Source organism: Aulonocara stuartgranti, assembly GCF_965226115.1.
Source record: "Aulonocara stuartgranti genome assembly, chromosome: 13".
NCBI classification, from domain to species: domain Eukaryota; kingdom Metazoa; phylum Chordata; class Actinopteri; order Cichliformes; family Cichlidae; genus Aulonocara; species Aulonocara stuartgranti.
Genome location: NC_138949.1, coordinates 19,069,205 through 19,213,383, shown reverse-complemented (window position 1 = coordinate 19,213,383; position 144,179 = coordinate 19,069,205). Strand labels below are relative to the sequence as shown.

Sequence of the window (144,179 nt, the reverse complement as noted above, 5' to 3'; positions counted from 1 at the left end):
ATGGCGTCGTAAAACAGTGAGACATGCTTGGAAAGATTAATAAATTCAGACCTATTACAAAGCGATTCCTACTTTTTAAGGCTGTGCCTACAGAGAGGGTGTTTCAGCTGTGGTTTAAAGTCATCTGCCTCGCGTGAATCTGACAAAGGAGATATGCTCCTACCTAAATCAATCCAGCTACCTCCACAGGCAGTGCATCATCTTATATCTCACTCAGGCTCGTGTGCCTGTAAAACAAAGAAAAGCCTTTTCCAGCCTACAATTTCCAGCATTTTGCACAACGCTACAGTGATTGTTAATTTAGCTTGGAGTATTTAAATAAATGCAAATGACCTTTTGCTGTTGATTTGTTAAAGTACTTCTCATGTTGGCCTTCTGTGTAGACATGTGTCAGCCTTCAAACATTGTGAGTGAAACAGACTGGGAAGGGCACAACTATTTTTTTTCATTCAAGCAGAAAGCCTGCTGCATATAAAGGCGAATTCAAATGATTTATTCAATTCACTGGCTGTAGATAAGTGCCTGTAAGACATGTACTGTTTGTAGAAGTAGCAGAAGGTTGGAGCTGGCCAAAAAATGTGCCGTTAACAGGGCTTCATCAGAATACAGATAAATGAAATATTTAAATACTGACAGAAAATGCAGAGCATAATTGAAAATTACTCAGGCAGCGAGGGGCTAAAAGTGCTTAACTACAGTACAATATATTTTGCTAAGCATGGGGCATGAATGCACTTTGCAAAACCAAATTTGTAATTGAAACAATAACACTGTCAATATTTTAGCTTAAATAAGATATAATTTTACGCACATTGTTTTCTTTTAAGCAGTAATTGGCAGAAATGGAAACATAAGACAATACTTTACTGTATTACCTCATCATTCATGTTCTCTTTAATTGAACGTGGCTTTATTGAGCTTTGCTGTTCTTGTCCTGTTACATGTCTCCTGTATCAGTGTGTTGTGACTGCTCTCTGTCTTGCCCAGGACCTGCTGTAAGGGTTTCCTGTGTTTGACCCTCCGTGTTGTCTTGCAGGTTACTAGTAGGAGGAGTTAATGACTGAGAGCACCTGGTCTCCCTGGAGCATTTAAGAAATGGCTGCCTCAGCCATTCCTCTCTGTCTGTCCACCGATCACCATTTTATCAGTTTGCTTGACTTTGGATATACAAACACTCATCCAGCTGTTCATTAATAGCTTGTTTTTTGAAAGTTCTGGTTAAATCTGCATCTCTCCCATTGCTGGTCATGGCTCATGAGCTGGGCATGAAAAAAACAACAAAAATACTGCAGAGTTTATACATGGACGTAGAAACTTCTCCACATATGGATGATTTCTTTAAAGAAGCTATAAACTGTAAAGCTACAGATGATTCAAACACATATCAGGACAATGACATCAGTTTTAAGGTGGGCAGCCGGGAAAAAAAAACAAAGGATAAAAATGATTAGAATCTCCGCCTAGTTTTTGTTTGCCAATGTCATCCAAAATTGTGCACCAAAATCGACGTCACAAATGCTGCTGTGTTTGCTTCAGTTTGTTGTGTACCTCTTCATTTTTTTAATCCTTTTTTATAATGGTGCCACATTTCAATAATGTTGTCAGCACAGGAGCTCAAAAATTCCCGGACTACACAGCTGGAAAGATTACTTTCTGGAGAAAACCTGAAAAAAACTTCTTTGCCTGCTATTTATACTCTTCGACTTCTGTGTTGACACTGATGTTTTTTTCTGACCGGCGACATCTATCATTCAGGAAATACAAGTCAGGCATTTCCCCAAACATCACAATCACAATCACAACCACTGCAGTGACTATAAAATAGGCTTTACGGTGTTGTAAACTGTGTTGTTTTGTCACAAGAACATTAAGATGTCACAGTGAATGTGGCTTTTGGAAATACTTGAGATACTTATATTTTTTTATTAACATCATTTGTGTTCATTTAAATTCTTCAGTTACGGGGAAAAGAGTTTTGGGAGTTACAGTAACCATGATCTCTTACAACCAATCTAATCAGTTTATCTTTAAGCAGAAGTGAATCTTGGTGCCTATTTTAAGGAAATTCCCTCGAGACGTTACTGAGATAGCAAAGAAGCGAACTGACAATTGGAAAAAAAACAAAAAAACAAACTAAAACAGGCATACTTCAAACTCTCAGTACAAAAGTAATTTTTCAGGTTTTCTAAATGTTATGCTCCTTCCGAGTCCTAATTAATATGTTAAGACTTCTGTAATTAAAATGCTCCTGGTCTAAATGCAATATTCAACAGTTCTCCTGACAGTGATGTATTCTACATGGATTATCCTCAGTGATTTTGACTTGCTAATTAATCAACATTATTTATGATGATAAAAGAGGGGGGGGGGGGGGGGGACTTACTGATGAACAGACTGCCTCAGCAATCATGATGTACTCTGTCAAGAAAACTTCAGAAATATTTATTATTCAATGTTAGCGTTCCAGTGTAGCTGTTGCCATCAGACTAAGACTGTTATTGTCACTGGACTCCTGTGGATTCATGATCACATGACTAATTTATTTATTTATTTATTTTCCCTATGAGACTAAAATATGTCTAATGTGCAAAACTTTTAGCATTTAAGCCTTCCATAATGAGTAATGCTTTAACAACATCCCTGTTTTTGTCTATGTTAACTGTATGGACATTTTATACGTGTTTTCATTCACTTCTAACTCGTTAGCACCTGCAGTTGGCGTTAAAAAATCATCAATATTAATACAAGTTTCTCCGATCATATTTAAATACATATTGATATAGTTAAAGACAGGAAGGAACTTAGTTATAAACTTTTTGAAGTCTGTGAAGTTCATCTTTACCAAGAAATCAACTTAAGTTGAGTTATTAGACATGCTTTATGGCCTTTTTTGGTGGCTTATTGTCATAAAGACTAAACATACTATGGATACAAACAGAGCACATAACTCATGTTATACACCTGAAGTGATTACAACAATTCTTTTGTTACAGATGCTTTTTACGATTAGTAATCATATCATTTTACAAATATATAGATAACAAGCACATTAAGGATCCTGTACTGTCTCACAATAACAAAGTCCTTAAGTCCTTAAGTTAATTAAAGTTAACTTAAGTCCTTAAGTTAGTTAAACAAAATAAAAAGTATTTTCAATAGCCTGTTCCTGGATTTTTCTTATGGCTCCTTGGGATCTTTAATTATGCCAACATGACAAGGGTTAATCTACAATTTTAAGTTGTTCTCCATGAAATAAAGAAATATGCACACCCACTTCCCAAGGCTTCCGGGCTTAGCCCTGCCCGTTGTGTTTTTTCGGCAGTTTGTCTCTATTCATTTGCATTTTTATGCAAGGTTAGTCGTGAGGGACTTCTATTACTGCCGTGAATACATTAAGAAAACCATTAATCACGTTCCATGTAATACAGAGTGAATCAGCGACACACCTGTCCTGCTTGCTAGGGGCCACGCTGCTGATCACTCACACTGGGCAGGACAGGGACATGAACCTAAGGCCGACACATCCAGACCTGCCCACTCCAGCAAGATGGATTCAGTATAGTCTTCACTGTTTTAAAATGTAGTTAAAATCTATGGGGACAATCATTCATTTATTTCTCTTTCGCAGATGTTCCAGCTTTTTTAACTTCTCTAAGTTTTAGAACAATGTTTTCTTATGCAAATTGCATATCATTGTACTGATCAAATCAGTCAGGTGTCTTTTAAATAATCATTTTGTTGCATGCACAGTGATAAGTTCAGATCAAATATGAGGCATTAAGTAATTTAACCTGTTGTTGGCCCACTAGTCAACATAGAGGCTACTTTTGAACATCAAAGCATCAGTTACATATTGTTAAAATGCACTTCCACCAAAGAGGAACTAACTAACTGACAATCAAGGGAAGAAGCAAATAAACAGACAGCATAATGAAATAGTCATATGGCTAGTTCATGTTACACCTGCTTTTTCTGTTTTTGTGAAAAGGAACATTAATCTGATGCACCAGTGGAGCTCTGTCTAATGTGAAAATGTAGTTTTTTTCCTGCTTCTGCAAGGAAGAGGCTTCTATCACACTAATGATAATAAATGGCAACTAATGGGATGACCAAACATAACAAATGGAAAGTTTTAAAGGTACGGGGGCCACATTAAGTCTGCGCTGACATCCTCAACTCAGAGCTGTGTCTGCGCTAAGCAAGAAAAATTGATCGTGGTTATGAGGAAACTTTTGGAATATCATTGTTCACACTAATGTGCATAATATACTGTACATCCTACATAGTGCATCTTTTTACATTTTCTGGAGCTGTGATGAAACCGTGGCACACAATAATGTGGAACTACATGGGAGCACACTGGATGATGCAGATTTCTGTGTTCTAGTCATCTTCAGATTGAGGTCAACTGTGTTAGACTGCTTAAAAAAATTCCAGTTTGTGTTTTATGTCAACTTTAGGGAAAAAAGAAAGAAAGAAAAGGTAGCTGATTACTGGAACCACTTGATAAATTCCTGCAGATCATATCATTATCTTTATTTCTGATCCAAGTCATACTTCAGCACTAGTTCTGGATGGCGGCGCGCACAGACGCAGCGGCTCACTGCTCCTCACGTTCGGTGTTTTGTTTTTTTACTTTCTCTACGTGTATCTGTGTGGATGTGTGTGCTTTTTATCATTATACATCGAGTAGAGTCCACCTACAGTCGTCAGGACCTTTTGAGTTTGGGATTACGCTGTGCAAGGAGCATTACATCGGACTACCACCACTTTCACAGCATTCCGGAGGACATAATAAGAGCTCCAGGGTCTCCGTGGTTGGTTCTTCCCAGCGGCAAGACAAAGAGGAAACGTAAACAAAGGAGGCAAAAGCGTGGCTGCAGGGCGGGTCCACTAGCTCGGCTAAAGAAACAGCCATTTAAGCCACCGCTTCCGAGTATTTTCCTCTCCAACGTCAGGTCCATAACCAACAAAATCGACGAACTGAGATTACAAATTGCAGTCAATAAGTGTGTACGGGACAGCAGCATAATATTACTCACAGAGACTTGGCTGCAGCCATCAATTCCGGACTCGGCTATTGAGCTAGCAGGCCGCACGGTTCACCGTCACGACAGGAACGGCCACTCCGGTAAGATCAAAGGAGGGGGTTTATGCATCTACACCAATGACAGCTGGTGCAAAAACACAAAGACTGTAGACAGCCACTGTTCCCCGGATTTGGAATACTTGACTGTGAAGTGCAGACCCGTCTACATACCTCGCGAGTTTACTGTTGTCATGGTAACGGCCGTGTATGTACCACCCGATGCTAATGCTAACTCTGCCATGGAGGAGCTGCACAAGACAATAAGCAACCAGCAGAACTCCCATCCAAACGCAGTGTACATTATAGCTGGGGACTTCAACCATGCTGATTTAAGGTCAGTATTCCCCAGATTTGAACAGCATATTAAATGTGCAACGAGGGGGAAAAACACATTGGATAAAGCCTACAGCAACATCCAAAAAGGCTACAGAGCAACCCCTCTACCACATCTAGGTTTGTAAGAACAAGTGTCCATGCTGTTGATCCCTGCATACACTCCCATTAGGAGAAGAGCCCCCCCAGTCACAAAAACTGTGAAAACCTGGCCAGAAGGTGCATCACATCAGCTGCAGGACTGTTTTGAAAACACGGACTGGAGCGTGTTCGAACATCAGGACCTTGAAGAGCACACAACATCAGTGCTCTCATATATTAACTTCTGTGTCAACAGTGTCACTGTGGACAAACGTCTCCGGGTGTATTCCAACCAGAAACCCTGGATGACTAAAGAGGTCCAGGTCCTGCTGAAGCAACGTGACGCCGCTTTTAGATCCGGTGATGGTATGCAGTACAGTGCAGCCAGATCTCAGTTGAAAAGAGGCATCAGAGAGGCCAAGGCAGCGTACAAGAGAAGGATCGAAGACCACTTCACCACCAACAACTCACGACAGGTATGGCAGGGAGTTCAGCACTTAACCAACTACAAACCTGGCAATACCACGTTGACTGAGGGTAACGCGGAGCTTGCAGAGGAGCTGAACCACTTCTTCGCACGCTTTGAGGTGAAGGGACCAGAGGCAGCAGCAGCAAAAACATCGGACAGCAGCAGCCCAAGCCTCATAGTGCAGGAATATGAGGTGAGGCGCACACTGAGGGCAGTGAACCCCAGGAAGGCCACCGGACCAGATGGGGTAACCGCAAAGGTCCTAAAAGAGTGTGCAGACCAGCTGGCTGGGGTCTTCACTAAGATCTTCAACACTTCACTGTCCCAGTCCTGCATCCCGCCGTGCCTAAAGTCAGCCACAATTGTCCCACTGCCAAAGCGTACTAACATTAGCAGCCTCAACGACTACCGACCAGTTGCTCTAACACCTGTTATAATGAAGTGCTTTGAGAAACTGGTCCGACGTCACATCATGTCCTGCCTGCCACCCACACTCGACCCGCTCCAGTTTGCATACAGAGCTAACAGATCAACTGAAGATGCCATTGCTACAACGCTCCACACCACCATCTCTCACCTGGAAGTGCAGGGCCGTTACGCCAGGCTGCTCTTTGTTGACTTTAGCTCTGCTTTCAATACGATACTCCCGGACAGACTAATAGATAAACTGCTGGAAATTGGACTTCCTTCCACCACCTGCCGGATCAGAGACTTCCTCTCAGACCGTGTACAGAGAGTTAGAGTGGGGCCTCATCTTTCCTCAGCCCTCAGCCTCAACACCGGCTCTCCACAAGGCTGTGTACTGAGTCCCCTACTGTACACTCTGTACACACATGACTGTGTTAGTTCCCACCCAGACAACACAGTCATCAAGTTTGCAGATGATACCACTGTGGTGGGGCTCATCTCAGGGGGAGATGAGACTGCATACAGAGCTGAAGTTCAGAGGCTGTCAGATTGGTGTGCAGACAACAACCTGGACCTCAATACCACCAAAACAAAAGAACTGGTAGTTGACTTCAGAAGGAGGAAGTCCGAGCTGCAGCCTGTCAGCATCAACGGGGAGTGCGTGGAAAGGGTCTCCAGTTTCAAGTTTCTGGGTGTGCACATAGACACAGACCTCCAATGGAGCTCTAACACCTCTGCGGTCTTAAAGAAGGCCCAACAGCGTCTCCACTTTCTGAGAATCCTCAGAAAAATGGACCTGAAGAAGGAGCTGCTGACCGTCTTCTACCGCTGCTCCATTGAAAGTGTGCTGACATATTGCATCGGTGTGTGGTTCTCCAGCTGCACCACAGCACACAGAAAGGCACTCCAGAGGGTCATCAACATGGCCCAAAAAATCATTGGACATCCTCTTCCCTCCCTGAAGGACCTGTACAGCACTCGCTGTCTCAAGAGGGCACGCAGCATCCTACGGGACTGCACACACCCAGGACACCGGGTGTTTAAGCTGCTGCCGTCTGGCAGGAGGTTCAGGCTGCTGAGGTCCCGAACAAATAGACTCAAGGACAGCTTTTACAACAGGGCAATAGCCCTGATCAATGTAAATAGCTGACCTGACTGGATACCTCCCTGGACTTTTTAGGGGGAGGTAACAATGTTTAAAACGATAACAATAATATTTATATTTATAACAAGGTGCAATAATAATTAATGTGCAATAATAACAGTGTGCAATACACATACACTTATTCTTCTTTTTTATACTAAGTTAATATACTGTGTTGTGTTGTTTGTTACGTTGTGATGTGTCATATCGTGTCGTGTTGTGTTATATGTAGTGCCGACGTAGGACAGTTTTTCCAATTTCATTGTACTACTGTACTATGTATGACTGTGCAATGACAATAAAGAGTTATCTTATCTTATCTTATCTTACTTGCATGAAATAAGAGTATTATGGCACCAATAAAGTTACTTTCAGCTGCTCCCTTATTGATTGTGGTGAAGGTGTTTTAGTAGATTTTCATACCAGATGCCCTTCATAATACATTTTCAAGATTTCAAGCACACTTTATTTCACTTTGTCATTATGGGGTATTGTGTGTAGAATCTTGAGGTGAAAAATAAATTTAATCCATTTTATAACAAGGACAATAAAAATTAATTCTTATATATTTTCACTTCACTGTGATACTTGTATTCACATCAGTTCATTTGCTTGTGTGTTTTTAATTTTTAGTGTTTAACTTAAACTAATAGAAAAAAATCCATGGAAATTGGGTTTTCCGGTCCTTTTAGATGCCACAATACACTGTGTGTACTTGTGTGCACAGAGGATTTTTGTGTACCTTCTGAAGTCCTGTAGTAAGAGTTTCAGGTCCTTGTGCATTTGGCATTGAGTGGAACTGCATTTGTCTTAATGATTGTGCTCCTTGAGCTGATTTTAGTTTCACAATAATCAATATCAGAGTCGCCAGTGGCAGCGTGGTCCAAGAAAAGGGGAGTAAATGTAGAGAGACATTCTTCCTTTGCGTCGGCCTTGTCAATGTAACAATGCTTTTAGAGTTTGGCCCTGAGCATCGAAACACACTCTCAATCACTCCTGAAATCCTAGTAGGCCACACTTGGCTGCTGTTGTAACTTAGATACAGTCTCAATTTGTATGTTGTCTCTCAGTAGACGGGGGGAAAAAATAAATGGATTGATCTCTCGTCCCACTTCAACAGTTACGGCACATCTGTTTTCAGACAAGATTTATAAAAATTGTTCCTGCTGACAAATAAGCAGGTATGTTCACTACTTATGGACTATATGGTTTTGATAGTGTAATACAGTTTGGATGCTGTTCTCTCTTTGGAACAAACTGCCAAACTCCAGATGTTCTGGATAATATCCGAACTTTTTTTTTTAAAACAATACATGCACATTTTATACAAATGTATATATTACATCAACATGTCAGGTAAAAGACTGGCGAAGGGTTCAAACATGAAGAGAAAATGGAGGCTAAAAAAGCTGAAAAATTATCCCTTAAATCAACTTCTTATTTGCTCAGTTTTTGCTACTGATTCAGTAAAATCCTACTTAATCTGCCAAATTCACTAGCTTACAAAATCAGACTATTTCATCTGTTATTCGGTATGAAGTGATTCATGTGAATGCTGAATGTGCAAAGCCTTTGGTACTGACACTGAAATTCAGTCCCATTTCCATGCTTTACGATTGTAATCAGGCACATTTGTACCGCGGTCCACCGAAAAAAGAGTGTAAGGGACATGCAGCCCTGTTTGGCCCCTCAGTGACCACAGAGGAGGTGATAAATGACTACAACACTTATCCCTGTCAGTAGCGGGAGGGGGGAGAAGCAGCCCTCCTACCGTGAGCTACATCATCCTAACAACATTATTCTTTTCATGCAGCTTGTCGATAGAAGCCCTGTATGATTGGCATGGGGATCCGCTCAGGTTAATTGGAAGCCTGAACTGTGTAACGGCACGGGAAGCTGAGCAGACATTGTCCCCCTTGTAATAACACAGGAGGCCTGTATGTCTGTGTATCGATTACACCTTAGGTTCATGGCTCCCGTATGGGAATGAAATATCAGAGGACAGGTTATGGATGTTGCCATCAGTGGCACTAAAGAAACGGAGATGGGTCACTTGCACCGAAGGAAAAATTCCTAATGAAACGTTTTTAAAGTTTACATTGTAATAGTTACTTTAATTATCATCCCTCATGCTTCCCACCTAAAGCAGAACTAGCACAACTTTTCTAGTAAAGTTTTAAGGTAACGGAGCGGATGTGATTTATCAGCTGAGATTCATGCACTTGTTTGGTATGTGACAGGTGTATGTGCCCTCATGGCTGAAGCTCGGTGCTGCAGGAAAACTCCATGTGTCCTCCCCACTCTTTAGTCTCCTTTTGATCAAGAGCCCATAGCTTGCTTTAGATGAGGGACACTTGATACTCCATATAGGAGGTAACCTAAAACATTGCTCCCTCCATGGAAGCATGGATTGCAGTCCTATGGTACAGGCCACCCTGGTCAGGGATGAGATTAGGAACAGAAGGAGTGAATGACAGTACTAATAATCAAGAGAGGGGAGTGAAGACACTTTTTTCTATTTGTTACTGTCAAAGATTTCTTCAAAGAATAAAAGATCATCTTTAATTTGCCCACAGCTTTGTTGCATTACTCAAAACAACCTGCCAAGTCCTTGAAGGGTTCACATCTTCCCAAAGTCACATTCTTGTTATCGTCTCGATCAATCCAGGTGGCGCCTTGATGCATTATTTAGTGACCAAGGTAAAGGGTTTGATGCCATAACTCAGAATTTTGCTTATTAATTTAGAAATTAATTACAAACACAAAGTGACATTTTACAAGAAATGTTTAGCATAGCATGAATTATCGCTGCTGTAAATTGGATGCAAGCGACGGAGTGCAAAGCCTTGACTTGAGCTCTTTGTGATTAATAAAAGAAGCTTTCACTTCAGTTCTAAAGTCAGTCATGATGAACGATATGAAAGGATGAAACAAAACTCCTCCTCCTGCTGAAGGACAAGCTATTTTAAGCGTGGATGTACATTTAAAAGATGTATTAGATTAAGAGGAATCAGGGCTATCATTTATTGTATTTGTTGTTCCGTCAGACAGTTCAGTGACTAATAGCCACTGAAGGACATAACTTAAGATGAAGGTCACATATTCTCAGCAGATTGTGATTTCTCCCTTTTAATATGCTAAACAAGTCAATGTATGTCAGTTAGTTTTCTTTTCTTTTGCTGATGATCACATTATTGCGTGACATTTTGTCATAGATGAAATGCCTGCATTAGCAACTGTGCAGGCAGGCAATGACTTGGACACCCTCACTCTGTTCTGTGGAACACAAACAGGAGGTCCAGCTTCACCTCCTGTGGAGCAGAGGATCTGGATTCTACATGAGTGACTGAGACACAGCATCCTCCATCCTGCCTCTCATAGCCCCCTCATAGAGCCCCACAAGGCCCACCACGTGGCTCTCAACACTGAGGTCCAGATTGTGCCACTGGGCTGGTACCGGACTGGAGGTGGGCGATGGAGCCCCAATCCATCTCCCGCAGGAGCCCAGTGACGGGAGCATCGGTTGCCCACTCCTCTGCTCTGAGCACAGTCACTAAGATGGATTGGTTGGCCAACTCACCAAAGGAGGCAAAGCATGCCGTTAAGAGCTTGTGCATCACTTGGCTGCTCATATGCAAAGTTTGATGAAAGAGGTTTTTCTGGGAGCGATGAATTAGGGCTCCACTGTGAAATTAGATTTCTGGTGAAAACCTTGCAAGGTTTACAAGTAGCATTGTTTCTTTACCACCACATAGCCCAATGGTAGATTGAAAGTGGGTATTCAGTGATGAATGGTAAAGATTAATGTCAGAATAGCTTTATGGATATTTTAATGATTCATGTAAAATCTGATAAGAAGATGGCGCGGAAAAATAAGCTATATCTGTGTAGCATGTAGTTCTGACATCAAAGAAGGCAGCAGCGCACTATTAATGACTTTTATTTACTATCTACTTTATATATCCATCTCAATTAATGAGGTGAAATAAATGACTAACAACTGTCCGTTACTTTTGAGCTACACTGCACCAACCTTGTGCAGTATATAAGAGGGAAAACAATAGCAAACACAAACAAGTGGAGGGAATATGAAATATTCCCCTCTGATGAAGTAAATCTTGTGGAAAAATTGTCTCATCTTCAGAAAGAGTCCAAATTGGTCGGCACTTTAACCCGATACACTAAGGATCCCGCCTCCTCCTCTCGGTGACCCAAACCCACAACGGCAGCATGAACACTGACAAATTTGACAAAGGGAATTTGCTCAAAAAACATAGCCTCTATTTGATCAGCCAAGCGGCAAATATGTTGGATGATATGGTTTATTAGGCAATCCATTTCTCCACAATAGTGGGGCCATCTGCAAAGGTTAGCGTGCATAAGGTTCGTATGGCAAATTCTATCTAATCTGCCTTCGAAGGGCCGCCGCAAAAACTCAGTGGCAGATTTTTCATGTACGTACGATTTGGAATGCAAATAGAATAGCTGATGAAAGAGGTGACCTTCTAAGTGCAGAGCAGCAGGGGCTTTGCGGAATATGCAGAGACAGAATAGAATAGAAAAGAATGAGTTACTGCCACTGCCACCTCAGCTGCATTGTAATATACGACTGTGGCTCGGATACAAGTGAACCTGGCCTCAAGAACACCTATGTTAATCTCAGGGGATGGCACATCATGTACTAAGTACAAAAAAAATAGCTGGCTCGGAGAACTGTGTGCCTTTACGCAATCCATAAGGCCTCCAATGTCAAATAAAATACCTCAAAAAGAGTGTATTGCATAATGTGTATTCAAGTATTACATATGAAAATGTCCACATATTGTTTTGTAAGTTTTTGCACAGCTCAACTGATGGCAAATATTGCATGCACTTCTCACTAGATTTATTGTTTGACTTTTGAGAAAAAGTTGACTGACATTAAGTTAGATTTATGTCCTCGTAGCACATTTTGCGTAATAAATAGCGGCCTGTAAGGAACATTAAGTGGCCAATCCAGTTGATGGATGCTCTAACATGTTCAGAATCTAACTCAAAATGAAAGTTGTTACAGGATATTCCAAGATATAAAGGTGAGACTATATGTCAATAGTGTAGTGTACGGACTCCTTTGTCATAGGTAGTGCAAAGCTTGAACACATAGACAAATGGGTGAGGTGTACCATGTTCATTCAGCCGTGCATGTCTCATCTGTAGCCAGCTTTGGCAGAGTAGTCATCTTCATTCCCTTTGTCCTTACCGCAGTAGGTAATCTATCAGTCTCGAGACATGCTGGAGAGTCCGGCTGGCCTACTCGCTCTCCCATTTGAATTGAGAACCCAGTTTCAGTTATACCCACGGTCCCAGTTAGACTGTGCTGCAATTGAGAGTGAGTGAGCTGTCCTTGATTCATATTACTGTCCCAATATGATTGAGCTTCTTTGGTATTGCCAAAGAATGGAGGGAAAATTGAGCACTTGACTTTGCAGGGTTGAAATCCCAGTACTGCATGTATGCATTTTCTCAGGGTTTTTCATGGGACACGCATGAGGTGCATTCCTTAAGTTGTGCTCAATGAGACAGAAGCAGGCCGAGTTTAGGCTTTCGTTTTTGAACACAGCATAAAGCAGTTTAAAAAAGAAAAAAAAAAATTTAACTAAGAAATATGAAAAGGTAAGAAAACCAATTTTACTTCAAACTTAAAGCTCACATTAGTCCAGAAAACAGAAGAAAGAAAACAATGTGTGAGTTTCTCATGTTTTCTTTCATCTTTATGCTATGATTCATACTGAAAGCTAAGCAGCCTAAAAAATATATGATGTGGGATTTAAAGAAAACATTTTACTGAAAAGAACCCAGCGTAAAGTTGTGATTAACTCTAACCTTTGCTATGCATGGATATTAAAGTTGTTAATAAAAACATAAAAAGTTATGCAGTGATTATCTTTAAATTAGATAAAATCAGATAAAAAATTCTCTATTCTGAAATGAATACATGCCATTCGGCGTGTGGATTATCAGTACAAATGATCTGATCGTAGATGCACGTGTGACTTGGTTGTAGCAAGAGAACAACAATACAGAGGTGTTAAGGTTAAAATGTAAGCCATTGCAGTGCATCAGGTGACTCAACCTTTCTGTTGATGAGTAAATCAATACAAGTATAAAGCAGACTTGTGGGAACACGGCTGTCTTATTTCCAGCAGCACCTCTTTCTGCGGCTGGCTGTTGGATGCGTCTCTGTCACCTGATGGAGAAGGGCCTTCGTACGGGTTTAGACTGAGCAAGTCGATTATGATGCATGTCGATAGCTCCAGCAAATATTGACATGGAAACAGTGAAAGAACAACCCCACGGCTCATAGCCCTTTCTTCCAATATTGGCTTCTTCACTGGCCAAGTATCACACAGATGTACGCTCTCAAAACACGAGGCACCAGCACATACACCTTACAGATATTTTCACAATTATACAGTTGCTTACACTGTGTGCACACAAACCCATCATTCCAGTCAGTGGTGTTAGCCTTATTACCCTGGTGTTTGTGTGGGAGGCTTATTGTTTATTTATGTTTATTTACTTAGAGGGAGGAGGAAGAGACCATTTCCCCTGCCACACTGCGCTAATACTGTCTCTTAACCACCTTGCTGTCTCTCTTTTATCTCCACAGAATCACAGTGCTTCTGCACCTGTCCCTGGGATCCAAGAGGGTTAATGATGAAACACAAACAGTGTTTGCTTTGGGGGGAAAAAGCAAAGGCGGTCTGTCAGGACTGTGAAGACAGTGCAAAGAAAGACTGGAGGAGTGAGAATGAAAAGACAGGATGGAGGCTGTGTGGGGGAAAGGAGGGGGGGTGCTAATGATAGGTGTGTCTGTAAATTCTTCATCCTGCATAGACTGCTAGGGAAACTGCTTGGCAGGGCACTCAACCTTGACTTTACAACTAATCCTGTTTGTAAGTTATTATTTATCTTCGGCAAAGTTTGTCAAACTCAGGCTTTGATTTCTCCCCCTGAGTTCCCTCTTGTGGCCCGCTCCTGCACATGCTCCCCACATAATTTATGACTGCCTCTGGTCCTGATGACAGATTATTAAAAGTAGAATTAGTTTTTTGCTGGGGATTTTTCCTGTGGGAATTGGGAAGGCAGGGCTCTCGGAGGAAGGTCTCTGACGAGGTCTCCATTACTAATAGGCGGATTTTTTTCTTTCCCTGTGTGATGGCAGAGTGAGAAGACTAATGATTTGAATTTACTGTGGCAGCAATCACGTGGTCTGGAAGCCAGCATCGGAGGAGTGGAGAGGTTAAGTTCTTCCCTGTGGAGAGGTTTATTGGATTGTTTAGCACCAGAAGGATAATGTTTTTGTCATAGACTGCTGGTGCTTCTGCTGTCAGACTAGAGGGAGGCCCGGAGCAAATCTTCTATTTGTGTGGGTGCTTGTGTGTGAACTGAGATCAAAAGTATGACTAGATCAGAGAAAAGAAAGGCGGATGCGCCAGGAGTTTTTTTTTTTTAAACTTAGAGACATTAGAGAAAGGAGGAGGGCACATTTTATGATTATCACTGCAGTAGTTACTACGTGTTGACAGAATTGCAGATATTCACTTTGACTACATCCAGCAAACTGATACAAAAACCACTTCATTCTTTTTCTCTGAAGTTCCAACTCTCTGATCCTCCTCTATCAGCAACTCTTTTGCACCAACTGCACACTTTTCCTCCTCTGCTGACACACAAAGAGGATGCAGGCTTTCCCTTTTCCCCTGTTCACCTGATGGCCGTTTGGAGCCTGTTCCCCCAGCGTGTGTCTGCAGCCTGGGAAGCAGAGGGGAGTCTCAGCACAGCTGAGAGGCTCGGCTTAATCTTATGCATCATTAAGCACTCAGCGGCACGCCGCAGCTCCTCATATACATCATCCACGCTTAATAAACATAATGATGACATAAGATGTAATTCCAGATGAATTTTCATTTTATAGGGAAATGGAGAATTCCTGTAGAAAGGAAAGTAAAAAGAAAAGAGGCACGAAAGAGGGAGAGAAAAAGTAAATTATCTGGGAAGTACAGAATAAATGATGTTTTTTCTCCACAAGATGGATTGTGGGGTTCTGGGGGCAGTTGAAGTGGGAGAGGAGCGTTGGAGGAAGGGAGGGTTAGAAAGGTGAGGGGCCAGAGGGCTGCAGTGGTGGTGGCCTGAGAGTAAAGGGGTGGCATGGGGGACAAGGGGATGTGGAGTGGGGTAAGGGTGAGGAGAGGGGAATGTTGGTCATTCCAAGTGTTTTAATCGCGGGGCTTGATGGACAGGCTGAGAGGACCTGAGGTGCGGCCATCCATCATATGCAGGCGAGAATGGAAGAGTGAGGGGTAGAGTTTCAGAGGGGGTGGGGGTGGGGGGGGGGTGGGGGGGGGGCTTCTGGGCTGTGGGGGGAAATGGGATTCTGATGAAAGTGTAAGAGAAAGGCGGCTGTACACAGTAAAGGCCAATGAGGGCAAGAGGACCGAAGATTAGCGCCGTTCTTCTGCAGTATGTCGGGAAAGGCAGGCAGGAGGGAGATATAAATAGCACCGCACACATGTGAAAGTATCCCCGTCCATGTTTTTGTGTTCATTTAGGTTCTGAACAGCTTTTTACTGATGATGGCTCATGAACCAAACCTCATTCACACTTTCAAAAATGTTTGTGCCAATATAAATATACCAAAAGAATTAACAAACAAAAGGAAGGGGAGTCACGCGTCGTGTTTTCTGCACAAACATCTGTGTTTGTCTATAATTACTGCAGTTTTTCATCTTTATCTTTCATGTTTATTCTAGTTCTGTATTACATGTGACCCGAATCAGTCGTGGCAAAGTTGGCTGTCTGCCAAGTTAAACTTTAACATAACCCCGACCTCATCCTAAACTTAAAACACATATTCCCGTAAAATTCAGTGGGGAAGACACATTCCCATAATGCGCCTGTCTAAACAGATTTAGGTCCCCGCAACATGAGTAATACCTTGACCACACACTCATACACACCCTCTGATGCACTTTTCCTGAACTCAGCCCTCACCCAGACATTTACTCCTGCAGACAACACAGGCCAGACACCCATCCAACAAACTAACCAGCCAACCAGGCTGAAAAAAAAACTCAGGAGGGAGGAGAAGATGAATAGTGAAGAATAGTGAGGTAAGATTTGGAAGTGATCATGTCTCTTACATTCCAGTGAGATATACTCCTCCCATCTTATCAGTGACTTCTGGCACAGGTGAGATAAGATGTTAAAAAGCCAGTCTACAAATCACATCGTAAATATGAACATTTGAGTCTGAGGTTATAGTTTGATTTTGCACCCCCCCCCCCCCCCCCCCTTTTTTTTTTTTTTTCCCAGTGATTTGGAAATGAGGAACTATTTAGCTATTGCCTGTGAAGCCAGTTTTGTCGCGGGAAAGCAGCATCCCATGCATGCTTCCAGCTGGACCCTGTCCCAGGCTGCCATGCCTGGTTAATGTGGCCACTCTGGGCTGCCAGAATTAGAATTCATGGATTATATTAAACAAACAAATGCACAAACAAGAAAACAATGACACAAATTGACCTTGTATGACCTGAAATACAGTAAGTGATTCTCTAAATTGCTAAAATAACAAATAAATTGAACATTAAGCAAAATATGGATGTTTAACATTATGTCCTCTTACTTCCGGATGATAAATCACATTGTCAGATATAAGCTTTTATATATGTTTGTAGATATACTAGACATTTGATCTGTGGGTTTAGCTGGGGAGTCATGACGGATGTGATACAGTTCAGGATATTAATGGGGCCTCCCACCTCTCCACTGTTGGCCTGTGCTGCACAAAGGCATTTCTAGATTCAAACCTCAGCATGTTCAGAACCAGTGGAGCATACCCAGCTGTGTGCCAAGGTTAGATGAGTGCCAAGGGTGCCACTAAACGGAATCTCATCTTCTGTTCTCTCCTCTCATCTCTCCCAGCACAAAACGCTACAATATAACACAATGCCATATAAAAACTAAAACTATGCAGCAGACACAGTGGAAGCACAAAGCACCCAAACAAAAAGAACTGCACAATGTATCGATTCTGCTTTTTTATTAATCCAACTCAAAGAATTAGTGCTATTGAAAGACTGATAATGCACACATCAGTGGCTAGCCTTGGTAACAGCAAATGCCCACTTCATCTGTCACTTTGTCTTGTGGTTCCTATGCACTCCTCACTTCCATTTTCTGAGCGAATATAACTCACGTGTAATGTCTTCATCAGTGATGTACTTGCAGTGCTATGTTTGCATTGACTTACAGGCCACACTCCCTCTCTCTCCCACATGCACGCAGCCTCAGTCCGCTCCTGGCACCAAAAGCAGATTACATCTTGTTTCCCAAACTACTAAAAGTGTCAGATGCTGTCTGGCTTATCTTTTATATAGTGTTATTAATGGCAATGAGCACCCACCGCCCCAGTCTTTGTATATGAATGCTTGTGTCTAATTAAAGGACCCCTGCTTACAGAAGCAGAGAATGGGTTTGCAAGATAGGAAATAATAATTGCAAATATTATCATTATTATTTTCATGGCTTATAGAGAACTGACACGAGATCAGAAGGCTGTATTTAAACTGAATTGTGAACTTGCGCAGCAATCATAGTAGGTTGCTAAGGTTAGGTTGTAATAGCTGACCAAAGCCTTATGTGTGAAAAAGAAAAAAAGGGCAGTTCATTTCCTTGGTAAGACTTTTTGCGCTGGTTGCTTTAGTATTGTGGCAGTTCTTAAGAAATTGGTCAACAGAACTTCTCCGAATGGTGAAAACAAAGGGTAGTTATTTCTACCACTTTAATATATCAACTGATTGTCGGGGATGTTTGGAGCTGAAACTAAGACACAATTTACGACACCAAGACCAACAACTTATTTGTAGTTTTTTGTGTTTCACTGAACATGATATATCAGACAGTTTGGTGCACACAGATGAATTCCTACCCATTTTAGCTAAGCCGAGTTGCATTCATATGCGTTTCTATTTGGAATTGTTCTTGACCAGGGTCTGCGACCTTAGGCCAATTGTATACCGGAGCCTTTTCTCAGACAGCTGTGGCTTGGCTGGCTTTCAGCTCCCCCTGTCTTAACCTGAAGAATTATGTGCTCAGATAATTAGCTCTTATAGGTACACTCTCCATTTCTCCACTCCACTGGGCACATCATCTTCCTCGCCTCTTTATTGTTTGGTTTGCTTTGTCAGATCGATGTCTTGCTACTGCGTAACCAGCACTCATATCTCAGGCTGCATAAATCACAACAAGGTTTCTGTCGCTCGGGAGAGTGGTGTGGCTTTGCTGCACACATGCACGCTCATAAACACACACACATAAACAAGTGGGTGGACCACTTTATGCTTCCCATCCAGCAAATCCTCTCCTCTCCTCTCCTTGTTTCCTCCCTGTATCCTTACTACTGCTGAGCGACCACTGAAGAGGAACCCATCAGATTATCCTCTACCCGGTAGCGATGGGTAGGGTGGGTGTAGCAGAATGGAGGGAGGGTAGGGGTCTGTATTACGGCTTATGATTGCAGCACCACCCATGTAATGAATTCAAAAAATGCAAATGGATCTCCCCATGTAAAAGTTGACATTGTCTCCTGTGATAAATTTTCTGCTGAGGTAAGAGACAATTTAGATGCGAATTACAAACAGGCTCTTTGTCACTCTTCAGTTCCATTTACATCCTTAATTAGCTGATTCTCTCCCGCTTTCAGTAGAGGATGGACAAAAAAACCAGACAGACAACAAGACAGAGCAACACTGACATATACAGATAGTACTGGCATCTGTGCTGAGCTCATGTTGCACAAAAGGAATTTTTCATGTCTAAACACTCACACGTCTATCCAACTTCACATAAAGGTGCATAAGCCTTGATTATGGTGGAGGAAATGAGCCAGAAACACCATCACACGTGTTAGGACCTCAGGGTTGATCAGCATCCTTGGGTCTGTGCCTCTGTTAATGCCATCCTTAACAGCAAAATAAACATTGGAGGTTTGTAGACACTGGCTACGACTGTTAAAATACTCATTTACGAAGCCTTCTTATCACACAACAGTCCTTTGCTGTGAATGACAGGCCTAAACATGGCATTCTATTAGGAGGTTTGCTCAACAGAGCAATGTTCAGTCATTCGCATCCCTCTCAAGTGCATGGTATGTCTGCAAGACTCCACAAAGAATGTGTGCAACGCGAGGTCATATACTACAGTTTACAATAAATGCTTGGTCTCCATAACAGTGGAGATTCACTCAAAGCATGACATCAAAGCGCAGATTGGCACGCATGCGACGGCTCCTAACGATGTAAACCGAAGCATGGGGTGAATGTGCATGTTTAGACCAAAGGGTGATGATGTCCTGATTTCATGGCGCAGAGTAGGCCTTGGTGTCTGATTTTGTTCTGCTAACTTTAATGTATACATTTGAACAGTGGGGACTAATAGAGCATGTAGCAGCTTTACAATGCAAGGGATCTGTGGGTGGCCAATTCATTCTGCAAACTGACTATCTCTAAATATAGTCTGCCAAACACAGTCTGGTTTGTGTGAATAAAGTGACAGTTTAACTTATACTTAGTTCATTCATATATGCACTTTGCTACTGTAAAAAGGTTTTTTTTAAAACAAGGTTTTGAAACATGAAAACAGTCTCTGACCTTTTAAATGTTAAAATCCAACAACAGGCTTTATGGTAGTTGCAGTGACAGATGGATTTAACAGCATGTGGATGCCCCTGCCCTTCAATAAGCATGTTGTTTAGGTTGTTCTTTGTTTATTTATGACATTCAAAAATTATAAATACATAATCACAGGTGTGTCCAGAAGAGGTGTGTGGGGTGGCATCACCCCCCCACCCCCCCACCACCACCTGAAAATGATTGGTCCCCCTGGTGCCCTCCCCACCAAAGCCATTGGAGTAGAGTACAGTCCCAACACTATAAAATGAGGGCATGGCTAGAGTACATGGAGTACACTCACTCAAGTATTTTACTGAAGTTTAATGTAACTTTATGTACTTTGCTATATTTTGCATGTAGCAACTGTACTTTGGTTTTCAACACAGATTTTATTTTTGTTTAAATAATATGGGCTCAAATTGTGGTCATAAATATTTTGTACTTGTAAATCAGTTTTGTACTTGTAAATCGGAATTTGTATGTGTAAAAAGAATTTGTGTGTGTGTAAAAAAGATTTGTGTTTGGACTTAGCCAACAAAATACGTGTGAAACTCAAGTTTCAAGTTACAAGTACGAATTCTGACCCTGTTTTTCTTCCTTCATCTGATTGGCCAATGTCATGTCAATCACAAATGTAACTATCCAATCAGAGAACAGATGGCTTTGGCTGTCAGAGGGGCTCTGTTTTTTTTACTTTTTAAAAACATTTTACACCCTGAATAGGTAATGGAGCGATAGATCTTCACTCGCTTCAATCCCAATTCTACTTTTTCTGCATAATCCATCATATAAAATGTAATCAAATGAAAAAGTCTCTTTTTAAAACTTATTTTATTAGTTTTAATCTTTTAACTTTATGCATCAAGCAAAAATTAAATTATATGCAACATTCTCTGACTGGAAGAAATTTCTTTAACATTTAAACCTATTTTCTGCACATTCCAGCACATAAAATAAAATAGTTTTTTGTGTTTACACTCACTCTTTCAAATAGATGCAAGTAAAACACAGCAGAAAATAAATAAAATCAAAGAATCAGCGGTCCTGTTGCTCTATTTTCACCTGTTAAGCAGGAGTGAGGCAGGCGGAGGTGTGCCATGGTGCAGGTTGTGTTGCAGCCGTCATGTCAGTGGAAGAATCTGGGAGTTTCCCTGTGAATTTCACATTCCCATGGCAGCGTAGCCTACTCGTTGCTTGCGTGGAAGTTTAAGGTTTTTTTTCGCTGTAAAAAGAAGTTTTCTTCGAACAGCGGATGCTTATGTTTTTGTCACTTTTTACAGAATCAAACTCAAAGTAAGGTCAGTACTTCCACGCTTTAAACGCTGCACGTCATACTCTCTCCCACACTCGATATATTATCCATTGTTGAGCTGCACACAGCTGTTGCCACGAACGTCGCACTCGCTTACGTCATTGTCATGAGACGCTCTCGCAAAAAAAAATCACGGTTTTAGTAACGCAGCGTGCTCACGGGAACGTAACAGTAATCTAATTACCTTTTTTGCAATAGTAACAGTAACGTGTTACTTGTAACGCGTAACGCGTTGCTGCCTCTCTGCTTATGAGCGAGCGTTAGGCAAGACAATAGTGGGAACAAAATACTCTGTTTTCCTTTTAACAGGAAAAAACCTCCAGCAGAACCAGGCCACCCATATGTATATATACCCCCACCCCACAGGTCATTCTTTGAGTAGTTTATTATAACCAATAGCTATGTTTCATTGTGACAGCACCCTTTCATGGCTTTATTTATTATAGTGGAAACCAAGGAAAGTGAGTGTCATATAGAACAAGGAGGTCAGAGGAAGGGTTTACACTGAGATGACTATTATTTTTATCTATTTTAAACTAAAATAGAAACATGCCTTTGTCTACTCATTCATTATTGTCACCATAATGACAAGATTCTTCTATTTTAACCCAAACCCATTCCACACACCCAACCAAGTTTGGCCTTTTTTAAATTAATTTTATTTAACCTCAACCTACCCAAACAAAGTTAGCACATACCTGTGTTATAATTTTGTATAATTGTAACAATTAAAATGTTATATAAAATATAACTTTTGTACTTCTATTGAACATCCACCTGGACATTTAAAGCAATGAACTTTCCTTGGCATGTGATCATGATGAGAAATTTGATGAAATTTAATATATTACAATGGCAACCATGGTGAACACACAAATTATAACGAACAATACAGATATATAGTATACTGATTTCTTAAAATAACTACAGTTACCCAGTTTTTGGATAAAAATTGAACTGCCACTCTTTGCAAGACTCCTTCCAAAGTAAAGTACCATAACTGGAGGAGAAAATATGGCTACGTGAGCCACTTTCAGATCCATAGCTTGCCAAATTTTTAGTCAGAGTTCATTGGTTTTGTCTGGAATGCAGCTTCCTCCTGTAAGCTGCTAAATGAAAAGCAACTTGTTTGCTATTTACTGTACACACAATCGACCAGAGAGACAATGCCATAATTGACCACCCACTTGACCTGGCGTCATAGATGTGGCAAATCAAGTGGGCCTATTTTTTGAGACTCATATGTAAGTGGTTTATAATTGTGGTTTTCTCACTAATAGGGCTGGGGATGCTTTTGAAGCAAAGACTTTGTTTATGCTACTGCCTCATTGTGTGGTACTCCTAATTGATTCGGAAGACCAGCACGTCAAAATAATTAATATGATTCATTGTCTCTGATAGCTTGTCTCCCATCAAGATGTTCTGAGAATTTAACTACATGTTTCAAATACTTCACAGCTGACATCATTGTTATCCCTCTGTTTCGTTTCTTTGTCATCTTTTGTTGATGTCAGGGATCTGATATTTTCTTTTCTTGGGGGCTTTAAATGTGGAGAAAAACCATATAGATGACTAACATGGTGAAGAAACACTGTCATTACCAACATCAATCATCTATAATATTTTCAGACATATTGCTTTAATGTACCATTTTAAATGCAAAGTCTGAGGGGCATGCCGCTGCTGTCCTATCATGGTGTAGGTACATGTTTTTTAGCCAATGTAAAATGTGTATGAACAGAGAGAAGCACGGAAGAGAAAGGATGCATTGTCTGTCTTTTGCTGTCATTAGGCGGCGTCTGGAGGATGATGTGGAAGCAGCATGGGGTCTGGGGGAAGTATTTATGACCCCGCAGGAAACTCGTTGGACTGCGGTGATCGCGGAGAGATAATGGGAGGGAATGGGATGCAGCGAGGTGTTCTGAAGGCACCAACCAGACAAGAGAACAGCCAGGATAAATCAATGTTGGTCATTTTCTCTCCTCCGCCCCCTGGCTCAGTGCACCCACCCAGAGTCATTTACACAATTTATCATTAAGGTCCATCCACAAATTTTTAATGAAACTGCAAAACAACAAGGAAAAAAAAGGGGGGGAAAGCAAATTTTAAGTAAAATTGACTGAATCAAACTGTTTTTACTTGAACGGTTTGATGTAAAATGGCAGCATAATAAAGTATAATAATGTTAATTTGATTTAATTCTGACACAGCCGCATGAATGACTTTTCCAGTGACATTGGGAGGCATACAAACAAGACTTCACCTCATTAAACAGGAACAAACTGAGGGGAAATTGCACTTAGTTATGGAAATGGATTTTAAGCATGCAAAGCATTACTTGCATTGACTTTAAGCTGAAATATGAAAAACATCAGTGTTGATGCGAGCTTGGTTGTTATGCCAGCACCATTAAAGGGAGTCAGGATCAAGGTGCAATCTAACCTTTGATGATCAAAAGAGACAACTCATTACAGAAGTATATTGACCTTAAAGATGGCTTAATTTAATAAAGTACTACCTCCAAAGGTAGGAGTGCATTTATGGTTGCTCGAGTACAATGCACACACTGTCATACAAGCGCAGCTAAAACAGATAGATGAACTACTGTAGTGAATTTAGAGAGGTGCTTTTTTATCGGAGATAGTTTGCTGTCTAAATACAGCCTAGAGAACAAGAGTGTGGGCTATCAGAATAAAAAAAAAAATTAAATGTGGCATACAGTACATTAACTTTATGGCCAAGTGACAACATTAAATGCTGATGTCTGTTGTACTGCTGAATTGTTTAAATTGGGTAAACAAACTGTAATGTACCACCAAAATACATATCAAACAATGGTATACAATTTCGGTTCTACAAATGGCTTAATGGGTGACTGTGTCAAATTATAAAGCAAAAAGAGCTCATTCTTTTTACACTGATAAGACCAGAAGACAGATCTCATTATTAAACTTGAGATAAATGTACTACATAGCGTCACTGTGTTTGTTCTCTAACCTTGTGGCTCTTCTTTACTTCTGCTGTTGCCTAGTGAGAGGCAACTTGTCTCCAAACAGTAGCAGTAAAACGCAGACTGAGTGCAATCACTCTCAGATTGCACAGACTGGCAAAGGTTTGCAAATAACTGCTGTCTTATTTATAAACACAGACAGCTTGCCAACATTTTGCAATCAATCTGAGTCAGTCTCCGCCGATGAGTGAAGCTCATCTGTAACACGTCTTTGTGAGAGGGGATACAACTTAACCAGTTGCCATCCTGCAGCCACTACGTGCTGCAAGTTGTAGTTGAAGATAGCAAATAATTGTGGGTCTGGGCTGTTCTCCGTCTTCAAAGCGACCATTTTAAAGGCAACATTCATTGTAATTTGACCGTTCTGTGGTCTCCAACCATTGTTTTCCCAAGTGTGACCGCAGTACTAAAATCACAAATTCAAACCATCACCAAAAGTCAGTGCAGAGTATTAATATCTGTTTTCACTGCCTTCTTTTATGACTTTCCTTTATCTGATTTATATGCGTAGGGTTTGTAGAACAAGATAATTTGCATTTGCAAAGAACCAAAATTATTATTTCAATTTTATTTAGGTCAAAAATATTAGAGTGACAGTATACCTTTAAAATGCCTATTGCCATGAAGACAAGCTGTGTTTTTCTCTTTTTGTCCTTGAGCTTGCTTTTGTTTTCCAAGGCACTTAAAGGTGACATTGAACAGGACGGGTGTTTATCTGTTGTCTTCAAACTAATCTGTTTGCATTACCGCTTGTATTCCAATGGCCCCATTATGTATTAGAAAAGCAATTAACAGTTCATTAAACTTCGAAGATGTTAATACAAGTCATAAGACTAAGCCATCTGTTGGATTCTCTCCCAAGCCCGACTTTGATACCATCCACTAAACAACGTTTCAGACCAATTAAGGTTAGACTTGGTAATTTAAATTTGAAAACAGAACATCTTCTGCTGGTTGTCTAATAATAGGGATACATATGGTGTGGGTTTGGAGAGTGATAATGAGAGAAATAGCCTCCTTAATTTGTCTGATAAATATTAGGGATGGAGGCAGATTGGGGCCTCAGGACATAACATATGTCTGCCTTCAACCTCCATCCTATGTTTCAAGTAAGACAAGGAGGATAAAAGAGAGTAAATCAGTGCTATAGTATCCTCAATTTAATATGATTTTTTTTTTTAAAACAGACAATGCATGAACAATGAGGGATCCACCTACTCATTTGCTATTTGTTGACTAGATAAATGTTGCATTTTGTCTCATCTGTGAACACGACAAATGAACAGGGTGAACATGATTCAATTCATCACGTTTCTTGAGGATTTTGTGAGATTTGCTCTCATTAGCGGCTCATCTGTCAGGGAGACACTCTGATCCTGGGGAGGAAAAAAAGCTGCCTCTCCTCACTTAATTGGAAGCCACACACACAGTGAAAGAGACACAGCAGCTATGTCAACCTTTTACATCCCAAATTTATCTTCCAAAATCAATCCGTCAACATCCTAATTGGCCCTCACTTTATGATTGCTGTGTTGGCTCACTCTCTGAGGATCTAAAACTAAATGGAGTCATAAGCTCAAAGATAAAATGTTGAAATATGCGATGCTTAGCCATCATCTGTTTATATAAATCTTAAACTGAAAGATCGGGTTTAGATGAGTGTGTCTGTTGATGTTCAAGGAAGAGTAGGAGGAGGAGGCAGCTTTAAAGCCCTTCAGAGTTTATCAAATGTTGCCGCTGAGCTTCTACATTACAGGAATTTTAAATTATTATTGCAATATTAGCTTCCTGGACAGTTTGTCAACTGCTGGAAATATGCCTCAAAGAAAGAATCTGTAACACATCAAATGACAGTAAAGCAGGTAGCGTTCAACATAGCCTGAACGAGTATTGACATATTATTCTTGGTGCTGGAAAAAGAATGAGTCTCATTAGTCTTCCGTGAGTCAGTAATGGCAGATCACCTTTTAGGGTCACGGGATTGACAGGACTCTGGTCTCCCTCTGTAGATATCTGAGAGCTTTTTATTGGCTTCCCCTCCTAACTCGCTCCCACTAATGCTGCCCGATGGCCTGGTTAACCTTGGTGATGGCTCGGAAGCTGGAAAGGTTTCACACAAAGTTCACTGAGTCATTAGTAAAGCAGAGGGGTTCAATTCTGCATGCTCTGAAGTTCATTGATATTTGTATCTGGATTAACATGGAACTAGAAAGTTTTTTGAAAGCCTGCAATTCTTTACTGTAGGATAAATTCATACTGTTTGTCTTGTGAGTGCAGGAAAGCCATTGAATCTGCTATTTTGTATAAAATACACTGCAGTGAGAAAAGTTTCTTTCTCCTACTTAATGAACAGGTGTCTACATAACACAGCCCACCTCACAGATGGCAGCATAATTAGCAGTCATTATGGTGGTCTTCAAGAAGGCTGGGATCTGTGCGGCCGCACAGAGCGCCTAACCTCTTCACCCCCTGACAGGGCCCACAGGAGGCCGCTGACACGTGTTGTTCTCCAAGTGAAGCCAAAGGTGGAGTTCCCTTTTTATGAGGTGTCATCCTGATGTGCTGGAAACTCGGAGACATGCGTTAAAGGATCAGAATGTCAAGGGCCTCTGTCTGGTCACGGCACCATAGGAACAATGAGCAGAAAAGTCCAGGGCCTTCAATAAAAGGCATTAGCGTTGTCTGGAAGGCTGCTTTATGGAGAGGTCTTCATTCCAAATGATTTAACATTTACATGTGTATTGTCCTCCGGTTTGATGTTTTGGCATTAAGCAAATCAGAAATGCTTTTCTTTAAAAAAAAAAAAAGTCTATTATTTTAATTCAGCTGCAGTGTGGCGGTGTATCCAAGCAACAGACATATGCTTCTGCACCTCACACCGATCTGACCTTTAAAACAACATAGCCTTCTCCTGCCATACAGAAGGTGGCTACAGATGTGGTTTGCGGGGTCATTCCCTGTTCATGTCACTGTTCATGCCCGACTACCCCTCTGTTGTTGGGCCACTAGTGGGGTTGAGCAGAGGCTGCTGTCATGAGGGTTTGGGGGAGACATGGTTGCCAATAGGCTTGTAATTTCCCCTCACTTAGAAATGAATTCCATCTAATCTCATTCCACCATGTCAAATAGTAGCGCGACATGCTGTTTTATACTGTAACATTTGGTTAAACTGAAGCAGCTGAGTGCTTCTCGCTTCAGCCCGACACCCTCTGGATATTAAAGCTCTGTATAATATTTCACAGAGATCTGATGTGGCTTAAACACTGTATTTAGCGTGCCCCTGATAAATACCTCCAAATTTGCTGCCTTACATCTCAACTGTCCAATAAACTTGTCTGACTCTGCCTGTGATTTACAGCTATCTCCAGACATTACGAATCAAGGATGAACTTATAGAAGACATGACCTCTTGCTTTATTTATTTATTTATTTTTGCTTTTTACCAAAGCAGTCTTATTTTAAATAATAAAATCTTAGGAAAAAGAATATAAAAAATAATTATAAAGATATACTCAAGCCCACTAAATCTAGTCCTCTGCAAGTATTCTTTGAAAAGAATAGTAAACATTTACAGCATTTGGTGCAGATGCACATTTGCAAAAGCATAGGTGCATATATGTATGATGACATCCTGCACTTTATATCAGTCATCCCAATCATCAGTAAATTAAGATTACAAAATAAGCTAAATATTATGTTTGCAGTTACTGCATTATTTTTTCCCTTACCTTGAAAAGAGATCTATTTTTTTTTTCTTTTGAGCAAAATGAAGCCCTGCAGGGATTTAAGATTCTGAGGTTGTTTGCAGCAGTAATTTATTCCTTTAAAGTCATAATCAGGCAGCATCAGAGGAATGTAAGAAGTTCAGCTCCATTGCTACCCTCCCATCAGTGAGTCATTATTACAATATTGCTGCTCTTAAGTAGCTCACTGACTGGCTGACCAGCTTTGAAATACACACTAAACCACTTGCAAGTCTGAACAAAATGGCCAGTCGGCTCATTGCTTTCAGGAATAAAATGAAGAAACTCACAACAAGGAGAACACTGACACCTGCTAACACAAAGTTGTTTGTCAGCTCAGACCCGAGGCATTTTGAAATAAACCCTTTAAAATGTGCTACTCAGTAAATTGCATAACAGTAGAGCTTCTATTTTGTTTGGACAGTAGAGTGCAGGGTGGTATGCATATTAACATATTTGTATGTAGAAAGTATTAGTCACCATAGTATTAACAGATCAGCTCAGTTCACATCTTGGGTGAGGATCCTAATTTTCTCCAAACAAAACTGTTGGGACAATATTGGTCAGTTAAATTCAATTTGTGCACAATAAAAGCTTCTTTTAGTTAGCATAATTGCTGCAGGATCTTATTTTGTAAATTTACAAGCTTACATTATTTTGTGGAACTACAGTAAAATTGTTAATAAATTGAAGCAGCATTTGTTGATATAATTCTGAAACTGATGCAATGCCACAAACAAACTCCAACAATTAACATCACCCTCATGGTTCGTGTACAAAACGCATGTGGTAACAGTTTGCAAATTATGTAAAAAAGGGATATTATTAACACTTATGTGGCTGTCCACGGTTTATTTAAAAAAGAAAATACCTCAGAGAGATGAGCTATCAATATTTACAAAATCAGACATAAATATATACACAGCACACAGCACCAAAAGTAAAGGAAGCAACTAAAATGAATTCATTTGTCCTATGTTAAGCTTATTTCCACAAGATGAGGAAACGGAGTGGATTTTTCTTTTTCTTCCTTTTAATCTTTCGATAGGATTTAGGAACCATGTAAGTGAGGTTTTTCTTTGTTATTTATACCAGGGCCAGGGCCTCTAAGTTTATCCTGCCTCATATGGAGACAGCTTAAAGGAGGCGGTGAGCCCTGGGAACAATAGTTCTTAGTGGAAGCAAAATGACTCCTGTGTTTCATCTGTTGTTATGGTAAAAAGTGGTGGCTCTAAATGACCACTTCTATGCATATGTGGATTGGTGTTTGCCTTTGCTCTGGCAGGGAGCCAGTGGCTGATCCTTCTGTTCCCCATATGGCAGCATTGTGGTGAAAATGCTGAACAATCGCCCCCTTCCTGGGAGAAGCCTCTGGGTCTCGCTGCTGGAAATGAAACTGTTGGTTTCACTTTTTATCAAAACCCCCATAGTGCTGAGACAGCCTGCAGGCATACACACACACACACAAACGCACACAGTCATGCTCACAATTGCAAACAATCATTGGCAGATATGCATTCGTCATAAAGACAAATAATTTGCATTAAAGGAGAGAAAAGTTATGAAGGTGACAGAACAGTGCCGCGAAAGTGAGCGTTAAATGTTTTCACTCCATATTAAAAGAATTAAAAGAAATCAAATATACATACGAATGGTGTTTCCTACAAAAAATCTAATCTATTTCTATTTGTAGTAATCCAATAAGGAGATATTTGAGTTCAATTCAATCAGTTCATAGGCTTACAAATTTGATCTGAGACTTTCCCTTCCTCTGATGAACATCTAAATAAACATCATTACACCACTTCTGTCTTCATGTAATAAATCACTTTGTTTCATTTGCGCGTACTTGATTAAAAAGGGGGGAAAAAGAAAAAACTAAAGGGAAAAACAGAAAGTGTAAAACTTACAAGTGAGTGAGGCCCCTGGTGGAAATACCCACAGGCTCTAATAGCTCACTTGACTAATTTGGAATGAATTTTAAAAAGTTCATTACTATATGTAAATGCATAGCCACGATGAAATCTGCCAGATCTGCAAATATGCTGATGATGCCACGACAGACAATGTAGCCCGTGTTGTTTTCTTTTAATGAACAATGCTTTCCCTGCAGACGGATAATGTGATTACCCGTTGCTCCTCCTCGGCAGTTGGATCGTCTCAGTTTGCTGAAGTTATTGTGTCCTCCCTGTCACTGCGCTCTGTTTGCATGGCTGTCACATCGGCCACCCTTAATGGAGAAATTAATTACCACTGGTGTCATCTCTCATGACACAGGAGTCAATTTGATCATGTTAACCAAATGAAAGGACCACTTGATAAACCCGTCCGTTGTAATCATGATTTGATGGAAAGGATTAAAATGCATTTAGGCTATTTAACAATATTCATTAGATACAACTGCCATTATGTGATGTGAACTATTAATTGATTAAAGAGGTCACATTCTCACTCTTTAACCTTGATAAAGGTGCAGGATTGAGACATCAGAATCAAAAAGAGATCAACTTGGAAGGCGTCAACATTGGAATACAACTTCAAGTAAAACACTGAAAGCTCAGAAAATCTTTTAAAAGTTGTTGCTAAACTGATGCCTTACGGCAGCTAAGATAGATTTACTAAAAAAAAACCCTATGTAGTTCAATTTTAAATTACTTTAGTACTTGATGTATCTACTGCATATTACATTACGCAACCTCACTGCAATGTACTTGAAAGCTATAGTTAATAGTTGCTTTGCAAAATAAGATCTATAAAAACAATACGTTTTAGGCAATGTTAATATTATCAGTGGTGCTCATTCTTTAGGGTTCGTGATAACTAAAAAAGCAGTGCAGCTCTTTGTCGCCTTGGACCAACAAAAGTCTAATATTTCTTAAAGAATAATGTTAATAATCACTCAAGTATAATAAAAACATCTTTAATTTTTTCTCTTCCACTTAATTATGACCACCAAGACTTACCTGATGAACCCACAGTGAAGGTTTGACAGTTAGATCATATACGGCTTTAAAATGCTGCTTATATAAATACTGATGCAATTATAATGTAAATCTAGTAAGGATATAACATATAACAAAATATCCAACATTGAAATATCAGCAATTGGAGAGATTTAAAAATTTAAGTTGTTGCTTTAAGTTTATTTTAAGTTTATTTTTCCTACAATAATTTTGTACTTTTACTTGAGTGGTTGTTTTAATGCAGGACTTTTACTTGTAACAAAAAAAGTAAAGTATTTTATTTTGCTTTTGTTGTATTTTCACTTGAGTAAAGCATCTGAATACTTCTTTCCAGACTGTTTGCAGTCCTAATGTATCTTGTTAACCTACTTCTCACTTAAATGGGAATCCCCTGCCTGCTTCATGAAAACAACCAGTACACACACATGGGAAAGACACACACACACACTAGACCTGTCAAAGGACTCCTTTGTTTATCATTCATTTCTTTTTCTGCCAAAGTTCACCTCTAAGCCTACGCTGGACTTCTCTGACTAGAGCCATCTGAATGTTGCTTTGTCGCTCCTCACAGGATCTTCATAGAACTCAGGCGAAGCTTAACTAATCACTCATAAATGTCGCTGAGCGGACGGCCGCTGCACACGGCAAAACAAATCACCCGCCAGGAACACGCTAATTGGCCTCAAGGTCAGAGGCGAGTTTAAAGAGAAAAACACATTACTGTTTCTGGAGAAAGAAATGTATCATTTTCCTTTCTTTATTCTAAACAACCCCAAATGCTAATGCAAACCAACTTGCAGTATGTGCACACTTATAACCAGCTCGCTCCACAGCCGTACAGCCGTACAGCCGTGTGAATTGTTAAAGAGTAACAAAGCTGTTTTGTGCCCGGCAGATAAAAGACCTGTGTATCAGCGAGGTCGGCCACTCCATAAATATGTTGGCTCTTCTTATTACAAGCTGTGTCCATGACAAAGGACAAACAGCTGGGGAAAGAAATGCTACATGGCAGGAATGGACAAGGGCCATTTTCAGCCTGGCTGGTCAGACACCAACCCCTGAGCTGTCCCCGCAAAGGCTGTTTACTTGACCCACAGGAGAGAGGAAAGAGAGAGAGAGCGAGAGAAAGTTGACACGGTAAGCCTTTAGCTCTCCTTCCTCCATCTCACATGCACAATCTCTCTGTCTTTCTCTGATGACAAAGATTAAGCCTTGGAACAATATTCCCAGTGCTGAAAACAGGTCATCAATTACCCTATGATACTCTTCATTACCTTCCACCTGTTTCATCCACCACATCCTCTCAATGATTCGCCCGGCCATGCAATGTTAGCCACACCATGAAGAAATGTTTAAAACAACATGCAGCATCAGGAAATTACAATTTATATTAAAACAGTTTACACTGTGTTTGGGAATTTGGATCTGTAAAAGAGTTTAGAGTCTACACTGATACACATGTTGTACATGGCCTTTGAAATTAGGTAGGAATTTTTGAAACTTTAAATGTATTTGAGTAGTTGAATAGATTAATACTTGGCCACCAGCTAGTCGTTTTTTATTGTTAAAAATCATTTCTCCGGGGCTTTCTTTTGATAGGATGTGTCTAAGATCAGAATTGTCTTAAATCCTAAATAAGGCCTCAAAGCTCCATGGATGAACACATTAGTGACTTCTTTTTCATTAATAGCTATTTTTATTTGTAATGTGATAGCAGTTAAGCAAAAATGATGAAGTGACGCAAATTTTAAAAAAATGCGAGCATCTAGGAAACATTATTATTTTTGATGAACTGTTTTGATGTGTTTATGCTGCAAATCAAATCAGATTATTTATTTTCCCCGAGTGGTTTTTCATTTTACTGTGAGATTCTTGCTGTGATTTATTTATTTACTTGTTTGTCTTCTGAGTTAGAATCTGATTTTAACACACACGTAAGTAACAGTTGAGGAACCCCTTTAATATAAAGAAATGATTTCTGAAAGAAAACAAACTAATTGGGGGAGGTATGGCTTCAGAAAATGTCAAATGCTAAGCAACTTGTACATAATGTAAGAATGTAAGGCTTGAAAACAGAGAGACTGGTGAAACTAGTCAATCAATATACCTCGAAAAATCCATGTTTAACCAGTTTATTAACACACTGCTTTTCATCTGCTGTACTTTCCTTGAGAAAATCAGCAGGATTAGCTACAGCGAAGATTATTTATCGTCTTGTTGCTACATTTTTTTTTTAAATTCTCGTTATGTTTATTTGTTGTGGTTTGCATAAATTGAACAACCAACAGATGAATTTACCATAAGTAGATTTTTGGTTTTAGCAGCTGTCAGATAGAAAGTCAAGTTTTTCAGTTTTTTTGGCATAAGGCATCCTGCACAGGGGAGGGACCCCTGCTGGAGACTGCCAAATCTTCCCCTATTATATATTCATGTAAAGTATGATCTTCCTTATCTGCGCTGACCCTCTGTGCTTGCTCTGTCTCATTCTGGGTATGACAGCGGGGATTTGTTTATTCAGTTGATTTTGGCTGCAGTGTTTCTCATTTTGTTTCGGATGATGTTCATCAGTGCGGTGCTCTCTTGGGAACTGTGCTCCTGCTTCTCGCTCTTTCTGAGATAAATAATATTTAAAAAGACTTTGAAACCCCTACTTATAAATGCTAATTAGCTGTTCAGATACTGCTTTTAAATCACATGAAGTAGCACTCTCTCAGATGTGCAAACGTCAGAATTACATATAACATTATGTCTCAATTTATGGTGTATATTTCAAATATTTCTCCTTTTTTGTCAGCTGGTGGATTAATGGCAACCAAGCTTTATTATTTTCAAGTGATTTTTTATTGCATATGTCAGTTATTAAATAGCTTACATGAGCTCTAATGGCTGCTCATACTTTTTCTTTTTCTTTTTTTCTTTTTTTTGCTGTCTCAATGCTATCTGTTATCTTCAAAGGCCGAATGCAAAATAAGGGGTATGGAGGACACTTCGTTCCTAAGGGAGAGGGATTTGTCAAGGAGTATTTAAAAAGCAATTCTTGTAATTTATTAGGTTATGTTTTTTTTGTAATTAAATACCACCTGAATAGTTGTGGCTCTGCAGCAAAATGGGTGCAATGCTGTTTGGACTAACTGTCTCACAAAATGAGATATTAACTGAATTGAAAACCATCCCCTGTCGCATTTGATAATTTATTTGCATAATTAGGTCTTAATTTTAATTCACTATGCAAATATATGCCCCTTTTAAATTGCATTTAAATGTGAACTGGATCCACTGTCAGGCCTAATGTGAATGTATTTAATTTTATTATCTGGAAAGCATGAGAAATGGTTCAAGGCATAATAATGGAAAAAAAGAAGACTGCTGATGATTTACCAGTATTTGAAATGAAATAGAAAAATGTTTCAGAACATTTGAGTATTTTAATTGTTATGCCTCAGAAACATATAATGTTTTCTCCTGCAATAATCTTGTTTTCACATGTCCCACAAGAAGTCTGTGTTTGAAACTAGAGAGAATTATACTGTATCCGTTTCTGTTTGGATGTCCTTTCCTTTCAAGGGAGTGTTATCTCTTGTTTCACATTTTAAAAAGGAGTTGTGCTTAGGAAGCATGTATTGCCATCTATTATTCTGTGAATCAAATGAGGGCAGCAACAGGGCAGCTGAGAGAGAGTGAGCCTCCGGTTCAGTCCAATGGTGGCCTTTGTGGACCGAGGGAATACAAACTCTAAGACAGGACAAAGTCAGAGGAAATTGACCTGCTTGATCCTTTCCTTGAGAGGGAGGCGGCTCTCCTCCTTTCATCTTTTCCCAAGGGCCCAGATCTTTGTGCTACACTTAACAAACAAAATACTGTCTGGACCTAACTCTTGGTTGTGGATGTCTTTGGAGCTGGGAGATTCTGATACCCAGGGTGGCAGTGGGCTGGTAAGGAGGAGGAGGGGGTAACTTGAGACAGACAGGCCTCTGGGGTAGGGAAGTAGCCAAAAGGGACAAATTAGCTTTAGACAATAGGGGACCTTTTCCATCACAGGATAATCAAACGTTTCTTCATCAAAGCTGAGACAATTTGCAAGCTGCTCATTTTGTAATTCTATCATGTTTGCCCCTGAGATATTCTTTCTGTATTTTGTCTACCCCCACCACTTAAACCCCTTTTTTCAATTCATCACCATTAATTCAGATTCTGTTTGATTACACTGTTGGGGTTGTTAATTATACAGAGTTAACAGTGGTCTAATTGAGCTCAGAGGAAACAGAGGGTCTATTGGAGTGGCAACATATATGCTCCCTCTTAGCATACTGCAAAATAGACCTTTGTTAGAACCGCTCCTCAGCCCATACTTGCGATGTTGTGTTTTCCTGTTGTTACAGGGCAATCTCTGAAGGTAAATGGTCAATGGTAATGGGCCACTGAAGATAAGTCAGACTCAGGTAAGTTACAGTAGATTAAATAAACACTGTGAGTTAATTTATCACATATCATTAAAAAAAAAACAGAAATACACCAAAGTTATAAAACAGAAACCTACCTTTTCTTTAGTATGTGTGCATCTGTGCTGTGTAGTACATGCCCGAACGGGGGTGATGCATAATATGCTTGCCTCTGAATGTGCATATGGGTAAAAGACAATGTGTGACGGGTCTTTTTCCTTGGCCACTGAGCTGTGGACCACAGGGTTTGTTGTGTGCCTTGAATCACACGAAGGAAACTGAATGATGTTGCCCCAGCTCTCTGAAGGAAGGCCATGCTTGGCTGGCTCCAGAACAGCCTTAACAGGATATCACAGAAGAAATTGTGGCTTTTGTCCAGCTCTCCTTTAAAAAAGGCTGTGTCAAAGGGACTTGGGAGGGTGTTTCTTTTTCAGCAGATGCTAGAACAGTGTGTAGTGGTTCTCTGGAAGCCCATATCTACAATGGCGCCTATCTAACCCTGTGACATCATCAAAAAGCGTGCTGCGTGGGGCTGCCGGGCTGCAGTGTAGGATTCATGCATTACAACAGCAGCAACATGTCTCTTAAGGCACCAGTGAACAAAGTTGAGCCCCAGTGCTTTTAGCCCCACTGGAGGCTTTTCTTACATAGTCTTACAACAAGGTAACACAGAGTTCGGATTATGACTCAGACTCTAAAACAGCTGCTTTTTATGTGCGGCTGCGGAAAATTATTATTTTGCATAATCACTCCCCACAATATTTATTCAATCACCATATACAGCAAAAACCAACATGGTTTTATGTGCCTGCGTGTACATAAAAGTACAGCGTGCTAACAATATACATGCATTTACACGGGGAGCATTACAGTTTCAGACAGTGTGTTTGTCAGGGAATAGCCATGCTGTGAGCAGCCTATCCCTATGAAAGCCTTAGCCTCGGGGCTATAGACAGACCCCTGGGACCAGCCGGCACTCAAGGGTCTATTTGTTCAACAGAATGTGTTATTCTATCACAGCAAGCCTGTCACAGCAGCAATCATTCAAATACCCATTCATTTCTGGAATTCCGAATCCTCAGGCTTCTAAAGACCATCAAGGAGCTACTTATTTGTTTAGTTTCTGTGCAGCCTTGTGTTTTTGATTCTTAGATACGAAGGGCAATATCAGAAGTTTACACGTTAAGCAAGTTTTTAAGGGTTTAAATGCAATTTCTTAACAGAAATTTTTTTACTTAGAATTAAAATGACTGTTTTTGCTTGCAAAAAACCCAGACTAGCAGCCTGGTGGTTGCTGCCGTCACTTCAAAATTGCCCGCATCCCTGTCCTTGAATGTTTTTCTAATTGAAAGTGATATCTTGGTGCGAATTGTTGGTCACAGCTTTTGAAGGGTGCTGGTACAATAGACCTGTCAGGGTTGATAGATCTCCAACACAGCTGGGACATAGATCCCCACACCGAAACCAATAAGAGCAGCACCGGTATGTAAAAACTTCAGCTTGGAGCTGTCTATCTGCTACTCACAGTGTTATATACACACATGTGTGTCTAATCTGTGACATACACACACGCAGAGGCCTGATCAATAGCATATTTTTGTGAGGGAGGGCAGGGTGTGCTTTAATTCATAACAAGGATTAGAGTGAATGACATTGGCTAGAAGTGAAGGAGGCTGAGAGGATAGTTTCTCATAATCAGTATTTTGTGTTGGACCCCTGGAATTATTTTTTCTGTTTGAGTATAATCAATAAAACAGCCCATTTTAGCTCGGCCGGTTGATGATAGCCAGTCATTACAGATTAGCCCCAGTGAGTAATGGGAGTCCCACAGAGCAATATAATGCAATTCGATGACTGCACTTGTGGGAGGGGTTGTGGTTGGTACAGCAGTGATGATGTTTTTGGTCTGGGGAAAACATGTTAACCTGGACAGATTTCAAGAAACATGACAAAAGCTTCATTTTATAGGGTGGTTTTTGGTTTCTTTGGTTTTGTTTTCATCCATGCTTATCTGTAAAATCCCAAATAGAAATGAATATATAAAGATGTTTATTTCTATTCTATAACTTCATTTAAAAATGCCATCACCTGCTGCTTATTTTTCTGTTGTACTACTTGAAAAACAAAACAAGGCACCCCTCTGATGCCAATTAATTAGGAGGATATGAATATTTCAGTGCTCTATGATACACTGGTGGCTGCACCGAGATAGAATTCACAACAGCTCCTAATGGAATATTAATAATGTGGTGACGTTATGCTCTTCTTTTTCTCAGCTTTCAGTGAAGGTGCGTGAGTGGAAAGGGTTCATACACTGGTCACTCCTTGGTAGAGAGTCATCAGCCAAATACAAAAAAAAAGGCTTCAAGTGCAGAAAAAGTTAAAAGAGTTAAAACCACTGAAAAGCTTCTGCATGAGCTGTAGATATTGTTTAAACAAACAAAAGAAGCTTTTATTTTTAAGCATATTTGGCAGCAGTATAGTTGACTTTAGTAAGTTCATAAGTATAAAATATGGATGTAGCCACTATACTGTAACTTTTGTTATTCTTCTGAGCCACATGATCACATTTGGACTCCAAATTTATCAGCTAGCAGTAGATATTTATGCATCATTCGCCATTTTCCTTACTTTTCGATGTTCATTGTATATTGCAACTTATGCCAATACAAGTGCATGGTGTATCATTAATAACAATGGCAACTTGTACAGGGTGATATGCTCCATCATTCCTGCAACGCTTAAAAGTAAGAGAATACATGGATGAAAGTATATACTAGCACATGTCCATGGTACATTACTGTCTGGTCATTTAGTCTGTTGTTGGGTGGTTGCTAGGCAACATGATGACTTTGTAATATGCAAAACGTAACTTTTTGGGATATCAATGTGATTTCTGTGATATGAAAATGACGCAATGAATTTATAAAGTATTATAGGCACATAAATGCTGTAAATGCCTCATTTTAGCCAGTTGATACCAGAACATGATGACAGCATAAGATCTGATATAGATAACCTTTAAATTGTAACGCATCAATTTGAAGCTTGCTGTAATAATTTTGCTTGCTCAACTCCTCATGCAGGAGGCAAACAAACAGACAGAGGATTGTGCATTATAGTATAGCTAATACTATTATTACAAATAATAAATATAAAACTATATTTAACTGAATGCTTTGAACATTCTGTCAAATTGATGATGATGCTTTTTTAGTTCTTTAATCTCTCTCTTTTTAATCTTTTCTCTTTTTGCCATGTGTTGTATCATGCGATTCTACATGGAACAGTTTACATAGTTGGCTGCTAGGACATTTCTTAAGTTTTTAAGTTAATCACTACTTTAAAACAAGCTGGGTGCTCATAATTTACAAAAGATGGCTGCTTTTCCCTGCGCCTCGTTCTGCTGGAAATTTTTTCCTGTTAAAAGGGAGTTTTTCCTTCCCACTATCGCCAAAGCCCTTGATCATGGGTTTTCTCTGTTTTTTATTGATTATTGTATTTACATTACCTTAGGAAGGACTTCTGGGTGACGGCATGTTGGAATAGTCGATCTTCACAGAGCTCCTACTTTTATCAGCCACAAAGTGGGGACTTATATTGGTGGTATTGTTTGTCTGGCGTCATAATCTGCCAAGATGACCAGCAGAAACACCAGGAACCAGGAGCAAAAGAGAGATGAGCTCGGCGCGGCTAATGGGGCTATCATGGCTATGCTAAAAACCACGTTGGAGGAGCACAAAGCCTCGCTTTCCGGGAAATTTCAAAACATCCGTTCAACGATTTGAAAACAAGCTGGACAGCATCCAAACGACTCTTAACACCCATGACCAACGGATTACATCTTTGAAAACCACGGCCACAGCTACAAATGCGGAGCTGCAGGACGTGGTGGCTAAGCTAGCGGTAGTGGTGGAGGTATTTACATTACCTTTATAATATAAAGCGCCTTGACACTACTGCTGCAAATAAAATTGAATTGAACTCAATTTAATTTAATACCAATGCTACAGAAGTACAAAAATTACTCAGATGAATCCCATAGTACTTTTAAGTATCATCAAGTAAAAACTACTTTAGTAATATTTTCATCTTTAGTCACCTCAGATACCTTTTATGTAGTTCAACTTAATTTTTTTAATACTGACTAAGATTCGCATGAAGGTGTTCACAGATACCACAGGGGAAATTTTTGGGACACAAAAATCTTTTCTGTGCCAACAAAACATTTCAAAGCTGTTGTTTTACATTTATTCATTTAATTATTCCTCACTTTCTTGCCAAACCCCTAATTATTTTCACATTAACACCTGCTGCATTTCCCATGTGTGTATGCTCTATCTCTTTAATCTTCATCATTAGGTGGGTTAGCTTTGGCTATGCACTGATATTTAATAAGCTAGAAAGTCAGATACATATACTTTATGCTGGAAACTGCTCTGCAAAGGATAAACTTGTACTTATGATATGAAAGAGATGCAGATTATATTTCCCTTACTCCTCTCTGGCAAGGAAGACACTGCCAGAGCTTGTGTTATTCATGGACAGACTCATTTCCTGCAGCAGCAGCAGCACGGTTCAATAGTAAAGCTGTAAAACAGTTTCAGCTAGCCATAAACACATTTGATGAAAACAAATTAGGAGCGAGAAATATAACTGACGGAAAACATAACAGCCGGCAATGGAATCACATTAGAGGGGACTCTAGATGCCGCTGCAAATAAATGTACATTTAATAAATGGATAAATACAACACATAAAGCCCTATGTTGCCAAAACTCATTCATCATTTAAATATCTCCTTCTTTTTCCATTAAATCCTATATTAAAACACCTTGCAAATAAATGTGAGGTTTTAACAAGTTGACATTTCACCAGTAAAGTAACCTGTTGACACTCAAGTCCTGAAATATCGCTTGAGGAGAATTTAACGCCTTTCAGATGAAATCACTAATGGCAATAATCTTTTGACAACATGAGATGAAAGTCTCACTGATTTGTTGCTGTGACGCAGTACTATTCTTGTTAATGAATTTTTAATATCCTTAATGACAGGAGAGGAACGATGTAATTAAAAGAGCAAGTTAGGAAAAACGCTGACTCCAACTCTGTATGGGGACCATTTTAATGTTAGTTTAATTGGAACTAACACATTATCTTAATGAACAGATTGCCTTCAAGGAGACCATTTCCCCTCCCCTATAGCAAGCTCAAACTAGCCCCTACGCATATAAAGACATTTCTTTTAGAATCTATGAAGAGGATTTGGGGGAAAAGATACAGAGAAACTTTTCCCTCCCCCTAGCATAATTTACCTTTTGAAAACCTAAACCTTTACAAATTCTTCATGCAGAGCCTGGAATAAATGGATTGGGGTGGTGGTGCAGGGATTGTGGGCATGCCCGGCTGCAGGAGAAACTTTGTGGCATGAAATAAATGCATAAAGCAAGCCAACAAGCAGACAAATTGACCATTCCACAACCTTGACACTGTTGACACCTGGACACCTATCGGGGCTCTGTCTGTCCATTTACACCCCGTGGAGCTGAGAGGAAGACATGGGGAGGTGGGATTGAGGTAAGGGTGTTTTTATGCTGTGAAGCTTTGGGCAGTTGAGTTTAATTTGGGATTTACAAGTGACATTGTGCCCCCATGGCTGTCTTCTTACTGGGCCTGGTTTATGGAGTGAGACAGCTGGGTCTTTTCCTTGTGATTAGCAGGCCTGCGACCAGCCATGCAAAAAGTATTATAGCTCACAGCATTATGTATCAGAGTTTACAGACCCCCTCCATCTCTACAGACCCCCTTCATCAACCAGTGATCAAACCCCCACCTTCACTCACACCTTTGGAAGGTCAAGGCTTTCAAACAAGTCAATAACTAATGAAGATGTGCAATGTCTATAATACACGGCGAGAAACAGCAAAAAAAAGAAAAAAAATTGAAACAAAAAAATTACAGGCACATGGGAAAGGCACGCACAAGCCCTCACATAGACACACACACACACACACACACACACACACACACACACACACACACACACACACACACACACACACACATTAAAAAACAGATTAATATTATTAAATGATTTGGAGTTTCCAACTAAGGGGGGAAAGTGGAGTATGAACTGTGAACAGCCACATGACGACCCAGAGGCTTATCTCACAGAGGCTGTTTGGCTTAAGCCATGGCATTAATACACTGATAGCCTACGGAATAGCCAAGCATAAAATGAATGTGAAAGGATGAAGAAACAACAAGAAAAGGCAGGAAGAAAGAGGATGAAAGTGGTTAGGCCTCCAGCTTAACAGACCAGAAATATAGAACTACCAGAAGCATTACAGGGAGGCCCTTATTGATATGAGTGTTATTTCTGAGACATGCTTTTGTCGCTGCTTTACAAACAATACCAAGAAACACTAATAGAAATAACTTTTTGGGAAAGTTCTCCAGGGGCCAAAAGATTTAGAAATATGTAATATTGGAAGGGAAAAAGAGATAACGAACTTAGAAACATTCATCAACAAGATGGAACAGTAAAGTGTGCTACGACTGGTAATTCAATTTAAACAAATATAAAGATCTTTTAAAACACAAGCGATTGAAACAAGTCCTCTACACAGAATCTGTAACCTAGCTCAGTGCAGAGGCTCTTATTCCTTTATTTTATTGATTAAAAAAAATCCCAGAGGCACTAAAACGTACAGTCAATGATTAATGTCCCTCTCAGAAAAAGAAATTATATGGAATAAATTAAACTACTGCAGCAGCAAATTGAAAAATAAGAATGTAAATGAGCTTTGAATACTTAATATCATAGAGAAAAATAGGCAATGAGGCCCAAAAATGATGAGGGATTAGCACAGAAACATGACATTAGCTCTAATGGCAACGAGTAGATTTTCTCTACTGTCAAAATTTAACTGTCGCAACTGATTTTCTGCCAGGTAAATGAAAAATGGGAGACAGTGTGTCACAATCAAAAGCTGTAACCTTGTTCACTAGGTGAAAAATTTGGACTCAGAGCTGCATATCACTACTTCGAGTCTGAAACAAGATAATAGAAAAATAATATGATTTGAAATACAATTATAGGGACTAAGTGGCACTTACCCATTCTACAGTATTGCTGTGTAGTGTACTGTGTGTTTTACAGCTGTAGCATTTGCAGGAATACCAGGAAAAAACTAACTAATAAATAAGAACAGATTGCATTTAGAAACTAAGTGATATTAACCTCTTGCAGCTTTATCCTTTCTTTTTCTTTCAATGCTATATTCATATTGGCACAGGAAGAAACAACCTCTGCTTCAATCCTGCATTTCACATTACTCGTTTAGTTATCCTGCAGAAGAGAGGAAAGGTGTGAACTGCATCAAGCCAGGGTCTCTCAGTTGGAACCTTTAATTATAACTTCACAGTATCAGTTACAGCAACTTGCGCAGATGCTAAAACCGTCAGAGGCTTGGCTACTCTACCTCACTTAATCTGAGCGAGACGCAACGAGACAGTGCTGTACCATCAGCCAGTTCAATCAGAAGCTAGGAGTGCATCAGGGACCAATCATAGCACAAAGCATTTTAAGTCACGTGACCTATAGCTACTTAGCATCCTCCACGAGCACCCATTTTCTTTTTTTGCACTGGCAATATTGTTATTTGCCTCTTTCACCCTGCCGCTTGCAGCCTCTCTCTTTCCGGAGAATATAGTGAGGTCTGTGCGTGCAGAGCTAAAGATGCTATAAAAATTGCTGAGGTATAAAATCGAAAGTGCTCAAGCTGTCTGCGACTGGAATTGCTGGCTGGCTAAGGCCTGTTGGAGGTGGTAAAGGATTCCCAGCCAAGACCTGCTAATGTTGTAAATCAGAGAAAGTTTGGGCTTGTTTGTTTACATATTTCAGGCTTTACAGTGGGCCCACTACAGTACACAAGGAGCTATGCTTGGCCCAGGCTATTGTATGGGTCATAAAACTAAAGAACATAATGGCAGTTTAAACCACCCACTCCTGCACTTGTTCACTTGTAATAGGGTTTTGTTCAGATTGGGAAAAACTTGTGTTACAAGAATAAACAACAAAAAATAGCAACAAGGGATTCTATTAGCTGCCTGGGTAGGATTTTTTTCTTCCACAAATGCTCAGATTGATTAGTTACAAACTGGAATAAAACAACACAACTACTCCAAAAATACATAAATGAACTAAACAGCTGATATTTTGTTAACAAGTCATCTTTGTTTTTTTAGTGCTGGTAATAATTAATCGTTATTTAAGTAATAACAATAAAACCCTTCTTTTTTCTAATTTGGGCTAAACAAAAATGCATAATTTGTCAAAACTTTTCAAGCACTTTCTTTAGACAGTTTCTTAGAAGTCAGGAAAAATCTCTCAAAAACCATACAGAACAGGGGAAAGTATTATAAATGTGTGTGTGAAAGGGGGTGTAATCCCTAGTTGGTTCACTGATATATATACGGCTGTACCATGGTATACAGTATGTTTTAAAAACATCCACTCAGGTGTTACCATGTCTTTCCAGGTGCACTGTGAGCCAAAGCACTTATCCTTAAGAGAGATCAAGCTTGCACGCTATCTTATCAGTGCTTACAGTGGTACAAGTACAGTAGAACTACACTCAGCTGCTCATGCAGACCCTGCTTACAGAAGATCAAACGCAGGTCAGAGACTCCCAGCATACTCCTGCTTATAATCCACACTGGTGTGTCGTCTTATGTATGTGTATAATTGTATGTGTTTGTGTGATAGGGAAAGAGAAAGCGCGAGAAAAGGGGAAAAAAGGTAGTAAGAGAGCTGGAGCACTTTTTTTCGTGTGTGTCAACAGCAGCGGTCTGGTCGTTTTGTGACAGTCATAGGCAGAGCACAGGAAATGTACCACGATGTGGCCAGTCACAGTTGAATTTCTTCAGTGATAAGGACAGATTTTTTTCCCCCTCAGAGGCCTGACAGTTCATCCTTACAGTACCATAATGCATTTTTCTGAGGTTTGATCAGTAAAGCAAAATACACCAGAAAATGTTACACATATTCTAAAGTTACTAAAGTCAGGAGTGGCTTCTTTTTTTTGTTACAAATTTAAATTTTGATTTTGATTTTATCTGGTCTAATTTAAGAGTGTCAAGCCTGACCTCACACAAAGTCATACACACTCACACACACACAAAAGTGTGTGTGTGTGGGGGGGGGGGGGGGGGATGAAGGATGGAGGAAGGTGACAGGTAAACAAATTCAATGTCATATTCTCCTGCTGTCTTCACTGTGCCACTTGGCATTTTAATGGAAGGGAATCTGATGTAACATATAGTGGTAACTACAACAGCAGCCTCGTACCAGAGGGGAAAACTTAACTCCTCAGACCTATGCATTAAACATATTGTAGAATAGAGTGTAACATTTATCACTGTCATTCCTAGAGAGTTTGTGTAAATTTAAATGCGCTCAAGCGTGCTGATTCCCCCCCCCCCTCCACAATGTATGCGTACAATGCCACCCCAAAGCCCATTTTCCTGAAATCCCTCTCATTGTTCTGCACGACCATACCACCAAACAGCTATTCATCTTTGGGGAATATGCTGTACAGAAATGTCTTTGTATGTGGGCTTGTTTTTTTCTGTTTCTCCGTTCCATGTTTAATAATGCAGAATCTGTCCACCTAGATTTCATGGTTTAATATAACAAAAAAAAAACTTAAATAAGAAACAAAATAAAATATATCGAACAAGATTATACTTTTATTTCTCAAATTTGAGAGGTGATTTCAGCAAGATAAGTTTAAATGACTACCTGAAAATGAGTTTCTGTTATAAGAAATATTTTATAGAGGTTATGCATTTAGCCATTTTATAAAAATATATGTTATATTGATTTAGTATATTACTGGATTTCAGTTTTTAAAAAATGCCTATAGACAATTAAATAAGGCTGAGGTTTATTCATGACAAGTACTTTTCCAGGATTGTGAGCTGGAGTAAAATGGAACAATAATGCTTTTAAGTGTGGAATATATCGGGACAGCAGTGCACGGAAACACCAGATGACACATGAAACATTAAAATAAATCACCTAACCTTTACAATTTGCAGTGGCAATAACAGGAAAAATGACAGATCATGGGTTATTATTCACTGAGAGATCTTATACATAGTAATGATGTCATCAATAATGGCCACGATATCATGGCTCTTGCAGCTTTTAAAAAACATTTAAGGGAATTACTTTATTTAAAATCATCGGCCCAAGCCCAGGCCTCAACCAGTCAGCTGGAAAAAGGACAGAGTCTTTAAAGGTTGCAAGAGAGACAGAAAGAGAGCCACAAAGAGGGAATAAAGAGTGCTGAGAGAGGACAAAAGAAAGAAAAATGTGTCACGTTAACTTTCTGGTACCAAAAGGAAGGCATGAGTCAATTCCCCACATCATACATCTAGAGTGTTACCTTAACACGTGAGGTTGTGAGAGATCAGCAAACTACAAGTATATTTCATCAGACTAACAGAATTAAAAGAGTTTACAGTCATTTGTGGCCTTTCAGTTTTGGCTAAATGGAATACAGAGCCTGTTAATGTCTGTCTACATTATTATGCTTGTTATGGTTTACTCTCCTTTTCTGAACACAACACATGCAGTTATTCATGTGCTGCATAGCTGACTGCATGTATATACTTAACAAAGGATTGTTGGAATAGATGTGTGAGGTTGCAGTCATGTTTCTAAATTAACTTGGAGGGAATCAGATTTCTACCTTATTTACAAAATCACAAAATAAAAGCATAAATAAGCTGAAAAACGTGCCTAAAATGTTTGCATTTTACTAAATCTTAAATCAAGGTCTACTCATTATCTTTTTTCAAACTTTAAACCACATCCTCACAGTTAATAGTTTGCTTTCACAGAAATTAGATAGCAACGTACATTTATCTCTCTTGTCCTGTTTTTTAAAATTGACTTTTTCTTTTATTACATCATTTAAAAAGCTAAAATTTCTTCTCTACTTTCCAATGACGCCCTACTGATTGATGCCTTCTGTTCACACTGATCACACATTATAGAACACATTACAGCATATTGTGCATTTCAGGAAGGGTCATTTTCAGAAAGCCGTTTACTCTGCCTCTGCAGAAAATCTTTAAATAAATTTAATTGTCTGCATCCACCATCAGAAATGGCTTTATGCATTTTGCTTCATAATTAAGAGCTTTCACATCCATAAACTTAAATCACTGTGCACAGCTGTTGAGGTGTAATTAAAGCATTAAATATGTGAACGATCGACTCCCACTAAACAAGATGACACCCCCGACACAGAACTTAGAGGTGAACCATAAGCTAGCTGGGCTTTTTCTAAAACTAAGACCCAAGCTCCCGGAGTGTTTATCCTGTTTTCCAATTCTCAGATGTCATTCCCATAAATCTTAGTGGTTCGCCTCAGCATTAGTAGCTGAACTGATGCTAACACCATTAGCTGATGATTTAATGACACTGTAGATGAGGACAGTCATCCTCTTTCTATCATTCTTTTTTTTCCACCCTTGCCTCCTGGCTGAAGATACAGTGAATCTGTGTGTTTTTGAGGATGTGGGTGGTGGCAGTCGTATGTCATCTACCTCCATAACGCCAAGGTCACTCCGTTGCATTTCTTAATGTGATCAAGGAAAGTGTCACTTTTGCAGTTCTGTGGCAGTAAATAAGATCTGGCTCTAATTTGAATGTAGTGTACCAGAGGCCCTTTATGGGTTGTTAATTTAGTGTTTAAATACATTTAACAGTTGAGAGAAAGTACTGATTAGACTGGCTCTCCAAAGTGAAGGCTATTTTTCTCTCTGACTTGCTGTAGATTATTATTGTTATGATGTGACAGATGAATGCCAAGACTATTTTGAATTAAGAGGAACTCCAAAGGCAAAGAGAACATTGAAACCTGCCCTTTTTATTAGGTAATTTTCATTAATTCACCTTTAAATTCCTTATTTATTTTTGTTTTAACTAAAAGGTACAAGCTTTTTGCATATACTATTGCTAGGTGTCTCGGTGACCTATACCTGTCATAATGCCAATTGATTATAATAGCTCCAGTTCATTTCATTATTGTATTAATGTATGTATTAATTTATGTATGTATTAATTTATGCACAATGTATTTTTTTACTATGTACCTGCCCATATCAAATACAGTATAATAAACTTTAGTAACGTTCAAGCACTCGAAACAATTAATAAATCTATAAAATTTAGGAAAAGTGGTAGTTGTGCTTAAACACTCAAAAAGTTCATGACTTGTAATGTAATAATAAATGTAATAATTTTTTTCTAAGCTTAAAAGCCCAGTGATTGATGTTATAGTATTAAACCTTTTGGTATCAATTATGTGACCCTGTGTCAATTGAACCAAAATAATTTAAAGCAAATCTACAGTGTTGGATTTGGTAAAACCACAGAATATATTGGATACACCCCTGATATCTCATAGGGATGCCATGATACTAGAATTTTAAAAACACAAAAAATACAAGAAGTACTTAAACCATTTAGAAAGAAAGAAAGCTTTATTGGTCACATACACAATCATACAGAGTACAATATGCAGTGAAATGTGTTGTGTCCGAGCTGCGTTCAGGCTGCAGACATAGCCATGCCGTTCCAGGGCTTGATGTTTGGCATGGGGGGCCTAGCCAGGACCCTTACTGGCTACTGGGAGAGAATCGAACTTGTGATTTCCGCTCCAAAGGTGTGTGGTCTTCCCACTACACTATCCAGCTGCTGTCCAGCTGTCAGCTCCATTTGAAGTAGTGTCATGTCTCTGTTGACTTGGTACCGTCTTTTCATTGCTGATCAAACAGAGTTGCTAAAATAGGTAGCCACTGTTTATGTCTAGTTGCTAGCAGACTTTTCTCTGCTTCAGTATGGGACTTTAGCAAAAACATGACAAGTTTTAGACACAAATAATTTTTCTTATACTGTTAAAGTTACACTCTCTATTAATGTTACAGAAGGGAATGAGTGCTAATGTTAGCTGTTTAGCTCTCACATGACATTGTTTCATTATTAGCCATAGCTATTAGCCTCTGACTTAATAATATAAGCCAGCTATTGGGTAATTACTAATAGTTAAAAGGCTAATGTTAATGGCGAGGTTAACATTTTTGATAACTGCATAATATCTAAATATTGCCAAAACAGGAGCTTTACTGACCTTTAGAAAGTCCTCCTAAAGTGTTGTTTAGGGTTGTGAACATCAACGACTTTGGCTGCAATTGAGGGGAGGGACTGTGTGAAGTCGCAGATGGCACTGTTGGTACTGATTCTGTTGTATATAGCGTTGTTAATCTGAGTATTCGTTTTTCAGACAGTCCTAAAGTCCTCTAATTTTATATTAGTAATGATCAATAATGAATTTGTAGATATTTATCAACAGACTCATCAACAGACTAACATGGCAAAATATACATTTTATATACAGTATATATATGTCTATAGAGAGATAGATAATTGACAAGCTATAAGCCGAAAGAACAGTCAGCACTGTTTGTTGCTCCCTAAGAACCAACCAGGAGCAGCATGATGAAGTCCTTGAGATTCCATTGTCTTTTATTATTTTTCTGTAGCGCTCCACTTTCAACTACTCCCTCCACCAGCTGACAACACACATTGGCCATGAAAGCCAATAAGGCCCGACCAGCCACCTCCACAACACAGATTTCTCCTGACACCTAATGCCAGTTATGAAATTGGGGGATAAGTTAATGTGTCACAGTACCATTGATTTTTCATTTACTACTTGCTGCCCTCAGTCCCAGAGCCAACCCGGGCCTTTCCTCCCAGCTTCAGAATGAATTACTGTGGCCCCCATCAAAACAGAGGATCGTGGGGTGACACAAGAGCCAGAGTGGGTGTTCATGAAAGGTGCCATACCTGATTACAGATGACTTCATACCATTGTCATGTGGCATACCAGGACTTCAGATATCATGATCAGTTTACCCTGTATCAGCATAGACCAACAAAATGGTCTGCAAAATATATGAATATAGTATATGATACAATATATAATGCACATTTTAAAGTTTTAAAATGTAAACTTTGATGCAAGTTATTTTCCCTGTCTGATCTATAAAGTGTGAGAAATTTGAATAGTGTCTATGATATATAGAACAATAAAGGGGGCTGCTACAGTAGGGATAAAATGAGAGGTAGAAAAAATCTGTGGCTGCTCCCTATGAAAGGAAAAATACGCTCACGTAACAACAACATGGTGCTCAATGAGCTATGTCCTCAGTTCCATATGAGATTGGTTAATACAAAAGCTTGGTGGTGAAAAACATTGTCCTGCTCCCAGTGACAAAGACAAAGTGCCTGTGTTTGGCGTATGCGAGTCAAAGGGACAGGTGACGACAAGGAGGGAGACCAGGGAGGGAATTTGAATTTCACATCTAGGAGGAGGCAGCATGTCATTAAAAACCCTAATTTCAGTGTCAGGTAGACTTACAGGTGATCCATCATCTTGTCAGTATAATTTTATTTTATTTCAAAGGAGTTCAAAGCAGGCTTTCCAGACTTTTTAGTTCAGTTTCAATTAGATTTAAACCCAATTAACAGAAAAGTCCCATGAGTGCATTCAACAGATACCTGTTTACTCAAGCAGATCCGGGGGAAAACAACCTATAGTACAACTGAGTGCCAAACATTCAGCATAAACAAGAACGTAAAAATAAATATATAAATTATCCACCAGCACAATGAAACTATAATATAATTAATAGATTATTACTACCTTCAAGTTAGATATGACAGTTTTGCACAGGAAGCTACTGCACTACTCTTCATGTACTACCAGCAAACTGCATATCAGCACCCATGAATGCCATTTATTGGTACATTTCTAAATGTTAACGCCTGTCAACTCCAATCTCTCCGAAGGAGGCACTCGGGGAAATAAAATACATCGGAGGGGACCTGAGAGTAGGACACACGTTAACCCAGATAAGCTGTGACAAAACACCATTACCCTCTCCTGTTCACACAGCAACATACAGGACAGCTAGTCCCCTGTCCCTGAGAGGAATCCATCTAAATGAGAGACAACACACACAATCATGCACACACGTTCATGTATACCATATTGTAAAAAAAAAGATCCATCCTGTATATATATATATATATATATATATATATATATATATATACTAGGTGCGGTGACTCCCAAGATAGGCGAGTGGCTCCAGCAGATCCCGGGAACAACATCGGAGATCTCTGTCCAGAAGAGCGCAGTCCTGGGAACAGCTAAGATACTGCGCAGGACCCTCAAGCTCCCAGGCCTCTGGTAGAGGATCCGAGCTTGAAGGATAAACCGCCCGCAGGGGCGTGCTGGGTGTTTTTTAAAATATATATAATAGTATCTGTAACTACTTCTCAATATCTTTTCAGTTGGGTTTTTGTTTCTTTTTGTATTGTTTTTAATTTGAGATTTTCACTCATATGTAAGTCTCATGCTGGTGGAAGTACAGTAGTATTCAGATTTTGCACCAAAACTAAAATGAGAAAAGTGCCATTAAAAAGTACTGAAGATATATAAAAAAGTACTTGCAATAGAGAAATTGTGTTGTTGCGTATTTATATGCACTTTTATAATTTGCTACTTTAGATTTTGAACTTTCAGAAGAGGTTTTGGGTAATTTACTTGAGATACACTACCATAACAACAAGACATTACAGATATAGTTTTAAATTCCAAAGTTTCTCTAAACAGATTTATTAGAATGAAAATATTTTTAAAGTAAACAATCTTATGCAGAATTATTGTATTTAAGAACTTTAATGTTGTAGCTTGTCAGGGTGAAGCTAATTTACGTGTTGTGTGAATGTGAAAGAGATGTGATAAAATAGAAGGTGTTAAAATTGTATAAAAGTACAGGTATGGACTAATATCACCCAGTGGGCTTGATTTGTACCAATGCTTTATGTTTTCTGACTTTTTTTGCCTTTAAATCTTATAAATTATTCAGAATAAATTCTATATGCTAAAGGCTACAAAATTTCAAATGTAATGTAGAGGATTAAAACGCAACATTAATAGAGTGGAAGAGACAAGTTCTTAGTTGCAATACTTTTAAATTTAGGTATGTAAGTAGTAATATTATGTTATTTTATATGGAATGTGCAAAAAGAGCTTATTCACTCTGTAGTTTCTTTGTTAAAAAGAAGAAGCACAGTTTAATATACAGTCCCAGATCCCCCGAGTGCTGAATGGTGACAGACCTCAGATGGATGTGACACCAGCAGTCCAACCACACTGTGCTCCTGCTAGTGTCGTAACACTGGATATATAACCACTCCCGTCCGTACATCAGGCTGGCTAAATGGACAAAAATGCCAGGGCAGCAAAAAATGGCGAACAAACGCGAGGCTTCATTAGCAGAACCTTCCCGGCATGCTTTGCGATGACAAATGATTGACTTGGAACAATATCTAAGGCGATCAGGATAAAGTACCAGCCATTTCAAGGCTCAGCAAAATTCAAATTCTAATTAGACCTTGCACCACATTCCAAATAAAAATGGGTCCCTAGGTGGTTTACCCAATCAGGTGTCTCTCCCAGACCACTGAAACAAAACGAATAAAGAAAATGATTAAAGCGATAACAAAGGCATAAAATTCAAATTATAGCAGCATCACATCTGGGATCTGTATGTCACTGCACTACCCATTCTGCTCTCTACTTCTTTTTCTCGGACTCTCTTTAACCTGTTCACACACACATACACAGTGCATTCCTTTCTTTCTGCATGAGGGCAACCAAAGAACAGAAAAAAGACAGAGGGTGTGAAAAAGCAGGGAAATTAAAAGGTAGAGAGCGAGATCGCAAATAGGCTCTCAGCTTTAAGGTTATTAATGACTCCTCAAAAATGTGCGACTTTTCCAATCTCTCTGAGAAGCGCTTGAAGGAGCCTGCAGATGAAGCTGACCTTCACAATGTTCTTTGGTCTTTAGTTAAGAAATTCACTCACCATTATGGCATCATTAGGGAAACAAGGATAAAATTACTCCATGGTTAATGACCTATAGGATCCCCACCAAAATTTGTTTCAGATCTAATAAAACTGAGCTTAACACACTTGAATGAATTATGAGGAGTGCTACGCGGGGGTATTAAAATGTGGGGAAATAGATTTTCTGAAGCTAGGAGGACTGGACTTTTCAAATCAGATAGTAGAATGGAATTTTCTGGGCAATAAATTCTACCATGTCTCAATTTCATTTTTTTTACCTCACAGAATTTTTCAGGCTGTGATGGAATCTGTGAGTGGGATGGCCTCTAAAAATTCATTGCCAATTGCCGTCTCCTCCTCTATCCCCTTAAGGTAGATAGATTGATGGATGAATGGCTAAATGGGCAAATAAGTGGAGAAAAGTATAACCGAATGAAAACTCAATGTATGATGGAAATAAATGATTAGATACACATATAGATACTTAAAAAATCCCAGAAGGTGCAAAAAAGAAGATGCGATAAGCTAAAGAAAAATCTCTCTAAAAGGGTATCAAAATCTGCATCGGTGCTTATTATTTTATGTGTTTACATTTTCTCTAGCTTGCCGCTATATTTAGTACATGCCAGGCTAGTCATTAACATAACGCAGGGGCAGTTGAGAGGACACATGGAAACTCATTAAAGAGGACAACATAAAGCTTCAGGCGACTTTGCCTGTGCAACACGCAGCACATACATGCTTTAAAGAGCACACGCTACTACACCCACGAAACTTTGCATGTAATATGGTAAATACTTTTTTTTTTTTTTAATAAAAAGGCCATTTTAAAATCAGAATTGGTTTAGCATGGTTTGGTTGCAGCCCTGGAGAAGGGGTTTGTGAGCTAATGGCATTTGCTCTCTTTAAACTTTAATCTTTCCTATTAATTCCCTGCAACTGGAGAATGTGCGAGAGTTAATGTTCCATGAACGTGTTTCTCACTCTGCAATCTCTTCAAGCTAATTACCTTCAGGTGCTAAATGGGGGGAAATTGCAATCCATTTGGAAGGGAGAAATTTCACCTCCCCTTTGCCTATGTAACACTGTGGGTGCAGTTAAAAAGAAAGAAAATCAAACATAAGAAGCCAGGTCTAGAGCACATTTAATCAAAAAATGGACACTCAGGCAGAGCCCTGATAGGCTCTGCCATTCCAAGGTAGCTTTGGGAGAGTAAATTGCTTCCTGTAGCTTCCCGCCTCACTGCTTATTTTGCAGGTCACCTAGAGGTCAGCAGGTGCAGCAGTGGACAAAACACTGAACAGATGTTTGATTGACAAAGATCACACAGATTGGCAATCAAAGTTTTCAGATGAGAAAGGAGAGGCTCACTGAACGGTCATTTCATGAAGGAGATGCACAAGAAGTCAAAATCCAAATTAAAAGCAGAGTCACAGATGAATGCGCAAAACAGTAAATCTCACAGAGCGACATGGTATTTGTCAACGACAGAATCAAATACATACTAATGGCTCCGGAGTCAATCACTAATCAGTAAGGCAGGATGAACAGGCTCGTTGCAGACAAATAGCTTTGATAAGTTTTATCTTTTCAGGTCTAGCTTGGAGAAAAGTGAAGAGGAAGTGGAGAGAGATATGATCAGGCTGAGTGAACAGTGGGGGCTCTTCAGTCTACCCAGAGGTGTCTAGAGCGTGGAGGGTCTCTTTGTCCCCCGTTTGATCTTTGTCTTCTGATGACACAGCAGGAAACTGAAGAAGAAAGGAGGTTCGGACTACTGTCTAATAAACACACAGACAGAATACCCTTATTTTCTGCCACATATCCGGTCTATATAACTGGATACATGGGTGATTCAACCATAGACCTGTATTAGCCAAGCTGTCCTGAACACAGTGTTCTCAAGAGAGCAAACTCTTTGCGCAATATCAACTTTAAGAATGTAACTTTATCATTACCGCTTTGTTTTTGCATTCAGTAAAAAGTTACAAATGAAAACTGTCCGTGCCAACATTTATTGTTTTTCTGACTCATTGCGACAGTCTTTTCATAGCAAGGCACACTAAATGGTATTTTTCAGTCATTAGATACAGTGGCTGTGTTTAATTCATCACTGAAAATATTTTATGAGCATATTTAAGAGATACAATGATTTGTATCAAAAAATGTCATATCTAATTTATGTTACTGACTCCAATAGTTAAAGGGAGGTGATGCCCTGATGTATAACAAAAACAGAAACACGTATATATTTTTTTTACGCTGCCATATCTCTTGTGTGTAATAATAAATGAATTAGTTGTGGGGAGTACTACAAATAGTCCGTGTCTTAGACAAACAGTCATACTGACGGCCCTGAGCTCCCACTGTGTTGAGGAATCTCCCACTAACAGCACTCCCTCCCATTTATCTCAGTGGCTGAGAGAAGGAAAAAAAGAGCGTGGGCTGGGAGCTGAGGAAACATCAAAAGAAGAGCATCCCTGATAACTGTAGCTCTGTTTTTCTAGCACCTAATGAAAAACACTTCTATGCTGGTAACTAAAACCCAAGAAGCTAGATAGCTTATTCGTTTGCACTCTGTGTGGCCTTTTGTTTGATGATTTCATGCAGATTGCTTGAAGGCAAAAGTAAACCCTGAATGGCTGCAGATGTTTTCTTGCGTTTTTATTTTTATTTTTTTTTCTGAATCTCCGTTAGTGTTCATTTTATCTATCTAAAATGCCAAAGCTATTTGGTAAAATCATTAGAGGTGTTATGGTCGCAGAATGGCTCAGTCGAGCAGCATCCTTGTGTAGTGCTGAAAGGTTATTTTCTTCATGAACACTTGAGGGTCCACTGATCCCTTGTAAGTGTCTGTTGGAAAATGCATTGACATTTTACATGAATGGAAAAACCCTCCTCAATAGACTCTCTTTCATTGCTCTTCAGGTTTCAGGTCATTATACCCGCAATAGGGGACCACTCAACCTAGTTTGGTATTACCTCAGAGAAAACCCTTATGCTAGTTCACTTACTCTATTCACAAATTTAGTTTGGAAGTGAGAGATGTAAACCTTTGACCCGAACATGTAAAGGTGTTTGTTTAGTGTAAGCATCAGTGAATATTTCGCAAGATCATAAAAGATGGGCATCACCTACTGTAAAACAAAAAAGAAAAAAACTTTCTATCATATTTGTCAGTGGCTTTAGGCAACTATATATGTGCAAATACTGGGAAAGAATTCATGTGCGTTTATACCTGGATATGTGCTAAGAAGAGTGGGGAAAACAGCAAAATTCATAAAAGACACACTTTTTTAAATAAGGGTCGAAAACAACAAAAATATTTTTTTTTAAAAAGTTTATGTATAAAATATAAAAAATTATAAATGTAAAAATATATTTGATTATAGGTAGATTAAAGTAGATTAAAATTTTGCTGGAGGCCGAGTGCCGAGTAATAATGTAAATGTAAAAGTGCATATTATGTGGACTGGCCCCTTAGACAAGGCTTTATGTTAATATATTAGTAATAGTGGTAATGAGTTTTTTAAATCTTATATGTATTCAGCATCATAATGCACTGATTTGACAAATTTATCATAAAAAATAAAAATTATAAACAGCTACACAAGTCTTTTTTTAAATGTAGTTACTGTGTTATAGTACATTTTATAGGTGTCAATGTCCTCATTCTTTATAGCTGAATTTGGCAGGTGTGTAAAAAAGAAAAGTTACGGCAAAGTTTAATCAAGCAGGGTTTAGATATAGTCACAGGCACCAATCTGAATAGACAAGTCCATTCAATGCAAATGCTGCACCTGCCATGAGTTGGTAAAGCTTTTGCGATTTCAGTGAAAACAGGGTTCTCATCATTTGGAAAGGTAGACTTGCCATTTCACGCACCAGTATCCCAGAAATCCGTAAATACCTGGAGACATTCCTCGACAGGATTAAAATTTTACGATCGCCAGGAAAATGACTTCAGAGCCAAAAAGTCATCCTTTCCCTATCTGCTTTTCTTACTTTGTCCTCCAAATTTTGATTTTAACTGCCTATATGCTATTTCTAGCACATAATGTTTTATCAGTATATACCATACTCAGGAGTGTGAGCATCCTTTCTCCTTTACTGTAAGTAAAAATGTCACATATCTTCTGCAAATCAGTAAATAACTACCAGATCAATTAAGCAAACTATACTTCAGGTGCCCACCAGCAGTGAAGAGAGCTACAATACTGAGATGGTCAGAAAGTGTATGGTAAGCAGTTGGCCAAGCTTCCCAGTCCAGTCAGGCTGAGTCGGCTCACACTGATAACGTAGGTAATGGTGTTTCTGGAAGAGTGAGGCCAGATGAAACACACCACACGGACAGATACCACAGGCATACTGGCCCCTTCTGTTGTAAAATTTCATTTTTTCCAGCAGGAAGCCATGAATGCTGAGGCTGAATCCAAATCCGGTTTTCCGCACCTTATCAGCGTGTGGCCCACCAAGTGGTGAGATGGCGGGGGAAGTGAAGGACTGAGGGGGGAGCGAGTGAGGTGCGGGGGGGGGGGGGGGGGGGGGGGGGGGGGGTGATCCGCTCAGCCGAGACCCTCCACTTTAATCCAATTTACAGCCTCCCCCAGCAAAAGATAATTACAACCCTTAAACCAGCTAGGAGAGGGGTAGAAGAAAAGGCCTCACTCACCAAAACTGTGCCTCTGGCCCCTGAAGTCTCCACCTAGAGACAGAGAAGAGGGGGGCACTGTTAGCAGGACTCAAGCAAAGGCATTGTGACAAACTAAGAGTGTGTGTAGCTAATGAGGCAAAGTGATTTTTTTTGCAGCAAATGGATGCCTGCTGGGTAGCAGTAGAATGTACCCCAGGACTTCTTTGCTAGCTGATGTTCACCATAGACATAGGGGAGGTATATTTTAGGTTGTTATTTCAGTAAGTGGGCGTGTATCAGTGTATTTCAATAATGCATATTAGTAAATCTCTCTGAAGTCTGTGGTTATCTAAGTCAAGCTTGTCTATTTACATGTTATTTTTATGTTTACTTTGCCAAAAGATTCAGTTATTCTTCTTTATTTTGCCGTTGCTTTCAGTGAACATCATTACTTTGGAATGAAATAGTTTTTTAAATGCTTTCAAATTCAAGCATTAATTTCCTGCTTTTTTCTGTACTTTGTATTTGCCACTGGTCTTTGAAGTGAGAATGAAGGAATGGGGTTAATTTTTGCAAAAGAATGCGAAGAAAAAATAATGGAGGGGCACACAGGGGAGCGGAAACGCTGGCCAGTCCTAATTAACAGAAGGAGAGACACTCCCAAAGTCTCCCATTCACAGACTCACAATGGACTTCTCCACCAAGCAGAACCTGGAATGGAATATGGGAGGAGTGAATGGAAACAGGGCAGAAAAAAAAGAGAAAGAGACTAAAGCACTCGTCTCTCTTATTGTATTTCTATTTTATAGCATTAGCCCCAGGCCTAAGGTCCTATAGTCCAAGTTCTATTCACTGAAACTGTGTCCAGAGATTCCCACTGGTCAGTTTTGTAAATATGGGTCCTGGCAGTCCAGTGTAGGCCTCTTTCAAATACTGCTCCATCCCCTCCTCACCCTTTCTCACACTCTCTCTGTCAGGTGCATTAACCGCGGTTAGAGTTAAGAGCAACGTAGCCTATGCAGAGGACAGGCTTATTTTACCACAAGTCAAGAGGGGAGGGGAGGAAAATAGGAGAAGTGTGGACCCACCTGCCACTGATTATCCTCCGAGTTAGAGGGTTTAGTCTTGACCTCTGAACTTCAGAGCTGCCCCACACCACTAATCTGTTAATTAACCGAGAAATACCCTGGAAAAACTTTGAACAGCCATTGTGCATATGCGTGTGTGTATTTAAGTGTGTAAAAAAGGAAGAGAGAGCAACAGAGAAGGAGAGAGAGCTGAGCACAGTGTGGCATGTGCTAACTGTGGGCGTAGCTGGCAAATTCTCTCACTGCTGTTTTACTGGATAAGTAGGACACATCAGTCTTTTTTCTTTCTTTCTTTCTTTTTGTTGTCTGTATCTGTGTGTGTTGCCAGGTTATGGACACCTCCATCCCTTCAGCTTGATAGCACTTCATTTGATTGTACGCAAGACCTCAAGAAGTATCTACAGGGCATTTATAGACTGCATTTTTTTCTGTGACTTACTTTTTGATATATATTACTTATACAACTATACAACTATTATCTTTACATTTTGTAATACATTTGTTACTATGTTTTTATGCATATATACCAAGCTTGAATTTATGTAGGTTGGGATCACATGAAGGTCTTAATGATAAATCTGAGCAGCTACAAGACAAAAAAAAAAAAAAATCACCATGTGATATTTTCTAATGTTTGATATATTATTGTGATAATCTCTTTGGATGCTTAAATTATTCAAACTACACAACACAAGATTAAGTGTTCATTAAGCAATTGAGCATAAACTGACAGGTAGTGTACTGACTTGCATAAAACAGTGATAAACCCAGAAAAGTGAAAAGGTTAGTTTATCCTTCATCCCCCCCAAATAGGATATAGATATATGTGTGTGTGTGTGTGTGTGTGTGTGTGTGTGTGTGTGTGTGTGTGTGTGTGTGTGTAAGGATGAAGGGTATGTTACAAGTTATGTTTATGTCTGACATATTTTCCAACACTGCAACAGCATATTTCTTATGAGTCCCAGTGGGTCTGTCATTCGACTGTGCATGACACAATAAAAAACATCACTAACTAGCTATAAAGTGCAGCAGGACATAAATAAAACAGCATCTATTAATTCATTTGCAAATGTGAACCAAAATCTGAACCTTCCAGCTGTGTTCCTTTTCACCTGTCCTCATAAAAAAGCCGATATTTAACTGAATTTTACACAATAATGCATTTTATTTATATATCTAGATATATATATATCATGCGATAAACATAGTAGTCCTGCTGTAAACAGTCAAAGGTGGCTTTGCTGGTGTGGATGCTTATAAGTAGGGCAACAAAGTCAATTAGTTCTGTGTTTATTAGTATGTGACAGGTGCTGGGTCATGCAGATTAACTCACAACCCTTGGAGGGATGGGACAACAATAATGGTGAAACATGCCCGTCCGACCAGAAAGTAAAGGTAGCAAAAGGAACATAGCAAAGCCTGCTCAATTAATTATGGGGATTAATGAAGTTCTGCTTGATTAAATGTCAATGGCATAAAAAACGCCTATTTTGTCTCCCCAATGTGACATAATGGACACTCTTACATAAATAATGGAATCCTTCATGGTTATGGAAACTAACCCATTATATGTTATAAACCACTCCTCCTCCTGAACACTCAATCGATTAATTAAAGCTATTGCCCTTGATTATCCAATCACAGGATTCATAAAGGTTTGACCTCTAACCTTCAACCTTCCCTGACTGGAAGACTATTGATTGAGGTGAATGGTTTATTTTCAGCTACTGGAACAAGAATGACTTTAAAAAGAATAGCTGGCAGACTTTCTTTTCATTGACTTCCGAGAACTGTTGTGGCTATTGTTTTTGTACTAAGGTTGAATGAATGGCCGAAACATCAACTGCACCCATTTAGACAACTATTACATTAAATTATTGTCAAAACGAAGTGAGGGATCAATAACAGGCACTCTTTTCTAAAAGTCATTGATGCAAAAAGTACCAATCCTGTGTTTCCAACAAAATAATACCTGGTGTTTTAATTTAATAAATAAGTTTGGTTTATTTTACTCTGTGTTTTGCATTGCTTTTATAGTATGTCCACTGTATTGCTTTGTGCCAGTTTAGTAGCTAATAACACATCTGATGTTTGTAACTGCAATTACAATTTTATACACATAAAAAAAAATCTGTTCTTCACATCATCCTGACATGAGGCCGCTCGCGACTCAGTGAGGCATAATAAGCTTGGTCAAGATATGGTCAGCCGCAGATTGTCAGTTTCATGGAAACACTGAGGTTGAATCAATAACCTGATCTGGGTTTGTTCACACATCCTTTAAATCAAAATGTGATACACAAGCATTAAATGAGCTCAGCAGGAGTGTATAATTAAAATAAACCTCATATGTGATGAACTTCCATTTATATTAGTCACATGCATGTTTCTCTGAACTAAGTGTAATTATTCATTATCACCATGAGATCCAACTGTAAACAGCACGAACATGTTAATATTTAAACAACCAAAGTCATGACACAAACTCAAAACGTAACTAGATTTGGCCGTCCAAATATCAACTTTTGGGTAGATGGTTTACTAAAGGTCACATGTATCTGCTTTTTTTAAATTTTATTTTAGATCATATCCACCAGGGTGACTAAAATATTAGTTCTACTGCACCAACCCCAAATGGTTTAGAACAGCAAGGATTTGTGTGAACAAAAATCCCCCTGGCAGAATTCGAAACACCACTGATGTGTCAACATATCAAATAACCATTGTGAAATGCCATGGCTGTATTCATTCCTTGTTTTGGTGCTTGTTGAACACGGTGGCGTGGGATTGCTCTCCCTCACCCTGTGGTCTGTCCTCTAGGACGCAAGGAATATAAGTCACTCACTGCACATCAGGCTTTTCCCCCAGGGGCCCTAGCACTGGCAGAGGCAGGTTAACAAACTGTAAAAGCTTCAACTGAGCAGCACACAAACTGTTTTCTCTCCACAAAGGGATTGGCTCCAACAAATGTCATAAGCCTATAATGAGATAGCTGATCTCGGTAGTAAAGAAGAAAAGAAAAGAAAAATGTTTCCCCTCTCCAGTCAGTGGCTATTAGAGTCAGTGAGAGTAAAAAGGGGAAGCTTCCCCATTTTCTTGGAAGCCCTTGGAGGTTGGCCAACATGACAATGCTGGTCAATTAATTGGTGAAAAGTGAAAATCCAATTAATGTGTATCAAGCTGGCAGTTTTGCATGATGATGGCTCATTAGGAGTCCAAGCTGAGGGTGGAGGAGCAGAGAGGTGGAGGGGCTTAAACCCCACTCATTAAAGCTCTGTCTTTCTCAGTGGGGTTTTAGAGACTGACTTATTTATGCAACAGGTTCTAAACACAACCCCAATGTAACGCTCATTTACTAGATTTGAAAGTGCTGAATTCCTAAATGGCATGGGTGGGGATTCTTTGCTTGTTTACATAGCTTCTGTACTTACACGGCCTATATTCATACAGGTGGCAACTCACAATAAACAATTTAAATGCACGCAGAACGTAATGGTTTAAACAACAACAAGAACAAAAATTGCAAATATTGCATAACTTTTTCAATTTATCCCCTTTTTCAAGCAGTAGTTATACAGAAACCAGTATATACAGCAAATGTACTAAACACACTTATCTACACTCTCATTATAATTTGGTGTTTTTTCTGAACATGTTTTTTAGTCTTTGTTTGTTTAGCAATATCTATCCTAACTTTAGAAGCCGTTTACACTGTGGCCTGAAGCTTTTATTTTCTATGTCAGCCCAGCTTTCAGCTCTCTCTAAAATCTGTCCTGTGTTAACAAGAATAGTAAATTAAATATGTAACATCAGTAACATCCACTACAGTTCAATTCTATAACAGTTACGCACAAGGGGTGGTGCTGAAATACTCTAAAGTAGGTTTTGGCCTCATCAGTGCATCGTAAAATAAGATGATGATGCTCTCACTGCTATTTCTGAACTTCACTATATACTGACAAAATAAAGAATGTGCTCCCATACCGCTGCAGCCAACCCGTGTTTGTGTAGCCTCGGCCTCTATGTGTAAGATTAATACTCTTGCCACACTCTCATAGAATAATGTCACTTTAATCTTGTTTGGGGCGAAATTCGAAGTGGAGTGTGTCTACTTGTTTCCTGAGATTACTTCATCTTTCTTTCGGCAGCAGTGTGTGACTCTGCCGCCTGCTGTCCCCTGGCGTTGGATGTCCCATTACCCTTCACACGCTGCAACTTTCTGCTGTTTGCACAACACTGGCCACAGGACCCAACAGGAGGCCAGTATACTATTGATGTTTTTAGTTTTTCTTTACTAGTGCCAAGCTCTTTTTTTAGTTGGGCTGCTATAGAGGACGATCACCAGTAGCTGAGACGCTGTGAAAATTTCAGCTGCTTTAAAGTGTTTCACATGTCAAATAATGTTATGTACCGGCTGTTTCTCCTAAAAATTGCATTCCCATCCAAATAAACTGCACTTCTAATAATAGTTAATGTCAATTTTCTAATCAAGCTTCTAACTTGCAGTAGATTGGGAAAGAGTGTAATTTAATCCTAAATCCTCTTTTTCTAAACCTAACCAAACAACAAATAAAAAAAATGTTCTTTCACGTTTCCAGGTCAAGGTTGGGAGAGGGATTGGAGCCTATCCCAATGGTCAAAGGGCAAAAGGCAAAATACAAAATGGCCCTTCAATGCAGGCCAGTGAATCGAAGGGCCAAAACCAAAAAGTATGTGGAAAAATTCAGGAAAGTCCAAGTCTTCCCCGCTCTTTTTCTTTCCTTCTTTCTTTCTCCCTTTTCTTTTCCCCAGTTAAGTCTGTCCCATGTTCAGCAAATGAAAATAAATAAACAATAAAAGGAAAGGTGAATCAAATAGACCAATACGGCAAGGCTGGGATGGTCCATTTTTTTTTTTTTTTTTTTTTTGCCTGTCCCGTTGGGCATCTTTCTTTGCCTTTAGACAACAATTCTGATGGCAAAAGAGCCAAACGGGACAGGCAAAAAAAAAAAAAAAAAAGGAAAGGAAAGTCCAAGTCTAGTCTTCTGAGTTAAAGTGTTGTAGCATTTGCCTTTCCTGCCACAGCAACCACCTTAAGTGAAGCTTGTCTGTTTTTAATCAGAATGTCTTTGTGTGTTGAAAAAATAAGTAAGCTACCCTGGAACCTTAGCGGAGAATGTTGGGATGTATTTTCATGGGGACAGGGCTGCATATGCTGCTCTTGTTGTCTGTAACAGGAAACATGTTTACCAGGCACAATAGTGAAGCTGTTAAGCAGTGATTAAACTCTGTTGCAGACACGGACAGCTAGAGACACCACGGCCAAGTAGTCATTCCTGTTATACGTCTTTGAAGCACACCTGAAGGGCTCATGTGTAGCTGGTGCATTGTAATATAGAGCCTCTGTGGATGAGTCTGCACAGTCCCACACACACACAACAAAGGGCAGGCATGCAAATGTCTGCTCAGCGCCTTGCGCCCGCCGTCTGATGATGAACTTTACGTCACTTAGACTCGAGTGGACCCAGCTGATCACAGAACTACAACACTGGCGTTACTGTTTTCATTTTGTGAGTGTATATGTTTGTTATCATGGCAGAAAGTGAGAGACATCCACCATAGAGGGAGGTTTGGCAGGTGTATATTTTTGGATTATAGCAGCATAGGTTATAGAAACATTGCGGACTACAGACTTTACACAGACTTTACAAGTAACTGCATCAGTACAAAATCACACAAATGACACTTTTTTATTTTTGAAGTAAATACAGGTGTATGGTTGCAGCTGATGTGATGCTGTTGCAAGATGGTCATGACTCTACTTGCTTTCTGTTTCATACACTAGTAACATTAAACTGAAATTGTGCTAAATATCAAGAAAAGTATTGTGTAACTTTCAAACTGTACAGTTTAAATAACATTTGCTAAACTTATTTTTCCAGTGACTGAAGAACAAACATCTTTGAAACTTATACCTTTAACTTTTTAAGGCAACCCAGGAAAACAGTGAAAAAGCCAGTGTACAGGTATACGGAGCCACAAGGTTTCTTTTTCTGATTCTGAGCCCATTTGCCATTCAGTAACATGTATTTGTGTACTCTTCATTAGTAACTTACAGTAAATATGTTCATTCCTTCCTATTATGTTGACCCCGCATTCTGAATGAATGAGCTACACTGAGTCAGCTATAAATCTCTAATGAGACTCAATGTAAACAAGACAATACAAACCACATAAATTCTTTACGCTACAATCAAGCATTTCCACCTTTTACAAACAGACACAAAACAACCTCTGGTCCAATGGTTACAATTAAGATGTTTATTGAATGTTTATGGTCTCCCATGTAATTACCGTGTTTTCAACCTGCTCTTTAAAAACTGTAAATAATTCATTTGTCTTGACTAATACACAGTAGGTCCAAATGTATTTAGATAATTAAATGTTTAATATTCTTGTTAGTGAATATGAGTTACGATTTATGCCAGCAAATGGACAATGCTGGTATCGCCACAGCTTCTTTATGTCTGAGGCAAAGAAACACACTTTGTATGGTAAGCATTGTGCTGTTTGGAGAAGCAGTGTGTTTTTCCCCTCACTTCCTAATAATCTATTCTGTTCAGCCAGCTGCATACATTGACAAATGTTTCCAGCATTAGGTATTTACCCGGTGAAAGGTAATAGATGCAAGGGTTTAAAAATGCCTGATGCAAGAAACAGCAGGCACAATGGCAAAAAATATCACAACAGGAAGCATTTGTCTTTCCTTTGCAACAGTCTATTTGCAAAAGACGACTTTAAAAAAAATTATATTACAAAAGCAAAGAAAGAAGAACATCATATAAAATACTTGCACAAAGCTTTGTTTTGCTTTTTCCCCCTTCTAATTTCAATTGATTTTATTTTTTTCACATTTTATGACATTTACAAAAGTGTGCACTGTTTTATTTAAATTCAGTATCTGACAGTATAGAATAGACAGTATCTATTGTGTCCTATAAGGGAAGAAGACTCTACATAGAGAAATGCTCAGTGTTTTTTTTTTTTATCGCAAGCTGCTCTGTGGTTCTCTTTGACAAACAAGCTAATACACTGCCACACGTAAAGTGAAACACATCATCTCAATAGTTAAGTTTTTCCTAATCTGTTGATTGTGATTTAGTTGGTTTGTTGTAATTTTTTTTTCTTTTACATCTCTTTCTTTCTGGTTTATATTTGTGCACCTTGTTCCTGGGAGTTAATGAAAGCTGTGACGGTGCATTAATGAGGCTGCTTATTTCAACTGTATTCCACTTCCTCCATTTACCTCCTTCACCTCATTCTCCCAGTCCACATTTCCTTTGCAGCTCATGCATACTCTGTGTCATGCTGTTGCCACTTCTTTACATTTTTATTTCATATCTTCCTGAATAATCTCCACATTTACTGCCTCTGACTCATGTTGCATTCTATAACATGAAACAATCTCACTAATAGTGTTAGCAACATAAATAAATATGATGCTGAATAATGTAATGAAAATAGCTGTCAGTGTTTAAGATGCTCACAATGAGATTTCTGATCATCTATGTGTCTTCTGGCTTACCGTTTATATAATGTGCACTATGTGCTATATTAATATATCATTGACTATTACAAAGGGAGGATTGCCATTGTTCCATCTTTCTCAGTATACTGTACACACACACTAGTGGAGAAACAAAAGGTGTGTATCATGCATTTATATTAACATTATATTCAGAGTGTTTGATTAGATGTTGTCTAAATGCTGCCTTAAAACACTTGAAACAAGTACATTTAATAATGTCACGTGCTACTATCTATCAATGTCATATGTTTTAAAGATTATAATAACTAAGAAGCTAAAAGTAAAAAGCATTCAAAATAAATGTCTCAACAATAAGAGATTTCTTCAAATGCACAAACTCTGCTAACAAGGATAAACACAGTTACTGAATTAAGAATGAAAGAATCTGTTGGTGTCGTGTGCTCGTACTCTCAGCCTGCTGGGATTAATGAATAACCTCAGTAAGAAACGCCTCTGTTCTTAGGCAAGGCAAAATGACCACAGGCAGCCAAAGAATTTGGCGGTCAGTAACTGTAGCTGTTTCCCATACATATATTATTATAGCAATAGCAGCAGTGGTGATTGAATTTCTGACCTTTTGTTGAAATGGAAAGGGGGAGAGAGGGAGCGCATTTCAATTTTTGTTGTGTCATTCATGTCTTAAAATAACTACAGGGATGAAAGATCGTGGCTTGATTCAATTACAGTGCTTTGTAAAGGCTAAAGATTACTGTATTCTACATGGAACCTCACTTGTATCTGAGATAAATATAGATGCCGATTTCACACACATGCAGTGGAGTAAAATAGGTTAAGTGAACACTCTTGCTCTTTGGAGCTACTTTGAAGTCTAGAAGTTTTAAATTACAGTATATACTCCCACTCCACAGCTAGGGGGGAAAAATGAAACAACACAGTTTTTTCACCCATAAATAAATCCAACACATGGCTCAGCCACTGACATTAAAGCGTGATGATAGAATGGACCATAAGTCCGAACATTTTGACGACGACAAACCTGACACTCTTAACACTCACCATACAATCCACCCAACACTGGAAAAAGCAGAAGCCCCAAACCAGAAAAGTTTGGCATTAGAACCTGGCTGGACAACTTTGCCAATCAATAGCAAAGTTCACATTAAAAACTGCTGACAGCTGGGGGAGAGAGTTCCCACTTTCATCTAGCGCTGGCCCTCTAGCTAACCTCACCGTCACCCTCTCCCTTTGCAGACCTCTTTATTAATCTATGTCGCATCCCACAGCCTGACCCAAAATACTGCCACATTCTGTTTATCAACAAAGCTTTGTAAATATATATACAGACTATATATAGTCTATAAAACAAAATACTTCACAAAGATGCTTAATTTGATAGCCTTGAACCAAGGACCCTCCAGTTCTACAGAAGAGAGCCCACCCAGCAGCTGTGTCACCATATCAACCTGTTTACTGAAAGGACAATGAGCCCTCTGAATGAAGCTTGTGTGTGTATGACAGAAAAAAGAAGATTTGTTTTCCATTTAAACTTACCTTACTTGTTCTTCCTGTAAACCTCAGTTTAGTTCTTAGCTGGAGACCAGAATATAGAGATAAATACATATAAATAAACTCACTATGATGACTGATGAATAAATACTTTGACTTTAATAGTTGAACCGATTGAACTTTGGTCCTTTGTTCCTTTTTGTTGTATTCATGATCATGAAAAAAAAACAGAGGGCCCTACTTGACAGTCTTTGCTCAAAGATGAGCTACCTTGAGTTAACACAGGTCTCTGCTGCCCCTTAGGGGTGGAAGGCAAAAAGAGAATTTAAGGACTTCGATTAACAACCAGGGAAGCGCAGAACCAAAATTGTTTTTATGTTGCTACGCTGATTAAATTTCACTTTGAGTAAACTTCAGATCTTTTCGCTCGGGTGAGTGAGGTGTTGGGTGTGAGCATGGCAGGTCTAATCACGTTGATGCTGCTGAACCTCGGCTTTAGTTTGCTGTCTCTCTACCAAACCATGTCAGGGCTAGGGGCAAAGCATTTCTAACATAATCCAGTAAAAGGAGCTGTCTGACATAGGAAGTGCTGTAATTGTTGCAATTTCCCTTAGTGGACAAAGTAGTCTCTGATGTACAACAACAAAATTATTATATTTCTCATCCTGTGTATGCACACACTGATTTTCGTAACAACTGAGAGGCCCTGGAGATCAGACTCAAATGGTGCATCGTCACAACTGTGCATATCAAACCAAACACATAATAGAAGAGTCTGCGATCATAGACTGAATCAATGGCTGCTCATCAGAAATTGTTCTTGGCAGGACTGAAAGGAGCTCATGTAGTTCTAATTTTAACTATGAAAAGATGACAGTGTTGAATGCCTGAATGTCACAGAACACCCAACTGGATTTCAGATACTAAGGCAACCACAAGGGTTTTGCTTTCTGTTTTTTGTGGGTCTGGATGAGATCTGCAACAAAGTGGAACTATCTTTTTGGAGAGAATGGATTGGTGAAACCAGTACTGCACACACTTTTCTTGTATGTTAGCAACAGCAGCCCTCTGAGTATTAGCATATGAGTCTCCTAAACCTGGGTCCAATATGCTAGTGTTTAGACAATGTCTGTGCTGTTTGGGATCTCACATGTGTTCTCATGCACAGTGTGCCGACAGGACCACAGAAAAGGTTTACAGCTGAAAGGTTGGCCTACTAGTGTGACTTTGGATTTCTGAAGGAATAATTTATGAGAGAGCTTAAAAGACATTAACCTCCAATTAGGTGCTGTAGTTACAGTATTATGAATGACATAATGGACATAGGTGATCAATGGGCCTTTCATTTTGCCTTTCCAAATTATGTAAGATGATAACACGGTAGTTGTGCTATTTAACACCGGGGATGGTGACCAAATGGAAGGTCAAGAGGAAGTATATGCAGGGTCATTATATTCTGGTTTTAAGTTGCTTTTTGTGAGTATTAGTACATGCACTTAACCTTCAATCCCTGGGCATAGCCCCTTTGGGCTTGTTACCTAAGAAATATGTCTCCTCTTTTCTCTCCTCAGAGAGGTTCCCATGAAACTTGTCAAGAAGACAATGTAGAGGGAAGTAAGAGATAAAGTTGCAAGGCTTTCTTTCTGTGCAGTGTTTATTTGCTGTGTCAAAAATTGAGAGATTACACCATTTCTATGCAGCAAGGGAAGAATCTGGTCAAGCATTTCCTCGGGCTAAAACCTTCATTTGGAGAGGCAGAGGAGGATTACTGACACCTGCATTTAGAACAAAAATTTGGCCCATTGGCTTTGAGTAGGCAGTCATCATCAATCATTTATTTTAAGTGTGGAGAGGCCATTTCCACTGTAGAGGCTTTATTTTGGGCTGGCATGGTGGAGTCCGCAAGGCAATTAATAAATCTTTTTAAAGAGTTTTTGCAGGATTCCTTTTACTGTCAAAACACTGCAATAAACATGTTATTGAAGATTATTTAAAATCTCAGCTTGATTGTAAGCATTTATTCAAAGTAGATTAATTCATAGGTTAAAATTCATATAATAAAGCAGATTTTTGTTGATAGATGCCAGGTAGTGTTAAGTTTGTATGTCATTTACCACACTCGTGCATACACTGTGCAGCTTTCAAACACATACTGGCATATATTTGATTAACACATGTAGACTGATTCTTATTAGTTGTTGCCTGTCCTGTGTATTGAATCTAAATGCCCACTCTGAGGCAGCAGGGATGGTAACACTAACCCTCATGCTGTCAGCAGTGTGATTGATCACCAGCAGATAAACATCAGATCACTGAGAGAACAGGACAGACATTGATCCCCAGAGGAAGAGAGGACTTGTCACACATCAGCATACACAAACCTCTGTCAAACATCTGTCAAAATACCACAACGAGGACGACAGAGAACTGTACCTGTGTGACTAACATGAGAACCCACGGATGCTGTCAGCTGTTTGGGATGCTGGTTGATGACCAAAAAGTATAACTCCTCACTATACCCCAAACATTATTCTGATTAGAGAGTTGTATTTTTTTAATACCTCACATGCAGAATTAGACAAATAGAGAGTGAGGATACTTTCTAATTTTATCCTGCAGAATAATAGGGGAAACCTCTTCTTGCCCTTAGGCACACAAAACAACAGAAGAGCATGACACATTTCCTGTGTTGTTCATTTCAGCTGCCATAAAGAATCCCCTGTGGCAGTACTGTCCCAAACAGAACACAAAACAAAGCAGGAAATGTGTGTTTTCACTAAATGTCAGTCCCGACTGGTCACATGAAAGTCTTTCACCTGGCTGGGCCCTGAATATGTTTTTCCCGTCATTAGCAACAGACCTCATGCAATGCCATACTTAAGAACAGAAGAAAGAGGGCAAGAAAATCAATGAGAAGTGAATGGTCAGTGCGACAAAAGGGGGCCAGCCTTGCGTTGACAGGAAGAAAAGCATTAGCGCCCTTTATGTGCATGGTGGCGGATTTCCGTGTGCTTTCAGTGTACTTTCCCCTTAATTAAAACAGTCACAAGTTTCATTGAGCGGTGAATCAAAGGGTGGCTACGCCATAAAGCAGATTCAACTCTGTAATCCTGTGTGTGTGTGTCTCTGTGTGTGTGTGTGTGTGTAGAGTTTGGGAATCAAACTAAAGCACACAGAGTGACTAGGATGAAGGGGATTTAAGCTGTGCTCATTCCCATGGTCAGTCACTCAGAATTGGTCATTACTGTCCTGCTTGGAGATGAAAACACAGCGATTAAGAATTACTTGCCCATTTCTAAACATCCCCCTCAAAGACAAGAACAATGTTAGGTTCCTTTGACCTGTTTTCTTGGCAGTTCTTTAGTCAAATAATATAGTTGGGTGTATAAGCTGCACATGAAGATAGATAGATAGATAGATAGATAGATAGATAGATAGATAGATAGATAGATAGATAGATAGATAGATAGATAGATAGATAGATAGATAGATAGATAGATAGATAGATAGATAGATAGATAGATAGATAGATAGATAGATAGATAGATAGATAGAACATTTGAATCAACCAAAGCCAATAACTCATTAGAAGTACTAAGTGTGGTTACACAGGTAGGACATTTCTCTTAAAACAACCCCAGAAAGGTCAGGTTGACACTAACATTCAACAGTGAATAGGGTAAAACAACACGACTGAATGAGCAGACTCAATTGAGGGAAGGGAAAATGCTGGCCCTGTTTTAGCCAGTGATGGTGAATTGTCATACGCAGCTGACCCGCACCATTTCATTTCCTTGACAGTGGAGGGGCAAACCTGCAAGCCCCCAATCATACCCTCATCAATTATAAATCATCTAGTAGTTGGATAATTAAAAATGCAACATTATTTTTTTCACTTGAGACAAGGCCTCTAGGATTGTTAAAGAAGGGTGGGATTCCCCTCTCATGTTCTCTCCATCCCACAGTTGGAAAGAACCAAGAGTATGAATTATGTAGGAAGGATACATAATGGCAGAAATTGCTAATCATAACGTATGCAACTCAAGAAGGTTGGACTGGCAGGCTGATTGACAGAGGGGTGCAAAGGAGATGGTACAGGATAAGGTAACAGTGAGAATCTCCAGAATGGATTTGCTTTGGGCTAGCCTTGATGGGGAAGACCCATCACTCAGGGTGTGCTGAGTAGTACTAAACAATGATGGCACTTGGGGTTTGGACAAATGGGAGACTTGAGACTTAAAGAGGACTTAAAATGACTGATGGGATAGAAAAATATCATATATTTAATTTTAAATTTCTTCAAACTTGTGATTTGATGTCATGATGTCATCTTGTCTTGCAGAATAGTTGTAATAACTAAAAATGACAAATTTATCACCTGGATCTGCTTTGCTGAGCTTTATGATAGTTTTAAACTATGCCTAGTTTGTTAGCTGTTCTGCCAGTAACTCCGTGCCTTTGCATCTTATTCAGCCTCGATAAGTTAATAAATACAACATAGTCTACTTTATTTGCTAAGTATCAAATTGCAGGGAAGCATGCTTAACAACAAAGCTGGTGAACACTGTGGTGCTTTCAGCAATTAAAGAGCCAGAGATTTCCCCTTGGGAGGTCATAAAGAGACCAAAAGAAAGGCTAAAAGAGTAAACATTGTACTTCAAGATGTGGCAAATGACAGCCACATGACCGTCAGCATTGCTCTGTCACTTCTCCTTGTGTAAATTACCAAATCTTTGAAAAGAATTTGTTATATCAGTTGAAAAGATGATGATTTGTCAATGTTTTGTTTGCAACTTGTTTCCCCTGCCCCCAAGTGGCTGGACTTATTTCTTAATTTATTTGTTTTTGGCTTAATTAGAAACATTACCAGCTGTTACCAAAACCCCGAAAAACCTGTACTGGGGATTTAAAATCGTAAATATGGCGCTGACAACTTATTATCCAATTATGTGCTGTTACAGGTTTGTCTCTGTACAACACAAAGAAAGGATAAAGACAAGGTGGTTTGTTAAGCTGCAAAAATGAAAACCTGTAATGAAGAGAATGGGACAAGTGCAAAATATGAATCAAGCGTACTCTGCTAATCAAGGTTCTATATACATTTTTGCTCTCTAATGGAAGAAAATGGGGTTATTTGGTTGTGAGCATTTGTGCCATTTGTTGCCAGTCCTCCCTGTCACAATGATGGAGTGCCTGTCTGACAGGTGCTGTGATTTCCCTGACCCCATTGTATTCAAACAACACAGACTCCTCACACAGGAAGAGCAGAAGAAACAATACAGGTGAGTCTGGAAGAATTCCCCCTGAGGGCCTGTCCACCTGACAGTTAAAAGGTAGAGGTGTGTGTGTGTGTGTGTGTGTGTGTGTGTGTGTGTGTGTGTGTGTGTGTGTGTGTGTGTGTGTGTGTGTGTGTGAGCCTTCACACTCAGCAGCCTCAACAAAATAACAAAACATAAGACCCGACTTTTTAAAGGTGTCTTGAAATCCGTTTCCCTTCTGTGACTCCCGTGACGGTTCTAACTCATCTTTATCAGAAGTAGAAGTGCTGTACAACGACAACCTCATGAGGGACTGCTCTATACCGTCCCAGATTATAAGGGGACATGTGTGTTAAACTCAACCCTGCCTGCCCGTCATTATTTGCGGATTAGTGCTGGCCTGCACCCTCTTTGATGTGGACATGTTTCACACTTCCATGCCACTGAGCTCCAGGGATAAGGTGAAGGGAACAGAAAGCCCAACAATGGATTGAGAAAGAGAAGCAGGCATAAGCAGGAGCCTTCTTCTGCTTGTTTCGAAGCAGCAGGAAAACTTCCGTCTAATGAGGAAGATAATGCGTCACAACAATTACAGCTGTACGGATGAGCAGTCACCAGAAAGAGGCCCCACAGACATGCAAATGCAAATATGCCCACATGCATAATAACGCATACATATATGCATTTCCACACTGCTCACACACATATTGTACAGTCGTATGACACCGACACACACACACACAGAGTCCCATACAGGAGACGCACGTTGATCCTTTGGGGTCTACTGCCCTCTGCAGGACTAAAGCAAAACAGCAGAATTTTATAATATTGTTATGGATTCAAATTTTGGGGATGGATACAAGAGGAAAAACCAAAATAACCACACTGGTCCGGCCGGGTTGAGTCAAACGATGATTTTAATGATCACACGCATGGGAGATGGACACTGTACGCAGACAGCATCAGATCTCAAAATGGTGGAGCATTGATCAAACTCTTATAGCCTCTAGTGGCCCCCACCTTATCATACAAGCCTAAACATTCACATTCTTTCTCTCACAAGCTACGACCTTGGCTCCCTGTTTATCTGCTCCTGCTGAGATGGGGCAGAAAACTCCAGTATGTTCTGTTCTCTTCTAATCAGACAAACAAGGCGATGACTTTCTGCGAACAGTATTTCTTATAACTCAGCAGTATAATGCATCATAAAACAATATCATTCATTCACAATAAATCAGCAGTCTAATGTAATGCAAATCAGTTTAACAAATGCAATAGTTATCACCTTCTTCTAATTCAGGAGAATAATGCAAACTAAAACTACATAATAATTCACAATCTTTAATTAGGGGTCTACCATGGCATAAAATAATATTATAATCTCACACTCCCCCTGTTGAGCTCTTTAGAATAAAGAGCTCACCTACACCCTGTAATCCAGTGTGGCCTGGTTCATTTCTTCTCACTCCAGAGCGTTCTCACTCCCGAGGCGTAACATGTCGACGTTTTGTCTCGTCCCGCGGCGTTCCTGAGGAACGTGAAAGGAGACCTTCGGCGTTCTTATGGTACGCGGCAGGTTATGGCTGGAATCCAGTGCAATCACGCTCCCGCGGTAATAGACGTTCCAGCCCTGTATTCCAGCCCTAAACCTAACCTTAACCAGGACTTTAATGATGTTAAATAGCGCGTTTCTAAGCGATTTGAAGAAAAAGAGCGAACATGTGTAGATTCAGTCTCTTTTGCGAGATCCCGAGTTAGTTTTGCGAGATCTCGCAAAAGTCCGTCTTAATTTTTTTTTCTCCCATGTCCCCTGCGGGGCTCCGTACAATGCTCCATCCTTATTTGGTTTGCGACATTATGTTTATCTAGAACTCCACTCTGTCTCTAAATGTTTGTAGAATTTTTCATATTTGGGGTCAAATTTTAAGAATTTGACCATACGTGAAATTTATTGTGTTATCACCCCCTTCGGGGCTTACTTTTCCCAGTTTTGATGATATTCCTCCCTATTCTTTGCAAGTGCCCCCTTTTGGTGGCGAGAAACTGTTGGTGTGGTCAAGTGGGTGCTGTAAAAACAAAAGCTCAGGACAGAACAGTTATCAGTCATGTACTTACATACAAAATTAGCATATATTGAATTTCATATTGATCCTCTGAGTGTAATGGTACATTTTATTTTGAATTTATCAAAGATAAACACAATAATTTTTCTTTGTTTTGCTCTTGTTCTTGTGCAGCACCACCTCCTATCACATGCCCCTGTCGGTTATATCTCTACTTTTAGGGACAGGCTTAGGGCGTCGGGGGGTTCCCCGGAGGCATCTTCCTTGGGGGGCTCAACCCGGGGTAGCGGTCATGTCCGGTTAGGGGCTCTGTTGGCTCTCCGGTGACTGTTTCCTCGCGGCTGCGTGCAGCGGGGCTAGGGGAGGGTCTGTGCTGACGGACGTGGGTTACTGACCTGGTAGCCTGGCTGCCCCTGGGTGGGTCCGGGATGGGCGTGAGGTTCTGGGGGCGCTCCGTCTCTGGGCTGGGACCCGGACCGGGCCTCGGGGGCTTGGGTCCTGGTTGGTGTGTTGCCGGGGTTGTGGGCGGGTGGGTGCATGGGGGCCCAGCCCTGGAGCAGGGTGCCGCCGGTGCGTCGAGCCACCTGGGGGGCTCTTCAACTGGTGGGGGAGATTGTCACATCTTGCAGGAGCTTTCCTCTCCTCAGGAGCTGCCTCTGTAGGAGGGGGAGATACAGGAGAGGTGGAGGAAGATCTCAGCCTGGGTGTTTATTGTCTTATGTAGTCTGGAAGATGAGTGGATGGTGGGGTGGGTGCAGTTTTCTCTGTGGTGGGGTTGGGTGGACTGTCCCGGGCTCTGTGGGGCCGGGCGGCGCTGCTGCACTGGGCCCGGTCTGGATGGGCCTGGGCCCCCTTTCCCTGGCGGGTCGCGGAGTATGGGGGTGCCTACTGGGGTCAGCGGGGGAGCTGGCCCTAGGGAGGGGTCACTTGCCCCTCCCTTCCTTCCCTCCCCATCTCCAGCTGCCTCCCTCTTCCCGCTCCACCACAACCACCCACACATGCAGGGCCTTGGAGTAGGGGTATGTCACCAGGGTGCAGAGGAGGCTACCCCCCCCCTCTGTCCCCTTCTGGCTGCCTCTGCCTCAATTTTATCCCACAACTTAGACATTCACATTACTCACACTCTCATTACACATACATATAGGATCTTGGGGGTGGGCACGATACACGGAGTCCAAAGTACCATCAGGGTGTACACCCCACCCCTGGCATCGTTGCCCACCTCTCAATTTTAAATACACGTAGACATTGAGGGCTAGCAGGAGGGACCATGCGCTTACCTGCTGCTCTCTGGCAGGTAGCTCCAAGCCCTCCTGGGTTTTAAATGCACCTTAGAACACACATGCATCAACACTACAATGAGCGGGTGGAGGGAGGTTCGGAGTCTTCTCTCACCCCCGTTCTCTGCGACCTGCTGGAGCAGGGGGGCTAGGACTAGGAGGAGGAGTTGACCGTCCGACTGCGGTCTGGAGTGTGGAGCCTTCCTGCTGCTGCGGAGTCGGGGCGGTCTTCCTCCCCCCACCGCAGGGAAAAGGGAAACACCACCTGGGTCTGGGTGCAGTTCCCCCCTCCAGGGGCAAGGGTACCTAGACCTGGTTTGTAGAGTACGCTTGGGGAGTGTGATCGTGTGTACAACGTCTCTTTATGTCTGTCTCCACGTTGGTTGAGTGTGGAGTGAGTGCATATGAGAGCATGAGGGTGGGAATGGATGTTTGTATCTGTGTGTGCCTGTATGTCTGTGTCTATATGTCAGGTTGGGTGTCAGGCGCCACCTCTCTGGGGACATCTCAGGCCCTCCAGGGTTTGGAGGCCTATCTCCCCCTACCACCACTTTCCCTGCCAGTGGCGGACTCCCTCAGACATCGGTGCGTTGGTGGTTCTTTGTGTCCGGGGATGGGCGTCCAGGTACACACCGGCTCACTCCTTGGCGGCCGCTTATCGGGGCCTGGAGCCTGGGGCTCGCTCGGGCCACTTCGGAGGTGGGGTGCCCCCGGCCTCTCGGCCTGGGGCTCGGTCACTCAGGCGCAGCTGGCTGCCGGCGGAGCTCACGGGCGCGTCACTGCAACTCCCCCTGGCTTCTGCTCCGCGGCTGCTGAGTGAGCCCTCATCTGGGACTCTCCTCAGCTCTTTCCGGGACAGTGGCGCAGCTGCCCCTCTGTTGGTCTTCCTTGGTCTCTTGTGTTCTGGGGGCCTCTGGATGTCTGGAGTTTTGATCTCCTCCACACCTGCTTCACGCCCTGGAGGACGGGGCTGTGGCCCCCCCACACCCTCTAGCAGATTATTACATGAAGGAACCTTTTAAAAACAAGCGCGTCCATGCTCACAGGTGTACACACTGGTGATCACACCCACAAACTACACCCTTTTTGGCTCCTACCTCAAAGCACACTGTGTTCTGTTGATCTTATGTGCTGCACAATAATGTTTAACATTTAGTATTTACTGTCATATTCCCATATATCATTGTGATGTTGTTTATTCTATTACTCTTGTTCTCTTCTGCTTGCTTTCTTTTTTCTTTCTCAGCAGGTGATCCAGGTGATTGATATATGCATTTTTTTTTCTCTGCCCGTTCTGTTGGTTTTTGGTTTTTGCCCTTCTCCCCCGTCCCTCTTCTCAGCTGTTTCTCTTTCCCTCTTTCTTTCTCCCCTTCTTTCCCCCAGTCAAGTCTGTCCCGTATTCAGTAAGTGAAAATAAAATAAACAATAAAAGGTGAATCAAATGGACCATTACGGCAAGGCTGGGATGGTCAGTTTGGTAAAGTAAATCCGTTGGGCATCTTTCTTTGCCTTTAGACAACAATTCTGATGGCAAAAGAGCCAAACGGGACAGGCCAAAAAAAAAAAAAAAAATATATATATATATATATATATATATATATATATATATATATATATATATATATATATATCTCTACTTTTCTGAATTATTGACTATTTCAATGAAAGCACCCAAAAGACGGGGACCAGTGTTTATTATTACATATCTCCATTTTGAATGTGACAAGCCTACCATTTCCCTGTTATCCATAGATTTTAATAGAGTTTTTTGGCCTTTTTTTTCCCTCTATAAAAGTTAATTGACTCTTTACAGTGGCCTGCTATGGTTAATAATAACATGTTCAGTCATGAGTGAAATCAACCCTCTTCTTCCCTTTAGCATTTAACATTCCCAACAATATACTGTGATACATTAATCGAAACAAAGCTACTAAAACACACTTTTCTTAATGCAAACATCAGTAACTCAAAATTAGCAACCAAAGGGTTAAGTCTGCAGTTCACACTCCTGTCATCCTTCTGTTCTTGCAAAAACAAAACAAAGCAAGACAAAACATCCACCCTTCTTTTACAGGCTGGGTGAATTGTTTGTGGACATTTACTAATCCTAAAGTCAGTACCGTTTTTTTTGTCTCAGTATCAAGTCAGTTAAAACTTTTAGTCGTCAGTCCATCACAGTCCAGTTACATGCATACATCCACACACATTCATACCAGAAGTTGCTGATAATGGAGTCTCACGCGCAACCTAGTTGAGCCTCCATCACCAGCAAGATGACGTCATCATTTTAAAGGAAAACAGTTCCTCGTTTTTTGGACTGGATTGACTCGCTGCAATCCTTTTAGGCTCAGGACTTCTCATGTGATCAATGTCCCATATAAGTGAATCTCTTCCAAGCCCATTATAATCATGGAGAAAAATACTTTGCGACTGTTTCCAGTAAGAATATTTTATAGCGCTTTAAAGTTCTATCTCTCAGGCCTGGATTAAAGAGCTGATTTGTTAAATCAGGAACTCACAAAATACCAAAATATCACCACCGGTGGATCACACCTCTCAGATGTTCTTATTTCAGTGCACTGTAACAAAAGCAAAAACAAACGTAACCAATAAAATACTCATATAATAACAAATACTGGGGCCCATTGTCCAAGCATAAAACCATCTTTCTCTCTCTTAGAGAAAGAAAACAATCCAAACCTCACTGATAAAATCAACCTAGTGTTAAGCAAAACCCAAAAATCAACCAAAACTTCACCAGAAGGTTTTTCTCCCTCCCGGGACAATATTGTGTAGGAATACAGGTACCGTAACTCCTTTTTGCACTAAAAAAAACATGTTGGATTTACTTGATTCAATAGTGGACACTGGTTGCACACAGATGTTTTGCTTTGGCAGAAACTTAAACACCTGAGTTAAATCAACACAACCTTTTCATATTCAGTAAACCTGTGCATGTTGTGTTCATAAAACACGATTGAAACATGTTCAGATGGAGTAAGTTGAGCTCTTGGAATATTTTAATCCTTCACAATTCTGTCAGTTTATTTCAACACTATTCAATAACTTTTATGCATGTATGCCAACAATGTAGGAAATACAGGAAAGCTATGATTTCCTGTATTTGAGGCAGAATTCTTTTGTTCTTGCCCTTGACAGGTTAATCCACAATAAATAGCAATAGCATGCATGGGGTGTGTGTGTCGTTGTCTGCCTCTTATAACTCCACTGATTTTCCTGTAGTTTGAAATCTTATGCGGTGTTGTGAATTCTGTGAGTTCAGCAACTAACCACTCTTATTAGATTATATCGTGTCATCTCAATGAGAACAAATTGAGTTGTTGGATTTCGTACAGATCTTTAAAGCCTGAGGCAGTTGTGTTAAATACACGCGAGATGCTTACGTAAATCCAAGGGCTGGCCCCCTTTTTTTTTTTTCAGTGTGTTCCTCCTTCAATTAAATCTCAATCACAAAAATGTGGCGCTCCGAAATAAGGCTCACACCGTTAATTCATCATTTTCCCTCTGTACCACTGCTCCTTATCAGGCTGTGTGAAGCACAGTAAACAATTCAGTGGAGGCCTTAAGCCATAAACAGACATCACGCACACACATTGTTTTCATAACCAAACTGCCTTAGACCTTGTGCCCTAAATCTACACAAATGCCCTCTGGGTGATATGAAATGTATTTAACCAATAAACAATCAATGGCTTCGTGTTGTTGCAACAGATTCTGTATTTGGATGTTTGTGTGCAGCATTTTGCGTGTCAGCATAAGCATTTGTTAGTAAAGCATTCTTCATTGCATCAGCGTGTGTGTGTATCACTCTTCATTGCACAAGCATGTGCGTGTGTGTGTGTGTGTGTGTGTGTGTGTGTGTGTGTGTGTGTGTGTGTGTGTGTGTGTGTGTGTGTGTGTGTGTGTGGATCACTTCTCAGTGAATTGAATCAGCATTTCGATTTGTGCACGTGTGTCATTTCTCACTCAATCAACGAGTGCATATGTGTTCATATGTGTGTTTCTCTTCATTCTGAGTCAGTGTATGTAGATGTGTGTGTTTGTGTGTTTGTGTTCATCACTTTCCTGTTCTGGCGTTCTGGGTAAACCATGGCCTGAAGCGTGCCCTGGGGTCCTGCCCTCCTCCATTTCAGTCTGTTTGCATCCATTGGTGCTGCTGCTCAAAGTTCTGTCCATACTGGTTCTGGCCCCAATTGAGGCAGTCCTTTTCTCCAGTGTCCTGCATCTTCTCCTTGTTCCGCTCCTCCTTAACTTGACCCTTTTGCTTCTGTAGCTCCTTCCGGGTTTGCTCCTGCTGTTGGAGCTTTTTCGTCAGGTTTGGCGACCTCCTGCTCCAGCAAGCTCCGGCCTGATATCAAGTCCTGTGTCTGGGACTCCAAGCCTGACTGATGGGTTTGATTATCAGCCAGCTCCTCCTGAGCCATGCTCAGTTTCTGCTCTGATGCCTTGAGCTCTTACTGAGGGCAGAAACCTCAGAGTCTTTTCCGTACAAGTCAGATTGAAGTCCATTGATGTTTCCCTTGCTTTGCTTCCACGGCCTTCTGCAGCTCTGCTGTTCGGCTCTTCTCAGAGGTCAGCTCCTGGCCGAGCCCCGACACCTGTGCCTTCATCTTATTTTCTTCTGGTGCTTTTGTCCATTCTGAGGTGCCTCCTGACCTCAGTTACTCCTCCTGTCTCTGGCACGCCCTTTTTGCCGCCCGATCATCCGTGTTGATCTGTCACTGTCCTGTACAGTTTTAATGCAGAGTTGCTAAGGTCAGCATTCTTTTGCTCGGCCTCACTTTTCATCTGGGCTTAATGGGCGTCTCGTCACAGCTCTGTCAGCTGAAGCTGTCTGGAAATCTCCCCCGTGTAGTGAAACAGGCCTTGGGTTTAATGCTCTCCGTCTCCGCTGCATGAGATCGTTTTCCTGCAGCAGTGTTGACATTTTCAGGTTGTTGTTGTGGGTCCAGCTGCTGTAGCATTTGGTCAGGGTCACATCAAAGATGGTAGGGGAGAGCAGGAGTCCAGGTCAGCCTCGGCTTTCCGGGCCGACAAAGCAGCCTGTAATCAAGCATAAAGAGAAAAAACAAAAACAAAACAAAAACAGACGAACAGGAAAATGATGTTGTGTTGGCTGTGTTATTCAGAGAGGGGAGAAACAACGGGGCCAGGCCCTGTGTCAGCCTTCTCTCCCCCTTTTTTTGTTTTTTCTCACTATATAATCAACTCATAACCCACCAAGTTGACAGGACAACACAGGTACATGTTAAAATTCTTAAGATCATGTTTAAAAGCTCAAACAAGGAATTTTCTTTCATTCAGTAATCACTTGTATTAATCAATCAGCAGAAAACATGTCACAATTTGAATCTTTTAACCACTAAATCTGTCGTGTCATCACTGGTTGGTCAGACCAGTGTCTTTTTTTTTTTGAAGTTAAGTTGTTGTCCTGCAACCCAGAGAGTTTATTTGTTAGTAGTGGATAAACTTTATCATTCAACAACAGGTGTATGTTAAGTTTCGCTGCTTTAACCTTGCTGGAAAATCTTCACGTGTTCATGAATGTAAGCTGTTTCTTCATTGCATGTGTGTGTGTGTGTTGGTAGGTGGGTTATTTTAACTTTTTTCTCAAACAAGGCATTCCTCTAACACGTGCCTTTCTTATATGTTTCTTTGGTTGTGTGTGTGTGTTTTTATTTTGTTTCCCAAATTTTGATTTCCCACCTTAAATAACAGCATTCCATGTCTACAGCCAGGAGTTAGAGCTTGCTTGTGAGATTCAGGGACACATGGTGCCAATAACAATTCAGCCAAAAACTTGCCTGAAAATTTCCCGTGATGGTAACCGATAACTGGAGGAGAAGATGTCCTTTAAGCTTCTTTTCCGGGTGGGGACAAAGACGTCTTATATTTACAATTACTCTCAGGCCTGACAGATTTAGCGCCTACACAATTTTGACAAATTTAAGTTAACGGGTCCAATCGAAGAAAGTCCAACTTTTTTGTGATCAATTAACCAGTATCTGTCCAACAGTTTCTGGCCTCATCTCTAAAGTCCCTAACTTAATTTAAAAGTGTCCAACACCCAAGGTCCAACCTTTGCTGCCCAAAAAAGCGCAGATACCGTTCCAAACGGTAAAGTGGTCCAACCACTAGTTATTCTGGAGTACCCCAAGCTCCACAGTGACCAACTGACTATCCCTCAAAGAGGACAGGGCCTAGGCGTCCGCGGCCTTGGCAAGCATTACCTCTGAGCACTGCGCTTCTTAGCGGTCCAACCGCCATTCTATAATAATTTATAATACTTTGAAACAACAGTCAACACCCCAAAACAAGTGTATGACTGACGCAGGTCCAACCTGTCTGACCAATGGGGCCTCTAACCCACAAAATGACCAATTCCCTATCAAACTAAATTCACTCAGCAGTCCAACTGCTTTAAATACTCAGTACTGTCACTTTCAACGTTTCATTATCATTACTTCAGCTTCAGTTCTCATGAGATTTTTTCATCAAAATCAAAACAGGCCTTCACCAGTAATTTCAGTGAGTAGACTTTAATTTTATCATGTCCAATTTGGCACACTTTGGAAATAGATTCAACAGGTAGTGCCTTACCTTTGTATAAGCCGGCTTATGCCCACTCCCGTCAGACCACTGGCTTGTGCCTGTCCGTTCAACAACCTCGGACCGTCCAAACCTCCAACTTCCACCCCAATACCACAGGACGAGCCCCCAAACTGTTACGGATTCAAATATTGGGGATGGATACAAGAGGAAAAACCAAAATAACAACACTGGTCCGGCCAGGTTGAGTCAAACGATGATTTTAATGATCACACGCGTGGGAGATGGACACCGTACGCAGACAGCATCAGATCTCAAAATGGTGGAGCATTGATCAAACTCTTATAGCCTTTAGTGGCCCCCACCTTATCATACAAGCCTAAACATTCACATTCTTTCTCTCACACGGCGCCTAAGCTACGACCTTGGCTCCCTGTTTATCTGCTCCTACTGAGATGGGGCAGAAAACTCCAGTATGTTCTGTTCTCTTCTAATCAGACAAACAAGGCGATGACTTTCTGCGAACAGTATTTCTTATAACTCAGCAGTATAATGCATCATAAAACAATATCATTCATTCACAATAAATCAGCAGTCTAATGTAATGCAAATCAGTTTAACAAATGCAATAATTATCACCTTCTTCTAATTCAGGAGAATAATGCAAACTAAAACTACATAATAATTCACAAACTTTAATTAGGGGTCTACCATGGCATAAAATAATATTATAATCTCACAATATGTAGCCAACATAGATATATCAAAGCTTTTATTCAACATTACATATCTAAAATTATTATTGCATATAGCTAAAACAGGAGAATATATTTTAGAATAGGCCAAGTTTATGTTTAGACTGAAATCATATTTATAAGGACTCTATTTCTATTTAGAGGTGGTCCAACAGAGCACCATTTCTGTTTGTGGGCAGGGAATGGTTGAGTGAATCTACCTAGCCGAATCAAACACAAGGCTTCTTTCAGGCACAGTACCTCCAGAGCCATATGAGGGCACTCAGTGTTCCACCCCAACCACGGGATTTATTTACCTTCCAACGACAGGCAGCCAGAAAGAGGAGCCTGAGTGTGCTTAAAGAAAAGTAGGGGTGAAGAAAGTGTGTGCATGAGGGGTGGAGGGGCTGGGAGGAAGCATAAGGATTGTGTGACACAGAATTAAAACGCTAAAAAACGATGTGTCATAATCCTTAAGAAAAAGAAAACTCAACATAGGAACAGAAACAAAACCATGTGATTTCAATTGCGATATGAGTCAAGTAAACTTCCCTATCTGCTGAAAGAAGAACAATTCTCAAAGGAGATGTCTGAAAGAGGAGGAACATGGATAAGAGTTCAAAAAAGTTGATAAGGTGGGGGTGTGTTTCCTGTTGCATTAGCTCGCTCTCCACCCCTTCGTTCTCGAGCACAAGCTGACTCATTGAATCTGTGTGTGAATAAAAGCCACTGTGTGAAATGCTGGTACAGTAATGGCATGACAGTCTGAAGCAAGTGTCACGCTTGAAATTTCAAATGTTAGCAATTAAGTGTGGTAGTAATAAGGTGAACATTAAGGTTGTTATGAATTACAAATATCTAAAAAATAAAAATAAGTGCATCTTTACAAGCTACCAAAACAGAAACTCATTAATAATAATAATATCATTATCACAATTGCATGTTATATTGTAAGGTAGACCGTACAATAATCCATATAGAGAAAACCCCAATAATCATATGGCCCCCCTATGAGGAAGTAGTGGCAATAGTGGGAAGGGAAAACTCCCTTTTAACAGGAAGAAACCTCCGGCTGAACCGAGCTCAGGGCTCAACCTCGATGACCGGTTGAGGGGAGGGGAGGAAGACAAGACAAAAGACATGCTGTGGAAAGGAGTCAGGTCATTAAGATAAGATGGGGCCTGATTATTCAAGACCTTGTATGTGAGGAGCATTTTGAAATCAACTCTGGATTTAACAGCCAATGAAGGGAAGCCAATATAGGAGAGAAAGGCTCTCTTTCTAGTCCCTGTCAGGACTCTTGCTGCAGCATTTTGGATTAACTGAAGGCCTTTCAGGAAGGTTTTAGGACATCTTGATAATAATGAATTACAGTAGTCCACACTAGAAGTAATAAATGCATGAGCTAGTTTTTCAGCGTCATTCTTAGACAGGATATTTCTAATTTTAAAGGTGTTGCGCAAATGGAAGAACGCAGTCCTACATATTTGTTTAATATGTGCATTGAATGACATATCCTGATCAAAAATGACTCCAAGGTTCCTCACAGTGTTACTGGAGGCCAAGGTAATGCCATCTACAGTAAGTATCTGGTTAGATAACATATTTCCAAGATTTCTAGGGCCAATAACTTCAGTTTTATCTGAATTTAGAAGCAGGACGTTAGATGTCCTCCAGGTCTTTGTATCTTTAAGACATTCCTGCAGTTTAACTAATTTGTGTTTGTTATCTGGCTTCATGGATAGATAAATAACAGTGAATATGTATGCTATGCCTTCTAATGATACACCTATAATGCAAACAGAACTGGTCATAGCACAGAGCCTGTCGACGTCCATAAATAACCTTAGTGTGTGAAAAGGACTTGCCATTTATATGAACAAATTGGAGTCTAATAAATAGATATGGAACAAACCATTGCAGTTCAGTACCTGTAATACCTGCAGCATGCTCTAATTTTTCCTTATAGAATATTATAGTCAACAGTATCGATTACACAACAGAAAATGCTTATATTTTTACATTCAAAACATTATATTTATGATTTTATTTAATGCCATTAATGCATGTGGCCTGCTATCTCAACATTTCCCCACATGCAAATGCTGAAGAAATCCAAAGAATTTCTTTTCTGTGCTCACTTTGAGCAATGTGATTGAATGCATTGCAAATTACAGTTAAGAGAACCTAATTGTGTAATTTTACAAACAGAAGTTCAGATCCCAGATCATCAACAATAATAACCCAAATAATAATAAAAATAATAATAACCCAAAATACAGCCTTATAGTATGAGTTACTTGCTCCTCCTCAAATCTGTGTTAGTCTCCAGTTGTCGCACCAACAACCACGAGTAAACTTTCCAGGGTAGGTGGACAAAACCAAGCAAACAAATTGCTTTTGGAAACAATCCATTTATTTTCAGAACTTGCACTCAGTTATAGTCAATAACTTAAATCACTCAATTATTTATTATTTTGGTCATTTCACCGAGTGAGTGAGTGAGTGAGTGAGTGAGTGAGTGAGTGAGTGAGTGCAACCATGTGAATGAACATGATTCGAGTGGGTGATTCATGGTGAAATCTGCGAGATGAAAAATGGGTGGCTGAAAACCGTCTCACATCTTGTGAGGGAATGGTGCATGTTCAGTGATTCATCCTCTGAATATAATAGTGAATCTAAGACCTGAGTGATAGCCAGGGGCTTAAACCAGGCCCAACAAGTCGAGTGTGTCAGTTAAAAACACTTGAAACCAAAGTCAGGAAAACTTTCAAAATATTAGCAATTATAAACACATGGCAAAGTGAAAAGACAAGGTTGTATTTCAGCTCAGTGAGTGTAAATAAGTTGGTCTGAGTTCTGGTCAAAAACACTGGATACCTTGAGAAAACCTGACACATTGCCAGGTTCAACTCTTCAATGACCCATTGTGGAAACCTTTTCTCATTTGCAGGGAAGAAACAGCTGCTGCTCTGCTGTGGAAATAACATCAGGGAAATGATCTGGGAGAAAATCAGCTTGACCAACAGCTGTGCACTCTAAAGTGCTCTCTCTCAGTTGAGATGTGAGGCAGATAGACGGAATGCAGGCCTGAATGGGTTCCCTGTTTCTCCTTTACTTACACTAAGCCTTTAGAGGATCACAGGCAGCAGCAGTGTGTATTTTAATATGCAGCTGAACTACATCAACAATTCCACAGGAATTTGCATTTTGGCCATTTCATTCTCAAACTGCTTCCATTCCAAGCAAAATAAGCTGATCGGATAGTTGGATATCAAAGCAATGACTATAGTAAACATAGTGCCAGTGTTTGCTTACCAATTGCATTCTGTACAACTTACTGCTCTATCGTTCTGTCAAGTCAAGGTTTGTCAAGTTTTCCACTGTTTGGTTAATTCAGTAAAATGTATCTAAATAGAACGCAGACGTTATTTTACTTTGTTACATTGCTGATAACCAGAGGTTTGTGCTTAAGTCAGATTTAATTTACAAAAATGCCAACTTAATACCTGATTCCCCTGAGCACCAAATCATTTCTTGAAATTCAAATATTTATATGCCCCCTTAAATTAGCACTTCAATGGCAGACTGTGCATTTGAAAGAACTACATCTGAGCTGTAAAAAAGAACAATTTTAGTATTTCAGTATTCAAAGAACTAAAATGTGCAACTAACTAAATTAGCCAAAGTAAGGCTTAAGAACAGATTTCCTTTGGTGAATTGACTTAGACTCAAACTTTTTCTGATTTTCTTTGGGGTTTTTTTGCCACAACAAAAACTTTGAAGTTATGTTGGCAATAGCCTCTGTTCCTTATTAACCTTTTTGCAATCATCCATAAACAGGGAGAAACTGCACATCTGTATTCCTCCCCACCAAAAAAAAGGAACTGCATGTATTCCCACTCCGAATAGCTGCATTAGTTAAATGCATACTATGTTGCACTGTGACTACACCCACTGTTTGAGCTACAAAATTGGTTGTTCTGGCTTCAGTATGTCACACATATATATGAATTCATATGTTTTTAAAATGAAGGTAAGTGAAGCTCCGTGAAATTCTGAAACATATGCCTTTCACAGCTGCTTCAATGAAGCCACAGTGAAACTGAGCACAATATTGCCATTTATCTGAAGTCACAGTGCTTAACTTCATATTTTATCAAGACTGACAGTTAAGCCAGCACCACCTGGGTTTCACTTAAAGTCATAGGCTGTATACACTCATCAGCCACTTCATTAGGTATATCTTGCTATTACTTGAAACTAGGGCTGTTCGATATAACGATATATATCGGATGACGATATAAAAACGTCTATCGTTTCAATTTATGCTATCGTTTGTTTCGTGGTGTCACAAAATAAACTGTTTACGGCAATATTTTTTCATGGTCACTGTAGTGGCTATATTCATTTCTTAAAGTTCTCTCTTTTTCTTATATTTACTATAACCACACTACAGACGGACAAGCGCCTGTCGTTAGCAACAACGACGGTAACGCCATCGCGTGTCCGCTTGTTTATGTTCCACATAAACCTTTCACAATAGAGCTCAAGATCCTGTTAAGACTTTTCAAAACTGAATCACGTGAAAGAGCAGATTATTTACGGATGAGAAGTAAGAAAGAGCCGCCAGGTGCTAAAAAAAAAATAAACCTTAGACTCAAACGTTAGAACAGGCTTTTCCCCGCAGCACGTTGTGTAATAAATACTCACAAAGAAAACGGCGGCCGTTACAACTTATGTCTAAAAATGTATCGTTTCATGCATCAGTTAAAACACTCGACTCCAGGTACGCGACGCGCAGCTGGAAACACTTCACGCAAGTCCAGCTGCCCGAGAGTCACAGAATTTACAGAAAATGTTACATTTTTGTGATTTATATCGTTATTGGGACGATAGAATTCTTATATTGGGATATGAGATTTTGGTCATATCGCACAGCCCTACTTGAAACTGCTTTAGTTCAATGTGTTATAGATTCAACCGGATGCTGAAAGCATTCCTCAGAAATTATGATTCATATTGCACTGATAGCATCTCATAGTTGTTGCAGATTTCACATCTGTGATGTGACTCTCACATTCCACAGCATACCAAAAGCAGTGGATTGAAATCTGGTGGCTTTAGAAGCCATTTGAGGACAGTGACATGTTAAAGAAACCAGTTTTGAGATGATTTGAACTTTATTACATGGTCCTTCTGTGCTGGAAACAGCCATCAGAGGATGGACACATGGAAGATGGTTATCAATAATGCTCGTGATCAGCAACAATATTCAAGGAAGCCTGTGGTGTTTAAACAATACTCAGCTGGTACTAACAGGTCTAAAGCATGCTAAAACACTATCCCCCACACCATTAAACTGCCACCACCAGGCTGACCCATTGACATGAGGCAGAATGAATTTATGCTTTCAGGTTGTTTATGCCAAATTCTGACCCTACCACCCAAATGTCACAGCACAAATTTAGATTCATAAGATCAGATAACATCATTTTAAAATATTTTTTGCCCCATAGCCTGAGTTTCCTGTTTGTAGCCGACAGGATTGGCATCAGATGTGGTTTTCCACTGTTTTGACCCATCTGCTTAAAGATTCGATGGGTTTTCCACATGCTCTTCTGCATAGCTTGGCTTCAATGAGTGTTTGAGTTACTACTGCTTTCCTATCTGCCTGTCAGCCATTCCCCTCTGGCCTCTGGCATCAACAAGGAATTTTCTTCCAGAGAACTGCAGCTTACTGGATATTTTCTCTTTTTCAGATCATTTCCCCTCAATCCTAGAGATGGTTATTGGAAAAATCCCAGATCAGTTTCTGAAATACTTAGACCAGCATATCAGCACCAACAGCATGAAAGTCACTTAAATCACCGTTCTTCCCCATTCAGATGCTCAATTTGAACTTCAGCATACATAACTAAATGCATCAAGTTGCTGCCATGTGAATGGTCGATTAGATATTTGTGTTAACAAGCAGCTGAACAAGTGTGCCAAATGAATTGGCCAGTGAGTGAACCTACACAGGTCATATCAAAACACAACACATCTTTACAGGGTGGATTCTGCAGGTCTTAATATTTTTGGGTGATTTTATTACTTTGAGTTGTTGTGTGATTTAAAAGAAAACAAAAAAACCTTACATTTAATGACCAACATAAGAACAGATCAGCTCTCACGCAAGCAACAAAATTAAACAAAACCTACTTGGACGTTTAGAGAAGTGAGAAATACTTTAATACAGATGCAGTTAAGGCTGCTGGCTAGAAATAAAAAAAATAAAATAAAAAATAGTTGAGTAGATATTTCATATAGATATATGAGTGTTACTACTTCTCATATATCATCTTTAAATTGATAAATAAATCTTAATTTATCTTCTCTAATCTCAGAGTTTTCAAAAGAAGAACCTATTCTCTTACACGGCACACTGTTGAGAAAATATCAATGCTTGTCATCGAGACACAACATACTTTTCCTGAGTAAGATTTGTAAAACTCTATCACAGCACATCATGTCTACTCGAACATAACTCTAGCAAATGCCTAGACTAATGCTGATGTATAAAAACATGAAACCAGCCAAACTGGGTGTTATTAAGAAAAGGTCTTAGGATCCTCTAAGACAAAATTTCCCTTAGATAACATATGCACATAACTTTCACTTTAAGTTTGTAACATGAAATTCAACCATGAAGATTTAACAAAAATCCTACACAATAATCTGTCACATTTGGCCTTGATATCAATGCTTGTTTCATTTCTAAATGAAATAAAGAGAATGAAACAAAGTTTAATCTTCAGGCTACTCAGTGAACACAGTATGCAAATAAATACTTCCCTTTATCAAGTAGTTTTTCATTATTTCAATGAGGCACATCATTGGCGAGCATCTTACTGTATGGCCTACATGTGAGGCACCTTTGTTTGTATTTTTATGGCACCTTTGTTTAACAGTTTTGATCTGAACAGTAATTGCTTCTGCTGGCTCACATGCACTGCATGCCATGCAGTATTGTGCAGTTTCACAGCTGTATGTTGACCTCCTGATTAATTAAATAATCTATCCTCAAGCAAACTAATGGACTTGTTGGTCAGTGTCGTTTCATCATTCACAAATCTGTACCCGAACAGCTTCATGGTGGGTCCACACACTCTCTGAACTACCTGAGCCAATGTAAAGGGAATTGTAAATCTCCATTTCTCTGCCTGCTCTGATGAGTTCTTCTGAGTGGAGTAAATCCCGCTGGCTTTCTGTGTGGTCTGGGTGTTCCTCAGTATCCACTCCCTGGCCAGGGAACTAAATGGTATCCCCGCAAACTTGTACATCTCCTCTGCCTTTTGCATAGGGTAGAGGGCGATATCCTCATAGCGGACCAGCATGTAGCGGTTCCTGAGCCAGTGAGGTTGGCTCAGTCCAACCTCTGCAGACATCCTAATGTGATCACAGTTTCCTTTGAGCCTCTTCACCTCCTCATCATCTTCGGGCACCTGGCCGTTCTGCGCCCAGGCCTTCCACGTGTGATATTTTGAAGAGAACGCCACCATGCGCGATGCTAAGATAGCTCTTGGATCTCGAACTAGCTGGATAACTTTGATATCCAAGCGAGGGTCCTCTACCAAAGGCTGCAGTGTGTCCAGCTGATGTACACGAACAGTCTTAATGGCATGGTGTTGTTTGGAAAGGCAGGATTCAGATGCAAGAGTTAGGTTCAGTGGCCCACAGCGACGACTCTTACAGTGATACCTAAAACAAGACCATAACGTTTTTAAATGATAAAAAGCATTTTACAAAACTGAATAGTGGGAATATTAATATTTCATGCATATACTAAATTAATATTTTTTCTCTGTTGTCATGCAGAAGAACATTGGGAATATTATTAATAAGGCACACAGACGATAGCTTAGTGTTAAAGTAGTGTCATGACCATCAGGCCTTCCTTTTGCAGCTGCATAAATAAAGATTACAGGCTTGATTAGCAGCACAGGGATTTGTAACTTATACAATACCTCTCAAAAACATCTCTGATTACAGGACTGCAGACCCGTTCTTCACAGAGTGATAAACTAGACTCTCTGCGGAAAAGAGATGGGGTGACATGGTCCTGAGGTGGGGGAGAGATGAACTTCTCAAGAGGTGAGAAATCACACAGGAAAAGCCCCTGGAGTACATCTCGGTAAATTCCCGACAACACTGTCCCATTGTTTGCCTCTGCAGCCGGGGTCAGCATGCGCTCGACATGCCACAGTGGCTCAAACAGATAGAACATGTTCTCCCCGTGCTGGTTAAAAAATTCCCCCACAAATGAGGAACCTGTCCGTGTGGTGGCCAAGAGTAATACGTGCTTACGGCCACCGGCGTAGCTGTATGTCCCCAAATCATCTAGTTCTTCCTCCTCTTCTTCCTCTGAGAAATTTGAGTTATCCCTCTTTGTACCAGAGAGTCGCGACAGCAACATTTTGAGTGCCATCAGGGAGCCCTTTTGTGTTATGTTGCTGAAATCCTGCTGCTGCGGAATCCGCCTCTGGATCAATCTGTCAGAGACCCTGACAAGATAAATAGACTTCATTATAAAATATCCATTGGCAAACCATAAGGTGTTACATTTTATTCTTTTTTTTATATATTTTATTTAGCTGATAGTTGCATTTATGTCTGAGTTATAACTAAAACAACCAGCAAGGGTGAAAGCACTTTTGAGGCACAGAGGATTTTTATAAGGTAAAAAGATATATATCTGTATATAGCCTACAGGAAGGCAGAACCCCGATCAGTTATCAGTGACACTGACACATGAGGCCACCTTCCAAAGCATGGTACAACTACAACCCAGTCCTTTCAAAATAAAAGTACATAAGAAATTAAAACAAAAGAAATTATAAATTTCCTTCACAAAAACATGACTAAAACACACAACAGTACAATAACACAAAATATTTACAACTGCTAATCCAAGCAAACCTACCTAAAGATCTACCCTTTGGCCCCCAACTTGATTCATAGATGACCGATTCAGAGAAGACCATCTCTGAATCGAGGAGGCGGCCTAAGGATAGATCTTTCACCATCTTACAATGCTGTGATTGCAGCCATTCCCCAACTATCTGTGAATGGTACTCATGGCCATTGATCAATGGCCGCTGATCAATGGGGTTGTTGATCAATGGTCATGACAGTTTGCATATTAATGATCAATGAACTAACCTCACAGCCCACTGTTCGTCAGTGGTGCTGGTTTCAGTCATTGTGCAAATGTATTGTTTATAAGGTTGGGGAAACCTGCAGTCCGCTGAGACTAAAGAAGTCACTTGGATGAGTGCCAAAACGTTTCTCCCACTGAAAACGCTACGTCCAGATGAACAGACTCAACCTTTTGGAATTTACTTACCTGGATGATTGAGCATGCATCACGACATTCAATCTGAGTTAATTATGTTCAGCAGTGTCTTGTCCTCAAGTCTGCCTCCTCTGGCCTACCAGCGCTTACAGTGTATATTTTTATATTTCTGTCTATTTGTCCTTCTTTTGTGTGTGTGCCTTCACAGTGAAGTGGCTAATACATTTTCTTGGCAAGCCTCAGATCACTGGTTTGATTCCAGCTGAAAGTGTCCCTGCATCTACTCTGGCGTGATCCCTGTTTGAATTCAGTTTTCTTCCCTTTGACCTAAAAAATGTTTCATTTTTTTTATTTTGACAACCTTGAGTCCTGCTTTTGGCTCCTTACTCTCTACACATCTTGACACTGTACCATTTTATCTTTTTTAGATAGGGTTTCTTATCTATCTTATCTATCTTTTCATAATTATCTTAACACAGTTTTCTCAAAAAACCTTCAGCATGGAAACAAAAGCTTAATATGATAAAGGCTTGAAACTCTCCCTGTGAGACAACTCACACCTGAGAATTATATCCTCCCCGGCTTTATGCTGCTTTAGGGTTAAGATTATTGTTCTTATGATTGTTAAATCAAGAAGGTGCATTCATCTGAAGCACAGAAACATCTTGGCAAGCACATCTGGGCAGGGCAACACCACATCTGAAGTCTTTACATCAAGGCAAGCTAAGCTAAGGTAGACTGCTGGGTCTTAATATGTATTTTTATTGGTAAGAAAGGAAACACACCTCCCAAAAAGTACAAGATCCCTTTAGCTTTCCTCAGATTTGCACAAATATAATATAAAATTTAGCAGATTATTACACACTCTTCTCCATACTCTTACCTAGAGAGGATGTTGCTTTCCTTTTCAATGATGACCAGGGCCACAATACAGATAAAGACGATTGCATACTTGGTCTTCATTCTTAAGTCTTCCCTTTGCAATGTGAGCTCTACAGTGCTGTTCTTTGGGTCATAGCTTGTCATGCAGAGGCTTCATTCTAAAGAAAGAAAAAAAAAAGACAAATAAAAATAGGATCTTAGTTCTTGTGCTATTTGTCACAGAGCTTCCTTAGTGCTTAAAGACAAACCGAAACATAACCAGTCTATTTTTAATCTCTAACCAATATGTGGTTGCATTTGTGCTGCTCTGACATTTCAACTATATTGAGGTGCTTGTGCAACAGCAACAGCTTTTACAAATTTGTTTGTCTTATTTCTTAGAGCAACAGAAAATGACACTATTGGTTTTCACCAGGATTGGAGAATGGCATAAGTTAAAAGACAAATGTTGGAACAGGCAACAGAGACCTACAGCCGAGGCCTGGGTTCAAATCTGTCTCACTCTGCATGTGTCAAATAAAGGCTAAAAAAAAAGGGGGGGGGGGGGGACAAAAACAGGAGGTACAGGGGCTAAAACAGTCTGACTGCAAAGTAGTCCTTTAACACTTAATTCAGCATTAAGCCAAATACAAGACATCGTGGGAAACTGAGTAGAGCTTTACACATATTATAACTGTCTCTGTTGATGAATTGGGTCATCTTATCATCATCTTATCACCAGCATGTCATTCTTAGAAACCAAAAGCTTTCCCATGCCGTGGAGTAACCTTTAAGACACAAGCCTCAGCAGGTTTTCAGTTCAGTAATCTTCAATTCTAACTCTCAATTTTTTTTTAAAATTTATCAGCATAGACAGCTGGGTAAGTCGGAGCATGATATTTTCCAATTCTATTCAGTGTCATTAGCTAAAGTAGTAATCCTTCCATGCTTTGGGAATATTGAGCTGTGCTGGCATGGATAACAAGGAAAACCAGTTAGGAAGACATACCACACTGGTGTCATAGTGCTCCTCTGAAAACAAGTTAACCATATTGACAATGAATTTTAATTGAAATCATTCAGCACAACAAATTTCTTAACTCTGAATAATGCCGTTTCCGTGTTGCTGAGAAAGAAATGTAGACACGCACGCACATGCCATTTGGTCCTGTCAGGAGAGTGAATAATTTCTACAAAGCATATAATTAAAGGAAAAAATACAATTTTCAAGTAGTTTGTGAAATGATTGTGTGCTCCGTGAGTAAATATCCCCCAATTATCTTAGTTTAATACGGCAAAGCCGTCAAATTGTCAGGCTGAAGCGCTTGAGATGAGCACTTTTACATATTCAAGAGTCACTGGAGCGTTTGGCAAATCTGACTATCTGCTCAGGCAGAAACACACATCACTCTGTTTATCATCTCACTACAAATTACATTAATGGCTGCCTTCAAAGCCTCCGAGCAGCATCTCATGGAGATGTTAAAAGCCAAAAAGTCTCACTGAAAGATTTGCTGTTCCTGCAGGAGTGCAAGTGTAAACAATAAGGTGCTATAGGCAAATACTGAGAGCCATTATAGTTTGCACAGGTGTTATTATTTCTATGTAACTGACTGACTTTAATTTCACTGTTTACCACTGTTTCACACTTGCACCCCTCTATGTGTGGTGTGCTCAACACTATGGCACTGGCAGTCGTTCATGGGGGAGGGGGATTTTAATTCAGTGTAATTTGTACCATCTACTGATCCAGAATAAATACAGACTACTGCATACTTCTGCACAGTATTAATACAGTATATAATGAGCAGGAATCAAAGCATTATTCCTTCATATATTCGATTTATTTAAATAAGAAATTGATATGTGTAATGGAAAGTGGGCTAAACGGAAATGCAGCTTATTGCAGCATATTTCTGCTGTTATCACAGAAAACAAACCGCGCATTTGAGGTTGAAACAATAGGTTAGCAAACTCAATTCAACATCCTTTTTAGCAAAAGGAAGAGGATGTTTACAAGCCCGTGCGATTCGACGGCTCTGCATATGCGCTGTTTAACCATTTCGCGATTTGCAGCCACTAAAATGAGAAGCGGGGATGTTCAGATGGTGTGTCTTACAAACCTTTGTTTGGCCTCTTGGTGAGTTCAAGTGAAATGTCCCTGATTTGTGAGAAATACCGTCCTTTCGTAGCATCCTGCTGCTTTGTCTCGGAGATGGACGCACGGCTTCATTGTACTATCCCCGGTTTCGGGCTGCTCTCCTCCACCAGATGTAGCACAGAGGCTTCGTACAGAAACATTGATATACGAAGACTAAAAAGAGTGACCAGTGCGAAAGCATATGTATATATATCCTTTTTTAAATTAAATCTGACTGATTTAAAAAAGTAAAGCAAAAAGAGAGGAAACGATAAACCGCATAAAAGTAATTAAGCACGGTGTTGCCTAAATATAGTTAAAGCGTAGTATTTCCTCTTACAAAACTTTTTCTCCAACTTTTCTCTCGTGCTGGACACCACGACACGAAGAGCGAGCTGGCCACGCTTCACAGCACCCCTAACTCTCGCCCGGACAGCCTGTGTTGGTTGGCAAGGTCACGTGATTCCAACGAACCTTTCCTATTAACATAACCTCCTGTCAGAGGTAAAGCCTCGTGGCGCTGCGCGAATCATTCATGCTAAAGTGGGCTATAGTAAAACTTATTGTGTACTGAAATAGCTCCTAAAAAATTTAATGTATAAATAAATGTACTTTGTTGATGTTTGTCTTTAAGTTGCAGTCAATGTGGTCATGACATGACTAAGCTGCTCACCACACCGGATCATCTGCCACCATTTCACCCTATCTTATCCTCCTCTGTGACACCAGTCTCCTTCATGTCCTCCTTCAGTATGCATGAATCTTCTCTGTGGTCTTCCTCATTTCCTCCTGCCTGGCAGCTCCATTTTTAACATCCTTTGTCCAACGTATCCTTTATCCCTTCTCTGTACATGTCCAAACCATCACAGCATCCCTTCTCTTTGTCTTCATACCACTCAACCTGAACTGTCCCTGTGATATATTCATTTCTAATCTTGTCCTTGTCCCAGTCACTCCCAATGAATGAGCTGAGCCTATTCTTCTGCTGTAGACCACAAGAAAATAATTCAAACAAAGAAAAACGAGAAAGCACTCTTTGCTTTCGATTGTTGCAGTGTAAAATAATTCATTTCTTACAGGTGAGACTTTGCAGATGTACTCCTGTGTATATCCTGCTGCACTGGTTTGATTACTGTATAGCTATATTTGGTAGGGGTAGGTTAAGCAGCTCGTTTTATTAGCATCCTATCTTGCTACTTTGAAGAGCAGTGCTGACCTTTACACTGCAAGAAACAACAGAGCACAGCAAAAAAGGCTTTTTGCAGATGCTGTAGCTTTCATAAGCTATTTATTTCCTGTTATTCAAGCATGTCACAAACGCAGGTGTGTGTATTTAGTTAGTATTGCCTCAATTTCACAGAGCCGGTCGATTTTCAAAGAACTTGCATGGAATCATAATGCAGTACTGTGTACAATGTACTTTCACATTGTCTGTGGGGTGCTGGTAAACATTGCTATTCTTATTATTGTTACGTGTATGCTGGCAAAAAGGTCCAGAACACATCTACAGATGTGGTTGTATAAGTATATAACAGCTGGATACTCACTACTACAGTTGACCCGCTGTTTGAGATAGATGCTTGTGTTTTGTTTTGTTTTTGTTTTGTCTTGTCTCTAAACTGTATCCAAGCAAACGCACGCCAAATAAACAGACCTGTTTATTTTTACATGTAGTGTTTACCATCTGATTTGTACCACTTGGGGGCAGCAAAGTAAAAGCAGAGTATGGAGCAGTGCATCAGAGAGCAAATGCTTAGTTTGAACTCCTCCGTAGGCTCCTGTCAGGGCTTAAAGTGTTTAATTCATTGTGATTTTTTTTTTGTCAGATTGCATTGTTATCCTCATTAAACATTTTGGGTTTAAAAGGATCTCAAGCATACCAAAGAATCATATATTTTCATTCCCTGAAAACAACAAACTAGGTAAGCACACCATACCCATATTTTGTGCATTTTTCTGCATATATTAACATTACTTTAGGTTTTAGTTTAATACTGTTGTGAATACTACTTTTTTTTTTTTACTGATGCTGTTTTCCTAGATATTTTTTCACTGCTAAACCCTCATTTTAATTTAAAAATTCTTTTATTTATTTATTTTTAATGTAGTCAGGACTCATCCATAATATGGAAATAAAATGTTAATAGATTATATATAAACTGCTTATTGTGCAGATGCTAATGATCATTTTAGTCCACAGTTACTCCAGCAGAAAAAAATGTGCCGTGTATTCATTCTGCAGTTTATGAAAATGAAAGGCTGCTAACCTACAGTATACTGTAGATGGAGAGATTAAAGGCATGACCCAGTTTTAGAGTGGACCAGGACTGAAAGCAAACCTTTGGCCTTGGCAAACCACACTAGAGATTATCAATAATAATCCAAAGGGCCAAAGCTGAAGTGGGGAGCTTGAGAACAGGTGCTCTTGTAGTGATACAAGTACTGTTCAGTTTATTCAAAGTTTCCCTTTCTATTTTTGGTAAATCTCCTTTTCCGCCCAGGTAAATACATGACTTTCCTTTCATTTATTTTTTTTAAGCAGGGGGGAAAGGGCAGCTTGTTTTAACTGGAATTTTATCAATTTATGTTAAACATATCAAGCTCTCCAGATACCGTATAAACCCACAAGTTTGTTTTCAGGGAATAAAAATATATGATTTGAGTGTATCTTTGGTATGCTTGAGATTCTTTCAAACCCAACAAGATTAATCCAAAATATTCTTCGTCTTAGTGATAAACATATCTACATGTTCACTAGTCCTTTTTCCAGACTCTCACGTTTCAGAGACATGTACAGAAACAGAGCCAAACTAGTTCTACATGTAGCTCTCTCTGTCAACATCGCATCTTGATAAATGGCCAAAAACGTGTTCTAAATATGAGCTATGTACTCTAATCCTGTACAACAAGCTGAAATGTTCATGGCAGAAACATTCAGTCATATGATCATCATTACATGGAATCTGAAATAAAATGTATTTAAATGCTTCAGCTATCATTTTAATTTTGTAAAATAGTCGGCTATAGTTTTAGTTTGCTTACTTTCTTTTGTGTAAATAAATAATCAGTGTTTTCATTTGGCATTTTATAATTTAGGGTTTATTTTTTGTCACTAGACAGTAGCTGCAATATGTGAAAAGAAAAATCCAGTGTAACTGTAACACTTTATGGAGAAATAATGAAACTTGAAGAGCTTCCCCTTTTTAATACTTGGTTTGAACGATTCTTCATGCAGGTGTTTTTCACATATTCAGAAGCTATAAGTGATTGAATCCATGTTTGACCTTTATTTTGGAAAGAACTCTCTTGCTGTGTTTGCTTCCCTGATTGTTTTGTGATACAACATGTTCGTCTTCTGCTGCTCTTTATTCCTTAAATGTATCTTTTTTATGGTTTCATCTTGATGCTAAATCTTTTATGTTAACACAAACCCATTCAAAAATGTGGTATGACAAATGTGACCCATCTGGAAGCTTATCATTGTCATTTGTTGGCAGCTAGTACAAATGGTTCAGGTTACACTGAGGCAGGTTTAGTCTTAGTGATTAGGCATGGCCCTAAAATTCCTTTGGGCATCCTTATGGTCTGTCACCAACAATCAGAAGCTTATCACATATGTCACAATAATTGAAATCACAATACTAGAAACTATAAAACAGTGAACTTTTAGCCATACTTTTTACACTCATCATTGGGAAGATATAAAAACCTTCATAGCATTCATATGACTATTATTAAATATAAGCACACATATAAAGTACTTGTTTTTGAACCTACATAATGTTACGTGCCATAACTCAGTTGGGCTTTTTTACAACCACAATGTAAGTGCTAACTGTGCTTCATATTTACATCTGATGTAGTTTATATTACCAGAGTTAGGCTCCATGCATCACATGTGTACAGATTAGAGAACAGTGGTTTAATGCATGCCATCCGTCAGTATTACAAAAATTAAAGCTGGAGGCATGACCCTAAGTACCAACACAGAAGTAACTTGACATGTGACCATTTTCAGTAAGTATATTGTGTAAGAGTTTCAAAAGGCATGAAAATGATTGATCTCTTTGAATGCTGGATATTTACATGCCCAGTCTGAAAGCTTTCATCATATATGCTGAGAATTTAACTGCTGTCAGAGGTCAGTGATATTAAACTGTACTGATGCTCCTGATGTTCTGCATCTGTGTGTTGTGTTTTTCTGAGTGAAAACATTCGTGAATTACGCACACACTTAGAACATGTTATCCACTATAAGTTCTAGGACAAAAGCTCAGATTATATATAGTAGATTTAATATCAGCACGAGACTGGATGCTGAAATGCTTTATTCACGTGTGTAAATCCTCTTTCATGCAAAGTGTTTTAATGGTATGCATAGAAATTAAACAATGCATTTGTATACTTGACCTATTTTTCCAAGTGGGGAAGAAACATATAACATCTGCCAATGAAAAACAAATGGGATTTTTTTTCCTTCTTGTTTTTTGGTCTGCAATTTGAGCTTATAAAGTAGATAGTAGATAGCTATGCAATAGAAATGTGGATATAAAAGGCTATCTATAAACACACATCAGGCATAACACTGACTATCTCTTCGCTTGTTAGGGATACTGTTCCATCCCATATTAAGGAGCAACAGAACATTTTGTCCTAAAAGTTGATGTGCTACAAGCAGGAAAAATGGGCAAGTGTAAGGATTTGAGTTTGATGGCTGGATGATTGGGTCCGAGCATGTTGAAAACTACATCTCTTGCAGGGTGTTCCTAGTCTGCAGTGGTCAATATCTATTGCAGTGGTGAAAGAGCAACAGGGTCATGGGCAGCCATGTGAAGGCTGGGCTGTGTGGTCCGATCCAACAGATGAGCTACTGTAGTTCAAAATGCAAAAAACTTTCATGCTGGTTCTGATAGAAAAGTGTCAGAATACACAGTGCAATACGGTTTTTTGTGTATATATACCTGCAGACTAGTGAGGCCCCTGTAGTGGCCCCTGTCCACCACCAAAAGCATCAACGATGGACACTTCACCATGAGAACTCGCCACGATAATGGAAGAAGGTGGCCTGGTTTGAGAAATCATGTTTTCCTTTACATCACGTGGATTGCCCACTGTGTGTAAATCACTTACCTGGAGAACACCTGGCACCAGGAATAAGGTAAACTAGTAGACAGTGTGATGATTTGGGCTCCTGCCATCCATGTTGACATTACATTCACATGTACCACCTACTTAAGCCCCATTGCAGACCATGTACACCCTCGTACATTATATTAGGCCTCTTTCAGCAGGATAGAGACAGCGAGTTTGAGGTCTTTACTTGGATTTTTAAACATTACTGCACTCTAGAGAACTGAGAAAGAATTATTAGATTATTTGAGTCACTTTAAGTGATGTTGACTGACTATTTGGATTAGTGAAAAAATGAATTTAAAACTATCAAATTTGGAAACATTTATGTTTTGTTTGTAAATATTTGTAAAAAAAAAAAATAACTACCTTCGTAAAAAGAGGACCTCTGGCTAAGTATTATATAACATTTGTTTACAGGAGATTTCCACCTGCTGGAAAATGAGATTATCAATCAAGAAGATTAGCCCGCTTTAGTACTACATGTGATGTTTTTAGTTATAAAAGTTCAACATAAAAGCTACTTGCATAGGTAGTGAGGGTTTTTTATGTTACTGAAACATATGGTTGTAAAGTCTGCATGGCAGATGGTACCCTTGTCCAATATAAACAAATCACTGACTACAGTTACAGTATAGAATTTACATCAAACATAGTTGGTCACAATATTTTATGTAAAATGGTCATTATATTTAGTACGGGGTGGTTACATAGCTGAGACTGCGGTCATTCAGAGCAGATCATAAATCAAAGCTTTAAAACTAAAAAACAAAATTAACATCCTGATCGTTATGTTTCACTGTGACCAGTGATTGTAAAAAGTGCGATAATAGCTTAACTTTTATGAATTATCATTTAGACAACATCAGAATAAAACAGATTTCTATATATTTCTGGCTAGTAATAACACAATTTACATTAAAAGTTGAAAATGTGAAGAATATAGCTGTACATCTACTGCAAAGTTGTAGATGTACAGCTTTTGCAGACAGAGTCATCTCCTTTGGCCTTTTGGTTGCTAAGGCCCAGTTGGAGACTACGGGGGCCCTGAATCAGCTCTTAAGATGTGTCATTGGATTAGTATGTGAGCATCTGCGTTTAGCCTTCTCCAGTTGCCAGAGAACACCTTGAGAAGTGTAGCTCATGTAGAGGTCTCTTGACGAAGCCGTCTTCATGGTGCGATTTCATGACTTTATTCTTTAGGATGAAGCATGTAAGGATACCACATTTGCTACTACTGTTTGTGTTTGTGCATGCCTGCTTTGGTAAGTTTACCTTATTGTTTGTCTGTTTACTGTTTACTAATCCTGATGCGATCAGATTGTGAATGATATTCAGACTCTGGGCTATTTTATGTATTAATTTTGTAATTCTGTCACTGTTATAAAGAACCTCCGCTCAGTTTTCAGTTTATTTATGTCTTGGGTTTTCCAAATGGAAATATAAGTATTTTTTTAAGATACACAAAATTATTTGCTTGTTTTATGAAATGAGTTTTAAAGCTGATATGCAATAGTAGGTTAAAACTGTTTTAAATAACGGGAATCGTATTACAGGTAAAAGCAGCAGAGATCGCAGGTCTATGTATAGAAAGAGTATTTTAGGAGGTTGATGTAATGCACCTTTAATCCCAGACAAAGTGCAAAGAAAGAGGAGGTTGTGTATACAGTTTACATAGCATTTCTTCTGCCATTTTAGCATCTATAGAGACAGAACCAGTTAAAATTACAAATTCATATCAGTAGTATGTGTACAAAACACTCAGTAGACTGATTCAGTCATAGATTAAGGTTGTGCTTTATTGCCTCCACTCACCGATAGTTCAGGGAGCACAATTTCTTCTTTCAAAGATTATGCCAAATAAACCTGTGACATTTAAATATTCTTTTCTCTGATTTATGTGTCTGCCGGCAGCACAAGCAGATTTTGCTCCATATTTCTACGACAATGGACCCTACAGTTACAATGGAAACCTGGCCTTGTTCAGCCTCTCAGAGGACACTGCTGTTGGTGAGATTGACCTCTGTACTGGGGAACATTTAGTGTGAACAGCTAATAGGACTGTAGAACAACCAATCATCAAAATGGTGTGTTGTGGTGGCCAATATGTGAGAGTCCAGGATGTTAAGTAGTCTTTGATAGATGAACAGATGTTGTGTGGCGTGTATGCACTCACACTAACATGCTCATCTGCTGCTGCCACCTGTTGATGTCAGGGACAGTTTGCTGGCTGCGAATGCAGTGCAGCTGTCCCTCTACACCTGTCATGGTCCTGGGCCATGTGGGCCCAGTATTCTTAGTTTCCATGTATTTTTGTATTTCGTTCCTTATTTAGACCGTGTTTTCTGAGTTGCCCTGTTGTGTTGTTCCCTAAGTGTTTTCCCTTCATGGCTTTTACCCCCTGTGTGCCCCTCTGTGTATCTGTGAGCCCTCGTCTCTCCTTATGTTTTATTCCATGTTTCCCCTGCCCTTTATGTCTAAGTTCTCCCCGTGCTCTCTCCCCCCTGTGTGCCCTCTATATATTTATGAGCCCTCGTCTCCCTTTGTGGTTGTTTCATGTTTCCCCAGCCTGTTATGTCTGTGTTTTCCCCGTGCTCTCTCTCCTCCTGTCTGAACCTCTGTGCCTGTACCCGTCAGTGTTATGTTCACTCCGCCCTGTCTCGTTATGGTTATCTGTGTCACCTGTGTTCCCCGTGTGTTCCCACTTTCCTCGTTAACCCTCTGTGTATTTCTGTCTGCGTCTTCCTCTGTTCGGCGTCGCGTTCTCCCTCATGCCGTGTGTGGTTCTCCCCGTGTCTTCCAGTATATGTTACTTTAGCTTTTCCCAGTTTAGTGTAGTTTCGTATTGCTTTTTGTATCATCGTTATTGTTTATCACTTATCAGCAATAAAGCTGCATTTTGAGTTTATCCCCCGTGTGTGTGAGTCTGCAATTTGGGTCCTCATCCTGCCTGCCACGCGGCCGAAACATGACAGAAGAACGCGACCACGATATGGACCCAGCAATTCACAACCCCTCCGCTGACCTCCGGGAGGATCTGATTTATACAGTGGAGTATCACTGTCAGGAGTGGGTGGTGCTGCCCGAGGGTGAGTACCGGGAGACCGTAGCCGTCCGCCTACAGCGGATGGTGTCCGGACTCCCGTGGCTATTCGGCGCGCTCCACCCCCACATCCAGGACTTCCTCGTCTCCACTGTAGGCGTCCTCCCGGAGCGGTCGCTCCTGTACGAAGAGCCGGAGGATGTTCAGCCCGGCCCGCTGACGGATTCGCGGCCCGGCTCGTCTCCTCCCCCTTCCCGGAGAAAACGGCGTTCACGTCATCGCCGTTCCCGAGCAGCGGAGCAGTTTTCACCCCTGGGAGAGAGTGACCGTGTGTCACACTCTCAGCCCGAGCCTTCGGATCCCGGACTTCTTAACCCGTGCACAACTGTGAGTGGCTCTGTTTTTTTAACACCGGGCTCGGATCATTCTGTCCCCTTTTGTTTGGACTCCGGAGACACTGTACAACGACGCACCACCCCACAGCCGGACACTCGGACTTCCAATTCACCTGCTGTGGTGAGTGAGGACTCTGTGTCTTTTCCAGACATAGTGACTGTTCGCTCAGGGGCTGTGTTTTGTGTGGCAGATGTCGACGCGAGCTGCTTATCGCCGGTGCAGCCGCCAGCAGTTCAGTTAGCTCCCTCGCAGCCACCCTCAGTTCAGTTAGCTCCCTCGCAGCCACCCTCAGTTCAGTTAGCTCCCTCGCAGCCACCCTCAGTTCAGTTAGCCCCCGCTGCCTGGTATTCTCAGCATCGGCATCTTTTCCCGTCAAGATTTATCGCTAAATCATTCGATCCTCCCTTAAGAGAGAGACTGCATCCTCGCTGCCTTCACCCCAGTACACCAGTGTCACCTGGGTCTCCAGTGTCACCCCCAGTTCAGTCTCCAGTAGCTCCAGTGTCACCCCCAGTTCAGTCCCCAGTAGCTCCAGTGCCGCCTGTTTCAGTTCAGGCCCCAGTAGCTCCAGTGCCGCCTGTTTCAGTTCAGGCCCCAGTAGCTCCAGTGCCGCCTGTTTCAGTTCAGGCCCCAGTAGCTCCAGTGCCGCCTGTTTCAGTTCAGGCCCCAGTAGCTCCAGTGCCGCCTGTTTCAGTTCAGGCCCCAGTAGCTCCAGTGCCGCCTGTTTCAGTTCAGGCCCCAGTAGCTCCAGAGCCGCCTGTTTCAGTTCAGGCCCCAGTAGCTCCAGAGCCGCCTGTTTCAGTTCAGGCCCCAGTAGCTCCAGAGCCACCTATTTCAGTTCAGGCCCCAGTAGCTCCTGTAGCCCAGTCCCCGATAGCTGTACGGTCCGCTGGTCAGCTCAACATTCAGCCAGGGGTCTCAGGTCTCTCTGGCTCTACTTCAGCTCCTGCTGGAAGCTCGGATGAGCTCATCCAGGACTCCGCGGCTCCCACGCCGCCATCTACCTCGTCCGCTGGGGGTTCCAGTGAGCCCGGCCAGCACCTCCCTGTCTCCGCTGGAGGGTCCGAGGGGCCCGTTCAGCCTCCTGTCTCCGCTGGAGGGTCCGAGGGGCCCGTTCAGCCTCCTGTCTCCGCTGGAGGGTCCGAGGGGCCCGTTCAGCCTCCTGTCTCCGCTGGAGGGTCCGAGGGGCCCGTTCAGCCTCCTGTCTCCGCTGGAGGGTCCGAGGGGCCCGTTCAGCCTCCTGTCTCCGCTGGAGGGTCCGAGGGGCCCGTTCAGCCTCACGCCGCATCAGCTGGAGGGCCCGAGGAGCCTGTCCAGCCGCCATCTGCGACCGCCTCGTCATCACCTGGCCCGGCTACATCCGCCTGTGCTTCTGCTACGCCTGGCCCGGCCTCAGCCTCTGCAACCTCGCCTGGCCCGGCCTCCGAGCCTTCGTCTGCTCCAGCATCCTCATCAGCTGCCTCGTCTGGTCCAGCATCCTCATCAGCTGCCTCGTCTGGTCCAGCATCCTCATCAGCTGCCTCGTCTGGTCCAGCATCCTCATCAGCTGCCTCGTCTGGTCCAGCATCCTCATCAGCTGCCTCGTCTGGTCCAGCATCCTCATCAGCTGCCTCGTCTGGTCCAGCATCCTCATCAGCTGCCTCGTCTGGTCCAGCATCCTCATCAGCTGCCTCGTCTGGTCCAGCATCCTCATCAGCTGCCTCGTCTGGTCCAGCATCCTCATCAGCTGCCTCGTCTGGTCCAGCATCCTCATCAGCTGCCTCGTCTGGTCCAGCATCCTCATCAGCTGCCTCGTCTGGTCCAGCATCCTCATCAGCTGCCTCGTCTGGTCCAGCATCCTCATCAGCTGCCTCGTCTGGTCCAGCATCCTCGTCAGCTGCAGCAGCCTCCGAGCCTTCGTCGGCTGCAGCAGCCTCCGAGCCTTCGTCAGCTGCAGCAGCCTCAGAGCCTTCGTCAGCTGCAGCAGCCTCAGAGCCTTCAGCCTGTGCTTCGTCTGGTCCTGTGCCCACCGGGCCATGGCCAGCACGCCTGACACTGGAGAGCCGCCGCTGCCTTCCGCGCGGCCGGCCCCCTGAACTGCTCCGTCGTCTCCTTCGCCGCCGCCGCTGCCTTCCGCGCGGCCGGCCCCCTGAACTGCTCCGTCGTCTCCTCCGCCGCCGCCGCTGCTTTCCGCGCGGCCGGCCCCCTGAACTGCTCCGTCGTCTCCTCCGCCGCCGCCGCTGCTTTCCGTGCGGCCGGCCCCCTGAACTGCTCCGTCGTCTCCTCCGCCGCCGCCGCTGCTTTCCGCGCGGCCGGCCCCCTGAACTGCTCCGTCGTCTCCTCCGCCGCCGCCGCTGCCTTCCGCGCGGCCGGCCCCCTGAACTGCTCCGTCGTCTCCTTCGCCGCCGCCGCTGCCTTCCGCGCGGCCGGCCTCCGGACCAGCTCTGCCACCTGTGCCACCCGCCTGGTCGGCCCCCCGACCGTGTGACCCGTGAACTCTTGTGCCTGTGGGCTCTGGGTCGGCCCCCTGAACTTTATTTTGACTATGGTCATGTGCTCCTGTGTTTTCTGTTGTTTGTTTTGTTTCCCGTTCTGGTCCCTCCGTCCTGGTCCCCCGCCTCCCGCCCTGGGTGGGTTGTTTTCTGTTTTTGTTTTTGTTTCTCGGGTTTGGGCTGTCGGGAGCCAGCCCTTTAGGGGGGGGTGATGTCATGGTCCTGGGCCATGTGGGCCCAGTATTCTTAGTTTCCATGTATTTTTGTATTTCGTTCCTTATTTAGACCGTGTTTTCTGAGTTGCCCTGTTGTGTTGTTCCCTAAGTGTTTTCCCTTCATGGCTTTTACCCCCTGTGTGCCCCTCTGTGTATCTGTGAGCCCTCGTCTCTCCTTATGTTTTATTCCATGTTTCCCCTGCCCTTTATGTCTAAGTTCTCCCCGTGCTCTCTCCCCCCTGTGTGCCCTCTATATATTTATGAGCCCTCGTCTCCCTTTGTGGTTGTTTCATGTTTCCCCAGCCTGTTATGTCTGTGTTTTCCCCGTGCTCTCTCTCCTCCTGTCTGAACCTCTGTGCCTGTACCCGTCAGTGTTATGTTCACTCCGCCCTGTCTCGTTATGGTTATCTGTGTCACCTGTGTTCCCCGTGTGTTCCCACTTTCCTCGTTAACCCTCTGTGTATTTCTGTCTGCGTCTTCCTCTGTTCGGCGTCGCGTTCTCCCTCATGCCGTGTGTGGTTCTCCCCGTGTCTTCCAGTATATGTTACTTTAGCTTTTCCCAGTTTAGTGTAGTTTCGTATTGCTTTTTGTATCATCGTTATTGTTTATCACTTATCAGCAATAAAGCTGCATTTTGAGTTTATCCCCCGTGTGTGTGAGTCTGCAATTTGGGTCCTCATCCTGCCTGCCACGCGGCCGAAACATGACAACACCTTGCATCAGTCTGGATACTCCAAATGGTACTTAGTGTTTCAGCCTGGTTTGTTCCACAGCAGTTGTTACCAAAAGAAACGTACACCTCATAGTAAATGGTTAGAAACTGTGTACCTTTCCACAATTTGTTTCTGTGAGGGGATATTTACTCTTAATAATGATATCTCTCTATAGGTACACAAATTTATCGTCTTAATGGCACAGATCCTGAAGGCCAAGAGGTGAGGTACGGCCTTTCCTTTGATCCAGGGTCCAAAGAGTACTTCAGCGTCGACTCCAAATCTGGAAACATTACATTAGTAGAAAAGCTGGACAGAGAGGTAAACTTTACAAAGATGTACAGATCGACAATTCAGTGTTTTTATAACAACTTGGTTGCTGTATTAACCTACTACTATTATTTACTTAGAAACAAGACTCTATTGATGTTCTTGTCAGCATCACTGATGGGCAAAGCAAGGTATCAACTTTTAGCTCCTTTTAAAAAAAAAAAGTCAAAATACTAAACTTCAACATGCTTTGTGGTTTTATCCTACTGTCGGTTCTTGCTTTTAGGTTGTGGAAAGAGTGACAATATTTGTAATGGATGCAAATGATGAAAAGCCTGAATTCCAAAACATGCCTGCGATCATTGATGTACTGGAAGTAAGTTAAGCCGAGACAACAGTATCTGTTTCTCCAAGTGAAAAAGGTCTTGTTAAGCTCTAAATGTTACCTTTTCTTTCTTGTACATTGTAGACAACAGAGTCTGGAATCAGTATCTACAAAGTTGAGGCAGTGGACAGAGACACAGGCTCAGGGGGCTCGGTCACCTACTACCTACAGGTATCACTTTGCAGTGGGAAAATATTGCCCACTCACACGCCCTTCCTTACACAACCCCAAAGGGATTTGTGTCACCTCCCGGGGCTCTTTTACTTGTTAGGTAAAATTGTAAACCGCTAAGTTTTTTCAATAATCTGCTTTCAACACTGATGACGTATAGTTGTACTAAGCAGGGGTTACATATATTTTCCTGTGTTACTGTGTATTTGTGCCTGAATATGTTGGTGTAGTTATGAAGATGGGGATTAAATGGCAGTTACATTTGTGTCGGCGAGGGGTGGCTCAGCGACACAATGTTAGTTTGCACTTTGGACTATTAAGAACAAAGAACAGCTGGCTTGGAAGTAGGAGACAGGCAGTCCACATCTGGACACAACAGCTTTCACCTGCCTGCTATGTCCTTGAACATATGGGTACTTTACATCCAGATGGGCAAAGACTGGATATTGGAATTGGCTTATTTCAAGGAGCTTTTGTATGGTTTTATTCTGCCACCTGACCACTTTTCATGTGAGTGTTTGTTAAAGGGTTTTAAGAGTGCCAGTGACAGGCTTTTGCTCATGTAACCCCTTATTTGTGTTTCTGCGTGTGCTTTTAAAATCATGCATTTGTTCCATTTTCTTTGCAGAGTGCTCAGTCCACTCTGTTTGCCATCGACAGACACAGTGGAGTCCTTCGTGTCAAATCTGGAGAAATGCTGGACTATGAGAAAGCAAAGACACACTTTGTCATTGTTATTGCAAAGGTGCTTGGTGTATTATACTCAAAGATGAACATAAAATCATGAAACATGATTATAGCAGAGGAACATGTAAATTAGCAATTTCTTGATCTAGGAGACTTACATTTAAAAATGCAGATTTAAACTGTTATTACTTTTGTTCTAGGATGGTGGTGGTAGCTTTAATGGGAAGGAGCAGTTTATGTCCTCCTCTGCTACCCTGACAATTAATGTGATTGATGCTCAAGACACTCTGCCATCTTTCATTGGGACTCCCTACTTTGGCTATGTTTACGAAATCTCAGTGCCAGTGAGTATGAAAACGCTCCCCCGGTGATTTTATTTCTAGAGTTGAAATACGTGGCAGTTATGGTAAATGGTAAATGGCCTGCATTTGTATAGCGCTTTTCTAGTCCATAGGACCCCAAAGCGCTTTACACTACATTCAGTCATTCACCCATTCACACACACATTCACACACTGGCGATGACAAGCTACATTGTAGCCACAGCTGCCCTGGGGCGCACTGACAGAGGCGAGGCTGCCGGACACAGGCGCCACCAGGCCCTCTGACCACCACCAGTAGGCAAACATGGGGTTAGTATCTTGCCCAAGGATATTTGGCATGCAGCCAGGAGGCAGCCTGGGATTGAACCACCGACCTTCTGATTAGTGGTTGACCTGCTCTGCCACCTGAGCTACAGCCACCCCACAGTTAGCACAATGGCTACATTTTTGTCATTTTCTTTTTCGTTTAGGACAACTTAGTTACACTGCTGTCATAAAGCGGCATCATGTGGAATGATTAGGTTTTATATTGGCAGTATAAATAATAACTAACAAAAGAGCCCAAAACCCAAGGCACATCACATCACATAGCTTTAATTACTGGCATTTCACTGCTTTATCACTATTGCAAAATGTCACAGCAGTAGTACACAGTCTGACTTTCATCCAAATGAGAATAATTAGGAGTGTGACATTTAAATGAGCCTTTGAAAACAGAGAGAAGGTTAGATTTTGGCGATTTGTTGTGACTAACTGCACCAGACACATGGTGGTTCAAAAAGAGGCTTTTGAAGATCTATTTTTTTATAGATGCATGCCACCACCAATTTATTAAATGCAAAATCTTTCTACTTTACTCTCTCTAGGGATCTGAAATATTCACTGTTGAGGCCCGAGATGGTGATGTGGGGAACCCAAATCCAGTCCGTTATTCATTCGATGATGGTGAGCCATTTTGTCAAAGGAAGCTACAATCATCTTAAAATGAAGGGAGAAATATTTATATAAAGGTTCATCCATCTAATATTTTTCACCAGGTGATGACGGTGTTTTTAGTATCAATAAAACAAGCGGTTGCATCACCCTGTTGACTCTCCCCATTTATCTGAAGAGAGAAATCTTCAACATTAAAGTCAGGGTAAGTTGCTGTTCAGTCACCAACTCTGTTTTGCATACATTCTCTCCTATATTATTTTAATATAATAACTGCTTTATAAATCAAAGCCTGATCTTCTCAGACAGCTATTTTCTAAAGACTTGCATGTAAACAAACACTTTGGGATTTTTTTGTACTTCTGATTTTATTTACAAGTGCTTGTGTCCACACAAAAATGTTTATAGACCTAATCAAAGTGCATTGATTAGCTGAACAGTGGCTCAATGAATCTACAAGGAAAATTAGGGGGAAAAACACGATAGTAAAATTGGTAGATAAAATACCCAATCGGCCCATGTCTCTGATTCTAAGAGTGATAAATATACCTTGACTTTTACTCCATCTGTTCAGGCTTCAGAAGTAAGTCCCGAAGGCAGACTCATGGACTATGAGGTCACCACAGTGGTGATCCGTGTTGTGGACCTAAATAACAATCCGCCTACTTTCTACGGAGAGAACGGCCCACAGAGCACATTTGAGTTGACCATGTATGAGCATCCACCCGAGGGAGAGATCCTCCGGGGGCTGAAAATCACCGTCAATGACTCTGATCAGGTGAACACCTTTGTTGTCTTATTTTCTCTACACTGAATATGACAAGCTTCAAGTTTTCCTTTTTTGCAGGTATTTTTCAACACTCGTACCACTCATGGTTGTCTTTCAAAGGTGCCTTAGCCAGCCAAGAGTAACAATGACTGGTTTTTATGTAATAGCATTTGTTTTCTGTAATAATTATAATGTTATCTAATGAGTAACTGGTTTAGTCAACATCAATCATAGCATCATAGCACAGCATAGTGTTCAGGACAGAGTCTGTGTTTCTGTCCTCATAATGACTTTAATCCTGCCATTATCACAGTCAATCCTTCTAAAATTGCATGAGTTTGAAAGGAATCCAACACAATTAAAAGGTGCTTTCTGTGCCATTTGCCAGCTTACGCAAGTGTCTTTGTGTTTTCAGCTCTGTGTACTTTACGAGCCATATGACTGATTTTCACTAAATATATTTTCTGATAATAATGTTGCAGCGTCAGACAGTATCTTTCTGTGTGAGCCAGAATATTATTGCTGCTACTCATCACTTTTATAAGAGACTTTACTACATGCCTGCTTTTTTTTAGCTCTGAAAATAATGCAGATTATTATGTATTACAGATCTATGCATATGAAGCATAGATCTGATATGATAATTATGTGTTTTTGCTTTTGCAGGGTGCAAATGCTAAATTCAACCTGAGACTGATTGGACCAGGAAGAATGCTGCGAGTTGTCCCTCAGACTGTACTCAATGAGGCCCAAGTCACAATCTTAGTAGAAGACTCTGCTGCCATGGACTATGAGAAATACCACTTTCTAACATACAAGGTAAATTATTTACACTAGCATGCCAAAATATACATGCACTACAGTAGATTAAAATTAGGTTTGAAAAATGCATGTATATTTCTAATATTTTTTTCTTCCTCAGCTCCTTGCGGTTGAGATCGACACACCAGAGAAATTCAGCGCTACAGCGGACATCGTCATTCATCTCCTGGACACCAATGACAACGCTCCCAAATTCTCTTCAGATTACTACATTGCCAGAATTCCAGAAAATTCACCCGGTGGCTCCAATGTGGTCACAGTCACGGTGAGCCAGTCTCTTCATCCTGTCTAAAAATACATGCCATCACCAATGTACGTCACTCAGAGCTAAAGAGGAATGCTGATTTTAACAAAATGCCCAACAGGGCTATTAATCCCCTAAATGTAGACTTTTTGAGCGGGGAGGGTTGGGATAATATGTGAAAACATGTAGATAAAAGCTAGGCGACGTAAGCTGCCAGATGGCTATCACTTTCATTTTGTTGTGTAACACCAAATTCACAGACATGTTTTTTTTCTCTGATGCTTAGCAGCACATGCCTCTACAGCATCAAAATATGTACTGAAGTAAAAGGAACACTTAAGGACATGACGATTTGATTGATACTTGGCTCACATCGTCTTTTGCCCTTGTCTGTTCCTGTCAGCCCCACAGGGGCTCAAAGCAACAGGGAGGCTCATTATTAAATCCTGACCTTGCGTGAACACCACAGGGGTTTGTTGCCTTGATCCCAGGCAATTTCAATCAGATAGAAGAGCAGCCAACAACTGACCTTGGACGCATAGAGACAGTGAACAGGCATCCCAGCAGCTACAGACACAAAGATTAGCCGATGATGATGATGATGTTCCTATGACATCAAAAATCTGTCTTTTTATAGCTGACCCCTGAAACATCATGTTCCAGTTGAGCACATTTTCATTCAGTTTACTGAGTCCATGCTGGCAGACAACACGAAAGTGCAGATTTTTCTTCATTCATGACGAAAACAGATGCAAACTAAAAAGAAAGAGGAAAGAGAAAAGGCAAGTCAACACAGTACTGGTCATTGGCTGTGCTTGAATGACAGTTTAGTGTAGGATAGGTGCTGCAACATATTAAACTCACTGCTGTAAAACTTGCGTTGAACTCAGGTGTTTAATCTACAGCCAAACATGACATTTTATTCTCTATGATCTATCATAGCTCTGTCATTCACTTACACGGCACTATATGGATGAGACAGGGTGCTAAATGTCTATTAGGTTGTGCATTAAATATTGATAATTGCATGGACCCTCCTTCTCGCCTGTGGTTGCTCGGATAGATGGATGGATGGATATTTGTATCTAATGACATATTAAAAATAATACTGTTACAATACTAGAGTAGTTAAATAATTATTAAATAATTACAAATAATTAATGAAAGTATAATTACTCAGTGCATAAACATATTACACTAACGTGAATCTGTGTGAACGTGAATTTTGTTTTTGTTTTTCCCATGTGAATATGATGGCTTTTGCTGATTTTGTCTTTACTTTATGTTCAAAATAAAGATTTTATTGACTGATTGATTCATTGATACCTGTCTACAGGCATTTGACCCAGACTCAGGACCTTGGGGTGAAGTTAAGTACTCTATCTATGGATCAGGGGCTGAGCTGTAAGTGCAATAAATGAGCTTTATGTTTTGCCAGTAGGACACAGTAAAAATGAGTCCTTTTAAATGCTGTTGTTCCATTCACATATTCAGATGTAACATCTCTGCAACATCTCCACAAGACCTCCACATATTCACATGCATTGGTGTAGAAAAAGCATTAATTTGATTTTAGAATATATCTTTTAAATGTTCAGAGAATAACTAAATAACTTTGTCGCCTTCACTGTGTCTATTCATCAGTCTTTGGATAGTGATCACAGAAGAATATTTTTAATGTTTATAGTACAAAGAAAAAAGAATATATTTTACTATACTATAGTAAAATATAGTAATCAACACCTGACATGTGGGTTTTTTTCCAGTAGTGAAACCAAATTTTATAGAATAAACATTATATCTAATGTACAACTGTGTCAAGAAGCTCAAATAAAGTATATCTCTTCAAATAATGCACTACACTGTAAGCATACACTGTAGCAAAAACACATCTGCCTGAAAGCTGGACAGATATGTAAGAGCACACTAGTTTTTCATATCACGACTTGATTCTTTTTATTTCCCCTAAGCACCGTAGCCCAGAGGATTTACTGGTGTTTTTCACTTTTTATTAGTTTCCCAGCAGAAATCCATTCTCCAGATCCAAGACTACACAGTTCTTTCTGATATTACAGAGTACTGTATATCCACAGCGTGCATTTACTCACACTTAAAATGCAGACACATCTTGCCATTGGGATCCTTTATTTTTTGGGTTTATATTTATGTTCACTGTCTGTTCAGCTGCAACACAAACCCACAGGCACATGCTGGTAGGAATGAGGTTACCATCTACTTTGGTTGTTCAAATGCAAGGGGAAAGTATTTTTACACCCCTCTGTAGCAATAAATTAGAAGAGATATGTGATGTCACATCAAGGCATCAAGGACAAGGATTTCCAAAATAAGCAGAGGAGAGAGATTTAGCTTAGTGCGTGCTTGTTTAGTCAAACTGATTTTGAAACTGTGTCACCTCAGATTATTCTCGAAATTGCTGCTTTGATTTTAAAATGGTTATGAAGCAATGCATGACCACATGCTTGGGCTCTGCATCTGAAAGAATAAAGCAGTTCATATTGCAGACTTTACACTGTTTTACACTTTGTGGTTGAGCGCTTAAGTGTACACAAGAGTAGACAGTCCTTTTGCCTGCCCGCCCTCGGTCTGCGATAATCCTTTAATGGGATTGGAGGAGAAAATAGACTGCTCTTTGCTTCTGACTAACTTGTGCTGGAACCTTGTAGGACAGCTAAACAAGTCAGTTTGTGAAACAATCTGTATCTTTTACTGTATCTTATCTCTCCAGCATCGCATAATTAAAGAAAATCTGGCACTATAGGTTGAAGTTTAGTAATATGAGGTCTCCATAACAGCATCCTGCTTGTTTGTTTCCCCCAAAAAGTATTCTTCTTATTTCAATTTCATATTTTTCCCCTGGTTGTCCTCACCTCATCAGGAGTGGTTCTGTGCTCCATCAGTTGAGCCTACCCCGAGAGTTTGAGAACCAGAGTTTGACCTCGCTCACTAACACCTCTGAAGTCACCTTTCAAACTTGTTTTATCTTGTCCGTTCAATTTAATGAAAATTTTTGGCTTTACGAGAAGTTAGGGCAACCTTTCAGTGAGACAAGACTCCGAAAAGCATCTGCACGACTTCAACTAGTTCCAGTCTTTATACAACGTTAAGCTAGCCATGCTAAGACTTGCTGTTGCTGCATACTCTATACTCCATCCATCCTCATCCGCTTTGTCCGGGGCCAGGTCGCGGGGGCAGCAGCCTAAGCAAAGAGGCCCAGACCTCCCTCTCCCCAGCCACCTCCTCCAGCTTATCCGGGGGAATACCAAGGCGTTCCCAGGCCAGCCGAGAGATATAATCTCTCCAGCGTGTCCTGGGTCTGCCCCGGGGCCTCCTCCCGGTGGGACATGCCTGGAACACCTCACCCAGGAGGCGCCCAGGGGGCATCCTTGTCAGATGCCCGAACCACCTCAGCTGGCTCCTTTCGATGTGGAGCAGCAGCTGCTCTACTCTGAGCCCCTCCCGGATGGCCGAACTTCTCACCCTATCTCTAAGGGAGAGGCCAGCCACCCTTCGGAGGAAGCTCATTTCTCCCGCTTGTATCCGCGATCTCGTTCTTTCGGTCACTACCCACAGCTCGTGGCCATAGGTGAGGGTAGGGATGTAGATCGACCGGTAAATTGAGAGCTTCGCTTTTACACTCAGCTCCCTCTTCACCACGACGGACCGGTGCAGCGTCCGCATTACTGCAGCTGCAGCCCCAATCCGTCTGTCGATCTCCGGCTCCCTTCTCCCATCACTCGCGAACAAGACCCCGAGATACTTGAACTCCTCCACTTGGGGCAGGAACTCATCCCCGACCCGGAGTGGGCACTCCACCCTTTTCCGGCTGAGAACCATGGCCTCAGATTTGGAGGTGCTGATCCTCATTCCCGCTGCTTCACACTCGGCTGCGAACCGTTCCAGTGCGAGCTGGAGGGCCTCACCCGATGAAGCCAACAGAACCACATCATCTGCAAAAATCAGAGATGAGATTCTGAGGCCACCAAAGCGAAAGCCCTCCGCCACTTGGCTGTGCCTAGAAATCCTGTCCATAAAAATTATGAACAGAACCGGAGACAAAGGGCAGCCCTGGCGGAGCCCATCACCCACCGGGAACGAGTCCGACTTATTGCCGGCAATGCGAACCAAGCTCTTGCAACAGTTGTATAGGGATCGAATGGCCCGTAGCAATGGGCCAGACACCCCATATTCCCGCAACACCTCCCACAGGACACCCCGAGGGACACGGTCGAATGCCTTCTCCAAGTCCACAAAACACATGTAGACTGGTTGGGCAAACTCCCATGCACCCTCAAGTATCCTGGAGAGGATAAAGAGCTGGTCCAGTGTTCCGCGACCAGGACGAAAACCGCATTGTTCCTCCTGTATCCGAGGTTCGACTAACGGACGAACTCTCCTTTCCAGCACCCTGGCATAGACTTTCCCAGGGAGGCTGAGGAGTGTGATCCCCCTGTAGTTGGAACACACCCTCCGGTCCCCTTTCTTAAAGATGGGGACCACCACCCCGGTCTGCCAGTCCACAGGTACTGCCCCTGATCTCCACGCAACATTGCAGAGGCGTGTCAACCAGGACAGCCCTACAACGTCCAGAGCCTTCAGGAACTCGGGGCGGACCTCATCAACACCAGGGGCTCTGCCACCAAGGAGTTGTTTAACTGCCTCAGTGACCTCGCCCCCGGAAATTGGCGGGTCATTCCCCTCATCCCCAGACTCTGCTTCCTCCTCGGAAGATGTGTCAGTGGGATTAAGGAGGTCCTCGAAGTATTCCTTCCACCGCCTGACAATTTTCTCAGTCGACGTCAGCAGCGCTCCGCCAGCACTATACACAGTGCAGGTAGAGCACTGCTTTCCCCTCCTGAGACGTCTGACGGTTTGCCAGAATCTCTTCGAGGCAGTCCGAAAGTCTTTTTCCATGGCCTCTCCGAACTCCTCCCACACCCAAGTTTTTGCTTCAGCCACTGCCCGAGCCACATTCCGCTTGGCCTGTCGATACCTGTCGGCTGCCTCCGGAGTCCCACAGGCTAACCAAGCCCGATAGGACTCCTTCTTCAGCCTAGTGGCTCCCTTCACCTCTGGTGTCCACCATTTGGTTCGGGGATTACCACCACGGCAGGCACCAACCACCTTGCGGCCGCAGCTCAATGCAGCAGCTTCGGCAATGGAGACGCTGAACATGGTCCATTCGGACTCAATGTCCCCAGTCTCCCTCGGAATGCTGTTGAAGCTCTGCCGGAGGTGTGCGTTGAAGATCTTGCGGACTGGGGCTTCTGCTAGACGTTCCCAGCACACCCTCACTACGCGTTTAGGTGCACCAGGTCTGTCCAGCGTCTTCCCCCGCCACCTGATCCAACTCACCACCAGGTGGTGATCAGTTGACAGCTCAGCCCCTCTCTTTACCCGAGTGTCCAGAACATATGGTCGCAGGTCTGCTGATACGATTACAAAATCGATCATCGACCTACGGCCTAGAGCGTCCTGGTGCCACGTGCACTTATGGGCACTCTTATGTTCGAACAGGGTGTTCGTTATGGCCAAACTGTGATTAGCACAGAAGTCCAATAACAGAGCACCGCTCGGGTTCAGATCAGGGAGGCCGTTCCTCCCAATCACGCCCCTCCAGGTCTCGCTGTCGTTACCCACGTGAGCATTGAAGTCTCCCAGCAGGACAACACCCTCCACCCCCCCCCCCCCCCCCCCCCCCCCCAGGGACTCTAAGAAGGCTGGGTACTCTGAACTGCCACTCGGCGCATAAGCGCAGATGACAGTCAGGACCCGTTCCCCGACCCTAAGGCGCAGGGAACAAACCCTCTCGTCCACCGGGAAAAACCCCAACGTACCGGCAGCAAGCCGAGGGGATATTAGGATACCCACCTAATATCCCCTACTCTATACTCTTAATCACAAAATCATTCCATTGAATAACAATCACTTCATAATGCACCAAATGTATGTGTTTATAAGGTCACAGGACCAGCTGACGAAAACAATCTGGCTTCTAGAAGTAATAAGATTGATTTTGTGTTAGCTCATTTAAAAATGAGGTAGGTTTTTTCTGGACCTAAATGACACTCTAAAGATTTGAGGTTGGGGTATTAGCAGCCTACATCACAATTATATTTCAAAGCTCCAAAACTCACAGTCTGTGTGACAAAATCAGTGCCAAGATTTAGCAAGAAGTGCAATCCAAGTGCTTAAAACAGATGACTAATTGTTTAGGGGGGAAAAGTATCATATAATCTACAATAACAAATACGTATAAAATGTTCATGGTGCATGGTGTCTTGATATTCATTGTTCAAAGAAGTCAGTTTACAGAAGACTCATCACTGTACACAGGTTCCTGATCAAACCTGACTCTGGGATCATCTACACACAGCCGTGGGCAAGCCTGGATGCTGAGGTCAGGTCCAAGTATAACTTCTATGTGAAGGCAGAGGACACAGAGGGGAAATACAACCTGGCTGAAGTCTTTGTGACTGTGTTGGACTTGAATGACCACTCTCCTGCTTTCTATGATAACTTCCTTGAGAAGACCATGGTGATTGGAGCTCCAGTGAAAATAGAGGTATGCAGCTCTCTTTAAACAAAATGAAACTTGGTAAAAGTGAATATTTTCAGTACCCTTACTGTCTGCAGGCTGTGGATGATGATGCAGAGGTCCCCAACAACGTTATCGAGTATGCCATCATGAAAGCTGAGCCAGAAAACAATATCTTTGACATTAACGCTGACACAGGCGAGATAATGCTGAAGTCCTACATCAAGTCAATGGCCATCATTCAGAACATCACCAAGAAGAGAGACTGCACCTGGTCGCTGGTGGTGCAGGCCCGTGACCGAGGCCATCCATCCCTCACCACCACCGCCGTCGTCAAGATTGACATCACTGAAGCTGTAAGTTGAAACAAAGCAAAAGACCAGCAATATGACAATGAAATCTATGTGAGGCCTTCACGATAAACCCACTAAGATACCAGTTTTTTATGCATCGACATTGTATAAATCATCCTGCACAGTTGCGATGTTAACAGCATGATATCAAACAGAAGATCCACAGTTTATTATTATTTTTATGCACATTCATCAAATTTGAAACACTATACAAAGTACTATACCATAATATTTTAATTTGAGAATGTATAGTGAAATACAAAACTGAATCTCACACAAATGCAATTGTCATGTTTACAGATCAAATCCAGATTTTTCTCATACTTCATGGGCCTAAGGAAACGTCCAGGGACAGTGTTTGGGATTTGTTTGACCATTGTCAGCTTTGCCATTTCACTGACAGTCTTCATTTCAACTGTTATGTACTGCAGCTCTTTGAAAAAGACACGTGTGCAACCTCAGGGCAAGATCAGAAAGATTATAAGGAGGCCTGTGCCATAAAGGAAGCTCGCCTTGAGCTCATCAACACAGCAATACTATTGTTATTAGTATGTGGTACCAAGAATTTGTAGCAATCCGTGTCCAGAGGATTTTATTTCAGAACAAGGCTGTGTCTGTAAAAGAGTACAGGAGCACAATATAAATGATCCTATACAATTTGTTTTACCTGTATTTCTGGTTTAATATGACGCTACGACCAAATTAAACAAATTATTTACGTTTGTGTTTGGGTCACACATAAATTCTCATTTTCAGAGAAATAGCCGGAGCCCAGTTTGTTGTATGTGTGCACATACTTGGTCAATAAAGCTGATTATGATTCTGATGCTGAATGGTCTCCGCTAGTTTCCCAGACAACCTCTCTGATCTTGTCTTGACAAAATATAAGAAGAGCAGAATACTAATTTAATAAAAAATTAGTGAAGCAGGCAACAAAATCAATCGTCCATCAAGGAAACTACATTTAATAAATAAGCGACTTTGTTTTTCTTTATGTCTGTGTAAATTATAATGGCACTAAAGACTTATTTAACACATCTTTTACCAAATGATGAACGCACAAAGTGCAACAAAACATACACAGGACATATTTTTGTGTGACAGAGTATGACTTCACTCCCATGGATGTGAATTCTCCCTGTGCTCTTTTACAGACTCAACTCAAAGGGGGGCCTTTGGGATCATTTTTAATGCAGAATAGAAACAAGCCTTTGCAAATCCTAGGTATGCTTGCTGGTATCATTAGTCTCATGATCATAGTGACAGTCCTCATCTCCACCGCAACATTCATGCGCAACAAAAAGTCCAACCGGATCCTGCCCAATCGCCGTGTGAAGAGAAGGCCGAAGACACAGCACACCTGGCTTTTTAAAAACCCCTTAAAGAGACCCGAAAGGAACGAACAGAAATTTAAGGTTAAAGAGGAAGAGCGGGAACCAGAGGTAATCGTGGAGAATGTCAACCACAACAACAATGCTGGCAGGATTTTGAGACAGTGGCCACCGCCACCGCCACCCTGTGCACCTCCACCAGCTTTTTGCCTCCCGGTGGAGAGGCAGTGGGTCATTCCCACAGTCTCAGCAACCGTGGCACCCAAACCTCTAAAGAAGGCAGTGGTGACCAGGCAGGACTCTGTGAGCAAAGCGCTGGTTTCAGAGCTCAAGATGAGGCTGGAGCAGAAGAGAAAGCCAGATCATTAACACTATTTAATCAAGGTTCTATTTTTACTCTCAGACCTGAGGCCATCTCAAGAACTTAGAAAGGACAGACAATCAGACAGAGTTTCGTTAAGTCCTGTGTGATGATAAAGAGCTCCAGAGCAGCCAGCAAATGAACCTGAAGGTGGGATTGTTCGGTAGACTGATGCTTTCATAACCTACATGAACAGTGCTTTGTGTGTGTGTGTGTGTGTGTGTGTGTGTGTGTGTGTTGAAATATACTGAAACAACAAAGAGCTTCACTCCTTGTAAATCAACAACACAATTTTTATTAAAACAGAAAAACATTCCTGGCATGTTTGTCATTATTCAAACCATGTTTTCAGTTCACACCCTTTGGCTTTTGTATGACTCTGAAACAATTAGATCCCCCTTATTTATGTGGTGACACACCAAATTTAAAATTCCTGAACGCAAACCTGGTTTTGGAAATGAAGTCATTCAGAATTCAACAAATGAGACTGTTTGTTTAGGATCTATCCAAGCTCCTTACAAGAGATTTCATGACACTTGAACTCTATGACAAGATCAGCCCAGGTGAAGGAGACCAAGTGATCACATAAGAAGGGCCTTTAATCCGACTCTGCAGGTGTGCTGTACTGTTTGGATCACTGTTTTGTAGCAGCTGCCATATGTTTATTTTCTGGGTTCTTCTGTTTTCTATGTGGCAGATTTTGGGAATTTTCTACTAATAAAAGCACATTGTTTTTCCAAATAAAGGCAGTGTTAGTTAAATAAAGTAATAACACACGTAGCAACATTAAAGTTCTCCCTAAACTATATTATCAAATTATAAGCTGTATGTTATAGATACAGCTCTATTAACTTGTTAGTTTGCAAGATGAGATTACTTTATTTAGGTTACAATTATTTAGAGTTACTTTAGAGTAGAGTATTTCCCCTTCTTCACCAGCAAATTTAACTTTTCAATGAACTGTAAAATTTGAAAAGGCACTTATTGAAGTATTTATAAACGTGCTGATTTAACTGTTCAGGCATCCAGACTGCAACATAGTTAATGTGACATGTATCATCACTACCGGGTGTGCCTGTCCAAAGTAGCCTTGAAGGCACTGACACAAACTTAAACACAGCTTTGATGTCATTAATTTAAGACAAATGCCGTCTTAATGAGCTTGCAAACCGTACTCTACTGCCACTTTCTGGTAACAGTAGAAGCTGCTTAAACTACTGTCCCTGAGGTGAAACACAAAGAAGGTGTTTAAATGCTATTCTCAACTTTGCAAATGTTCATGTTGCAGCATTTGTTGTGATATTGCCATAGTTCGAGCACTAATAGTCTTGGAGCATGATGAAAATATGAACAACAGGAATTAAAATGAGATGCTTGAAGAAGGCCTTACACAACAATATTACACATGCGCTGTTTGTTTTTTTTGTTTTTTTTTTATTAAACCAGATGTTCTGCAAATATGCAGAGGTGGCAAAAGCACAGACATCCTGTGCAGACACTAGTACTGACACTAGTGTTGAAAAATACTCCAGTAAAAGTTGAAGTACTGATTCAACTTCTATACTCAATTAAAAGTAAAAAAAAAAGTACTGCCTCAGAAATATACTCAAAGTTAGAAAGTAACTCCTAGACCTGTTTTTATGGAAAGCTAACTGGACCTCGTGCCTTATTCATGTAATAATTAAATTAAATTAGTAGATATGAATACAAACTTTATTTCAGTCTAAATATTAATTCTAATAAACATACTCTGCTTGAATCCGTTAAGCTGAACATGAGCAGGAAAAAAAAAGGAAAATAATAAAAAATAGCTCTATTTTCTGTTAATCACATGATGATCAAATGAACACAGTCAGGGTTTAAAGTGGGATTCAGCAGGTGGGGGAACCCTAAAATCAGCTGTAACGGCTCAGTATGAGGAAAAAGAATCACAACTCACAATAATTTCTGAGTGCTTCAGTAGATTTTCTCAATGTACAGGCTGTGATTAGCTGACCTGCTGCTCTTTGAGGATGTACACAACTGAATTCAACCAGATGTGAGCAGGTGTTTCATGAGTTGTCCTGGCTCATTTCCATCGTCTACACTGACAGTACACTGTTTATGCTGTCTTTATATTACACCCTATGCAGCTGGTATGCAGATAGAATTTGATGAATGAATCTAGGCATTATCAGCTAAAGTTCATATTAATCTCTAGTACTCTTTATGTAACTTAACTTGACCATGAGCACCACACTCACTGTGCACCAGTCACACACACTTTAAATCCATCACAGTACAGGAAACTAACCAGTTTATCCTGGACTAAACTGCAGACTATTTTCATGCAACCTTTAAGTAACACCGTCAGCCCACCTCATTTTATTTTGCATAATATAAAAATTAATAATGTCACACACAAACAGTTTGTATGTTTGCTGATGTTTGTTAAGCTGGTGGAAATGCTGCATTTGAAATTACCTGCCACGAAATATAACTCCCTTTATGGTCACTCTTCTTCTGTAGGGCTAGCTAGATGCTGAAGTACCGCTACCACAGCTTACCTGTGGACACCTGCAGTCGTTCCGACACCAAAACGCCCAGAAAACAAACAATTTTTTAAAAAAATCACTGACTCACTTTAACCCCAAACTGTGGCACACAGTTTTTTTTGCATCTTTCATCTCTTTTTACCCAGCATCTCCTGGTGATTAATACACAGGATTGCCTTTAATGTGTTACTGCTTAGGCTCAAATGAGTTTGATGTTTGAAGGCCCACAATGACATGAAATTATAAGTCCCCTCAAATGTTAAATCAAAAGTAACAAGTTAAAATGTTAGAAGTAGAAAGTGCAGATATTTGTTTAAAACGTAGGGCTGAAAGTAAAAACGTTTCCATTAAAAAACTACTCAGATAAATTCTACTTAAGTGCAGTAACAAAGTATTTGTACTCTGCAAATATGTAATATACTTTATTATGCTGATACAAGCCCTTTTGCTCTGCTCAGATTCAATGTCAATGTCAGCACTACTAATTATGAAGTTACACTAAACCAATCTCTGGGTATTTGTGTAGACATCAGGCAAACATGCACACTATTTCAGAGTTACATAAAACATGAAATTTGCAGATTACCCTCTCTAATCCAAAAAAACAACTTGTTCATCTTTGCACAATATTGCATAGTGGCCTAAAACGCAAAGTCCATCTGCCCTGATCTAGTTTGAACCGGCAAGATGTGTGTGACTGAAACTGAACATTTTGCAGCCTCACCTGACACATTTGACGTGCTTATGCCTCCAGTACGATGGAGACAAAACTATAATAAAAGAAAATCCACATACAAAAACGGTTTCACTTTTGTTGCAGGTCAGGACACTTAAAGTTTAAAGTTTTTTGAGGATCCAAACTCACATTTTTTCCCCCGTTTTTTTTCCAATGTTGCAAGCTGTTAATGCTCTGGAGTGAAATGGGGGAATATGAGGAAAAGCCCAAATGATCATGCATTATGACATGTAAGAGGCAGCCAGGATTACTGGGCTATTTGACAGAGGATTACAGAGTGGAAAGTTGCAAAGAGCATTGATGCTTTAGAGTGAAAGAAAGCATGAAAGGTTCAAAGCACCCACAATATGTTTGCAGCAACAAAAGTTTTAAAAGGTAAATAAAATGTGAGTTTTCCTTACTAAAAAGAAAAAAAGGCTTTTGTGTAGAGGGTTAACGTTTCTTTTATTTATGTTGCTACTGCGGAGGTCAGTAATAATAATGCACTGCTTTAGGCAACATTAGGGCAAGTGGGGAAAAAATAAGATAAAATCTTGTGCTGTTCTGTGCTGAAGTAGCTGAAATTGTGTGTTTATAGAATTCTACATTGCATTGTGTCATGGGCAGTGGAAAAGGATTACAACAAAAAGCAGCATCAATCCCCCACCCAAGAAAGAAAGCAGATGTATCTGTGCTCCAGAAAATGAGAGCTGCCAATCTCAGCCAGTCATTTAAAACCCTGATCTTAAGTGAATACATGCAAACCCCGTCAGAGATGAACTGATCTTCTTGCGTCACAGGGGACAACACATGGAGTTGGAGGAGAGGGTTTGTGTGATCTGATCATAAAGTGACGGCAGGAGGGGATATTGGAGAGGATGCCAGTGTTTGGGTATTATGTCAAATGAACAATGCCATTGGCCAAAGGATATCTGATGTGCCATCTGTGCGGGTTGGTCAGTGCAGATCATGTGTGATACATCGCTGCTGTGTTGCGTGTGTACACAGAAAAAAAACGGGAACTGTGACGTACATGTACAGTGACTGAGATAGGATTTAAAGAAATCAATGAATAAAACTAAACTGAATGCCTTTCAGCACATTATCCACAAAAAGGAAACTTCCTCTCTGCATAACCTAATCCTATGAATGAATTTCACTCAGATGCAATCAAGCGCAATTTTTGCAATTTGATCTTTAAGGCTATGCCTATCTTCAAATATGGAACACACAACTTAAATAATAAAACAATGAGATTCAAATAAACTTGTGTTTTCTGGTAGCCGCAAACTACATAAAACCAGACTCAAAGGTTTTCTCCCTACTTTGAGATTTTCCCCTTATAATCCTGCTTTAGCAGAGCTATAAAAAGGGCTAAACAGACACTGACAACAGACAGTATGTTTTAAAGCAAAATATATTTTCTGCTGGGTATTTGTAAGAATCTATAGTAACTGACACTAATTCTGCATATGTGCTTGCTTTATGTAAAACCTTTGTAGAATTTATAGAAAATGTAGTAAAACAACCACTTTAGTCTGCACACATGAAACATGTTGAGGTATATATGCACTACCACACAAAAAATGTAACTAGAACATTTTCTATTTACAAGGTGTGAGGTTTTTTCATATAATAACCATCTGTTTTTCTAATTAAAAATCCATCCTAACTTACACTTTTGACATGACAAGAAGAAAATGAGGTAAAATTAACACGCATGTAAATCCATAGAATAATGCTTAAGTGCTAACACATAATAGTTGATAAAGAAGCTAATATCCATCATTGGAGAAGCTGGAAAAAAGTCTTCTTTAGAAAGTCATTTGATATCGTTCTGATTGAAATCAATGGCAAAGGCTTTTTCTTTTCTGTTTCAAATATTTATAAAATGAATTATTACTGATAGTTAAAAATGCTGCATTGTGATAACAAGAGAGATGCATTATACTTCAGTCTGAAAAAAATCAACTTCAGCACAGCCTCTACCCTGGTGCAAATCCTTGACATAACGGCCATCGTTCACATCTTTGCAACAACCTCCTCGGCCTAGAACAGAGGAAGAGATGAGATTTAAAGCAAGGCAGAAAATATGATCATTCCCCTGAATATTGTAGTAATATAAGCCTAACAGCACTGGATCTTGAGCCACTCCTCATTTCTGCATGTTTTGCTAGGATAAAGGGAAAAAAGTGCAACAATTCTTTTAAAACGTGCCCAAATTTTTAGAATTATAGTATATAAGACAAAAACAGAGTTTGTAGAGTTCTAACAAGCTTTAAAGTCAATAAAAACCTATACTTTTCAACGCATCTTTAACTCTATGAGACAAGCTTTCTTGTAATTTAATTTAGCAGTCTTCTTTGGATGTTGGCTGCCTTTTGTTCTGTTCTCTGTTCTCTTCAAAAATTTGAGGTCTGGGCTCTAGATCTGCTGATCCATCGACTGATCGACTGAAGGGCCCAATGCCTCACTCAGGGCATGTGTCAGGTCTTTTCTTTTCTTTTAAAGCATATACTGCACAGCATGCCTAGACGTTTTCAACTAATAGCACTTTGAAACTCACCTTGTTGAAGCAAACATATTTTTTATGTCTATCCAACTGTGTTAGCTTTGGCTTTTTTCATAGACTAAAGAAATGGGGGGAAATGATCTGTTTTTGCAACAGGCTGTTCGAAACAAAGTGCCTAAAGATAGAATTTAAAATAGGTTTGTTACTAAGTTGTTTGTTATGTGTAGGCACAAGTGTCTTTATTATGTATGTCTGATTCAGGTCAGTGTTAGGTGGCTTAACACACAAAAAAAAACATTGAAAAAACAAGCCAAATATCGAGAAATAACGGGTGGCTCAAGACTTTTTCACAGTATAGTAGAGCTAGTATTTCTATTATTTATTCCAAAAATAGAAAGTAAGACATTGTTCTATAACAATGTCACTGCCATGTTTTCTGTTGTTGTTTTAACTGAGGGTTTTTTAATATAGTTCAGCTGTGAGTCTGCTGTGGTCAGCTTTGGCCTTATTCAGTCTGTCCTCTGACCTCCTCCTCACCTTCCTGTCTTCACTGGAACCTTTATTAACCAGGCCCTCATCACTGGCGGCCTGCAGACTGTCGAAGGTACCCTGCCTCTCCCTTTCCATGCCTCCTGCTGAGCCTCTGTCTCTCCTTCGGTTCTTCCAGCTCTCCATTATACCATCCAAACAGGCCAACCTGGTGTCAGTGGTGCATGCATACATGCCTACAGGCACTGCCAGCACCATGGCTAAAACTATCACTACTATATGTATCAGCTTCTCCCTCTGTTCCATCTCAGTGATGTCACTTCCTGTTACAAAGATGATGCACTGTTCTGGGCGTGGTGCGTGATTCTTGAGGGTTACACAAATTTCATATTTAGTTGCAGGCATCAGGTCCGAGATGGAGTAAGAATTAATCCCAGGTCCAATGTAGATTATTTCTTTTTTACCAGCATCTGCACGACCAAAGTGGATCGTGAACCAGGTTTCAGTGGGACGTTCTAGGGCAGCGAACCACTCAATGGAGATACCCCGTATTGTTTGCTTGGCGATGCGGATGTCGATGTAGACATTTTCATCACCAGCCCGCGGTACAGCTGGGAGGAGTGAAGACTGGGAGCTTCCTGCAGAGCGCACCTCTAGAAAGATGCTGACGGAGGAGTTTCCAATGAAGTTGACAGCGATGCAAGTGTAGACACCATGATCAGCTGCATGGACAGAGGGGATCACCAGGAGGGATCTGATGGTGTCATCATCCACTCTTTCTTGAGATTCTGGGATGACATTAGGGCTGTTATTTTATGGGAACAACAAGCTTACAGAGTAAAATATTTTTAAAAATTAAAGAACATTAAATAAAATTAAATAAAAAGACTAAACAAAAGTGTCCTGCAACTGATCTTCCACAAACATACATAGAATTAAAGAGTCCTGTACTTTATTAGACAGTCATAGATACACATTGTCTGTTTTTTGTTTTAAACAGTTAAACAGTAAAATAACAACTAATGTTCATTATATATTGTGCAAACCTAAGCTGAAGTGATCATTACCCTGATAGGAGCTAAAAAGTTCAATTTACTGTAACCTGCACTATATTTCCATCTATAACAAATCCCAAGAATTTTGCAACTTGAACAATTTTGTTGTTCTCAAGTCAAAATAGAGGATGGTTTGTTTTGCTTCATCCACAAAATCGAAGGTTTAAAATAATAATTATTCTCCTGTGATCTCACATTGTAGACTGTAGTTATTATACTTGCATGGCTCAATATTGTTATAATGTTTGAGAATATTTCTTATGAGCTAAGACAGATGAATGTCAGCAGCAGAAATAGTGGTGGAATAGCAATGGGGGCAGTAGTGTGATTATTATGAGTTTGCATGTTGTTTGATTGATCTGCAGTAAGCACTCCTCTCAGCAAGTTAAGTCTAATGACATGCCGGTTTATTTAATTACAAGGTGGCCAAACAAGATGGACAGCAGTGTAGACTCTTAATCAACACTGACAGTGTTGTGCAGATTGGGAGATTGGTGGTGCTTACATCACCATGTGCATACATTGAGTTTTAATCCTCTTGATCTTAATAAAGGTTTGCTGCACCACCATTGAAATGTGTGTTTAAGTATCAGATGTGCAGTAGTTTATTACACACTATGGTCACCACACTCTTACCATGAAATCCTCTGATTATCTTCAGACCATATGTCCACCACACTGAAGGGTCAGGCCTTGCTTTGGCGATACATTGCAGGGTGACGTTGGCGCCCTGTGGCAGGCTGATGTTGGCTGATTGGGTGCTGACTTCGGGCTTCATGCATGCCTGTAGCTCTATCTCATGGAAGAACTTGCCCGCCCTAAAGTCCGGCCCTGAGCAAGTCAAGTAGGAGTTCATCAATATAATCGGAGGGCTCAGAGACCTTATGAACTCCACGAAGCCCTTTAGGCGACAATCGCAGAGCCAGGCATTGTCGTGGAGTGCCAGGACGACGTTTGGCCCAGATGTTGTCGCCTCCCGCTCCTCCATGTTCTGTAATTTTTGGTAGAGAGGCCAGTTTTGGAAGACCTCCTTCGATATCACCGTAAGACGATTGAAGGATAAGTCTAAGTAAGTCAGACCTGGCAAAAACCTTAACGCATGCTCCGGTAGGACGTCCAGCTGGTTGTGCTTCAGATCCAGGATCTTGAGAGCCGGCGTGTCCTCGAATGCTGTCCATGGTACTGAACGTAGCTTATTGCCTTGCAAACGGAGCTCGGTTAAGTTCCTCAAACCCTCCAGACCCTTTGAGTTTATCAGTGTGATTTCATTAAAGTTCAACCACAAGTTCTCCAATGTCAACGTTTTTGAGAAAGCCCCTCTGGGTATTTCAGTAAACTGAGACTTTTCAATTCGTATTTTTGTCAACTCATGTGGAAGGTCTTGTGGTATAGCCCCAAATGCTCTCTCCTCCATACATATTAATGACCTAAGATTAAAAGAAAGAGTTTATATGATGATGTTATTATTTATTGTAATATCTGACTGACTGCTAGGATCCGTCAAAAAACAAATGTTACCTTCTGGAGGCAAATAACTATATAACTATGTATTATAACTATATTCTGTATCACTGACTCGTATACACCCACAGACATATAAATAAAACAGAAATCGCCAGGAGGACTGAACTACTTGAAACCAGTTACCTTCCATGTCGGTCTTCTACACAGCTGCACCCGCGTAAACACTGAGAAAAAGTTTCACAAGCCTGAATGTTTATTAAAGCTATAACAAGCAGGTAACAAATTATGTCCATAGTCCACAAAAAAAAAAAAAGATCCTGAATTTGAGGGCTACATTCGTGCTCCAGACATGCCGAGTGCGGCAGACCAGAGAAGCCTATTAAGCTTAATCCCTGACGTACAGTGCAGGAAGAAGTGACATTTAAATCTTGGGCAAGACACGCACGATTAACACTTAGTGTCACTAGGTCTGACCCACTGTGCCTTTTAGATAGCTCTATATTCTGATTAGTAAACTATAAATAGTTCAAAGTTTGATATTGTCCAAGAGATTAAATATGCAGATATATAAACAAAATATTTTTTAATGAACTTTGTAAGTGAAGATTACAGAGACCCATAGTATCTCAGAACCAAAGTATGGAGACTGATTATTATTGTGAGGTGAAGTAGAGTTATAAGAACACACAATATCACTCAAGTACATGCAGTATAAAAGTTTATTTAACTATATTCAAATAGGTAAGTATCATTGGAACGAACAGATCCACTTTTAATGGGGTAATGATGCCTCTAGGTGGCACAAAATAGTCACATGGAAAGATTTTAAGTATGTGCCTCATTGGGGGAATATAAATGATTTAACATTTCCTTTTTGCACCATCTCCACCCTATTTACATTGTGTCATAGTTCAGTCCTTCAGTACTTCTCTCCAGCTCCAGCTTCTCTCCATTCACCAGAGAAATGAACCATGCCTATGTGTATATCTTCTCTCAGAACATATGACAGATATATACAGAGGCACAGAATTAACTGCATATGTATATGTGTACATAATCTGATAAAGTATTTACAAATCATACACATACATATATGATATAAACAATGGATTGTCTACCATTGACTTCCCTTTAAATTAAATTGGATTGGAGAGGTTTCTTCGCTGGGCCGTGCACGTGAGGTGGAATAAAACTTTAGTGTTTGCTGTGCTCTTTCACTTCATACATCATGTTTTCTTCTTACAGGCTTAGTGATAAAAAAAACATTCTTTTAGACATAAAAGCATGAGCGCGCTTGCAGTTTAATATTAATGGATGAATATGCGTGTAACAGTCCAGTGAGTTTCACTACATCTGCAAGAAACATGAAATTTTCCAGATCTACGCAGTTTCCCAAATTCTTTAAACTGATATTTCCATTATTGTGCAGCGTGCAAAAGTCCGTTGATAGAAGTTGGCTCTCTGTGGCGGTGGAGTTGGTGGCATTATCCAGCGAGGAGGGATGGGAGGGGGTGTATGGGAGCGCGTTACAGGGGGACTGACGTCAGGATGCTGCTGAGGGGAAGAATATGGGTAATGCTGGGGATACGGATGTGGGTTGAGATGGGGATGAGGGTGCCGGTGGGCATGTGAACGAGTTTTGGGGTTTGGACTGTGACGTGAGTGTGGGTGAGTGCGGGGAAGATGACGTGGAGCAGGAGCCGGAGCTGGAGCATGACGTCAGCAGAAGTACTCATTAGGCTGTCCTTCTATTTTAGCTGTGGCCTCGGAGTCCAGGCTGGAGCGGGCTGACAGCAGCCGGTTGGACTCCTCGGGATTCAGTCTGTTCAAATACTCACCCTCGAGCCCTTTGGCCTTTGTGCCGGGTGAGAGTGTTTCAAATGTAACATATGAATCTTGGATGTCTTTTGATTTCTTTCCCCAGTACTTCTGAATGCGTCTCTTCAGCGCCCCGCAGCATACAATAACAGTGAGCGGGACTGCAATGATACAGGCCACTGTGATCACAATAACATTAATCAGCTTCTGGGTACCAGTAGCACTAGCTGCTTCATCAGTGGAGAATATGACACACTGCTCCTTCTTGGGGATCAGACCCTTCACACACACACAAGCAATGTACTTGGTCCTGGGCACCAAACCATCGATGGTTACACGGTTCTGCCCAGCTCCAACATTGATCTTTCTCATGTCCCTCTCTCCAAACACTGCATAGAGCACACTAAATGCTGTTGTGTTTTTGGCTTTAGGGGCTCTCCAGTTTAGAGAAATTGTATTGTCTGTGTCCCCTACAACTTTTACTGAGCGGACCACTCTGTCCGGGTCCTGCTGTAACGATGAGGCGTTAGCTGCCAAGTTACTTAGATTAGTCTTTTCCAGATCCAGCAGTGCATCTGAGTTGGGGGAGGTGGCAGGCCCTGGGGTGGCTCCTTCAGTCAGGCTGTAACTGGATAGTCCAGGATCAGGCCCAACACCAGGCAGGAGGCCAGGATCCAGGGCCGGCAAGGATGAAGGAGCAGAGGTTGGAGCCACATATCTGGCCACCAGTTTCTCCTGGTAGGCAGCTTTGCCCATTTGGTTTGGTTTTTTGATTTTGGGCTTCTTGTCATTGTTGGTTTGGTTCCCCTCTGGTTTTGGCGAGTTGGAGACAACGAGGGAAATGACAGCCTCTGCATTCCCTGCGTAGTTAGTGGCCTTGCAGATGAATTTACCTGAATCACGGTAGGACACTGCTGGTACACTGAGGATTGACCAGGTGATTCCTTCCTTTGAGGTTTCCTGCTGGACTGTAGTGGCAGAGATGGAATAACACAGTTATAAAATAACAACAGAAGAACGATTTAAAAAAAAATAAAGTAATTTGACACCGGAGACGTCCCCTTTGACAAATGTGAAAAGAGACAACAAGCTGGTGATTACACAATGTTGCATTGATGATCAGTGTTGCGTAACTCACTGTGTTGGCAATAGATGTCACTCAGACTTACTAACTCCACTCGTGGCTCTCTATTTAATTAACAGCAGCAATACAGAGCACACAAAATCATCTTATCTCATCTATCCAAATAGCTGCTGACTCACCTGTTCCATTGAGGGCTCGTCCATCTGCCCTGCGCCATGTCAAGTCTGGGATGGGGACGCCAATGGTCCCACACCGGAGCAGCACATTGTTTCCAACAGCGCTCCTTACTCGTGCCACAGCTGTGTGGATACGTGGAAGCTGACAGCGGCGAAGCTCTGCGTCGCTGAACAGGACCCCCGACACGCTCTCCGGAGCTGAACATCGAAGTCTCGTGTCGATGAAAGCCACTGAAAGAGTCGGAGACTTCTGGAACTGGACCAGGTCATAGAGCCGGCAGTCACACACCCAGGGGTTGTCATGGAGACCTAAGGGCAAGGGTACAAGTGAGGCTACAGGAGGAAGACAAGTGTCCAGCTGTGGACGAAGTGATAGACCAGCCTACAGATGGTTGGTGTGGATGTAGGGATGTTAATCCTGTAAGAGGATTAATATTTAATTCATAAACTACATCATGGCCATGACTATGGCAATGATGATGATGATGATGATGATGATGATGATGATGATGATGGTGAAAATTGACTAGAGATCAAGATCAAACTTTGCTGTCATTTCACACTCCCTACAAGAAGATTATAAGAAGACTCGTTGTTGATCACAACACCTCCACCAACAGAGTGCATAGAGTTGTGTGTATTTTTATATATATACAATTTGAACTGTGTTTTTCTTTTTTCTTTTCTTTAATAAAATGTAACTTAAATCCACCCATTATAAGAGATAATGTTTTAAACAAAAGCATCTTAAATCTGCTATGTTACACTCTAAAAGCATGTAATAGATGTCAATATACAGCCTGTTAATATTAGTTATTAAATATGGAATCTAAAGATGAAATATCAAATATTATAAGAGCTTCAGAAATTATTATTGAAATTGTTACCTTCATATTAAAGACAAGATGTTACTTTTTTCCAATGTTACTTTTTATACAATATGTTTTTACTCACCAGAAACAGCTGTTGTTGTCAAATTATATATTGCTTATGTAAGCTTAAGATGCTTTTTAAAAAAATTTAAAAAAAAGTTGCTTTGCAAAAAGTTAGCACACTTTCATTAAGCTCAGAAGAAAACAATGCACCTAAAATGCACTTTAAAGGATTTAAATGGAGACTTGATGTTAGGATGAGCACTGCCTCTCACCGAGTATCATCTTGGAGCTGTCTGGCCCTTGTGCAGGCTTTGCAGCCAGCCAATTGGACAGCACTTCTGCAGGTAGGGTCACCAGACTGTTGCTGGACAGATCCAAGTAGGTGAGGTTCTTGATGTACGTGGTGGCCTCCGCGGGCAGGGAAGTGAGCTGGTTGTTGTGCAAATCGAGAAGTCTGAGGCTGGGCATATCCATGAGAGATTCCCAAGGAAAGGCGGTAAGGGCATTCCCGTCCAGCCGAAGCTCTTCCAGGTTATAAAGCCCCCGGAAACTGTCCGGGTTCAAGGCGGACAGCGTGTTAAAAGACATCCACAAGAATTCCAAACTGGAGAGGTAGTTGAAGGCTTCGCTGGGTATCTGCTGGATGGATGTCTTCTCAATCCGCAGCTTGGAGGTGTCAATAGGAAACCCGACAGGCACGAGAGATATATCGGGATCATTGCAAATCACGCTCCTAAAAGTCGGAAAATATTTGAGTTAACTTCACAAATTGCATTTGTGCATAGTTTACGAATCACTAAAACTTTAAACTAAATCGACAATTAATGACAACAAATGTGTATTCAAAAGTTCACAAGCAGCAAAAGTTATGTGGATAATGATTTTTTTTAAAAAAACTTATTCCCCGTCCTACCAAAACACAAAAAAGCATAGATGAAAGCCTGAAAGTGCCTTTGAAAGATAATCCCGCATTAAATAAAATTGGAGCGGCATGCACTCCCTGAATTATCTTTTGTACACGTGTTCACCTCTGTGCAAACATCTGTCCTCATATGATGACAAAATGCATCACTGTGCAAAAAAACAAATAAAACAAAACAAAGAAACAAACACACAAAAAATACCACACAAGATACATTCATTTCACTTTGGGCATCCAACTTACCTCGCCTTTGATCCATCACTCAGGTTGTGGTAAAAGCAGCTGCACTGCGAAGGGCAGGCGCTCACTGGGGAAAAAAGTTGACCCGTGGCCACGTAGAGCCCCAGCAGCAGGACGAGGAACATTTTGGCCAACTTTTATGCATACGCAATTTGCCTACATGCGCCCACTTTGCGCCCACTGAAGTCAATCAGACTATTTTTTTTCTCTTTCATTTACAGGAATGTCATCCGTACGGCGCTGTCCCACCGCTTCGCTGCCCCATAGTGATCAGACTACTATGAGTCCCGAGATAAAAAAGGATAGACAAGGATTAGCGAAAAGGCTGGCGTTCGTTTCATCTGGATGCGTATTGCCTCCCGGAATCGGATAGGCTGCGCAGAGACGTCCCTATTTATTACCACAGAAAAACACTTCCGAAATGGTCATAATCCACTGTGATGTTTGCTTTTTTTTCTTTGCCTCAAATGTAGCATGTTTATTTGAGCCCTGCCGTGACTGTTAATCATTATGAGTTTTTTCAGTAAGTAGCACGTTTTTTTTACATTACCATCTGAATTTATCCAGATTCTTGATCCTTATGAGACTTGGAGAGATCTCTGTCCCCTCTCCCTATATTGAAACCTGAGGAATCCACAGAAGTCTAGGGACAATAGCATAATTTCATGTAATTTCCACAAATGTTGATCAATAAAGAAAAATCTGAACTTGACTGTTAGTGTTCACAAGTTTTTGTCTTGAAGCACACAAACCCACTGTGTGCTATATTGTTTGTTTGTTTTTTATGCTGGTCCAGTTTTTGTTTTTATCCTCTATCATTTTAGGCACCTTGCACAGCTGATTTAACCACTTGATGTCAGTCTGTTGATCAAAATCTTTGATTCTTTGCACACAAGAACAAAAAATTATAAACAGAGATACAGAACAGCAGCACTGGCATGGCTCCGCTGTAGAGTGCTTCCAATAAATAATTGGTTAAGATAGCTTTACTGAATTGCAACACATTGCACACACAGGCTGCAAAGCACTGGTGTGAAAACGGTAGTCTTAATCTTAATCTTAATTTTGAATAATGTGTATGAATGCAGATAATAGCAAATGCCCACAGACATTTATCACTGTGTATTTTTAGTATTATGGCTTCAGTTGTACTTTTTAGGCTTTTCAGTTTTAAATCTAAACACTGATGCATGGGGAATGCAGGTGTGGTTCTGATTGGCAGGGGCATTGTTTTGCAAACACTTGTTGTGCCTCCATGAAGCAAACCTGTGTATATACACGGCTGTGGACTCGGTCAAACCCGAGTCTCGTCGTTTAACTTCAGCAGCCGCTGCATCCTCACCGGGACACCACAACACAAAGGCTTGTTGTGCAATTAATAGAAGGCTTTATTGTTGCGGCGCGTAAATGCGCATTAAGGGTTATGTTCCGCGTTCATTAAGACATTCCTGCGCGGATTGGGGCGACAGAGAGGCTTTACATAATAAACTGCAAGCATTCACGTGAAATGCCCCTTTAAAAGCCGGCTCTCTTCGGTCACACCGAGGGGCATCGTAAACAAGCGGAACGAGAGGAGTCTGTGACAGCTGCACTTTGGTGTGTCAAACCAGGCTTCAGGATGGTTTCTTCGTACCCTTTACCGGAGGGCTTCTCCGAGTTTGATGTGTTTTCCCTGGGATCTTGTCTGCTTGTGGAGGGTAAGTTATGTCTTGGAATTCAGCCAAATACTACGAGGACTTTGCCTGCTGTGTTTGCCATTAACCTACGCCAGGACATGTCTCCTCCCGGTCACTGACACGGACCCGTTTCTCTGTAAACTTGCAAAATAATGCTTACTTATGGTCTAAAAACAAAATAAAATAAAATAAAAATGAATGCGACGAATTTCGCCTGAGGTGTGAGCTATTTCGCAGTAAGCATCGCTGTGCGCGCTGATTTGCATTGTGTGCGTTTTTTGTTCCCCTTCCCCAAAGGTCTGCTGGGCTTCTTTCTAAATGCGGTCACAATGCTTGCTTTCCTCAAAGTGAGAGAACTGAGGACTCCCAGCAATTTCCTAGTATTCAGTTTAGCAATGGCTGATATTGGCATCTCCATGAACGCCACGATCGCCGCTTTCTCCAGCTTTCTGAGGTGAGTGATGTAACCACCCCTTTCATAATGGACATCGAGGTCCATCCGCATGTGGGTGGGATGAAATGTAATGAGAAAATAATGCCGGTGACAATAGGCTACTGCTGGCCACCTGTTGTGACGAATCATCTGTACAGAGCTGTATAATCGATGTAGAGTGGTCCAATTAAGGCTGTACAGTGAAGAGGGTCAGTACAGAGCATATTCAAACTGCAATCAGGAAATGAGACACGTTGCTCTCAGTGTTCACCAGTTCATGGATTAAATGTTATACTAGTGATTTGTTTATGTATTTTACTAAAATTGGTGCTTAAGGGGTTTCTTGTGTCAGTCAACTTTGAATACATCCTCTGTCTTTAGGTATTGGCCTTATGGCTCTGATGGATGCCAGACTCATGGTTTCCAGGGCTTCATGACAGCTCTTGCCAGCATCCACTTTGTAGCTGCTGTTGCCTGGGACAGATATCACCAGTACTGCACCAGTAAGTCAATATCTGGCTGATGATACCAAATGCAGTCAACTTTTCCTCTCCTATGTTGCACAAATGTGCACATAAATCAGCCAAGTACACTGCTGTCTTTAAATTTTCTACAGACAAAATAATGAGACAATATGCAAATAAATAGCAACCTGAACAGTTGCTATAACACAGGCTGACACCTCTGTACTAAAACTGCAACCTGGAAGGCTTGAGTGTTAACAATAAGTCCTACACCTTATTTTTAAACATCATTACCAGGGTACATGGGCAAGAGGAAATGACTCAACTCAAATGTCCCTTGGTTAGTGCAGGGTTTATTACACTGTTGTATAACTGTTGCAAACAAGCAGCTCTAGTTAAGATATTAGTTTAGCTAAGAATGCACATTTGTTTCTTAGCAGCAGTGTGACATTTAAAACAGAAACAAAATCAGTAGCCTACTTGAGTATGCATTCATTGTGTTGCTGGTGTTTAGACTAGTCATAAAGAATATTGTTCTTCCCAGGGACAAAGCTGCAGTGGAGCAGTGCCATCACTCTGGCTGTGTTTGTGTGGCTGTTCACTGCCTTCTGGTCCGCCATGCCCCTCATTGGCTGGGGAGAGTACGACTACGAGCCCCTCAGGACTTGCTGCACACTGGACTACAGCAAGGGAGACAGGTACCATATACAAACATAATTTCTGCACAGTGCTTGCAAGATAAATATATGTTATTTTCACTTTTTTTAACCTGCTGTGTGTGTCTCTGTCCATAGAAACTACGTGTCCTACTTGGTTCCAATGAGCATCTTCAACATGGGTATCCAGGTGTTTGTCGTCATGTCTTCTTACCAATCCATTGCACAGAAATTCAAGAAGACAGGAAACCCCAGAGTAAGTTCAGTAAATTAAATTATGCACAAACTTTAGCAACATAAGATTAGAAGAAGATGTCTTTTGCTGGGGAAAAAGGTGTTGTAGATTGCACTGATATCCAGATTCACTTTGGAGTAGCAAGAAACGCATACAGAACAAATCCAAACAAGTTTAACTGAATTTTGGGAATTACTCCAAAATCAAAGAATCTGACATTTATAAGAACAGATGCATAAATCCTCTAAAATATGTAGTCCTTGTAAAGGCTCTCTATGCTTTGAAGTTGCCCACTGAAAGAAATCAGAGGGATTCTCCTCAACCTAGCATAAGCACAATAGCCTCATGTGGCCTTTATTCAGAGACACAAAACAGTGTGTGAATGAAGAGCATTTACGCTGGGATATATGTAGGTCATTACCACAGGGTGAAGATCAGTGGCTTTAGCTGGGAATGTGGGTACTGGTGTGCAGTGAGAAGAACAATGTTCATTAGGGGAGTTCTGGAGGGGTTGAATCAGGTGACCCGCTTTGTGTTGCATAAGCTCATTACTTACAGTCATCCGAGCTGGCTGGAGGGACACTTTGATTACAAACACAAACTGCCCAGTAGATGCACCCAGTACTCCACCAGAGAATAGAGATGGCACGATACCACTTTTTCATGTCCAATACCGATATCATAAATTTGGATATCTGCTGATACCGATATGAATCTGATATAGTGTGTTTTTTAATCAATAAAACTGTTTTTTTAAATATCTTGCTGCTTTTTGTATAAGTTCATACTCAAGTTTAAAAACAAACAAAAACTAAAGCTATTCTGTTATACCTGTATGCAAAAAATACACTACACCCAAAATATTTCATAGTTCAGCAATACTGATCAATCTAATAAACTTAAACCTACTCCATCCTTCCTATTCTGGTATTTTAAAGAGTAAGCAACCTAACTAATAGGGCTCTAAAACTCCCAGCAAAAAAAAAAATAAAAATAGGGAACCACCCACCCTCCACCTCATGATGCTTAATTGATGTAATCAACTTTAATTTGATGCAGTGTGGGGAAAAAATGCACAGAAATCAATTATTTTTCAAGAATAATTAAATAGATTCAACATCTTTCTTCAACAGAACTGCAGACTGCACAGATGGTATCTTCCCAAAGGAAAAAGTACTATAGCTTACTAGGGTATATTAGACTTAATAGTTACTATGTACAGTAATGGACTTCTATAAATTTTACATCAGATTAAAACTTTGGTTGTAAGATTCAGATAATTATTTATTAAAAGCTGGACATTTTAAATGAGAATAAGAAAGAAAAGTATGTCTTTGTGCCCCCTTTCCCTGTTCATGCCCTATCGGCCCCCCTGGCTAAACTTTGCTAGATCCGCCCCTGCACAGTTACCAGCCGTCAGCTGCGTAGAAAAGGATCCTGGTGTAGAAAGTAATATTAAATAAATTCTAACAACAGCTTATCAAGCTTAAACGTGCTGCTGTTGTTCAGCCGCTGGTTTCCTCTTTCTGGCGCGAAGTGAGCGATAGACAAGCAAGAGAGATGGACTCGCGACAGAAAAGCCGATCAGCTGATCATTGATCAGTTTCATGATTTCATGATTGAAGTAGCAGCAGGAGAGGGAGGGAGAGAGAAGAGACAGTCGCTCCATATATCGGCTGTAAAGCTTAACGCGGGAATGCTTTACAAACATTCAGAGATGAACTTACACACTTGCTTTACTTCTCTCTGGGATAACTTCCTCGGAGATGAAATGCCAGATTGGTAGGCTATACACACAGCCGCTCTATCACCTGAGGCATACTGCTGCCACGGTTAATGATCCAAGTTATGCCTTGTCGCAAGTTTTGTGAGGTGCTTTTTTTTTATATTTAATGGATCGATTACATTTTTTATTTCTCTCCGATATCCGATCCAATTTACGTCAGTATCTGACCAATACCGATACTAATATTTGGATCGGTCCATTTCTACCAGAGAACAGTAATTATGTAATAATCAAACAGTTTACAGTCAAATTATTAGAAAAGGGGGAAAGTCTGCATTAAAACTTGGAAGCAGAACAACGCCTAGGAATGTGACACAACCTAAATTAAGGAGAGAAAATGGTCACAAATAATTTGGGGTTATCTAAAAGAAAACTCCATCTTGTAAATGTGTAATCAGTTTTACAGAGCTGATCATTATCCCTTCTGGAAAGGTTCAAGCATAAGCAAATGTCAGTGTTTCTTTTCAGCTACTTACAGATGATTAAATATAAGTATGTAGGGAATCCCCGATATATGTGGATGGAGTTCGGAGATTCTTTTCACAGTCTCAGCACCACACAGATTCACCATGGTGCTAGAACACTTGGACATTTTGACTTTAAGTGGACTCGTATGTCATTGAGGGTTTTTTTTTCTTTTGGTTTGTTTGTATTAGAAAAAGACAGAAAACAGTAGTTTGTGAGCCACAGATTTATCTGCCAGGCACAACAGCAGTAAGTGCCTGATCAGGATTTAACAGACAGTGACTTTGTGTACTCTTCCACAGCTCAGACAGATCACAGTTTCTTAGCTATAGTTCCATTATAGCTGTTGGGACAATTTTATTTAGTTTTTTGTAAGCTTAGTATATTTGCTGTTATTTAAAGTACAGCCTGTTTAAGTCAGCAATATTTTTTCCGTCTTTTTAGCTTTAATAATAGAGACTTTGTGGTACTGTGCAGTGTTTACATGTTCTCCCTGTGCTTTTGTGGGTTCTCTCTGGGTACTCTGATTTCCTCCCATGGGCCAAAGAGACGAATGTTAAGTTAATTGGTGAGTCTAAATTTGATGTAGGTGTGGATGTGAGCATGAATGGCTGGCTCTGTGTTAGCCCTGTAATTTGTCTGGCAGCCTGCCTAGTGTGTATTCTGTGTGTCACCCACTGTCAGGGGTGATACAGAAAATAGATGGACGGATGGGATTTTTATAAGCTTAAATCAGGCTAATGTCCAGCAAAAGCACTACAGTGCATATGGCTTTATTTTGATAAAGTATCATTAAACACAGAGAATTTTGTCTATTCTTGTCTGACTTGGTCTGATTGTTATCACTTCTTTATTTCGAGCATTTTGGAGTCTTCATCTTTCTCTGGGGATAAATTAAACAATCCTCTATAAACAAAACTATTTTATTTACCTCATGAACCTAGAAGCAAGCTCATTTTACTGAGATAACATTAACACTCAGTGTAGGACGGTCTTTCACAAACACACATTTGATAAAATGGCCTCAAAAACAAATTGTTTATAGAGGTTTAGCTAATGTAATGTTCCCATTTGAAAGTCAGTTCATTCAATTCTACCAAATTGGTAGCAGTTCACCTAGATTGCACTGCCAACATCGTCCTCATAGAGCCTAAAGTTTAAACCTGCTTTCATACAAAAAATGAAAGCCCACAAAATATTTGAAAATCACTAATGTACTCTGATTGCTTGGCACCTGTTTTCAAAAGATTACTATATCACAAATCAGGAGCAAAACAAGAACTTATATGTCTTTATAAGAGGCAGCTGGTTGTGATGGTAGCCCAGTTAGTTGGGTGCTGCTTGAAATGTGTGAAATCATTATGGAGAATTTTTTAAAGCTGCTTTGGTGCATACAGAAATGTGTTTTACTGAAATTTAACACTTTTTTTTTAATCTCGACCCCAGCTATCAAATTAAATTTTTTAGAAAAAAAGTGTTCGGACTTTCCTTTTACAATGGGGCTTTAAGGACTCACTGTCTGGTTTCCCTATGGACGGTCTGTTTCCCAGGCAGTACAAACTGAGTGTGTAATAATAGCCTATTAAATAAGTAAGTAAATATTTATTTATAAAACATCCTTCAAGATAAATATCACAAAGTGCTTCACAATGAAATCATATGTTTTTCATCCCACTTTTAAATCAAACATAAACCCCGGTTTTTCATCATTTCTTATGTGTAGCATACATTTGTGGAGCTCTGTGAACAGAGTAAATCTAAACTCAATCTGTGCACACAGTAACCCAAAAAGTTACTATACAATTAAATGACCAAAAAGTGACAAATAGACATTTGTATGCACAGTAAGCAAAAGTGTTCAGTTCTGTGAGGTCAAAAATCTTTTTTTTTAAGGTAATATAGTGTCAGTGAAACGATGTTAAGAAAACTAAAGCTACTTATAGGTAGGAATTGTGAAAACTATATGTAAATTTGTCAGTGCTGCTTTGTATGTGTGAACTGAATAATGTCTGCTTTCAGCCTTGGATTACACAGACCTGCCCTCTCATTCACCCACTCAGTGTTTTTGTTTTGTAGCTTAGCATTGATGATCTTAGTACAAACTCGTTTTCACCAGGGCATGTGACTTGCCTCCAAGCAGACAACCTCATGACACAAAGCCTTTTTCTCACCTTCACTCTTTGTGGTTTGCTAATCATTTTTGTTCTTATCCTCTCTTTTTCCCACTTTTCATTCCTTTGCACATTAATCCTCCCTCCACTACCTATTGTTTCCCCTCCACAGTTCAACCCCAACACTCCTCTGAAGACTATGCTGTTCTGCTGGGGGCCCTATGGGATCCTGGCTTTCTATGCTGCTGTGGAGAATGCAAACCTTGTCTCACCTAAGCTCAGAATGGTAACAACTATCATTACATACTTTGGCACAAAGTTTTTCTGACTCCACTTAGTAATGCATTAAAGAAATACAGCTTAGCTTAGCTGCTTGTTTTTGCATGTAGTTCAAATGTACATATTTAATATAAAACATTTGTTCCTTGAATTTAAAGAATTCTGCCCTTTGTTACAGAAGACATGCAAAGCGCCATGTAGAGTCCAAAACATGAATAAACAACACAAATTATTTCCTAATATTTCTGCTAAGAAAAATCTAATTGACCATAATATTTGGGTCCTGTCTCTGCAGATCGCGCCTATCCTTGCTAAGACTACTCCCACCTTCAATGCCCTCCTGTACGCACTGGGAAATGAGAACTACAGAGGCGGCATTTGGCAGTTAATCACCGGGGAAAAGATTGATGTGCCTCAAATTGAGAACAAGTCCAAATAAACTGAGCATGCAATAATTACATGCATTCTGTCCTTGTGGTTTCTCGCAGGTACATAGATGTTTGTGAGTGTCTGTGCATTTTGTGTGTCTTGAGCAGTGGTAGCCATTGCACCTGTTCTGCTCCCCGTTGTGTCTGCAGTTGTATTTCTAAAATGATTGTCACATTACAAAATAAACATATGAAATAACAAGTACCTCCTAATGGACTTTGGGAGATCAGCATTAGTTTATTGTGCTGTTTAATAATATACAGTTCCATACACAACAGCAGAAACTTTGGGCTTGGCTACTTCTGTAACCACATGAATTTCTCTGTCACTCAATTCAAATGTGATTTGTTTTAATTTTGAGTTCAGAATTAAACATATCCATCCATTCATGTTAATCCAGTTAGTTTTAATGCAAACACTCCTGCAGAGCAAGTGATGCACAGAGCAAATATGACTATTTATTCCCCCAGGGATCAATAAAGTATTCTGATTCTGATTCTGATTCTGATTTTACAGACTCTGCTACAGCAGCCTGGGATATTTTAATCATTTTTCACTTTGCTTATAGTGCAAATGTCCTTGCAGACAGCAATCAGAGCATTTTCTCCTTACTAGTTGCCTATTTTGCTATCTGGTTGAAGATGAAAGGCTCTTAAATAGATTAATTCAGCTAAAAAAGAGACATCACAGTCTGACATTCAGTTTCTTAATCTTTATGGTGCCTGTTAATGAAATATGAAAGCGCATTCAGGCCACTGATATCCCATCATGTGTTGCAGGGTTGTGAGTGATCTCTCTCACCAGGATGGAAGTGCATTAATCCTCTAAAAAAAGAGGACCATTCTTGAATTCACAGCCCCCACAACACTCTGCCTGTAGATCGACTAAACAT

General features: G+C 40.7%; 7 protein-coding genes across 13 annotated transcripts; 3 read left to right on the top strand and 4 right to left on the bottom strand.

Annotated features, from left to right (window-relative positions):
• Window positions 1-5,280: 5,280 nt before the first annotated feature.
• On the top strand, window positions 5,281-9,267 carry LOC309720741 (uncharacterized protein; the record flags this gene model as incomplete). Its single annotated transcript, XM_082557877.1, has 3 exons — window positions 5,281-5,423; window positions 5,595-6,708; window positions 9,151-9,267. The coding sequence occupies 3 exons, from the start codon at window positions 5,281-5,283 to the stop codon at window positions 9,265-9,267; spliced, it is 1,374 nt and encodes a 457-aa protein (XP_082414003.1).
• A 76,519-nt stretch (window positions 9,268-85,786) lies between these two features.
• chst3a (carbohydrate (chondroitin 6) sulfotransferase 3a) lies at window positions 85,787-96,690 on the bottom strand. 2 transcript variants are annotated; one of them, XM_082557905.1, is made up of 5 exons: window positions 96,038-96,690; window positions 95,681-95,842; window positions 93,580-93,736; window positions 91,369-91,905; window positions 85,787-91,102 (listed from the first exon to the last, which is right to left on the bottom strand). In XM_082557905.1, the coding sequence occupies exons 3-5, from the start codon at window positions 93,720-93,722 to the stop codon at window positions 90,406-90,408; spliced, it is 1,377 nt and encodes a 458-aa protein (XP_082414031.1). In that variant the 5' UTR covers window positions 93,723-93,736; window positions 95,681-95,842; window positions 96,038-96,690; the 3' UTR covers window positions 85,787-90,405. The 2 variants fall into 2 exon arrangements, with proteins under 2 accessions (XP_082414031.1, XP_082414030.1); XM_082557904.1 differs by having other exon boundaries at window positions 95,681-96,176; window positions 96,371-96,690.
• cdhr1a (cadherin-related family member 1a) lies at window positions 91,412-121,008 on the top strand (the record flags this gene model as incomplete). 5 transcript variants are annotated; one of them, XM_082557894.1, is made up of 18 exons in its annotated part: window positions 91,458-91,495; window positions 102,031-102,092; window positions 102,742-102,837; window positions 107,841-107,986; window positions 108,076-108,126; window positions 108,222-108,311; window positions 108,405-108,491; window positions 109,120-109,236; window positions 109,379-109,522; window positions 110,367-110,445; window positions 110,538-110,638; window positions 111,008-111,211; window positions 111,869-112,021; window positions 112,125-112,289; window positions 113,605-113,672; window positions 118,623-118,851; window positions 118,923-119,180; window positions 120,332-121,008. In XM_082557894.1, the coding sequence occupies 18 exons, from the start codon at window positions 91,458-91,460 to the stop codon at window positions 120,875-120,877; spliced, it is 2,634 nt and encodes an 877-aa protein (XP_082414020.1). In that variant the 3' UTR covers window positions 120,878-121,008. The 5 variants fall into 5 exon arrangements, with proteins under 5 accessions (XP_082414023.1, XP_082414020.1, XP_082414024.1 ...); XM_082557898.1 differs by having other exon boundaries at window positions 119,478-120,366; XM_082557895.1 differs by lacking the exon at window positions 91,458-91,495 and adding an exon at window positions 101,359-101,911.
• LOC309720714 (uncharacterized protein) lies at window positions 105,642-107,658 on the bottom strand (the record flags this gene model as incomplete). The annotated part of the gene is made up of 2 exons (XM_082557852.1): window positions 106,685-107,658; window positions 105,642-106,342 (listed from the first exon to the last, which is right to left on the bottom strand). Exons 1-2 carry the CDS (start codon window positions 106,992-106,994, stop codon window positions 105,642-105,644), a joined length of 1,011 nt encoding a protein of 336 aa, XP_082413978.1. The 5' UTR covers window positions 106,995-107,658.
• Window positions 121,009-122,379: 1,371 nt separating the features above from the next.
• lrit2 (leucine-rich repeat, immunoglobulin-like and transmembrane domains 2) lies at window positions 122,380-130,017 on the bottom strand. Of its 2 annotated transcripts, none has more exons than XM_082557707.1 (4): window positions 129,822-130,017; window positions 128,811-129,601; window positions 127,157-127,907; window positions 122,380-126,167 (listed from the first exon to the last, which is right to left on the bottom strand). In XM_082557707.1, exons 1-4 carry the CDS (start codon window positions 129,929-129,931, stop codon window positions 126,104-126,106), a joined length of 1,716 nt encoding a protein of 571 aa, XP_082413833.1. In that variant the 5' UTR covers window positions 129,932-130,017; the 3' UTR covers window positions 122,380-126,103. The 2 variants fall into 2 exon arrangements, with proteins under 2 accessions (XP_082413833.1, XP_082413834.1); XM_082557708.1 differs by having other exon boundaries at window positions 127,168-127,907.
• A 206-nt stretch (window positions 130,018-130,223) lies between these two features.
• lrit1a (leucine-rich repeat, immunoglobulin-like and transmembrane domains 1a) lies at window positions 130,224-135,410 on the bottom strand. Its single transcript, XM_082557903.1, has 4 exons — window positions 134,757-135,410; window positions 133,864-134,324; window positions 132,720-133,025; window positions 130,224-132,424 (listed from the first exon to the last, which is right to left on the bottom strand). The coding sequence occupies exons 1-4, from the start codon at window positions 134,876-134,878 to the stop codon at window positions 131,358-131,360; spliced, it is 1,956 nt and encodes a 651-aa protein (XP_082414029.1). The 5' UTR covers window positions 134,879-135,410; the 3' UTR covers window positions 130,224-131,357.
• An 802-nt stretch (window positions 135,411-136,212) lies between these two features.
• On the top strand, window positions 136,213-143,676 carry rgra (retinal G protein coupled receptor a). Its single transcript, XM_082557320.1, has 7 exons — window positions 136,213-136,450; window positions 136,727-136,883; window positions 137,244-137,365; window positions 137,871-138,024; window positions 138,121-138,238; window positions 142,752-142,865; window positions 143,154-143,676. Exons 1-7 carry the CDS (start codon window positions 136,372-136,374, stop codon window positions 143,295-143,297), a joined length of 888 nt encoding a protein of 295 aa, XP_082413446.1. The 5' UTR covers window positions 136,213-136,371; the 3' UTR covers window positions 143,298-143,676.
• Window positions 143,677-144,179: the final 503 nt, after the last annotated feature.

Coding starts and splice junctions, on each gene's coding strand:
- lrit1a (XM_082557903.1), bottom strand. CDS start 134,878: ATGTTCCTCGTCCTGCTGCTGGGGCTCTACGTGGCCACGGGTCAACTT. Junction 133,026..133,863: donor CAGCTCCAAGATGATACTCG/GTGAGAGGCAGT, acceptor CCTTGCCCTTAG/GTCTCCATGACAACCCCTGG. Junction 132,425..132,719: donor ACGAGCCCTCAATGGAACAG/GTGAGTCAGCAG, acceptor CTGCCACTACAG/TCCAGCAGGAAACCTCAAAG.
- lrit2 (XM_082557707.1), bottom strand. CDS start 129,931: ATGGACATAATTTGTTACCTGCTTGTTATAGCTTTAATAAACATTCAG. Junction 129,602..129,821: donor GTAGAAGACCGACATGGAAG/GTAACTGGTTTC, acceptor TTTTAATCTTAG/GTCATTAATATGTATGGAGG. Junction 126,168..127,156: donor GACAGGAAGGTGAGGAGGAG/GTCAGAGGACAG, acceptor CCTCTGTTCTAG/GCCGAGGAGGTTGTTGCAAA.
- chst3a (XM_082557905.1), bottom strand. CDS start 93,722: ATGACAAGCTATGACCCAAAGAACAGCACTGTAGAGCTCACATTGCAA. Junction 91,906..93,579: donor GAAAGCAACATCCTCTCTAG/GTAAGAGTATGG, acceptor TTATCTTGTCAG/GGTCTCTGACAGATTGATCC. Junction 91,103..91,368: donor ATCAGAGATGTTTTTGAGAG/GTATTGTATAAG, acceptor GTCTTGTTTTAG/GTATCACTGTAAGAGTCGTC.
- rgra (XM_082557320.1), top strand. CDS start 136,372: ATGGTTTCTTCGTACCCTTTACCGGAGGGCTTCTCCGAGTTTGATGTG. Junction 136,451..136,726: donor ATCTTGTCTGCTTGTGGAGG/GTAAGTTATGTC, acceptor CCTTCCCCAAAG/GTCTGCTGGGCTTCTTTCTA. Junction 138,025..138,120: donor GACTACAGCAAGGGAGACAG/GTACCATATACA, acceptor CTCTGTCCATAG/AAACTACGTGTCCTACTTGG.